At 44.1% G+C, this 121,896-nt stretch overlaps 2 protein-coding genes across 3 annotated transcripts; one reads left to right on the forward strand and one right to left on the reverse strand.

The window, feature by feature from the left end:
• The first annotated feature begins 1,839 nt into the window (after nt 1-1,839).
• TNIP2 (TNFAIP3 interacting protein 2) lies at nt 1,840-9,574 on the forward strand. The gene is made up of 6 exons (XM_009910101.2): nt 1,840-2,385; nt 4,668-4,973; nt 6,890-6,973; nt 7,530-7,811; nt 8,178-8,324; nt 8,762-9,574. Exons 1-6 carry the CDS (start codon nt 1,921-1,923, stop codon nt 9,041-9,043), a joined length of 1,566 nt encoding a protein of 521 aa, XP_009908403.2. The 5' UTR covers nt 1,840-1,920; the 3' UTR covers nt 9,044-9,574.
• A 40,383-nt stretch (nt 9,575-49,957) lies between these two features.
• FAM193A (family with sequence similarity 193 member A) lies at nt 49,958-119,359 on the reverse strand. 2 transcript variants are annotated; one of them, XM_054172169.1, is made up of 22 exons: nt 118,868-119,359; nt 90,428-90,490; nt 87,238-87,483; nt 86,115-86,284; nt 85,607-85,774; nt 82,608-82,842; nt 80,089-80,213; nt 77,152-77,296; nt 71,719-71,796; nt 70,091-70,203; nt 69,690-69,932; nt 68,829-68,982; nt 68,547-68,726; nt 65,604-65,855; nt 63,064-63,262; nt 61,572-61,844; nt 60,953-61,235; nt 59,418-59,604; nt 57,379-57,609; nt 54,812-55,655; nt 52,282-52,363; nt 49,958-50,836 (listed from the first exon to the last, which is right to left on the reverse strand). In XM_054172169.1, the coding sequence occupies exons 1-22, from the start codon at nt 119,138-119,140 to the stop codon at nt 50,743-50,745; spliced, it is 4,638 nt and encodes a 1,545-aa protein (XP_054028144.1). In that variant the 5' UTR covers nt 119,141-119,359; the 3' UTR covers nt 49,958-50,742. The 2 variants fall into 2 exon arrangements, with proteins under 2 accessions (XP_054028144.1, XP_054028147.1); XM_054172172.1 differs by lacking the exon at nt 71,719-71,796.
• Nucleotides 119,360-121,896: the final 2,537 nt, after the last annotated feature.

Below are 121,896 nucleotides of genomic sequence, written 5' to 3' on the forward strand. Positions count from 1 at the left end.
AGAACACTTCCAATGTTTGATTACCTTTACAGAAAAATAGTTTTTCTTATGTCTGACTGTGTCCTCATTTCAGTCTACACCCATTGTCTCCATGAAAAGCTGAAACAGCCTACCTTGCATTTCACACACATCAGCAGCAGGAGGCTTCCAATCCATCACCAGTGAAATTAAGCCTCTCAACTTCCAAGTTCCATATCTTCTCCCCTGATTCTTGCAAATTCTTCCACACAAATTCTTCACTGTTTTGTCTTTTTACCATACCTATAAGCAGATAGATACAGCAGACATACATAACGTAGGAGGCTGCTCTGTATCACACTGACTAAATTCTTCTCTTTCTACCCGCCCTACCTCTGAAGGTGATTTTCACTGACTCTGTAACTGGACAATGTACTTTTTGGTCCAGCAACCTCTTCTTTGACTGTGCTGAACCTAGCACGATAATGCTATGAGCACATATAGAGCTCTGTGTTGTATACCTCACTGTATATATGCAGATATATACACACAATAACCATTATTACTGCTAATAATGAAATGTAGCCTAGGTTAACCTTAGAACAATGTGCTGCTTTAAGGCTTTTTCCTTCCAAGCTGTTCTACCAGTATGAGAATGTGGCACAACTAAACTGGTATGAACACTACTTCACATCAGCCCAGCTTACCATGATCCCCTCTTCCTGGAAGAAATGCCGTACCAGCATAACCTCTCCAGTAGCTGTATTATGAAGGTATAAACTGCAGCTGATAATAGGAATTTTAATGGCTAGAAGCTTTTGGTCTGTTCTTCCTAGTAAAAAGTGTCAGGGCGAGAGAAAACGTCAAGTTGCACCACGGGAGGTTGAGGTTAGATATCAGAAGGAACTTCTTCACTGTCAGAGGGTTCCCAAGGAAGGTGGTTGAATCCCTACCCCTAGAAGTGTTTCAGAGGCAGAGATGTGGTGCTGAGGGCCATAGTTTAGCACCAGACTTGGCAGAGTTAGAGAATAGTTGGACTGGATGATCTCAAAGGTCTCCTCCAACCAGAATCATTCTGTGATTCCTAACCAAGCTTCTCCTCAAGATCTGTGGCCTTTGAGAGGAGATGGGCTGCTTTGTCTGCGTCCAAAGCCTTCCCCTGGCGGATCCCACGCACTGTGGAGGCTTTCTGCAGTGTTTGTGCTGGCAAAGACAGAGCGGAGACTCCGCGCGGTTCGGGGCAGGGCCTCTCGCCGCCGTGCGGTGAGGGTCGCGGCCGCCTAGGCCTCCCCCGTCAGCCCTGGGGCCTCTCGGGGAGACGGTGCGAGGCGGGCGGCCCGGCCCCGGGGGTCGCCGCCGGCGGGGAAACTCCCGCTCCGCGGAGGGAAACTCCCGCAGCGGCTCCTGCTGGCGCACCGCGATGCGGGGCTTTCGCAACGCGGGGCCGGCCCCCTCTGCCAGCTCCTCGGGGGCCGCTCACTGCCTCGGGCCTCTTCTTCCCGGGCTCTGGCCGGTCCCACCTTTGCCGTGACCACCTCCTTCCCGCGACCGGTCCGCGCTGCCCCTCCTTTGGCCCCTCCTTCACCAGCCTCCCCCTTCAAGCACCCCAGCCTCCAGCTCGGCCTGGCCTCCCCCGCTTTCCCCCCCGCAGCCTCCCTCCCGGCCTGAGCCCCCTCGCCCGCAGGTTTCAGCCCGTTCCAGCTGCCCCTGCACATGCCCCGGCTGCCTTCTCTTCACCGGGGTTCCCCGGCTCAGCCCTGCCCCCGGGGCCACCTCCCACCGCGGGGTTCCCCCCTCAGCCGAGGCGGAGCGTGCCGCAGCCCTGCCCGCCCAGCACGGCGGCGGGGAAGCGGCGAGGCGGATCCTGCGAGCCCTTAAAGCAGCGCAGCCAGCCTCCCGCCGCGGTGGAGGCGGAAGAGCGAAGTAGTAGCGGCGGCCTTGCCTGGCGCCCCCTGAGTTTATATGCAGCTGGACGGGTTTCTGCTCGCCCTAGAGAAGAAAGAGAAGGGGCAGCAGCGGGACCGCGGCTCACCTTCCCCGGCCATGTGCTCGGTAAGCGAGGCCAGCAGCACAGAGCCCTTGGTGGCCCGCTTCAAACAGGTGGAGGAAACGCTGGAGAAGCTGCACCGGGAAAACAGGAGCTTGAAGAACAAAGTGCCTCGGTACAACGCGCTCTGCACCTTGTATCACGAGTCGGCGCAGCAGCTGAAGCAGCTCCAGCTGCAGCTGGCCGCCAAGGAAGCGACGATCCAGGAGCTGCGGGGCAGCCTGGCCCGGCAGCAGCAAGCGGGCAGCGAGGCGGGGGCGGCGGGCGCGGAGCCGGCCCGCTCGCTGGTAGAGAGCCTGCTGGAGCAGCTGGGCCAGGCCAGGGAACACCTCAGAGACAGCGAGAGGCTCTCGGCCAAAAGAGTGGAAGCTCTCAGCCAGGTAAAAAGTCGAGTACCTTCGAAATAACGCTAGCAGGCCGTGCCGTGCCTCGCCTTCCTGGGAAACAGGGTGCGGGGATGCCCCAATAGGGGCTGCAGCATCCACCGCGGGAGCTGCGTTTCTGTCCGTCACCTCTGGAAACAAGAATAATGTAAGCTTAGTAAGGCCAGCAGTAGCTGTCGCACGTGGAGCATGCAGAGGTTTTAGAGCCTGCTCGCTGGCGCTGATGGAAACGGGAGTCAGGCAGCAGCGCGGACAGCTCCGTGTGACATGCCCGGGGTGGCACAGCAAGCTGCTGGTGGCACAGCTTGAACAAGAGAGCAAGTGTTTTGGCCTCACAGCGTCACGCTAGTGTGGTTTGACAGGACTTGCTTTATCGCTGTGTGCCCTGAGTTGGACTGGGCCCAAGGCAACTCAGCCAGCTGCATTCAGCAGGGGTTCCCCCTGCCTGAAGTCCAAGAAGGTAATCATAAAATCTTAAACCAAGAGCTTAGCATGGCATTATAAATCTTCATGTTTGCAGAAGGAGAAGGAAAAATACTCAAACCCTCTGAAGGTGGAAGCTTCATATTGCTTACAGAGGAGCATAGGTCGCAGTTTTGTTCTGCAAGATGCCACCCCTTTTTCTATTCAAATGGTGGGGTTCAGTGCACTTAAAAAGTTGTTTTTTCTCTTGACATGAAGGCAGCACCTTGGTAGGTGGAGAAGTAAGGGTCAAGTGTGCCTTGGGAGGAGACAGATCAGGGAAAATGGCATAACTTATGATAGGAAAAGTCTAAAAGCTGCATTCCTTCCCAGCTGTGACAACTGCTGTTTTGGTTACTGTCACTAAGACTTTCCCTCGTTCAGGCTGAAGTACTTCAAAGAATTTTAAAGCATTTCTTTCTGTATGAAGCTACATAAAGGAATTTCCAAGCTGAGCAGCAATACTTAAAATTGAAACAAGCATTTTTGTAGTAAGTAATCTCTTGACCTAGTGCTTATATAAAACATTTTCCATAGATGACACTCACCTAAAATACATTTAAATAAGCTCAGGTTTGGAAATTTGTAATTAGACATGACCTTACTGACCTTTTGCAGACAGATGAGAGGCCTGTGGTAGCTGAAGGTATGTTGAAGTCTCTGGGGGAGATTTAGCATGATGCCAAAGAATTGAAACATATGAACATGGGCTGTCTCTGTAAGCTAGATATTTAGTTTGTTGTTTTTAGAAGTAAATATTTTCTTCCTGATCCAAAACACTGAACTCATTGTCACAAAAAATAACAATGAAAAGATGACTTTCTGTGAAGTCAGATGCCTGTGTGCTGGCAAAGAGTTGTCCCTGTGATTTACAGCTGTGTCAGCACTCCCCTAGAAGTGGAAGGTAGAGGGAAGACTTGCACCTATCCCATGGTCTCCCCTGGCATCCAGGACATCACCAGTTCTGGAGAAGCAGTGCTGCAGAGGTTTCTGTTACCAGCATCCACTATTTTTTGAGGACATCAAGCACAAGTTGCTTTTGGCAGAGTCAGGAGTGGTATACTTCAGACATGTAGTGCTAGAGTGTGGTTCAGCCCCAGACAGCAGGGAAACTTCTTCCTTCTTAAAACACCTGAAGAGAACCTTAACTTACTGCAGTGCGAATGATCCGACAGAGCTTCCAGGTCAACAGGAATGTGTGGCAAAGAGACACACAGTTGTTTCCCAAGAGTATTCCTGTCAGACCTCCCTCACATACCTTGGAGTGTCAGAAGAGTCATTGCTGCCATTAGGATTTCATTCTCTGTTGCTGCTCCTTACCACTCATCCCTGCCTAAGTGGGAAGGTTGCCATGTACACTCCCTCTGCTTTGCTCCTGTGGCAGTGTTAGGCAGTGAAAACACTTCACTGGGTTTTAATAAGGTGATTTTCTAGTTCTGTGTTTTATGAGGAAGAACTCTAACTGGTACATTAGAAGGCAGGATCAGTAAGCACTTCTCAGTCTCCATAGTGAGTCCTTGTAAACTACTTTGTTCTATGTAAGTTCCATTTTCAGTTTGTTGCTGCCATAGGTCATGTCATAAAATCTGATTGTTCCTTCTTTCTGCTGACTAGGAAGTGCTTGTACAGCTGGGTTTTGATTGATTGATCTGTCAGTTCCAAGGTGAAGTGATTATGTAGAAGTCAGTTTGATTTCTTTTACTTTTTAAAGTCCTTTGCAGTAAGTATGGAAGCAATATGGAATTCAGTCTGGGATGTATTTTGGCTTTTGAGTTCACTTCACTTGGAAATAACTTTCCTCTCACCCTTTTCTTTAGGAAGTACAGAAGTTGAATCAGCAACTAGAGGAGAAAAATGGAGAGATACAGCAGATGATAAATCAGCCTCCATATGAAAAGGAGAGAGAAATCTTAAAACTCCAGAGGAGCTTGGCAGAGAGGGAGAAAGCTCAGGCCACCAGCGATGTTTTGTGTCGTTCGCTCGCCGATGAAGCTCACCAACTCCAACGCAAGTTAGCATCCACAGCAGAAATGTGTCAACACCTGGCCAAATGTCTGGAAGATAAGCAAAGAAAAGAGAAGGGGAATTCAGATGACCAGATAGCTACAGAAAGATCTAACCAGGTATTGTTACTTGCTACTGTGTTTCTTTAAAGTCTTACTAGCTTCTGAGGTGTTAATTGCAATGTGATAGTTGTAACTGGGGAGTGAGTAGAAACATCCTGTGAAATCATTTCAGGAAGGGTGAGAAGATTACTAGGGCAAGCTCTACATAACTCCTAGTACCAAAAATTTAGGATGAAAGCAGTTGACAAATCACTTGAATTTTGGCCATCTCACTTATCCCAGTCAGAGGCCTTTTTTTTTTTGGAAAGGATTTTGAGAGGTCACTTCCAACCTCAGCAGTTCCAGGACTATAATTCCTCCCAGCACATACAGGTGGTACCACATCTTTATACCACAGCCTGTTGCTCTGCATCACTAGATGGTGCTGTGCTTTTGAAGGTGGTACCTCTTGGTGACTTGTTTAAGCATCTAAATCACAAACCAAAGCAGAGCTATTTCAAAGCAGCATTTAAATTAAAAGCTGTGTACCACATGGCTGCTCAGATCAGGATTTGGCTTTGCCCACGTAATACAGACCCACAGAAAGCTGGTCAGGGAAGAATGAGTCAAGGTGTCTTACCTTGTTTCTTTTTTTCACTCTGGGGTTCCCCCCAGTGCAAGGCAATGTTTCTCCCCAGCAGGGATGCTTAGAATAACGGCCTCAGGATAGAAAGGTGGCAGAAATGCTCCTGAGGGACACAAGGAAACACCTGGATTTTGGTATACTTAGCTGATATTTGGGCTGTGTGGCTTGGCCGTATCATCACCTTGGCTGAAGCTTTTCAGTGGAAGGCAGAGGCAGATGATGGTGTTCTGTTGTTCCAGAAGCCAGGATGGCTCAGAGTCATTAGGTAATTCACCACAGGAAAATGGCATGAAAGGTGTTGCCTCCAGCAGCAGTTCAGAACATTGGGTAGGACACTACAGCCAGTTCTCACAAGAAGAATAACTCCAACTCATGCCCTTGCTGCTCTGTAGTGGCAATGCTGTATTTCACACCACCACTCAAGGATACTTCCATGACAAACTTTGCACATGCTCACCTCTACTTTGAAAACACTGCAGGAGCATTTCCAAAGAAAGTTTATTCACATTGACATTATCTGTAAGAAATAGTTAGGGGTTGGCTAGGTCTAAGAAAAAGGGACTTGAAGTCTTGAGTATTATCATATTTAACGTGTAATTGATAGACAGGAAACCTGATTGACTTTGATATATGTAACAAGCAGCTAACCTTGTGCAGCAGGGACTTCCCTGTTGAAGAAGAGAAATTTCAGATGCAATTACTAGCTGATTCTAGGGAATTTTGTACAAAAGTGCTCTGTATTACTCATGTACACCGGGGGTTTTTAAAGCAGATGTCACAAGTGTAAAAAAGTCTATCACTTACTCAATTATTTAGCAAGCAGGGCTTTTTGCCCCTTACCCCCTCAGTAATTTCTTCCCATCACTGGCCAAAATTGACAGTACCAACAAAGCAAGTTGAAGGCATATCTGTGTCATTGTCATGCATTCCCCCACTCCAAACAATAGTTTCCAAGGAGTTTGGTAAACTGTTGGACTCTGCTGTCAACGGGACAGACCTTTGTGCATGTCAGCTGCGTGGTGGTGTTCCTGTGACATTTAGCAGGCGCAGAATTTAGTAAGACAGATGCTTTTATAACCCCCACACAGCCCTGTTTAAAAACAGCACCAAGGTGGTAAAAACCTGAGGACATTTTCGCTCTGCTTAGTAACAATAAAAGCTGTAGACCATACTATTGGAAATAGTGTCCTAGGTGGAAATCAGCAGACCTGGCTCTACGTGTTTGTGGCACTATAGCAAACAGTTTTAGAGGCTTTGCAAATAAGATAGCTTCCAGTTTAACAGCATAGCTAAGTAGCTCTTGGAATTTTTCTGTTCAAATAACACTTCCTTTATCTGAAATTCACAGCTTTTAGAGAGTGAAACTTCACTTCAAGCTCTTATTTGCAACCTACAAGATGAAAACAGGATGCTAAGACAAAAAGTAGCTCACGTGAGTACTTTCATTTTGTACAAGATTAAGATTTGATTGATTATGTTGAATGACAGTAAATCTGAAGTAGGTAAGGCCAGGCTAATCTAATTAAATGGCACGGTAATGTGGCTCCAAAACTTTTCCTAGTCCTTTCAACATGGTACAGAGTCTTTGCTCCCTTAGCTAAAACCAACTCATTACCTTGGTTTTAATATATTGGGGTTTTGCTGTTAAAAATACACTGCAGAACAAAAATCTTTTGTGTCCGTTCATACCTCAGCACTTCTCCCTAGGAGAACAGCATAGGCCCAAGGTGAATACCAACCCTTCCCACTCCATACTATTGAACACTATCCCTATGAATTGGGAAAGGGGAAATGGTGCCTGTGAGGTGCTTGGCTTACAGAGTCATCGGTCTTCCGCTGTCCTCTAATGCGGCTTGTCCACACCCAGCAATTGAGTCAGCTTATTATGTTATCCTTGAGAGAATGCTGGTCCTGCACATTTAGCCAGCCTGTGAAAGATTGGAAGCTTGTGTCCATGCTCTTCATGACTGTTCTGGGTCACCTTTCAGGTGGAAGACTTGAATGCCAAATGGCAGAGGTACGATGCAAGCAGGGATGAGTATGTGAAGAGACTCCACTTGCAACTAAAGGAGATGAAGTCCCGGCTGGACCAGCAGCACGGAGTGAGCTCAGCACAAACCAATTCTGACCTGATGCACAAAGAGATATTCCGGTTAAACAAGCTGCTGGAAGAAAAAATAAAGGAATGCATCAAAACAAAGAGAGAGTTGGAAGATATGAAGAAGACTAGCGAGGGAGACACTGAGCGCATACAAATGCTGGAACAACAGGTCATTAATTGCTTTTTCCTAGAGGAGGGAATTCTGACTTTTTCCCCAGACCACTGAAGTCCAAGGAGAAAAAAAACCCACAAAACTATTTCTTTTGACATTTGCCACATCTGACTCTTCAGATACTGAACACACATGTAAAGGAAACTCATTAAAGAACCAGAGGCAGCCCTGCTGGCTTCATTTTTTTGTCCTGAAAGACTTGGGGGGGCGGAAAACCCACAAATACCTTTAGAGTACAGATATAATAGAGGAAATCCTGAGGTTCTGGAAAGAAATATTTACAAAGAAATCACAGCCTCTACTTCTAATCTAACCTGCTAATGCCCTGATTTCTAAAATACTAACTTGGTAATTCTTTTCCAGGTGCTAGTGTATAAAGATGATTTCACATCTGAGAGGTCAGACCGAGAACGAGCACAGAGCAAAATACAAGAGCTGCAGGCAGAAGTTGCATGCCTGCAACACCAGTTAGCAAGAAGACAGGTAAGAAAGCAACATGCTACTCTTGCAGTTAAAGCATGTCAACAGAATTCAGAACAAAAATGTACTTTTAAATGCATATTTTAAAAGTCTTACTACTTCTAAAGCCACTTCACTGCAGCCACGGAAACCTTACATTCCATAGTCAGTTCTAGTGGAGATGTATTACTCTTTTCTAGTCCATTTCCTTTCTATTTTGGATCAGCAAAGGAAGGGTGAATTGGCAGAAGAGAAGGACAGCCATGACTCTCCCAGCAGTGGCACCTTTGAAGTAGCTTACTGACTATATCCTGTGTCTTCTACAAGCCTTCTTTACAACTGTGTTAATAACACTGCAAGAACTGATGTTTATTTACAAACCTTCTCATAAAAACACGAGTAACATCTCAGCTGAAGGTGGTGAAATATTCTGTTAGAGAATCTCTTTTTACTGCATCCTTTTCAAGAGCTCCTCTTTCTCTTTCTAGGACACAAGAGACACGAATAGTCATTTCAGAGGTCACACTGGCAACCAAAATCATATGTACCCCCAGACGAACGTTGAACACCTGCGAGGCAATAGCCCAGGCCAAACAGGCATGAGAAGAACATCTTCACAGTCTGAGCAAGCTTCTCCTCCTGTGGACAATGGAAACTCAGGATCTGAGGGCAGGGCCCAGGGTGAACTTAGATGTCCTCATTGTATGAGGTTTTTCAGTGATGAACTCAGTGATGAATTCCTCAAGCACGTTACTGAATGTTGTCAGTGACCGTGTGCTGTGAGGCGCATCAATCGATCACTACTTCACAGACAGTAAACCTTTGCTCTGTAGGCATCTCCTACAGTTCTAAACCAAGAGTAACTCACATGGACGGCTCTTAGGCTGAACAATATCTACCTCTTACCTGATGTCACCTTCTTTTGGACTTCAGGATAAAGCAAAGTGGTTTTATGAAGAATTATTTTTGACAGCTATGAGGAAGGTGACATAATGCAAATTCTGCTGCAAACTAAACAGAAACCTACAGTGGTAGCTAGGTCCAGGGAGCGGCTTGACTCCTGTTCAAGTCGAACTCTTCACAGCAGCCTAAAGGCCTGTGAAAAAAAAAATTTACTGAGCTTGAAATTTTCCTTCTCTTCCAAAAAATCCAGGCTGAAAGACAGGGGAGGAGCATTTTGGCAAAAGAAAGGAAAAAAAATCCTCTTGTGCTTTATGTGGATTAAAAGCAAAAGTGCTGCTCTGTCTGCTGAACTTTCGGCCCCCTCACCTGAAAATCCTTGCCATCCCCTGAAATCAGGAGAAGTGAAGCCGACGCGGAAGGGCTGCTTATTGACTCAAGCTAGCCTGCTTCTTTGCACAGACCCTCTGTACAGCAGTATTTATTTTTTCTGTGCATCAGTAATTATTTCAGACATCTGTAAATGTGTGTGTGTGCGTGTGTGGTTACTGGTTGCATTCCTACTTCACCTAAGGATTATTTTGATAATAAAAGTGATTCAGCAGTTGCTTTATGACATTAGTGAAGTGGGGCAGAAATTTCTCTTTCAGGATGAAGTATTTAAATGTGAAAGAGTCCCAGTAACTATCCTAACTACATGTTTCAGGTCAGAATTACTTCATTCCTTCAGTGACAACCAGTGTCTCAGACTGTTTTCAAATGAACATTGAAAATCACTCCTCATTGCTGAGAGGAAGAATGACCTGTCAGAGGTACCAGAACACCCTGAGTGTCTGACCCTGCCACACAGCTGTGACACCACCACTGCTAGCCTAGGTTTTGTCTTATCCCAGCTACACCAGAGAGAACATCAACAAACAGCAGGGGACTGTTTTGAGAGGAGATATCAGAAGCTGAAGTGTACAAATGTAACAGGGTCACAGGTTGTTTCTCACCATGTCCCAGCTGGAATTAGGGATGGGATAGAGGACAGTCTCAGGCTGCACCAGGGGAGGTTTAGGTTGGATGTGAGGAAGAAGTTCTATACAGAAAGAGTGATTGCCCATTGGAATGGGCTGCCTGGGGAGGTGGTGGAGTCGCTGTCATTGGAGGTTTTCAAGAAGAGACTTGACGGGGTGCTTGGTGCCATGGGTTAGTTGTTTTGGTGGTGTTGGATTGGTTGATGGGTTGGATGCGATGATCTTGAAGGTCTCTTCCAACCTGGTGTATTCTATGATACAAAGTGAAGACCTCGAGCCACCTGTCTCCTCAAGAGGGTTGTGGATATTTTCCTTGCTGTTTCCTTTTCAGGATCCTGTGACAGCCCCAACGTTTATGACAATGTTCCTTAAGGCGGGATATTACCAAAGGTGATGCCTAGGCCATTGCATGGAGCATGCTGGTGCAATGGCTCTTGGTAACCTCATCTTGGGAGTAGATTGCAAGCCTGTGATTGATTACAAGCTTGTTTTTCCCAACACAACTTGCATAAGCATCCAGGAAAAAAAAAAAAATCTCTGCCTTTTTTTTTTTTTAAATGACCATTTTATACATTGCCTTTTAAGGTCTCAGAGATCAGATGCAGCCCACAGAATACAGACTGAGAAGCATATGATTAAACTTCCTGTGGCATAAGCTAATCTTGCTTTTTCTGGCTGTTCTCATTAGACAAGCCTTGTTTACGGCTTCAGTGTCCACCAGTTCCATAGTGCCAGTGACTGATAACAGAATATGGCCTTCAGTGATTCACATTACAAGAGAGTTAAACACAAGAAAAAGGTAGAGCCTGGCAGTGTGTTGTATCTCATTGGCTTGAGATGATCACTGCTTTTACATGCAACGGGCAGAAGCTCAAGTCTGTGTACGATTTTGCTTGTGTTCATCCTTGTGGGTGGAGAGGGACAGACCAACCCACAGCTGTTGGAGATAGATGCAAGAATTAGCCAAGAGAATCTGCAGTACAGGGAGAATAATGTTATCTACTCTTGGGGGTTTAAGACCTGTGAATCAGAGTCCAAATCCTGGGAAAGGAGAGCATGTCAGTGCAGGGAAACCATCTCCATGGAGGACCACACTGGACCACCAAACAAGTAGACAAAGTTATAGATCAAGCACGAATTAGAGCTGCCACCTAAAGCCATGCAATAGATTAGACAGTCTGGAATAGATCTAGACTGGATATTAGAAAGAAAGTCTTGACAATGAGGGTGGTGAGACACTGGAACAGGTTGCCCAGGGAGGTTGTGGATGTCCCCACCCCATGGAAGTGTTCAAGGCCAGGTTGGATGAGCAACCTGGTTTAGTGGAAGGTGTCCTTGCCCATGGCAGGGGGTGGAATCTTGAAGGTCCCTTCCCAACCCAAACCATTCTAGGATTCTGTGAATAAAAGACTGGAATTTGACTACCCATGGCAGAAATCTAGGGCAGAACTGTTGGTTTTCAGTATAAGAGTACCTCACCTTGCAGGTATTTTATTTTATCATTTCCTACTCAGTTGTTGGGGTTTTTTTGCAGCTGGTAAAAAGGCAGCTACACACACTATGGAGAACTACTAGCATCTAACTTGTGAATCTTTGTTTCAGTTTATAAGGCATAAACTCTTCCTTCTAAGAAAACTTGATTACCCAGTGCTTTGATTTTTATGCTGAAGTCATTGGTAGAGCTCTTGAAGAAAGACTAAAACCTTGACTTGTCCTCACCAGGCAAAGCACACCCATCAAGGCATCCCAAACAATCACCATCACCACCTACATTCACAATTCAGGTTCCTCAAGCTGGTGGACCATAATGCTTAAGACCTGACAGTTCCACTGCAGTAAAAGCAGCTGAGAGTTCCAGGCATTTCTGGAACCCTTTCAGTTAAGTTCCCGGCCTCAGGCTGGTGTTCTCTGCCACCTGGGTGGCCATCCAAGTAGTGCGTGTCTTGTTTGGTTAACTGGTAAAAGCAAGCCAGCTTCTTTCCCAAAAGAAAGCAATAAAGGCCTCTGAGTAAGACAGTAACTGCACAAACTGGAAGGAACTTCAACAGCACAAACTTTCTGAACTTTCATTATCTCTTGGTACTACACTCGTTCACTGAAACACACTTCATCTGTAAAGCTGCAGAAACATGTCCTCACACAAGAAGCTCTTGAAACCATACAGAAAACCTCTGTGACCAGAGAGGACTCTTCCTCATTTGCTGTGTCAGTAACAAAAGGCACCCAAGATAACTGCAGCCTGTTAACAGCTCAAGGCAGGGCCCATTGAGGCTTAGAGCTGGTGAGCAATACCCACACTGGGCAGGCATGCTAATACTAGAACACAGCCAGAGGCACCTCTGTAGGTCCAGGGAGGTTGGACGATCTCTTCTGGGACTTGTAGGAATGTATCTTAGAATACTGACAGATGCCAAGATGTTTCTGCCCAGTTACCTTCATGGTTACTCCATTCCCTTCTAAAATCTGTCCCTCCTTAAATTACTTCCCCCTCAGCTCTGCTCTCTGAACCAGCCTGAGTTCATCCAGGACAGTCTCAGTGCTCCCAAGCAACTATCTCACCAACAACAAGGTTTTCAGACCATGCATCCTCCAGCTGCTGGCTGTCATTACTCCTGGATCTCATGATAATATGTTTTTCTTGGGATTTTGAGGGAAATGCTGTTTACTAATAACTCTGCTGGTTGCTAAGCAGAAGTAGGCCCTCTGCACACAACCGTGCCAGCAGCTGCAGGCAAGACTGACTCACTTCATCTCAGAAAACACAACTGGGACAAGCCTCAGAAGATGGTCCTTACCCCAAAAGCCCCAAGGGAGAGAAGATCAACAATAATGCTGCCTTCTGTGGCATCAGCAGTCTGGAGCCTAAAAAGCTCATTACATCTTCGACATCTCTCAAGGCCCTGTCTGCTTCCCCCTCCAACGCTTTAGGACATCACACCTTTTCAAACAAGCCTTGAACACCTCAAGATGAAGAGCTCACTAATACTAAAGCTGACTACAAGAAGAAAGTTTGCTCCAGAAGCAGATACCTATGCTGCATGGTATTTTATTGGTTTTTTTTACCTTCCATTTCCTGTGGCTTTGCTGCATGTGTAAATATAGCAAGCAAGGGAAATTCCAAACAAGATGCCACACACCGCTGCAGTCAGAACAGCAGTGCTTCTCATTCTCAAAAAGGGAAGTCTCAAATTCTTTTTCTACTAATTCTGTGTGAATTCAAAGTATGCTGCAGCAAGATTTCCTAGTACCATGCTCCAGCAGCTACCAGCTGGAGGGGGTCAGCTAAAAACCTGAAGTATAAGGAAATACTTTCAGAGCACTAAGTGCATTCTCAGGGCTGGTCAATATGTATCAGGGTAAGGGTCAAGAGGATGGGGCAATGGGCACAAACTAGAACACAGCAAGATCCACCTAAAGATGAGGAAGAAGTTCTTTGCTCTGAGGAACACTGGACAAGGGTGCCCAAAGAGGTTGTGGAGTTCCCTTCTCTGGAGAGACTGCAAACCTACCTGGGTGTGACCCTGCTTTAGCAGGGGGGGTGGATTGATGATCTCCAGAGGTCCCTTCCAACCCCCACCATTCTATGTGTGATTTTATGTGAAGCCAGAGAGGCCTCAGCAGAGGGATGGGGTGCCAGGTGAAACACTCCTGTCTTACCACCTGATGCCTCAAACTGCTAAGTAATCACAAAGCTTAGCCCATCACCCTCACTGAAGCTTCCCCCATCACAGGCTGTCCTAGCTGGGTGGTTAGAGTTCCAGCAAGGTCAGGTGGGGATTTAAAAGGTGCTGCAGTAACAGCTTACACAGGGGCTCCTGAAAGTCACCAACCGTTGCAAGTGGCACAGCACCTACACTGCTGCTTGTTCCCCTTTCTCTTTAGCACATCCACTCTTTCCTCCTCTTTTTACACTTACTGGTAAGAAGCTATTGGTGGAAGAATCTTCACAACATGCACTGAAGTTATGGTGTTGAGAGTGGCTGATAGCCTCCTTCAGGACCTCAAGATGTTTCCATAGCACGTGGAGCTCCATTGTGAATAGCACTCAACAAGGTGGTGGGTTATGACACAGCTTCTCTCTAGAAGGCACCAAACAAGCCCATCTGAAGTGTATCCTTGGCCTGATGACATTTATTTCCTCCCCATCCTTCCCTGAGACAGCCCTGCAGCACACCTTCTGGAGACCTGGCTGATGGATGGACCATGAGCAAGGCAGCTCTGGCTTCTCGTGCTGCCACCCACCCCCTTGGTGTCACATCAACTCACCTTGCTGAGGGGCTTTCACAACTCTTAATTTCTTGGGGAGTGGGAGAGAGGAAAGAGCAGTGGGACCTAGTTCTGCAATGCCTGCAGACACACCTCCATCCCCTCCCTATCACCACTGCAGCTTTCTCCTCCCCCATCCTGCATTGACCCAATCTCTTGGTCAAATCTCTCTTCACACACAAACCATTTGTATTTTTTCCCCCTCTCTCTCTTTTTTTTTTAATGACCATCACTAGTCTCTCTGGCTACACACAAGTATCATGGGCAGGTTTTACAGGAGTTCAAGCATGTCACCAGGCAAGCCTGCTGTCTGCTCCACCAGCTCTAGTACCACCACCCACCCCCGTGTTGTTCTAGGCTTCTTGGTTCCTGCTGCAGCCACACTTGCTCCAGCCATGCCCCAGACCTCCCCTACCCAACCCAAAATGCAATGGCAGAGTGGCACAGTGGGTCTCACAGCTCAGTGTTTTGCTCCAGGGTTACCTTCGCTGCTGAGACAAGAGGTCACACCGAGAGAACAGAGCTTTGCTGGCACTGAGGGCAAGGTGCCAACCTGTATTCTCCCTCCAGCTGTGCCCCTGCAGCCTTCCCTGGGCTGGGCCAGCTGCAGTTCATGTGAGCCAGACACCTGCAGCCACCAGCTGGGCCCCAGGCTGGCAGGAGAGCCATGAGCACACCTCCCAGCTCTGGAAGAAGCCCCACTGTGACCAGTCCCACTCATAAAGCCCTGGGGGCTTCCTGCCCAGTGCAAAGCAGAAAGGAAGGTTCAGACCATGCTAGAGGACAAGGATCTCGACCTCTCTCTCACAGTGGAGGAGTGAGAAGAGCTCAGATCTCCTTGGACTAAGTGATGCCAGCTCAAATGAGAGCCAAGAAAGGAGCTCAGATAAGCAGAGGAATCAGTCCTCATTCACATCATCCCTACCACAGCTGAAGGAAGCTCAGGCATCCACAGAGCTATGCAAAGGTTGACAGACATTTGAGGAAGAACATCACCTACTAAGAGAAAAGATGACTTGGTGGGTTGTGAAGTGACACAGCACAGCTGAAGAGAGTGTGAGAGAGCATCCTTCTCACCATCTGAACTTGTCTTCAGTGATGTAGATCTAATTTAGCAGTTCTCAGCTCCTCTTCTGACCTCAGTACTGAGCACCTGCTCCACCTACTGCAGAGCTTTCCCATGTGCCACCCTCAACAACAGCTGGCAGATGATAACCAGAGGGAAAAGGATCTTCCTTTGACCCTGGCTGTTGGGAGAAGGGACCTCTCTACCTTTCACCAGAACCAGTCCCAATATGAGCCCTACACTTGACTACTCATTGGTCCTTCCCAGCAGGAACATCTTTCATGAGATGCACCTGCTGCCTGCATTCTTGGAACTGCTTCGTGGGCACTGACTGGACTGCCAGAGCCACCAAGCAGGCCCCATAAGAGACCTGGAGCAGGGTCCCTAAAGAACAAGAGCTAGAAGCAGTTTCCATCCTTAACAGCATCTGAGACTTGTTCAAGCACTTGGCAAAAGTCCTCTCAAAAGCCTCATTAGAGGATGAACGATGCAAAGCCATCTCAGCCTCTAGGCTTGCCTCTTGGGGTTTTTATCAAGCAGAACTTTGACAGCTCCTCCATGACTCTAAAACAGCTTTAAACCCACAAGTAATCTCCTTGAATAGGTCTATTGAGATCAGGCCCTCTCAAGCAGCCCACTTACTGCTCATTAGAGCCCACTTCTGCCCTATTCCAATTGCACTCAAGCACAAGACCAGTTCTTGGGGCAGGATCTGTGACACTGGCCACTCCAGATGAGTACCTCCAACTGCCAAGACACAGCTTGGCCCCAAAAGCACCAAATATTTGCCCTTCTGCTGCTTCAAGTGCCTCTTGTGGTCATCAAAAGGCACTTCATCTCCACAGGTAACATCACCACTTCATAAAACCCACAGAGACATTAAGGTTGGAAATACCTCTAAGATCATCAAGTCCAACCTTCTGCCCAACATCTCCATGACCACTAGACCATGTCCTGAAGTGCCACTTCTACACATTTCTTGAAAGCCTCCAGAGATGGTGGCTTCACCACCTCCCCAGGCAGCCCCTTCCAAGCTGCCTCTTCCATACCCTATGTGGCACCTGCAAGGTCCTACAACCTTTCACCTCTTTTTGAAGGAGATATTCCAAAATAGAGGGCACAGCTTGTGCCCAGTGGTGCATTGGGAGGTTTCTGACAAGCCAAAAAAAGATTTGTGCTATGTGCAAGCCAGAGATTCATGTCCCAGCAGAAGGGACTGCTCTGTAGCACTCGGCACTCAGCAGAGAGGGGTTGGAAAGGGGAGTAAGGTGGAGTTTGTCAGAAAGACACCCTGCTGGACTTGAGCAGAGTGCTTTAGAGACAGTTATGTGAAAGAAGTCATCTTCTGAAATGAATCTCTGTGGCCAAGGCTAGGAGCCAGCATGGGGTGCAGGCAGGCTTTCCCCTCCCACACAAGATGCATCCTTCGATAACCAGATGTGGAATCCCCTAAACTCTTTGCACGGTGACAGCTCCTTGGGAGGCACAAGGGCAGTGGAAAGAATTGACAAGTGCAGCCACCTCGTCACCACCACCCAAAGAACAGGCCACAACTGCATTCTGTGCACTGCTTTGAGGCTTGGGTTTGTTGCACCTACACACACCAGATGCATGGCACTGCTCTCCCTCCCACAAAATGTCAAAGTCCTCAAGCCCTAAGAATAACCACTAGTGAGAAAAAAAACCCAAAACAGTGTGTGCTGACCAGCGTGTCTTCTACACTCTGGGGACTCCACTGGTCTTGCCTTTCTCCTCAGCTCACAAGTTTGTGCTTACCTGGTCCTGAGTTTCCTCCTGGTGGCACCTCCTCTGCCAGGCAGTGGGCAAATATTACTTTTTACCTCTGTGGTTTCCAGGTGACACTCTCAGGGAAAGTTTACTGGAGCTTTATTCTTCCTGAAATGACACCAAAACTGAATAACCACTTCCTCTTAGCACAGCCGAGGAACTCCAATGCTGCAGTGTTGCAAAAGCACCTCAGGACACTCTCCCTCCTGTCCCTTTGTCCCCTGCTGTGTGCACTCACAGCAGTAGCTGCACACACTGGGCAGAAGCAAGGCTGGGAAATGCTTGAACATCAAAAACCACTCTCATAGCCTGGAGAAGATGGCAAGTGCTACCTTTTACTCTCCCCTGCAGTCACCTTGTCCCTTTGCCTTCCCAGCAGTTGTTCCACGAAGAGTTTGTGGCTCAAACCCCACCATACTCAATGCATCAAACCCACCATTTACACCTTCAGGCATGGTTTGAGCAGTGAAAGCTCAGCCACCAGTGGGTTCAGGGGCAACACAACCTGCAGCAGCCACTCAGGTTCCCAGTGCACTAACCCAGCACAAACCTGTAGCTACACAGTTATTGATGCTGGTGTGATTAATCACTGATGTAACTGCTGATGAGTCAAGATGAGTCTGATCTACAGCAGAGGCTGGCAGTTGAGACTGGTAACCGACTCAGAGCCCAGCGTAAGCAGCACATGATCCTTCACCTCTGGAAAGGCAGAACCTCTTCCAAGCAAGAGCTGTGGACTGCAGGTTCAGGAAAATGTCAGCTTGTGTTTGTGTGTCTGGAATCTGGGATTTCCACTGCAGCTCTCTGCAAGCAAGAGGTCAAATAGGGAAGGCGGCAACATAAACACAGGCAAAGGCTAGAAAGGTTTTGTGATGTGGAGGCCAAAGCTGACCTTGAAGGAAAGGATTTTTAGGAAATAAACAGAAGAGCTTTTAAGCAGCCATTAAATCAGTAATGGAAAACTCTGTATGCATGCAAGAGTACTCATAGGAATTAAACTTCACAGGGAAGGACACGGGCATGGGGCCAGTACCTAAAGGAAACACTGAAAGAAATTTACTGGAACTTCTGAATGAATACAGCAGGTCTAGGCATGGCTCCTTCATCCAAATCAGATTTATGACTGCCACAATCAATGGCAAGTTTGCAAAATTCATGGAATAGTTAAGCTCAGGAAGAGGAAGGTCTGATGATCATCCAGTCCACTCACCAGCCCTTCTCAAAGCAGAGTCAGCTAGATCTCGGAGCTTTGGCCAGTCAAGTTTGGATCACCTCCAAGTACAAATAGTCCACAACCTCTTTATGCAACCTGCTCTTGGGTTCAGTCACCCTCATGGTAGGAAAGTTTGATTATGTTTAATTGGAATTTCATTTATTTCAAGATGTGCCCCCTTGCCTCTTGTCCTGTCACTGGGCACCACTGGGAAAGTCTGGATCAGACCTCTGCACTTCCTCCACATCAGGTATTTGGAAGCACAGTGGGAAGACCACCCTGAGCCTTGCCTTAACCAGGTTGAACAGCCCCAGCTTTCCCCTCTCCTTGTCTGAGAGATGCTCCAAGGCCTAAATCACCCCTCTGGCCCTTTTCTGGACTTTATCCAGTATGTCCATACCTCTTTTGTACTGGGGAGCCCAGAACTGAACATAGCAATCCAGTTTAATCCCACCCCCCCCCCTCAATTCCCAAAGATACTAAATCCCATTTGGGAAGCCCAGAAAGGACAAACACCTTTAAAATTAGAACAAACTAACTTCATTCCCCCTCTCAAAAGAAGAAGCAGATGATTTTAAGTACCTGGTTGACAGCAAGGAGGTGATTGATTCTTGACAAATCCATGCTGGCTGCTATGTATGGTCAGACTGTTTGTGTCCTCCTTTTTCAGAGTAACAGCTCTTGTGGACAGGAGACAAGCAGAAGATATTGTGAGAGAAACTGAGAGCTTCAGTGCCATTTTCACATGACACTTCAATAGGCAAACTCTGAAAAACATTATCTCAAGGGGAGCAAAACTCAAATCTGGGAGAATGTATCAGCAAGGCTCCTCTAAGATTGGTCCTGGACTTAACAAGCAGGTCTTTTCATTACTACCTGGGGTATGGGACAGAGAAGAGGCACTAAACACACACACAGAGATCTCAAATGCAAAGAAGGTGTCAGTGCATTGATGAAAAGAATCAGAAAAGCTCTGGCAGATTGGGCAGGTGGTTTGGAACATGCTGGCCATTCAGCAAGGTGACACAGCTTAGGACAATGAATTGCACAACTGTGATGAGGAACCACTAGCAGGGTAATTCCTCAAAAAGGTTCAGAGGCTGGATTGAGTCACAGGCTGCTGCAAGTAAGAGACAGTGCAAAACATAAACAGGAGAGCTGTCAGCTGGATATGAAGAAATCCCTCTGCTCCATGTGGTGTTTGTAAGGAGCAGGTGAAGCACTGCACTGTGCTTTCAAAACTGTGCAGCAAGAAAAACATGGGGGGAAATATCTGACAAAAGACCTCAGGATTTTCACAACCAGATTATGAAATATGAGAACAGAGCAGAAGACTGAGGGAGGTGCAGCTACATCCTTGCAGAAGGCAAGGAAACCACACAGCCTGCCTTCTAGTCTTTCCAGAACAGCAGAAAGTTCTAGCCCCCTTTTCTGCCACTCTGCTCTGCACTCCCCTCCTACAAGGAGCATTTGCAGCCTGTGGAGTCTGCTACAGCTCCCTGGCAGCTGCCAGCCATCCATACTCTGCTCTGTGGGAGCACCTCCAGGCCCAGCACAGGCCCTCCCAAGGATGGAGCAATCTTTTCCTCCCTCCACAGCACTTCACTTGACCCTGAGGACCACATGAACTAGCAGCCAGCTCCTGCCATCCTGCTTTTTTCAGACATGTGCAAAACAACCTGGAGAGAACCAACCCCATGCAGCAGCTCCCATGGCCACTCACATTACTGCCTGCAGAGAAGCTCCAAAAATCCAGGTGTGGACGTAGCAGAGCAGTGTATAGATAATAAATGTGTGATTAAATGGTGTGCATGGGTGGACCTGCACCTGGTGGCAGTGATACCATGTGGGAAAGCACAAACAGTTCCTAAAGAAATAGATAACTAAGGATGCTTCTAGGGATGCTTGATAGGCTGAATGGATAAGGGCTGCTGAGCTTGACAAGATGAAAGGGATCCTGTGCTACCAAAAATGGAAGGACAGGAAGACAAGGAGAAGCAAATTGGTCAAGGCTGGCCTTGGGGCTGAGGAGGTATCAGGATCATGCCAAACCACCTAAGGAACATGTGCATGGTATTGGCTGCAGGTATTAATCAGTTCCAGGAAAATGTATGAAAAGGTTAATTAGTTCTTGGAAAAGTAGTGAACATGCATAGAGTGGTGACAGATATTCCCTGTACAATGCTTGTGCAACACACACTTGGGCAGAATGACCACTCTCTGTGTCTGGTGCTCAATACAAAGGAATTCCTGCTTTCTAACACTAGCATTGGTCTTAGGGAGTTTCTTTGCTCTATTTGCTAACAGTAGGGCAGGAACTTTCCTGTTGCAGGGGCTGTGCTCCAAGGGACACATTGTTCAGGGATGCCTCTTCCATTCTACCCTGATGAAGTTTTTCCACTGCATATACCAATGCTGCCAAGAGCTCAGACAGAATGTCTGGAAGTAGACCTGAGCCTGACTCTCCTGACCTGCAGACAAGCCCACTCTTCATCCTGGCCTTCACAGGGGCTCTCCTTCTGCATCTCACCTGCAAGAGGAAACAGTTCAGCTGAGGTTAAGTTCCAATAAAAGTTTTGGTTCTGCTAAGTTAGCTTTCTTCACAAACAAACCCAGCTTTTCAAAACCTCCCAAATCTCTCCAGGCCTGGTACTTGCAATTCTTTCAAACACCTCACTCTGTTTTCATCCATTCCTCAAAATCTGCTACTTGGAAGTGAGTTGGTTCCACGTTCTGCAAAGTGGACATCTGGGAGCTGTACCATTAGGCTCACTCCCTCCAACCCAAGGACAGCAAACTCAAAAGTTTTGCTTCCCCATTGCACTAGCTGGAATCAGGGAAAATAGAAAAGGCAAGAGCCTTCAAAATCCTTCAGCTGTGCAGATCCAAGTCATGTTCCCACAAAGCTGCCCATTTAGAAGAAGCTGAATCCCCTTTGCCAGCTCTTCCTCAGCACCCACTTCTTCCCTTATCCACCTCCAAGCTTCACCTTTCATTCCTTTATTTCTTTTTTAAGATGTTACACAAGCCTTTCCCCCAGCCAACACCACCTCGGGGTGACTGACACAAGAGCACCCATTGTACATGTAGGGTCAGACTCAGCAATTGTGTCTATCAGTTTGCACCTTCCTGTTCCTTGACACAGTGGTAATGAAGTCACCTCAATATACTTAATCTGGGCTGGGCTTTTATCAGCACTGGTGACTAATGCAAAACAATCAGAGATTAGGAGGGGGGAAAAAGAGCATACTCCCTGTGCCACCCCCCTGTCTAACAAAAAGCCCTGATCCCAATGAATAAAGTTCCTGGATTTTTAATGGCTTGTTCCAATTTCCCAGGCTCCTCTATCCCGATCTCAGCCTCACAGCAGCAGCAGGGGAGTCCTGACCACAGCAGCTGAGACTTGCAGGGATTCAGGCTCCTACAATTGCCTTAAAACACAGCTGAGGCTGGAGTGACTTCACTCAGAGGTGTAACTCCAAGAAGCTTCCACTGCTAAGCCCTGCTCAGGGCCCATGATAGGTGGGCAAGGCACAAAGCAGGAGGCTGCTGCAGCCTCCAGTGAAACAGCAATGGGGTTTTACCACCCATGGTGTGGGTGACACTGGTCAGCATGCAGTGGGACACAAGCAGGTCTGCAGCAGAACATGGGCCAGCTTCGAAACTTCCCAGTAACCCCAACTCATCCAGTTTGGTGCTGCTAAAGGAGCACCCAGCATTGCTGCAAGGAAAGGAGAGCATAGACAGGCACTACATTTATGGACAAGATTCTGAGGAATGGAAGGGTTGATGTGCAAGAAATGCTGATAAATGTCTGAGGTTTATAAAATCATGAGTGAAGGAGAGGGTGGACAGAGAATTAGTACTTGCTGGGTTTCAGAATGCAAGGAAATCAGTATCAAGTGGGAAAAGAACCAAACCAAAGTAAGTGTAATCAGCTTTGGGAATTCACTGCCATGGGATGGCCAAAGGATAAATGTTTTCCAAAATGATCAGAAGAACTGAAGGAAGAAAGGGCTGTTGTCCTCTAAGCACAAGTGTGGATGCAGCATCAGGCTTAGGAAGTCCCTAAATCACCAGCTGACAAAAGCCACCAGGGAATCCTCAGGGACAGCAGATTAGTAAGAGAGCAAATACAGAGTCATTGCTCTGTGATTCATCACTGGCCTCTGTCAGGGGCTGGTCCGAGACTCTTTATCAAGTACTGCAGACTTCAGAGCCTTGTATTTGGCACTTAGGGAAAAAAGCTCAAGACCTCTTTTTGGTTCTGGGGGATTCCTGCAGAAAATCCATCTTGGCCTGGTGGTTGCAGACTTGATTTTAGCCCTGCTCATGCTAGCTATCTGTGAGCATCTGGACAACTGACATAGGAGAGATGAGAAATCAGATTAGCAGATGACGGAATCCGTTTTGATGACTGTAAGTGATCTGCTGGCGCACACATCACCACTACAGCAACTACCTGAAGGACAGACTGAAATGACTAAGTGTTTGGCATTGCATAATCCAGACCTTGCCTTACCCAACTTACTTCTGTAAAACACACCAAACAGGGTCAATCCAATCAGCAAATCCACTGAATGGACAACCATCCCTATGCTGCACAGCAAGGAGAAACGGCTGGTTTCCAGCACTGCTGAGGACTCACCTTGAACACTGGGTTCAGTTTTGGAGCCCTTACTTCAAGAAGGACATTGAGGTGCTGAGGCACATCCAGAGAAGGGCAATGAAGGGTGAAGGGTCTGGAGAACAGGTCTGGTGAGGAGCAGCTGAGGGAACTGGGGGTGTTTGCCCTGGAGAAGAGGAGGCTGAGGAGAGACCTCATTGCTCTCCACAACTCCCTGAAAGGAGTTTGGGGTGAGGTTTAGTTTGGTCTCTTCTCTCTAGGATGAGAGGACACAGCCTGAAACTGTGCCAGGGAAGGTTTAGGTTGGATATTAAAACAATTTCTTTGCTGAGAGAGTGATCAGAGGCATTCAAGACATGTGTGGACATGGCACTTTGGGATGTGGTTTGGTGACAGAGCTGGTCCTAGGCTGATGGTTGGACTTAACGATCTTTGACGCCTTTTGCAACCCAAACAATTCTACGACTCTGCCTTGCCTCCTTCCCCTAAAATCCCTCCAATTATTTATTTGGAAGTGTATTTATTTTAGAAAACCCAAACACCCCCAAACATGATATATCACCAGGTAGATTTTCTTTATTTGCAGCTAGTCTGTTCAGCAAAAGAAACATTTCGCTTCGTGTTTGCCACTCAGTGTGTGTGGTCACATCAGCACAAAGCAAGGTGTCCAAATCCTCCCTGACTCCAAACTGCCCTCTCTGCTTTTCAAAAGGAGCTCTTTGAGTGATCCATTTTAACAGCTTTACTATAAAAGCATCGCTTGGTGAAGGCACTTGGAAGGAGTGCCCTTTACAGTAGGTACACTTGACTACAATCTGATTACACATCTTGATACTGCTAACAAAAGGCAGGAGAGCTCTTCGACATATTTGTGGCATACACATCCTTCTCCACCCACTCAACAGACCTGTCACAAAGTCGCTCAATGGACTAGGAGAAACCTCGACGTGAAATTTTTAGTGTCTTGCCCACATCCCCCACCCCCAGGATTTTTCTCTCTGAATGCCCACTGAATAGCCTGGAGGAAGACACACGGCACTGTGGTTTCCCATCCCCGCAAGCAGAGTGAAATTCCCTTTGGTTAACCACCTGCTAGCTGGGCAAGATGGCATTTGCCTCACAGCCAGCCTTCACCGAAAGGCAGGCTGGCAAGGCACCCTGGCTGCGTGAGGGTCACAAAACTCCACTGCTGGAGATTTTGGCTTTTGAAAATCCAGGGATTTTGCATCTATTTGCTCAAGAAAGAGAGCCACTTCCCGCAGTTCTTTGAGCATGCTTCCCCCCCGGGTACTTTCGACCCTGAGCACGCAGGAGGACAGAACGTTCACTTCCTTCTCTGCCTCACTGAAATTCCCTGATTTCAACACACGCAGCACCGGAAGCAGAGGACCTCACATCGTAAAACTAGAGCCAGAGGACACCAGAGCTGCCTGGGAAAGCCAAAAACACTTCACTCAAACTTACAGAAACAGATTTTGCAAGTGGCCATGCGCAGGAGCACAGGGAGTTCTCAGGAAAGCTGTGCTGACACCCAGAAGCATTTACTGCCACAGCTACAGAACTCCTAGAACACTGTTTTTAAACAAAAGCTTGCTGCAACAGGGAACACTCACCACATCCAGTTTAACTACAACTTGACCAAGGGGTTTGCAAACCATCCCAGGAATGGAACACGAACATTAGAGTCTCATTAGTCACTGCAGTGTGATGCCTTCGTGTTAGAGTGGGAGTTACTTTATGCCTGTAACACAGCAGTGAAAAAATCCTCCTAGAAGAACTACCTCAGGTGATCTATCTCAGTATTGACCTGCTGAAACCACCAATAACAGCAGGAACTGAAATTCTGAAATTAAGGCTGAGGAAACTTACTTTTGTTCATTTAAACAACTTTAAGCACATCTACAAAGTAAAACAGAAGAGCCTCGAGGCGTTCAGCTTCAATGCCAACTGCCAGCCACACGATGCTCAGGCAGCAGTGTCAGCTCTTTCTGTTGTTACTCTGCTACCTGCTGCTGAGCAGCTCTGCTCCTGTCTGCTCACAGCAATCAAAAGCAAACTCACAGCAGCTTTACTGGGCAGTGCACACAGAGTCACACACAGCTTTTCATTCCTGAAACATAAAGCCCATCTCTGAAAGCACTCCAAAGTGGCTCTAAACACACCAGGCAGCGTGGCATTGCAGGGGCAGTTTCATTCATTCAGTCACTGAGCTAACCAAGCCTTGTCTTCTCCCCAAATAGGAACAGGAAAGAATTTCTCCTATTTTCTGGACCAGAACATGGAAATGTCACTCAAATCCACTCCCAAGACAGCATTGCTGATGTTCAGAATAAACCCTCTGCATATCAGGGGCTGTTACAAAACCATCAGAGTTCAAGCAACCCCAAGGGGCTGGCGTCACTCTGCACAACCAAGAGGACCCAGAAGCAATGTGGAAATTCCATCCTTAAGTCACTGACTGCGACATCCTCTGGCAGTTTTCATCACTGGTGCCTCACATCAAAAACCATCTTTCATCTGGCACTGTGGCCTCTTTCATGGCTTGGTACTTCAGCTGTTACATGTGCTGGTTTTTTTGGTGCAGCCAGAGGGCCAAGAGCTGCCTTATTTTTTTAACTAAAAAAAGGGTATCTTTAACACTCTTCTGGGTTTTCCCCCCTGTCTCCCCATCCAGCCACTGAATTCCGTACCTGTGGTCAGAGCTGCTGTGCGCCAGACCTTATCTTGCGGTCGTGTGGCCTGTCTGCCCTGTCACACAGGGACAGAGCTTGGGTCACCCTTCCTCAACAGGTTCCAGGTGCTGCTTGTCCCCTCTCCACAGCCAGGGGACTGCTTGTCCAAAAATGCAAGACCATGTACAGCAGATGAAAGAACCATGAATGAAGAACAGGCTTCAGGTAATCCTTCTGAGATCCTCTTGAGATAATCTTTCTGAGCCCCAGACACAGAGGTGTGAAGGTTTTAGGACAGCAATGAAGCCAAGCATGGACAAAAGAAAGATCACAGCTGCTAAACTCCCTGCATTAAATCACCCTTCTATGCAAACCACTTCTTTCTCCTGCCCTAGGATGTTCCTCACTGCTAAACTCTTTCCTTTTTCACTCCACCAGTCCAAGACAGAGTTGGACACGGTACTAACCATCAACCCTGCAAAAACCTGAGGGGAAAGATGAGGGAGAGAAAAATAGGAAAGACAGTGTTCTCCCTGCCTACACACATCATAGCCCTTAGGCTTCCTTGCTCCTTAAGTGCTAAATCCAGCTGGTTTTGGTCCCTTCCCTTGCCAGCAAAAGAGAGAATAATACTTTGGAGCTTGTGGGAGATGCTGACTGGTAACTGCCATGGAGACCACAAAGCAAGAACAATATGTGGGTGAGGTCCCACCTGCAGCTACAAGGCAGGGGGAAGGCTGCAGTCACTGCACATAGAGAAGGTCCATCTTCAAACCTGCCCCAGATCAGTGGAGAAGGCTGAGAGGGGTCCTCCAGATGGGCAAGGTCTGCCCATGGGCTCACAACTTATTACTGCTCCTTACTGCTCTGTGTAGGCAAACTGAGCCCCACCTGAGATCCCCCTGCCACAACCAGCAGCAGTGTCTGCAGGAAAGGCAGCCACGCCATAGACAGGCAGCTCCCTTCCCATCTCCTGGAAAGAGAGGAAGAAAGTTGTGATTTAAGCAAAGTGTGGACAAAGAAAGAAAAGGCACTGAAAGAAAGACAAAAAACCCAACAAGCCTTAATGGCATTAAAATACATTCATCATGCTACAACAAACATAGCATAGTGGCCAGACTTAAACACATTATAAAGAAGATATTATTTACTATAGGAAACAAATACTAAAAGGGTAGGGAAAATAATGTCTTCTGTGGTCAGCTGACACTAGAAACAGAATTTGGCCTCACACTAACTTGTTACAAACCTTGAGATTAAAGGAGAGGTGGAACTATTCCAGTGAGGAAGGCTGGAAAATTCAGATAAAGTGGAAAATTCTTAGAAGAACAAACAAACCAAAAGGAATGGCACAGGAAGAGAACCTCCCAAGGGGTGAGCTGGAGTGTCACATTAACCCACTGCTTCTTAGGTTATCTAAATGGCCTCATTGTTTTATCAGCAAAAGTGATGTCATTGTTCTGTGAGGATGTAGGAATTTGTGTGCACATGTTCCTGTGTGTGAGTGAACAGGAACAGCTTCAGGTGCTTGTTAACTGCACAAGACAGGGTTGAGATTTTCAACACAAATTCCAAGTTCCAGCTCTGACTTGATGCTAACCTTGGGGTACCTTTTTTGGGTTTTGTTCAAACGATTCCTTGTATCACCAAATGGAGCTAATGAGCAATTACCATCCTTAAACAGCCTGAAAAGCGGACACAACTTGGGAAACACAGGGAGAACAGACTTGTGTTTCCTGTGAGCCCATAGAGTTACCACTCAACAGCACAGAGATACTTTTCCTTTTTAAGAAAAAGAGGTGCATTGGAAACTGGAGCAGAATCAAATTCCTCCCCATGAGGGTGGGGAGGCAGTGGAAAAGGTTGCCCAAAGAAGCTGTGGATGCTCCAGGCCTGGCAGTATTCAAAGGCAGGTTGGATGGGGGCCTTGAGCAAGCTGGTCTGGTAGGAGGTGTCCCTATCTACAAGCAAGGAGATAGGAACCAGGTGATGCTGAAGGTCCCTTCCAACCCAAACCATTAAAGAAATAAGAAACTCTCCCCATTACTGAGAAGGGTATTTTCAGGGATCTCTTGCTGATGCTCAGCACATTACTACCAATATAACAGCATTATCTACAATCAGAGACAGCAGGTTAAGAGAATCTCTGACAGTCAGCATTGTCTTTCAGCAGAAAAACCTCACCCCCCCATAAAGACCTGGAGGAGATAAAGGTGAACAGAGAACAGGGCTGTGGATAAGAGCACACACCCCCAAACAAGGCATTGCTAACATAAGGGAAGGAATCACCTGGGTTGCAGTTGTGCTAGGTGAGCTTACATCTTAGTGACAGAAAGAAGCCATCAGACACAGGACAGAAAAGGATCATGATGGTAGGCAAAATAAAGCAACTGCAGGAAAGTTCGAGCTAGTGTCTGAATTTCAATCCACGCTAGTCGAAATCCAACGTGACCCTGATGTGCAGCCCCTTTAGCACACATAGAACCTGCTGGGTCTAAGTTCACTGTGGTTAAGATAGAAGCAATGTCTCTGCTCCCCTCACCCAGCAAAAAACCCACCCAGACACCTAAGAGGAATTGATATAAGCCTAAGCAGCACCAGCCCTTTGAGGCAGTGGAACGTCTTGGGATTTCCTACCCAGCATGTGCATTCCCACTGCAAAGCAGTGAAATTCTTAGGGCTGTGAAACTGTGCCACCTATGTGATCTTTCAGACAGTTTTGGGGAGGGGGGTACGTGTGAGAGCTCTGTTGCTGTGGTTTGGTTAAAGATGGTTTCCTGTGAGGCTGGGCCTTTCAGCATATGAGTTTCAAAAGAAAGGAAAGAAACCTGACAAGTAAGCTAGACGTAAGCTTCGGCTCTCCAGGAAACCACAGAATAACCCCTCTGAACACTGCAGAAGGTGCCGTTTCTCTGCCTCTGACATCTATGAAGGAGACAAGAATGGAGCAGAAAGGGCTAGAGAAAAGAGTTGAGCATGAAACCAGAGCTGAACACACGCTGAATGAACATGGGTATGAAGAATGACCAGGCAATGCCAAAGCCTACTACAATTCCCAGGTCAAATGGAATTTCATCAGTAGCTTCATGGAACTGGGACTGCAACCAAAGATGAAAATCCTTCTAAACAGGAACAAAGTCAGACACCCCCTGCCAGCACTGGAGCCATGCATGGGAATGCCCCTGGTGAGATGAGCAAGCTACGCGTGAATGGTGGACTGGAATTACCAGGCTGGCTACAGCGACTGCAAGGTTAGGCCACCACAACCAGACTGTGGTTGAGGCATGCTGATATATTAAGTAGGTCTTGTGCATAGCAGGGAAGACAAATGAGGTGTGGAAATTGTCAGTGGGATATCATTTGTGCATTGTTAGCAGTGCTAGCCCTCACCACAAGGGTTTGGAAAACCTCAAGGGCAAGAGCAGAGGTTAGCCTCAACGCTGTCTGCAGCAGAGGTGCTCCGCATCTCCTCTGGCCCAAAAGCTGTCCTTGAGAAACACACAGCTTGCAGAAATACCACAGGGCTTTGGGTCCTCTGCTTCATTTGGATTTGCTACTTAAAACTGGGCAACACTTCATAGAGATGAGCTAGAAGAAGAAAAGCATTTCTGTCAGATTAATGGCTCTTGAAGGACCATAAGCTGCACTTCCCCTCTAGTGTGCCTTATGGCTCCAACTCCTTTTCTTGCAGGGGAAAAAAACCACAGAAGGTTGCATTCATTAGGCTGAACTCCAGCTTTACATTGCACTGCTGGAAACCAGACACCTAACAAGCTCCAAATGATGATCACTCTGCCAAGAACCAGAGCAGAATCAAACACTTAAAAGCAGAGAGAGAGAGATCAGCTGGTTGAAAGACCTTCATCTGACCAAGGCAAAACAACGTTGTACAAGAAAACAGGAGAAAGCTCTTCCCCATACCATCATTTTTCAAAACTCATGTAAATATTTTAATATTAAGGGAGGAGGTCTTCTGTAGCAGGTGACAGATCTCTCTCCTGTAAGAAATTAAGTTCAGGGCATTTTCCAGCATAATCACAGAATCACTGAGGTTGGAAGAGACCTCAAAGATCATCAAGTCCAACCTGTCACCCAACACCTCATGACTAAACCATGGCACCAAGTGCCACATCCAATCCCTTCTTGAACACCTCCAGGGATGGTGACTCCACCACCTCCCTGGGCAGCACATTCCAATGGCTAACAACTCTCTCTGGGAAGAACTTTCACCTCACCTCGAACCTAAGCTTCCCCTGGCGCAGCTTGAGACTGTGTCCTCTCGTTCTGGTGCTGGTTGCCTGGGAGAAGAGACCAACCCCCTCCTGGCTACAACCTCCCTTCAGGTAGCTGTAGACAGCAATAAGGTTCCCCTGAGCCTCCTCTTCTCCAGGCTAAACAATCCCAGCTCCCTCAGCCTCTCCTCATGGGGCTGTGCTCAAGGCCTCTCCCCAGCCTCGTTGCCCTTCTCTGGACACATTCCAGCAACTCAACATCTTTCCTGAACTAAGGGACCCAGAACTGGACACAGTACTCAAGGTGTGGCCTAAACAGTGCAGAGTACACAGGCACAATGACTTCTCTGCTCCTGCTGGCCACATGATTCTCGATGCATGACAGGATGCCATTGGCCTTCTTGGCCACTTGGGCACACTGCTGGCTCATGTTCAGGCAGCCTTAAACACCTGTTTTGAGCATTAGAGTCTTTCCATCAAGTGCCAGATCCTGTTTGAGTGCAGTCCCAAATATACTCACATTTCACATTTGATTTGAAAGGTTTTTTCAGTTTCTATTTGCAGCTGTACTGCTGTAGCAAGGTAAAGTTGGCCTTCAAATAAACCTTCAATTCCAAGTGAAACAATAAAGCTATGAGAGGAGAGGAGGGCGGCAACAGCTGCCATTGGTTTCCAGTTTAGTTCACTGCAATGCAACTACTCCAGGAGAGCACAAAATTGAGCAGCTCAGGGCATAGTGCAGAGAGCAGCACAGCATAGGTGTGGCTAAATAGACAATCCCTGAGCTATGGAAACACAGAGCTCAAAATGTGTTACAGAACATGGACATGTCTCTTGAGTTTTAACTGGCATCAGAGAAATCCATTTGACAGCAATGGAGGTCTTATTTTGGGGTGTGGGGGGATGATGATGGACACAGGCTACCACAATGGATGGTTGCCTTCTCTTTTTAAAGACTCTTTCAAATTATGTAAAGCAGAAAACCCTCAAAGAGAAAGGCCAAAGAGAAGTAACTAAGATTGAGCAGCCATTGAGTACATCATAACTCCACAGTTATGCAGAAGTGTTCAGGGGAAGTGTGCACTGAGCTCCTTACAATTATTCTAGGACAGTTCCTCTTCAGACAGGCAGGGCACAGTTTAGAAGCTATCATGGTCTCAGTGGAATTCACCTGAATAACCCTGGACATAAAAAAGATAACCATTTCTAATCATCAATAGTTGCACACATTTCAGTGGAGATGAGGATGTGGGAGGAGGGAACTGCAATCTTCCAGCTTCTCAGAAGAAGTTTGGAACGAACACCAGCTGATTCTGCTCACTCACACTGGAGAGAGGAAGAAGGAGTTGTCATCCCCTCCTCCTCCTTAGGGACTACTTCTGAAATCCACGGTGGGACAGAGTTCACCATACAGACAAAAAGCTGAAGAAAAGCAAAGTCTTCTTGAAGGAGGCTGAGCAGAAGCTGTGACAGAGACAGAACATGTGCATGTGTGTGTGTTAAGTAGGTGAAAGACTGTATTGAAGTAGAGTCCTCTGGAACTTGGCATGTTTGCAAACTGGCTTGAACAGTGAGCAGTCCATAAGAGGCAGACCAGCACCATTCTACAGGTACACAACCCCACCTTATGCCACAGAAGCACTGTATGAAAGAGGCAGACTAGAGACATCTGGATCTTGGTCCTGGAATGGGGCCATCAAAGGGTTTTTCCCAGAATACAACAGCACCCAGGAGAAACATTCCTGACATCCTACACAAGTGGAGAAGCTCCAAAGAGATTAACACTGTGACACCAGAGCCAGTTTCCTGGAAAAGGAAAACTAAGCAACAAATTGTGGCCAGAGCCCCTGGTCTTTCCCCAAGACTCCTACTCCAACTCTCAAGGTGTATCACAGGTGGTCTCTCTGAAGGGCCTGAACACAAGTACTGCCAAACAGAAGACATTTGGAATCCATGAGGAGACACAAAGCTAAGGTATCTCTAGGAGCAGAGATGTGTGGGAATAGTTTACATGACATGGATGGAAGGGAAAAAAAAAAGGGAAAACAGAGCTTGGGGCTGCAAAGATGAGACCTGAACACACAGAGATCTGAAGCAAGAGGGGACAGACTGGTCAAAAGCTTATGTGTCAGGGTGAGGGAGGAGGCCAACAGGCATAATGTGCTGAGTGCCTGCTACAGTCCACCAAAATAAGGAGAAAAAGATGAAATCAGTTCTAATCAGCTGAGAGAAGGCTTTCGATTGCAGGGTGCTAGCAAACCAGAAGAGCAGTCCTGGAGGACCTTTTGAAAACCTGATAGACAAGTAAAGTAGGAGAGGCACGCTGCTACATCTGCTACTCATCAACTGTGAAAGTTGATCACAGCCTTGGCTGCAGCCATCACAGGACGGTGACAAAAAGATCCTGAAAGAAGTGAAGCTGGCAGGTAGCAGCAAAGTGATCCTGGACTTTGGAGCAGCAGATCCAGGCTTGCTCAGAGAACTGGTAGGTAGGATCCCAGCAGAGGCTGAGGGGCCTGGGACGGCCGATTGATCTCCTAGAACAACCACTCAAAGCAGAACAGCCTGTTCTGAAATGCAGGAAGTCAAGCAAAGCTGGCAGAGGGCCAGCTCAGCCCGAGGGGGAACTCCTGACTGAGCTCAGACACTAAAAGGAAGTGTACAGGAGGTGGAAGTGAGGACAGGCTGCTTGGGAGTAATATGGAGACAGTGCCTGAGCATACAGGAAGGCAGGAGCTGAAAGGGGAACAGAAGGCAACAAGAATTATCTCAGCAGCAGGGAAAATGCTGGTCCATAGACAACAGGCATAATAAAAGACAAGGTATAAAACATCTCCATCTCCTTGGCTGGGAAGAGCTGCTCTTGGAACTCCTTGAAGGTCACTGGCCACTTCAGCAAATCAGACAGCACAAAAGACAGCAGGAAGCTGGACTAGATAACCTCCAAAAATCACTTCCAGTCTGAATGAGCCTTGATTCACCAGGATCACCATCAACTCCTTTGCCATTTACAGAAACATGAGGGCAGAAGTGTCACCTCAGCCTATCATCTTAAGCACAGCTGTGCCTTTTCAGCTGCAATATTTGCAGACAGGCGATAGACCAAAACAATGCATATGAGAAACGGCAATGTAAAGATCTCTACCAGTTCTTCTCCCCAGGCACTACACTGGCAGGTGCTGCCACCACTAGAGTTCAGTTTTCAAGTATAGTATTTCAAGTGAGAACACAATGGAGCCAAAACCTGTGCTGCCTTGTAGACCAGGGCAGTTGTTAACACCACTGCTTCCCCCTGGGAGGTGGGCATCAGAGGCTTGGTGGCTGAATATTTAATCTGATAATACTCTAATATGAAAAAAGCCCCCAGGTCCTTAGGGCAAGCATGTCCTTGCTTCAGCAGAACACCAAACTCATTAGGATGGAAAAGGCAGTCAGAACTTACATGTGGAACACACCACATCCTGCTGTTCTTGCTTGTAACCTCTCTAGAATCACAGAAGCAACAAGGTTGGAAAAGACCTCAAAGATCATCAAGTCCAACCTGTCACCACAGACCTCATGCCTACTAGACCATGGCACCAAGTGCCATGTCCAATCCCCTCTTGAACACCTCCAGGGATGGTGACTCCATCACCTCCCTGGGCAGCACATTCCAATAGCTAACAACTCTCTGTGTAGAACTTTCTCCTCATCTCCAGCCTAAACTTCCCCTGGCACAGCTTGAGACTGTGTCCTCTTGTTCTGCTGCTGGTTGCCTGGGAGAAGAGACCAACCCCTTCCTGGCTACAACCTCCCTTCAGGTAGTTGTAGAGAGCAATAAGATCTGCCCTGAGCCTCCTCTTCTCCAGGCTAAACAATCCCAGCTCCCTCAGCCTCTCCTCACAGGGCTGTGCTCGAGGCCTCTCCCCAGCATTGTTGCCCTTCTCTGGACACGTTCAGGAGTCTCAATGTCCTTCTTAAACTGAGGGGCCCAGAACTGGACACAGTACTCAAGTACTCTAAGAGTATCTGACTCCTAAGCCTGGTCTGCAGGCTACAATTGCAGTTGTCACACAGGTCATCAGCTTCCTGATGCGCTATCAAGTGGCATTATTTTGATGCAAAGTCAAAGCAACCATTAGAACAAACCAGAGGGCTGGTCCTGGAGGTGGCCCTTCTAGAGTTGCTTGGATCACAGGAATGACCAGTTTGAAGGCGCTAGTCTGCAAACACAGACAGGTCTATCAGCTCTGCCAGGAGAACAAGCCAGACAAATACTAGGAAAATGAGTAAAACAAGGTAAGTTTTCTAAAGGTCTCTTCACTGAGCTATTCTTTTGCCTGTTCCATATTCATTAATAATTAAAACTGTTGGTGATAATAGTCATAAATAAAGCAAGGTCCCACAAAGCAAGGCAGCTGCAGGTATCAAGCAGTAACTGCAATCCTAGCAGGAGGGAGCTGAGCTGCAACAGTCTCTGCCTTCAGACAATGCAAGTCTTTAAAGTTCAAGCCTTTTTCAGCCCCTTCCCAGAGGCTGAAACTCCTCAGCTGTGCACAAACATTCATAGATGCTGCCTCTAAGTGAACTGAAAGTGTCCATTTCCCACTGGTGCGTCAGATGGACTTTCTCAAGCAATGGAAACAGTTGTCTAGGCAGAGCTTGTGTGGGGCTGCAGACACCAGGGAGCTACTAAGTACCTTTCAGAATAAAATTGAAACTATGGGGAGAGGCCATTCATTCTTTACCTCTGAATCAGGAAGTTCACTCATTCAAGCAATCCTCAGTCAGCTCACACAGCAAAACACAACATTCATACCATCCCTGCCACTCCTCCTCCAAACACCAACTCACCAGAAAGCCACCCAGAGGCCTCCTCAAGCCCACCAGGAAAATCAGTGGGGGCTTTTTGTAGATGTAGCTTATGGCAGGCTAAGGTCAGCAGCTAATTTTAGCAAGGGAAAGCCCATTCATTTATTTCCTTCATGAAGCTTACTCAAAGTGAGTAGGTTAAAAAAGGGAAAGGCCTGAGACAACCATGATGCAGCCAAAATGAAACAAGGCTCCTCATCAAGGAGACCAGCTTGAGAGGGTATTAAACATCACACCATATGCCAGAGTCAGTGTGCTGTTTTACCATGAACTCCCCACCGCTGCCATGCTCACCACATTACTGCCACAGTGTGGAACAACCTGCTGCAAGAACATGATCTCTGCCCCAAAGCTGGTGTAACCCAGGTACCCCAACGTTCAACATCTCCAATATATGAATAGAAACTGTCATTAAGAACTTCACAGAATCAACCAGGTTGGAAGAGACCTGCAGATCATCAAGTCCAACCAATCACCCAACCCTGTCTAATCAACTAGACCATGGCACTAAGTCCTTCATCCAGGCTTTTCTTAAACACCTCCAAGGACATTGACCCTACCACCTCCCTGGGCAGCCCATTCCAATAGGCAAACTCTCTCTCAGTGAAGAACTTTTTTCTAAGATCAAGTCTTAACTTCCCCTTGCACAGCTTGAGACTGTGTCCTCTTGTTCTGGTGCTGGTTGCCTGGGAGAAGAGACCAATCCCCAGCTTGCTCCAGTACCTAGCTCTGGATCCTGTTCTCATCACTCCATCCTTCAGTTCCTCAGGAACTGAGGTAACACCTGCTTCACTAGAACTAGCATCAAATGCTTTATCTAAATGTACTGTAAGAAGCAGCTCAAGATACATGGAAGAGACCTTCCTCCTTTACCATCATCAGAGGTGTGGGTGGGGAACCATGTAAGGAGAAGGCAGCAGGAAAGGTGGGGGGGGTGAAAGTAAGGGAGATAATACTTAAAGAAAATGGAGAATTTGGAACTCTTGTACTTCCAAATTCTTGAGGATTAGTGCCCAGCCTTTCCCCAGAACTTGCTTCAAAGCCAAGAGATTGCTTTTACCAATACAGACAAAAAGACAACCCTAAAGACTAGAAAGTAAATGAACAATAACAATAAATAAAATGCCAGTTTATTACAACCAATAAATCAGTGAGGAGATGCCCAGAGATTGCACTCTACATCCTTAAAGTTTTTCAAGGCCAAACCAGATAAGGAACTGTGTAACCTGATCTATCTCAAAACTGACCCTGCTTGGAGCAGGAGCTTGGACTGAAGACTTTAAGTCCCTTCCAACCTGAATTATCCTGTCCTGCAGCTTTCCTGGGTTCAGCCTCTAAGGATGCTGTCAATCTCCTAAAGCCTGCCAATACTGGCATGTGCAGCCTTCAGAACTGAAATTCCCCTTGCAAGCTTTCCAGCCTTATAGTATTAAAGTGAAAAGGTCATCAATCCTCCTGCCCAACAAACCAGAATCCTCAATTCCACAATCCAGGTAGTGTAGCAGCTTTTGAGAGAGCAGCAAAGAGCTAGGCAACAGCCCTCGAGGCAGCACAGGGAGGGTGCTAGAGAGCATCTAAAAGGATGCCCAGGTTGTGTGTTAGACTTCACCACCCTGCCAGATTTCAGGGCTCACTGGAAACCACAGTGACTGTGAAAATCACAGCCCACACTTGGTGTCTGTAACTGGGCTGGCATACAAGCACAGCAGGCAGGGAGGTGGCATCTTGCAACAGGCATGGCCACAGCTTGTCTCCTTGAAGTGTCAAATCAGACTGAGTCATACAGAATTAAGTCCAAAGCTTGAAAGGGAAGCCAACCCCCTGTAAAATGCCTGTCTGCTGATTATGGGTGGCCAGTCCATCACTGGGTGCACTTTCCCCAGCTGCTGTCTCATGTCTCCTGACACCAGTGGCAGCAGGGGTAAGACACTGCACCACCAGTCTTCTCTGAAGCACTACACCAGTATTCACTGGCCTGCACTACACATAAGTTTCCCTCATTAACACAGTGAGAAGTGATACTAAAATCCCATCCAAACTGGTAAAATTCATTTCTGTTTGTCATCTGTTTTGTCTCATCTGCTCCTGGCTACCAGCCCCCCTGGCTAATTGCTTTAAGGAAGCAAACAGAATTTACAGCAGTACTTTTGGATGCTCCATTGGTTGTCCCATTTATTGTCAGCAATAGCAGCAAACTGCATTTGCAGCTTTGCTACCTGAAAACTGACCACTTTTAGAATAGAATAGACCAGGTTGGAAGAGACCTTCAAGATCATCATGTCCAACCTATCATCCAGCATCCTCTGATCAACTAAACCATGGCACCAAGCACCCCATCCAGTCTCCTCCTAAACACCTCCAGTGATGGTGACTCCACCACCTCCCTGGGCAGCACATTCCAACGGCCAATCTCTCTTTCTATGAAGGACTTCTTCCTAGCATCCAGCCTAAACCTCCCCTGGTGCAGCTTGAGACTGTGTCCTCTTGTCCTGGTGCTGGCCACCCAAGGAGAAGAGACCAACCCCCACCCAGCCACAACCTCCCTTCAGGTAGTTGTAGACAGCAATAAGGTCTCCCCTGAGCCTCCTCTTCTCCAGGCTAAGCAACCCCAGCTCCCTCACCCTCTCCTCATAGGGCTTGAGCTACAGACCCCTCCCCAGCTTTGTTGCCCTTCTCTGGACACCTTCCAGCAACTCAGCATCCTTTTTAAACTGAGGGACCCAGGACTGGACACAGGACTCAAGGTGTGGCCTAACCAGTGCTGAGTACAGGGGCAGAATGACCTCCCTGCTCCTGCTGGCCACACTGTTCCTGATACAGGCCAGGATGCCATTGGCCTTCTTGGCCACCTGGGCACACTGCTGGCTCTTGTTCAGCCTACTATCGAACATGAGCCTCCCCCTAAAGAGTGTAGGGGCCACATTTAGCTGAAAGAATTAAATTTGTCCTTTGAGGTATGTCCTGTGAGAGAGCACAAGTGGAGTAACAGGGACAAAGAATTGGAAATAATTTAAAAGTTTGCATAAAATGGTAGACATTCCTGATGCTGACTTCTAACCATGAAAACAAATACACAACACAGCATCTACTGCTGGCAATGGAAAACAGCAGGAGAAGATGACTGAACATGTAAAGGAAGCTCCCTTGGCCACCAAGAACAAACTTCTGCAGTGGCCACACCACTATGGCCAGGGTATTTCCTTTGCTGGGCAGCTTCTCCAAGGAGGGACTGCCAGAATGCCACTAGAAAAGGAAGTAAAAATATTCCAGCAGCTCTTTCTAGAGGCAAAGCAGGACATAACCTTCACATTCCCAAAGGGCAGGATCCACACACATTATTTTTGTGTCTCCAGCAGGTGAAATTCAGATCTACTACTTTCAAATCCAGGTTTTCAGTGTAACCAAACTTCTGCAGACAAAAAGCAAACCAAATTACACCCAAGTGAACATCACCCTGAGAAGGGACTTTAACCTTTGAGGTTAACTTCTGGGTCTCATTGCCACTAAAAACCCCCCAAACAAAGTTAGAGCAGAGATTATGGAAACTCTTAAGTGCTCTAGAAGCACCACACACATCCAGAAGACTGTTTGCTCACCTGAAGAATAAGACATGGAAGTTGTGTTTAACAGTTTCAAATTCCCTAGTGAATTCTCAATAAAAAGCTTGAAAAGGTAGCTTTTCATTCTATGGGAATAAAGGTAAGGTAGCTTCCATGCCTGGCAGTGTTCAAAGCCAGGCTGGATGGGGCCTTGAGCAAGCTGGTCTGTCACTGCCCATGGCAGGGGAACTGTAACTAGATGATCTTAGAGGTCCCTTCCAACCCAAACCATTCTTATGAAGATGCCTAAACACACTTGGCCAAGGCCTTTCCGTGTGCCTGGTTGTTTTCTCCAGTGTTTGCACAGCATTAGATGATTTTAGCTTTCTCTGCACTTCTTGGTGGGAACTGGCAGATTTAGCAGCTGAATTAATGAAACTTTCCTGATCTGATCACTTGAAACTAGCTCACTCCCATGCAAATGAGGACATCTGCTACAAGACAAGGATCCTCACTCAACGCGAAACCGGCTGCCGCTGGCGAGAGCTCTCAGTTTCTTTCTGCTAGCAAAGGTAAGGTGAACAAAGGCAGTCACCTGCTTTCCTGGAAACTCATTTCTAGTGAGGAGAAATCATTGCCATTCTACACAAGACAACCACATTCATACCATAGCTGAACTACAGGAGATCCTGCACCTTTAGAGTTTCCTGAGCATTGAACATGTAAGCCAACTGATGGACCTCCTCACGCATGGGCTGCTGGTACTGCGCCAAGCAGCAGATCCATGCAATGCTGGCCTCAATGTAACCTACATTCATCAGTATGTAATGTTCCCACCATCTCACTTTGCAGTTGCAGCTAAACTCCTGCATGACCCCTTTCAGATAGAAATTCCCCAATGCACCTGTTCACACTGTAAAGACCAAGCACTCTCCATGGGTATCAGGGCAATATTTAATCATGACTAAGCCATCTCTCAGAAGTACAAAGGTGATCCTTGTTTTGAGGGCCACTTCACAGTTCCTGTTCCAACAGGGAAACATGGTCATGTGTGATGGAAAACAGCAACCAGGTGAATGCAATACCCTGAGATGGTAAGACAGAAGAAAATATTACCACAGCCAGAAACAAGAGATGAAATCACCCCACAGAAGGCTGAGCACCAAGGGTCTGGATTGCCATCTGGCCACAGCTATGAGGCATGTGCTTCCTTATTTATGTCAACCTACCGAGAGAGGTTGCAACAGAGCAGGAAATGCACAGCTCCTCTCCATCCCAGCCTTGCCTCCTCCAGCACAGGACATGTCCTTCCTGTTATCAGGGACAAACAAACTATGAAACAGCAGAGCCCTTTTCTTTCTCTCATCCAAAGCCATTTAGAGAACAGTAAGTTTTACTCCATTCTGCCCCCACCTAGCTTGCTCTCAGCAGAGTCTGACAGCAGCACAGGGCACTCTGTTTCAGCTGTGCAGCTGTCCACACATGATAAGAAACACCATGGTGTGATGGTGGCACTTCAGGCATGCATGAGATAAGAGTTCAGCTGAACAAACTACACCCCATAGCATTAACTCTTAACTTCTGCTGTCAAAAACCCTCAGGAGAACTCGACCATTTACACAACCCAATTGCTCCTCAGGTATTTCCAGGGAACCTCAGCCACAGGGTCTGTAGGAGCAAGAAGGATCAATGAGATGGAGAAGGATCAGTGTTTGGGAGCTGATGTGAGGAAGGCAACACTTAGTGCAAAAATCATGAGGAAACAAAAGGCTAATGCTTCACAGTGCTGCTTTCACCTCCAGTGATAGTGCTGGTATAAATTCTCAGGATGTCACCATCCCTGGAGATGTTCAAAAAAGGACTGGATGTGGCACTTGAAGCCATGGTTTAGTTAGTCATGAGGTGTTAGGCAATTAGAACAGAAAACAATAAACCAGGTTGGAAGAGACCTTTGAGATCATCAAGTCCAACCTATCACCCAACATCATCTAATCAACTAAACCATGGCACCAAGCACCCCATCCAGTCTCTTCCTAAACACCTCCAGTGATGGTGACTCCACCACCTCCCTGGGCAGCACCACTTCCCATGGCCAATCTCTCTTTCTGTGAAGAGCTTCTTCCTAACATCCAGCCTAAACCTCCCCTGGCACAGCTTGAGACTGTGTCCTCTTGTTCCGGTGCTGGTTGCCTAATTAGGTAATAGGTTGGACTTGATGATCTCTTAGGTCTTTTCCAATCTTATTGGTTCTATGATTCTATGATGTAAGACAGGCTTGGAATTCAGACTCAGGCCTATGGAGAACCAGGTTCAGTCTCCAACTCTATCAAACTTGCACCATAGCTGGGGCAAAGCTGCTTCATCTCTGTACTGATGTATCTTCTGTAAAATGGAGTGAAGTTGTAGCTGCTTCATGTCTTGCTCGCCTCATCTATTCTGGCTGTACGTCAGTGTCAACTTGGAGGCATCTTTACCACAGCTCAGACACGCGTTAATAACGCTCCTAAGAAAAGAGCACTTCTCAGCTCAGCAGTGATGAGCTACTGAATTGTGTGGGTAACAAACCAGAAATGCTGTCAGCAGGTAAAAGTGAAAGCTATTTAAGAAAGGCAGTGGATGAGATCAGAGCCCTCCACCAAAAGACAGCCAGACATTTCCAAACAAAAGCCACAAAAGCTCGCACTAAAGACTGACAACAACTTTCTTTTACATGCTTTACAAATCAAAACACAGAAAGCACTTGCTGAAGGCTTTAGGATGAAGAAAAATAAATAAGTAATCCCATCCCAACCTGCCTTTTATCCCTTTTTGAAGTACATAAAAGTAGCTGTTTTCCCTTTTATTTACCTACAGCTACCTAATTTTGGTTATCGTACAAGATACAAAGACTGAAGTTGTGCAGAGCGTTAACACTTGCTCAGCATGGCCATGAAATCACAGATCTTGTGAAGTTCAGGCTTCCAAAAATGTTACTGCAGCAACAACAACAAAAAACCCCACCAAAAAATGAATAAAGAGGAAGTAGGAGCTTAAAGGCTTTTCAGCCCTGCAGCTCTGTGCAATGGTTAGAAATGCTTAGATCTTTATGGCCCTCCTCTGGACTCACTCTAGCAGCTCTGTGTCCTTCTTATGCTGAAGACACCAGAGTTGGATGCACTGTTCAAGGTGGGATCTCAGCAGAGTCAAGGGGCAGAATCCCCTCTCTTGCCCTGCTGGACACACTGCCCTGACTGCAGCCCAGCACACAGCTGCCTTCTGGGCTGCATGAGGGCACTGCTGGCTCCTGGGGAGCTCCTCAGCAACCAACACCCCCAAGTCTCTTTCTTCAGAGCTAGTCCCAACCCACTCTGCACCCAGCTCGGATTCATGCCTGAGACTGGCCTGACCCAGATGCAGGACCTTGCCCTTTGGCTTGTTGAACCTCATACAGTTGGCACTGGCCCACTTCTCAAGCCTGTGAAGATCTTTCTGGATGACATCCCTTGCCATCCGGAAGCCGCTTGTTTTCATACTCAACCCCAACATGCCTGTTTTCAGACTCATGCTGCACTAACTCCCGCAGCCCAACACACACAACACATTCCAGGCTATACCCAAGAAGAACTAGGCTTTGTGTTTATAATTTTTCTCCTCTCAGTCATTTCAAAACACTGTCACTTCCACAATTTCTCAACCAGCTGTGCTGTTTCCTCATTGGGCTCCTTTTGTTTGGGTGATTCTGTGTTACAGCAACATTGCACAAGTTGCCAACAGCTACATGAAGTGTCAGTTGGCATCAAAACCATATGCAGAGCAGAGATGATAAGATCTTACTTTAAATAGCTAAGTGTGTTTGGGGTTGATTTGTTTGCTTTTGAAAAAGAAATCAGGCAACCAACCTGGGAATTGTGATCCTCAACAGTGCTGGGGTTCCAGCTGCCTTCAATAGATGCTTTACCCACAACATCATACCACATCATGCTGGCATACTGCTGGTATGAGACAAGGGAACTAGCAACAGGTCATGCAAGACTTCATCTGTCTCTGCACCACATCATTTAGAGGATTCCAACCCAAGGACAGACATACCTCTGTGTGGCTAATGGCTTCAACATTTTAAGTCTTCTCTTCCAGGCTTAGTCTACTTACGTGCATCACACATGACAGCGTCCTAGTTTGAGGCATTGCCACAACCTAATCCATTCAAGCCCCTGACTCCTACGCCTGAGAAGTTCCAGGGCATGTAGAGATGTCACTCCTATTGCACAAGTGCAGATTAGTGTCCAAAAGAGGCATCTGCACAAAGAAAGAGAAAGACAGTCAGGCTATACTAGCTAACACTGACAAAAGCAAGAGACTTGAAGTTCAGACTGTATGAGAAGATGCCATCTCTCTCCAGTAACTCAGCTATGACCAGGCTGAATTGCACAGCAGTGAGGCTGTGTTAAAAGTGGATTTCAGAAGAACAGTTACTGTACCCACCACGACTGGTTGCCTTCCAAGGAACTGAAAAGAACAAGTATTTTGGAAGGAACAGTTGTGATGTGGCAAGATGATTATTTCTCACACTGCACAATCAGCACAGTGACCTGCTTGGTTCTTGCATCCCACGTCTGTCTACTGTTACATCCCCAGCTGCAGCTCAGCAGTGAATTTCAGGAACATCTGAAAATTCCCATGATTTTCACACATCCATTTACCCTTTCACTCTCAATTATATTTTTGTAGCCTTTTACAGAACAACTAAACACAACAGGGAGAAGTTGAGAGATGTGCTTACAACTTTCTCTACGGGGTGGTTTGCTAAGTGTAAACAAAAGCCCTACACTACGAGTAAGGAGCAGCACATCACACAACAGACTAAAGCCTTTTTGTCTTCCTACCTACTTGGTTTATTCTCATAAACATTATGAAGCTCCTCCCAGAATTATACTTGAAGACTACAGGCAGTCCCAGAACTTTTTCTTTTTTTAATTAAAATCCCCCAGTCAAACAGCTTTGTGCTTCTTGACTCAGAGATGATACAGGAAGGAGAGGATTTTCTGTAAGACAGCCCTCAACGTTTCCCCACCTGGGGAGATATGCCAAGTATGATCAATGTGAAGGACAAAGGCTCAGAGGCAGCTGGGGACACAGAATGACTGCAACCATTTCACTTTAGACCACAAAATAGCTTGGGCAGGTGACACGCACCACAGGTACGCTGCTGAAAAGGTTCATTAATTGTAAATGGACTTCTCAGACATGCACTATGAGCCTAGGAAGGAGAGACATTACCTTTTAAGGGCTCTAAGGTAGATTGATGGCAGAGAGAAGACTAAGACAAAGACCCATGCAAGGTAGCAGACTGCATTTTCATTACTGTTTTCAAATGGAGAAGTTTGCTTGTTAAGGAGAAGACAAAGACTTTATCTGCAGACTGTTAGAGAAAGTAAGAGTACGTCCAGTTGAGAAATCTAGGAGATGACCTTGCATGAACAGATAAAGGCAACAGTACTGGTGCTACATTAGACTCTAATGTACTAAGGCACTCTCTCTTCCCCCTTACTTTCAAGAACAGTTTTGGCAACCACCTCTTTCACAGTCAGCTGGACCATGCAACTACGGTTCTGCTTCCAGCCTCAAGAATTAACTCCAAGCAAAAAGCTCATACCCTGGTATAATCAACACAGGTAAAGTGAGGAGGCTGATGGTACCTTACTTAAAATTTGTCTTTCCTTTGTTGAGATTGTCCCAAGAGATCTCTCTTACAAACTGGGTAACTCTAACTTGCCCTCAACAGTAAACAAACCAACCAAAAAAACCCTGGAAAACTGAACTGCCCTTGGCAATGCTGTAGAACCCATTTAGTGGCCAAGCAACAGATGGACAAAACTATACAGTGTCTTGCAGACAGAGTGCAAGAGACAAGGTGTGCACTTTCAATATCTGATTTCAGATGACTTGAGTACTGCTTTTTTCCTCCCTTTTGGAATATGTAACCACTATTCCATGAGCTGATGCAGATGAGTACTTTGCAACACGAAGTCTGTTGAAGCAACAGCAGGCAGCAATACACTCATCTGGTCTGATGACTTCAGCATTCCAGCTTTTCCACTCCCTGGATTTAAACCTTGTATTTCAGTCACAAGCAAAACAACCTCAGACAACATCATGTGGCTTACATACAAAAAAACCAACCCTAACCCAAACCACCACAATCCACTGCACTAACTTGATTTGATTCAGCAGCCTGTTTGAGGGAAACCCAAATAGGAGAACAAGTCTAGACACCTTTCCCTCAGAAAAATCAAACTTGCATAAGCTGGCTGAGCAACACACTTGGTGTGGAATGCATGCTAGTTCATGCAACAGAAGTGACCTAATCAGTTTTTATTACAACAGTATACATTTTTATTTATTCTGTTTGTTCTTGACTGATTCATCTGCCCCTGCCTCCTCTCTTTATAGATGGCAAGCTGGACAGCAGCGTTATCTGCAGCAAACACATTACCTGTTCATGTGCTCTTGGCCAGTGAAACATGAAATTGGCAGCTTAGGGGTGTTACAGCACTGCCAAAGAGATGTTTGCTTCACTTCTCTGTTCAGCTTCCAGAGCAACTGGTGAAGAAAATGGAGGTTAAGTGTTGATACGATTCACAAGCGCTCATCGCCGAGGGAGGTTTGGCTTTAGGTGATTTAGAGGATAACTGTCCAGTGGTTCTCTCTTGACACACTGCATCTGTGCAGACCTGTAGATCACTGTACTTCTGCAACACAGACACACTAGAAGGAAAATTAAGGTTAAAGAAGCATCCAGACTACACACAGTCCACCCTCCTGGCTGCTCTGCCGAAAGAGCTGCCAAAGACATAAAACTACATCTTTCTGATGCATTAATAACTGGTGGAACAGCAATATTAAAGGGCATGAACCCATGACTGAAGTGTGAAAGCATGCTTCAAGATGTGCTAAAACAAGACAGTCAAACTGGTAGAAGGTTTAAAAACAAAACAAAACAACAAAAAGCCAAAATAAAACTGAGAAAAGCCTGAGAAGACAGCCAATACATACCTTCTTCCACTTTGTTTTGTGTCTTCCACAGACAGAAGTTGGGCACTATCCACTTCCAAGTCCCATTTCTACCTGGCATCTTTATAAGCAAACCAGTAAAAACCCAAGAGCACTGTTACAGGAAAACAAAGGTTTACCTGGAAAGTCTTCCAACAGTTTATGTAGCTCCAGAGTCCCTTCCACACAAATACATAGATTGGTTTAGGTTGGAAAGGACCTTCAAAATAATCTAGTTCCAACCCTCCTGCCATGGGCAGGGACACCTTCCACTAGACCACCTTGCTCAAGGCCTCAGCCAACCAGGCCTTGAACACCTCCAGGGAGGGGGCATTCACAAACTCCCAGGGCAACCTGTTCCAGTGTCTCACCACCTTCACTATAAAGACTTGCTTCTCAATATCTAGTCTCCATCTACCCACCTAAAGCTTAAAGCCCTTGTAAAAAGTCCCTCCCCAGCTTTCTTGTAGGTCCCCTTCAGGTACTGGAAGGCTGCTCTAAGGTCCCCCTGGAGCCTTCTCTTCTCCAGGCTGAACAGCCCCAACTCTCTCAGCCTGTCCCCACAGCAAAGGTTCTCAAGCCCTCCAATCATCTTCATGTCCTCCTCGGGATCCCCTCCAGCAGTTTCATGTTCCTCTTATGCTGGGGGCACCCCAATCAGATGCAGGGCTTCAGGTGGGGTCTCAGCAGAGCAGAGGGGCAGAGTCCCCTCCCTGTCCTGCTGCTCTCATTGCTTTTGAAGCAGCCCAGCACATGCCTTCTGGGCTGCCAGCAACCATTGCTGTCATTGCACATCTCTAAGCACTGAGCTGGAAGAGGCCCAAAAGCAGCAGCAAAACTGAAACTAAATGCACAGATCTGTGAAGAATAGAAATGAGGCCCAAAGGGTTGGTATTGTTACTACTTTGTTCAGTGGAAAAAACAGAAGGAAGGAGAGCAACATCCTCCTTTCCATGGCAGTTCACTTCTACCAGCTGCCTGCAACAACATTTTTATGACAATTTAACATTTTTAGTCAATGACCAGGGAGTAAGCAAGGACAGACAAGCTGCTGCCCATTAGGAAGGCATGGAAAAGTTGGAAAATTGGCATCTTCTCAGGAAGTTCTTTCTGAAGGACAGGAAAAGGAAAGGTGACATCCCAAACCAACACTTCTGTGATTTCAGAGAATTCCCCTACCAAAGGTCTTTGTCTTCAGATCTCCTGGAGCTTTAAATGCAGAGAAAGCCAAAGACAACAAAGGTCCTACAGGCCTCATTCTGCTCAGATGCTTGTTACCACACAGCAAGCAAAAGGTTTTTACTCCTTTTAATAGCTTCTGCAATTACAAGTTGCACACCTTCATTTGTACTGACAGATGTGTGAACTTGTGACTGTCAGTGTCAACACTGACTCCAGTAACCATTCATTTTCCCTTCACCATACAACAGGACCCACACTACCCAAGAGGTCAGCTAACCCTTCAATGACACAGCAAGCACCCTGCAGAGTCTTTGGAGCAGCAGCACACGCACCCAATGCCTACGTGCTCAACCATACATAGTCACCGTGCAAATTCACTTTCAAAACTTGGATCTTCTTGTAGTGGATGGATTCTTCATGTAGTGACAAGGGGTAATGGCTTTAAGATGGAAGAAAGCAGATTTAGATTGGAGATTAGAAAGAAATTCTTCACAGCTGAGGGCAGTGAGACACTGAAACAGGTTGCTCAGGCAAGCTGGGGATGCTCCCTCCCTGGAGGGGTTCAAGGCCAGGTTGGATAAAGCCTTGAGCAACCTAGGCTGGTGGAAGGTGTCCCTGCCTATGGCAGGAGGACTGGAACTAGATGACCTTGAAGGTCCTTTCCAATCCAAACCATTCTAGGATTCTTCTCAGGCTGTGGTCAGCTCTGTTGCCAGCATGATGAACCTCAGCTACACAGTTTAAGTACCAGTGATGCCACACCACAAAACCAGGCCAAAGACTTTTCAACTTTTAGTCACACTACCTCAGAAAGCAGCAATAGTGAATGATAGAGACGAGACATCCAACACCAGTCAAACACAAGCCTTCTGTGCAACCACGCTCCCTTCTGTTAAAGAAAAGCCTGGAAAAATACCCCAACCCTCAAATTCAGCAGCACTGGTATCAGCAAACAGGCTTAAAAGAGATCTGCCACCAGTCACCTCCAGAGCTCAGATACTCACCTTTCATACAGGCTGAGTAAGAAAACAGTAGAGGGACAAGTTACACAAGCTGCCAAAGCAGCCCGCTCAAAGGTAGAATTTTCCCCCTTTCTACTCTCATGAAGAGCTCAAATTTACTCAGTCATGATGTTATGTACAGAGATCCCATCAACCTGAAGTTACATTTGAAGATATTTTATCTGAATTGAGTACTTCTGAGGTACACCAATACCAGGGTTTTCACACAGTTACTTGATTAGGCATTAAGAAACACGGTCCTAATTCAGCAAACCCTTAACAAACACACTTAATGCATGGAATAACAATAAAAAAGTCATTTGCCCAAGGCCAGAAGTTGCAGAATTGAAGCCAGTACTTTCAAGTCTCCTGGCTGCCAGACTGGGCCATGCTTATCTCCACTTTGCTAGGGAGTTAGAAAAATGTTACTTGCCTTTAGTTTCTTGCTGAGGTGCAACAGCAGATCCACACTCAATTCTTCATTGTGGCGTGCATGGCACCATGTTAGTTGTACTGACAGAACATGATGGAGCATAAGGAGAGTATCCTTGAAGGGTATTACAAATACATACATAGATTCCTCACATGCAGAAGGACTTCACTGCTGTCTCTAGACAGGATTTCATCATAAAGAGAAGCACATCATACTCATGTATCACTCTGAACAGCCTTCTTAGTAGCAAATCTTCTTCCCCATTTACTAGTGAAAACAAATGCTATGAGATGAGCTTTCTAGCACCATTAGCAATCTCAGCACTTCCAAAGCACTCCTACCCTAGGACAGCTGGAATCTGCACCAGTATTTGCCTATGTGACTCCAACTCATTTTTCCATCCCATGCCTCAATCAGTTGAGCTCCCAGAGGTGGCAACCACCAGTGATGACATCTACTGCCACCTTGTGTTAAGGCTTAGAACTGTACAAGCCTGAGGAGCTGCCTTTCACACAAACATCCACCTTATGCTGCTTTAACAGCATTTTTTTTTCCACAGCCACACTGTCCCACATGAGAAGTCTCTCACAAAACAAAGACCTAACTCAGGCTGCAACAAAGTCTCCATAATGCCAAGAAAGCCGTCTCCTCTCCACTAACTGATGCAGCTATTTTCAGCAGCGGGCAGTTTAAGGGATGATGCCAAGTGGCACAGATACTACCTTTGAGGTTTGAGATGCTATTCCTCCAGCATGAGCAAATCAATACTACACTACAACCCTGCACTGACAAAGAGTCAGGCTGAGCTCTTCATCCCTTCAACCTGAAGAACAAGAAGTTGTCCCTTTATGTGCCTAGACTGTATTTTGAGAACACTGCTTCTTCATTCCCTCTTCTACAAGAGGAAGCTGAGGGCTCCTTTACCTACAAAGACTGGGTATGAGCTGAGCAACTTTATTCTCTACCAGCAGCACACACTGCAAAAGAACCAACAAGAGGGATGGTATCTCAGTGATCTACGGCCAAACCAACCCTCCTGCTACAGCTGGACCTCACAGGGGACACAGAAGCAGTCATCCATTAAATCTTCTCGAGTCCCAGACTGAGTGTAGTTACTCTGTGTCTGGCAAAGCAGTCCTGAGCCCAATGGGCATGCCACAGAAAAATGTGTGAACAAGTGGAAGAAAGAAAAATGTGGAATGGTTCTGAATAGGACATTAGTGAGCTTTGAAGCTGTGCTGTCCTTTTCAATATGTGCTGAGTGGAAGTCTTGTTTGTTTGAAGGAAAAAAGGAAACACTGAAGGCAGTCATAACTTAAGTATCATCATCTGGAAGCAAGAGCAACATTTCTGTTGTCTCTAGTTGGACTAAATAGTGCAATATCAGAAAAACTTCTGCAAGTAGAACATCTTTACAGAGTTGAAACCCCTCAGTTAACAGCTTGCTTCCATGCTGAGCAATACTATGCAACCTGTAAAACACGATTATATTGTTAACCATTTACATGACAGGAGCGTGGAACCTACTTCATTTCTGTGCCGACACTGCACTGCTCATTCTGGTGTTACCTTGTTCCTCACAACTTATCTACTGCAGTAGAAGCATTACAGCAGCTCAGAGAATTCACAAACTTAATTCCAGAGTTCAGCAGGAGCCTTCTTTGCTCTAGCAAATAGCAGTTTTTCCCTTCAGGTGAGCTGGCAAACAAGGAATACGCTAAAGTTAAGCAGCATTCTGACAGAAGATGAAATTCAGTTTAGAAGTATGTTGGGTTTTGGTTTTTTTTCCCCCCCCCCTCCCAGGATGATTCTTTCTTCCCTTCCCCCACCCAAGCAGGAAAAAAGCAAGACACAAGTCTTCTGCCATACTAATGTATTCCATCTTTCAAAAAGAAAGACATGATTTTAATATTACTTAACAATATGTTAAAAAAGTAGCCAGTTAGGCTTCAGTGTTAATACAATTATACACTCTATAACAGATTTGATAGTGTGAGTACTGTTCTTCTTTAAATCTTCTCATTCTGCAAGTATTCTTACACAAGCTGGCTACAAGTCAGGAGAAAAAAAAAATAAATCAAAACACAAATAGCGTAACTTGTACACTCTTAAACAGTAGATTGTGAAAGAACTGAGGAAATACTTGTCCCATAAGAGCCTCTTTTTCATGAAGTCATGTCAGGAGAATTCTGGAGCAGATGAAAGCACAACTGACTAGGTCCATTCCTTTGTCAGGAGTCAGAATGACAAAACATAGCTAGATGCAGAAGTGACAGGAGCCACTGCAGATGATGCAAACTAGTATTTTGGCCTCCACTCAAGCCTAAGCAATTTAAAGTCTCCGAGGCCAAGGCATTCAGAAGGAGATGGAAAAGAGCTATTGTTCCAACTCCAACGGCATACAGCTACAATCAAGTAAGTCTCACTCACAGACTACAAGCACACAAGCTAACAAATTCAGGTAGAAAGTGGCAATTTTTCAGTCCGCAAGAATTATCAGGCCAAAGGGTTCAGTGCAGATCCACACAGCACTGGGGACAAGGCAAGGCAGCACTGGCTCAAGACCAGAGAAGCTCTCAGCACAGCAGGACAGGTAAGTGGAGTTGTCGTTCATTGATTCCTGCAGGGTTCCCTCCCCAAATTGTGTCATTTCAATGTGCAGCAAAGGTGGTTTTTTTCAAGCTAAAATTAGACCAGTTGATGGAAAGTCTCTGCCTCGTCTGTCTGGCAGAATCCAAGCAGAACCTGGAAAGAAAGAGATTATAAAAGTGAAACTAATGTACTTCAAGAATCAAACCACACATGCTAATCCTTTTGAAGGGCTGCTCTCATTCAGCAATACAAAACCCCTTAAACACACCCCCAAAAAAATAATCCCTTGTCCATCACTCAAATAGAATACAATAGAATAAGCCAGGTTGGAAGAGACCTTCGAGATCAAGTCCAACCTATCATCCAACACCACCTAATCAACTAAACCATGCAACCAAGCACCCTATCAAGTCTCCTCCTAAACACCCAACGATGGTGCCTCCACCACCTCCCCAGGCAGCCCATTCCAATGCACAATCACTCTCTCTGCGTAGAATTTCTTCCTAACCTCCAGCCTAAACTTCCCCTGGTGCAGCTTGAGACTGTGTCCTCTTGCTCTGGTGCTGGTTGCCTGGGAGAAGAGACTAGCCCCAACCTGGCTACAACCTCCCTTCAGGTAGTTGTAGAGAGCAAGAAAAATGCATCATAAAGCAGCTATTTCAAACACCTCCGTGTTCTCAAGAGGAAATGAAGCAGCAAAGAACGCTGCACATTCAGCAGCAGAGGAGCTATGTGACTGTTACCTAGAGAGATGACAGGGCTGTTTTTACCCAAGCCCTTCCAACAGCAAGAATGAGAGGCAAACCACGTGTAAAGCAGAAGTATCGATGGCGTTAATGGCCCAGCCAGCCAGCCTGTCCAGGTCCCTCTGCAGAGCCTTCCTACCTCAAGCACAAAGCAGCTCCTTCCCCTGTGCAAAGCTATTTAAACATGAGCTGATGCATAAATCCCCCAAGCAACCATAATGCACTGAAGAAAGCAGTTCCACAAGCACAGGTCCAGATCATTCTTTTACTGTCACTCCCCTAGAATAAATAGGCCCTGTCTGATTGGTGTGATTCAATATCCCACAGTTCCACCACCACTCCCAGCACAGCACAAAAATGAGCTCCTGTAAACAACATCATGAACAAACTTTTTTCCCCATATCTGCTCTGAACTTCAAGACATGAAGTTTTACTTGTTCACCATTTAACACAGCATTTTTCATTCTACTATTTCAATTCCTTTCTTAGGATACTACTCAGCATTTGGGCTGTGCATACAACAGAAGAAATATTCACACAAACTTTGCTAACTGAGGATACTCTGAAAGCCTTCATGAGAGCCTGAGGGATCCACAGGTGATTGTGGCACTCATTTGTGTATTTGTGCTACTCAGCCATAATCTGTGCCCACAGAGCTGCAGGTTTGGTGACTGATCTAGCACTGAGAACACCATCAGTAACAGGATTCACTCTGTTACAACACAGGCTTTTCTGCAAGGAGTTAGCTATTAAGTTGTGGCTTGGTTTGGGAGGTTTGGGTTTGTTTTTTTCAAACCATGGCATATGAGAATGTGCACAACAGCTCTATGTGTGGGGATCACAGCACTTTACCTTTTAAAATACTCCACTTCTCGCTCTGTTTCGTCCATTTCCACACTATCTAGATCAATGTCTTTGGGTAGAAACACATCATCTACAAAGGAAAAAGGATGATACCAGGTTAGATTCCATACATAAAGGGGGAGGAGAGAGAAAGAAGCTTGAAGAACCTGCATTAAAGTTGTTCTTGTAGTGAGAGGCAATGGTTTGAAACTAGAGCAGGGTAGATTTAGGTTGGACATGAGGAAGTTCTTTACAAGGAGTGAAACACTGGAACAGGATGCCCAGGGAGGTGGTTGAAGCCCTGTCCCTGCAGCCATGCCAGGTCAGGCTGAATGAGGCCCTGGGCAGCCTTACTACTGAAAATGTAGCTTCACAAACATTTTGAAGTTGTATTTAGAAAGAAAAGTACTTCAAGAATTCAGTGTTTGCAGAGCTACTCTACTCCCTCTGGGGTACAATCATCAGGCTGTATCAGCAACAGTCATGGTACCTACAACTAGGAGTATTTTCTTCCATTTGTATATATGTTTTTTTTAGCATACTAAAATATGGCCTGAAATTAGGCCTCAGCTATAGTAGCAAAGTCTCTCTGGAATCTGTTGGTGTATTGTGTTTTCTCAGTGTATGGTTCAGAAAGGGTAATTTTTGTAGAGTCCCATTTGAGGATTTTCCTCCTGAGGTCTCTTTTCTTACTGCATATACACTCCAGGCTCATTTCTGAAGCAGCTTCAGAACCCATTCCAAAAAGGGCAAGACAAAAACTAACTGAAAACACCCAGTATACACCAGGACTCTCTAGAATTCTCGAGCTAAGGAGAAGGACTCGCTTCTAAAGGCACTCTGGATAGTTTAATAGTTGCACAGCTTAGCTGAGCAGCTTACCTCTGAGGAGACAGAAAGCCCTCTAACCCAGGGCTTCCCTACACCTCCAGTTGTCGTCAGTCTCTTCATAACAAGGAGTTAAAATAACAGAGAACACACCAAAAGCAATCATGTTCACTGCCTTAACACTGCATTTTAAAACTCAGGTAAAAGCCCCAATGTAATTCACCTCTTCTCAAGCTCTTTCAAATTACCCAAGGTCTAATTTATTATTTTTTTGGAGTTAATTTTTGGTGCCTTGGCTAGTTTGGCACATCAACCTTATGTCTTGAAAAACAGCCAATTTTTCTTTTGGTTATTAGTACAGAATCTTTTTCATCCTTCTGAAGCCAGAGCTACTCCAAGTAGAGCCTCAGTCCCAACTCCTCAGGGAGCAGCACAATTCAGAAACTGCAACTACACTTCAGCAGCAGTAAAAAAATAAAAATGGTGAGGGGCAGGGAAGAGGAAATGATGCAATGAACTACCTGCATTCTTCTGGTCTAAGCACCCTCCACCATGCCCACCCTTCCTTCAATAGCTTCCCTTTCAGTTGTCGGTAGTCTTCTCTTTCTGCTTATAACTAGACTTGCCTCAAACACATTGCTCTAGGTGAATTAAAAACAAGCAAACCTCAAACACACCATAACACCACATGCACAAGAACTAAGGTATCAAAGGGTTCAGTGCTGCATCACTGCCTGGTGAATACGAAGTGGAAAACAGAGCACAATAAGGGTTAAAAGCAGACCTGCAAGCTGACTCAACCTAACCATGGAACATCAAAGCTGGGCTCTACACCTCACACTGGCAACAACCAGGAATTTGGTTTGCATTTTTTTAACAAAGCTTAATAAACATAAGGATTCTCAAATACTGATAGAGAATGCCAGAGGATTAAGGTCTTCTATCTCCATGTGCTTACTAGGCAGAACAACAGTGAGAGCTGCAAGGTGAGCTCATTCTGGTGAGTGGACATTTCATTCTTGCACTGTTACCACACAGCTGCCAGCTGACCCCAGGGGAACGCCTGGGTGCTCTGAGCAGACACATGTTCAACCACAAAGCTGCCATCCCAACTGGCAGTCCCAGTAGGGCCCAAGCATGTGCAGGAATAAACTGGTGCCTGAGAAAGCACGTTTGATTAGTGTGCTGGCAAAGCCAACCAGCCAGTATCATACAATTGTTCCAGCTGGAAAAGATATCTAAGACACCTAAAACATCTAAGATCTAAGACAGCTAAGATACTCTGCTGAGAGCATAGGCTGAGGGAGCTGGGGTTGTTTAGCCTTGAGAAGAGATGACTCTGGGGAGACCTTAAAGCTGCCTTCCAATACTTGAAGGGATCCTACAGGAAGGAGACATCCACAGCCTCCCTGGGCAACCTGATCCAGAGTCTCACTAGCCTCCTACTAAACATTTTCCTTAGAACCAGTCTGAACCTCCTCTCCTTCAGCTTCAAACCATTCCCCCTTGTCCTGTCTGCAGACATGCTCATGAAAGTCCCTCTCCAGCCTTCCTGTAGCATCTCCTTATTGCTATAACTACAAAGACCTGAGTTCTCCTGACACCAGCTTTGCTGTTTCTCTGAAGTACATGGGCAAGAATTACTGCATGTAAAGATTTCCAACTTCTGGACTTAACAACCAACTCGAGTTCAACTTTCCTATGCACTTACCAATGGAATTGTTGACTTTGTCTCCTTTTTTCTTCTTGTTTTTCTTGTTCTTGCCTTTTGGTTGAGGAGAGTCTGCAAGTATTAGCTTATTATTTTGCTGCTGCTCGCTTGGTGAAGGGGATTCGCTCGTTACTGGTGCTTTCTCCTCCTTTACATGGTTCAACTGTTTTTTGTTATTATTGTTTAATTTCTTCTCCTCTTTTTTAGATTCTGCAAGTGTGGGGAGCTCTGCTGCTTTTGCTTTGGATTCTATTTGGTTTCTGGGTTTAGTCTGAATCTCAGCTGCTTTGGGGGACTCAACAGGCTTTTTCACTTGTTCAGCACACGGTTTGTTTATCTGCTTTAGTTTCTGTTTGCTGTTTCCTTCTTTATGTTGATGCATAATATCCAACAGAAAAGAGAGTGGCTCATGCTGCTTTACACTCCCTTCTTTCTGATAAAGCAGCTTGGAGTCTCTAGTGTTTACAGGATTGGATAGTTCACAGCCTGTCTCTGACACTGGCCTCTGTTCTGTATGATTCAGGTGTCTTGACAGCGAGGCTGAGGAGGTGTCTACCTTTTCCGGCTGCTCCAGCGTACCATTCTGCAGGTCTTGGGGGGCGCTGGGGACAGGCTCCTTCACTGCCTGGCAGTTGCGAGGGAGCATGTCCACCTTCTGACAGTCCTTGCCGGGGCGTTCTTTCTTCTTTTTCTTTACAGCCCGCAACTGCTGAAGCTCTTGAAGCCTTTGCAATTCTTGTTTCAGCCTCTCCTCCTCTTCTTCCTCACGCCGCCTCTGCTCCTCAAGCAACTGGTGATGCTCCCTCTCCCTGGCTTCTGCTTCAAGTCGAGCTTTTTCTTCAAGCTACAGGACAACAACAGGTTTATAGGCAGCGACAAACATTGTGGCAATGACAAGTTTAGGGATTATTACTACTATGAAAGCTGTAAATCCTAGGATGTTAACACATGAAGTGATGTTAACACATGAAGTGTGCAGCAAGCAAGTAACTGCTTATACAAGCTCCCCGTAAAGCTCATTGCAATCCTTCCTACATTTCTATTTTCCATGTTTCTGTAATGTATTTGACTGTTGTCAAAGCCATCTGTTGATCTTTGCTGCTGCTATGCCTACTCAATATCCAAGTCTTCAACTACAAAAAATTGCTGCAAATGAACCATTCAGCTTCATTCCCAACAACTGTGTAAGCAAGGTAACTCAGGCTTCACCATTTACCTGCTCTGCCCTCTTGCTGTGGTAGCAGAGTTGCTCTGTTTCAGCGTTCATAAACATGAGGAAGATCAATCATTAAAAACATTTTACAGCAAAACACTGAGCACAGAAGTTGCATTAAAAGCTGTCAAAAATAATAAGGATGGTTAAGTTCTCTTCTGTCAGCATAAGCTCATTAACCACTTGAAATAAAGACATAAGGGATTTTGCCTAAAACTTTGCTGTGAAGCACTGACCTTGCATCACTTGCAAAATCAGAGTCACACACTGAGAAAAACCATGACCCTTTGTTTTCTTGCACATCACTTCTACAAATGTAAGAAAAACCCTGTGGGAAATCCCTCACTTCTTATTCTCAAACTGCACTCCAAGAGCAAAACAAGTTTTACATGGTGAATCTTGTTAAGCTTATTTATTGAAGAACTCACTAAGGCTTTAGGTTGATGAAGAGTGCTACAACATGAACACAAAGACTAGAACTGGTGAACATCAGGTCTTCCAAACCCATGGAAGCATTTAAAGAACAAAGAATTAGTAGCAGCAAAGAAACTGACACAAGAAATATTTACAGTATGGTCACACAAGGTGCTTACCAGAACTGAAACCCATTTAGCAACCAAATCTCACTGCACCTTGAGCCTAAGGCTGATACTTGAATTGCAGGAAGAAAAGCCAATTTCCTGCTTGTTCAACTTAAAAAACTCCACATAGATTTCCTCTATTAACTCAGTAAATGTTTTTACCAATTTCCATTTGAAAGCAACCTGTCCTTTCTTCTTCCCTCACCCCTCTCTGCAGCTTGGCACCTCTCTCTAGCTTGGGACAGCCCTTTGTGCCATCCTGTGGCACTGCATTTGATCAGGACAGCAAGATGCCCAGTGCAATCATTCTAAAAATACCAAATCTCAACTTCTTCTCTTTCATCAAAGCACTGACCTTACGTGTTCTGTTCTCCCACAGAGATACTGTATCATAACCATCATCCCCAAACAAAACCACTACTTTTCTAACTTCCCCCACTTTTAAATGCCAATTCTACTAAACAAATTCAATTCCTGACATTTCTGACACTTAGAAACACCTTAGAAATTCCAGTATAAAGCTGACTTACAACAAAACATAGGACATTGTGAGGCATCTTCCCAGTGTCCAACCTGTGGCTAATGTGTCCTAATGTGGCTCCCTCCCCAGGGAGCAGCAGAACAGGTCAGCTAGCTGTGTATACACAAATAGGCAGTGTGCCACAGCTGCAGAGAAATCACACCGCCCCTACAGAGTCAGATGTAGTGGTGTCCTTGCAGAGTGCACAGATTCAAACCATAAGGTCCAGGGTAAACATACTTCGATGTCTTACCTTCCTTTGCTTATGTCTGGCTCGCTTGGCTGCCCGAGAACTGCTTACTGGTTTGGTTTCAGAGCTGTTTATGAATTGTAGCAAGTCTTCCACCTTTCGATGGTCAACAACACTTTCCCTTTCAGAGATCTGATCTGGCTTCTTGGGCTGTTCCTCTTTCCTTTTTGTTAGACGTAAACGAAGCTTTTCTCGCATCTCCGCATAATTTCTGCTGGTTGGTGCAGCTGGAGGCTGAAGGACACGAGACAAAGATGTAGTGACTACATGTAAAAATTGCAGTGACCCAAATACTTCCCAGATTTTGAAGTTTTAGAGACTTTCAAATAACTTGGAAAGTCCAAACCTGAATACAAAACTCTTGATTCTTTGCAAGTCTACCTGAAGGTCAGACCTGGTGCTAGGCTGGGAATGTTACCTTCTAAATGACTGATCTTGCAGAGGAATGCACAAGGGAACAAAGAAATACTTTCAAAAGCAAGAAAAGAGACTTCCATATTCTGTTATGATCAGCATACCACACAGAAAGCAGCAGACATTTGCTGCTGTTTCCATTTTATAGGAAGTCTGTTTCAGAGTTGGGGCTATGTGGGCCTTGGCTGGAACTGTGAGGGTCTGATCACCCTGCAGTGAAGCGTGCCATCACAGCCTCCAGCAGAGCCGCATCAATAACCTGTTAACAACACTGCTGCAGGCTGAATCTGTGTGTCACGTTTACTGCCTGCATTCCTGTTCACTGCTCCTGCCTCTCAACTCCTCATTCCTCCTCCCCTCCTGCTGCCTTACCCTCTCCCCTCCTGCGCCAGATCTGGTGCCCATCTATTTGGAGCTACACTGGTTCAAGCCATGAAACCAGCAAAGCAAAGCCTATTAACTTAAAAATCCTGTAGAGTTCTGCCACTTCAGTAGAAGGAGTAACTTACTGTGCAGCCAGAGATAGACCAATCACGGACATGGAGAGAACATGCAATGAGAAACGAGATCCTCTCCCTGCCCCTTTCAGCCACAGGGCAGGGGCCTCTAATTCAGCTCAAGCCCTAAGATGAAACTGCACCTGATCAAACACATGGCTAAGAAACTGAGCTTTTACTTCAATTAAGAAAAAAACATGTCAAAGACTTCAATTCTAACACTTAATTGATTATTAAAACAGACTGTACACAGGTTTGCAAATGAGGTCAGAGGGAAAGTGAAATTGTAGCTTAGGAAAAAATGTGGCAATTAAAGAGCCTTTAGCATTTCATTTATGCAAATGGAAAGATAACAATTGCAAGAGCTCAATGAATGTGTTACTGGGATGAAGAGAAATACAGGATGTCTCAAATAGTATTAAGTATTAAAGTAAAGGAAAAGGTTTTGTATAACCTGCATGCTCTTGAACTTTATCATTTCTTCAAAACACCCTTTAAATGCAAACACAAGGCAGTACCTACCAAAATGTACCAGTGAAGAAAACTGTAATACTGAAAACTTGCAAGATTCAGATTGGGTTTCCCTTTGATAAAGGTGTAATTGCCTATGTTCTACATAAGAAGAGCTGCCTCTCTTATCCCCCCCCCCCTTTTTTAAATCCAATTCAAGTGAATACTGTCAGGATTTGTATTTTTACAGCTGGGAGAACAGCTCATAAATTGCCATGCACATTTTCCAAACTATCCTATATTAAGTGTACTTTTACCCCATTTCATGGCATTGTTTATAATTACAACCCTCCAAATGAAGGCATAAATTCCATACAGTAATTTCAATGCCTCAGTGTTCCTGTTTGCAGTTGCAGTCAAACATGGTATCTATTATCCAAGCCGGTTGCTTCCTACAGCTTTTACTCATTTTCATTGCCCTTGAATTGCTTTCAGTTGGAAAGGTTTGTTTCAGTTCTTCATGTCACAATGGAAAACACCTGCTCATGTTCCTTTTACTAATTCTTTTGAGTGAGCTCCAGTACCATCCCCCCTAGGCTGCAGTCTGATAAATCACAAGCTATCAGTGATGAGTTAGTGACAAGAAAGCAAGTAAAACCAATATAAAATCTGATGACTTACTCCTCCATGGCCGAAGAACTCACAGTAACAGCAGTCACAGTATTTGCCTTCCTTCTGATTTGTGGATGTTGAGGTACTGGAGCTATGCTCTGAACAGCTGTCTTCATCTTGGCTCTCCTCTCCATCATACTGTTGATGGTCATACGTGTTACTGTTCTCACAGCGATGGCCCTCACAGTCAGGATCACTATATTAAAGAAAGAACCAGCTTATAAAAACACCACAGGATAATAAATAAGGCACTTGAACAAACCCATCTACCAGGAACAATGATGCTCAGCCATCAAATCCTTCAGCCTACATACAGGAGCTTGCAAAACCAAGACAAGACGATACATGGGAAAGTGATTTATGAAAACCTCACTGAACAAGAACTAGAGAAAGAGTTTTGGAATTGTTCTTCCTGGCTTTGAACAGGTAAAAGTTTCCAAAGCAGTGATTCTACTTTCTTTTCAAATGGGATGCTTTGGAAACTGCTGCCCATCTCATCACTTGTGGCCTGAACAGAGCTGCGCAGCTGCAAAGAACGAAACCTTTCTCAGATGATCCCTTGGTTTTAGATAGGCTTTCAAACTTTTGACTTCAAAAAACTGAGGTCAGCTAAAACCAAAATATTCCCATAGCCTTGTTTGCACCTCTCTTTTTAAGGGAAATAACTAGCATTTCTCTTCAAGAAGCAGGTACAGAACAGTTGATTGCTTCAGAGCTCTGCATAACTGTGGCCAACCTATCTGCTGCCTCATTCTTCTAAAATGATGCTATTTGCTTCAAAAGTGTCTAATAAAAAAAGACAACTAGATGATGTCCAGAGGTCCCTTTCAACCATGACCATTCCATGAAAGCAACCAAGAGCACAGCCCTACAGGTCAGAGTACTTCACAGCAATGACTGAGCTACTTTTATGTTACACTTGGACTCTCCAGACAGATCAAAGACTTGGCACCACTGTCAGTCTGCCATGATAGGTAACCATAAGACAACTCCAAACTACTCTCAACCTCCAGGACCTTTGAAAAATCAGACCATACTTCTGCACTACAATCACTCTAGAAATGGTGGGACTGATGCTTAAGTGTACTGATGAAAATGTGTTGCTGCATGGCAGGTTTCTAGACCATAAGTGACATTCCTGTAGTTTGAGCTAAATCTGTCTACAGGCTCCTGACTTTTTCAGAGCTGTTCATTGCTGCTTGCTCTGCAAAGCCAAAATGACAGAAAACAGACACTTGTGTGTCAGCAGCAGCAACTGCTACTGGCAATGACAGAGTAAGAAAGAATAGAGCTTGACTTAACCCAGGTCACATCTCTGAAGAGATCAAAACTGTGTTTTGCAGTCTCTAATCTCAGTAACTAGATTCTGCCATAGAAATCCTGCTTGTAAAGTCTCACATCAAGTTACACAGTGAGCATCTGAACTGTCTCATTTGCTGAGCACACAGTTGTTGCACACATGGACCATTTGCAAATGAGAAGCAGAATCTGGACTTCAATTCCTTTTCTACTGTAAAAAAGAGCAATAGAAACAATAAGCTTACCTGCAGACACTTGGTGGGGCACTTACAGAGCTGTCTGTGGTTGAAGTAGGAGGTGCAACTGTGGTAGGACAAAGACCTGAATGAGGATCCACAAATCCAGGGGCTGTTGCAGCAGTTTTGGGGAAAGAAGGGGCAGCAAGATTTGGAAGATGTGGCGTAGAGGCTGGAGACAGTGCAGCAGGAGACAGTGAAGGAAGGGATGCTAAACTGGTAGGACTATTTCGTGGTGCAACTGGTGCAGAATGTCTATGGTCCTCTTTATTAATATTGTGAAACACTTCACCTAAATTGGGGAGAAAAGAAATCACTTACTATTAACAACTAGTCAATAAGTCTCCATTAGCTACCCAAAGAATCCTACACAGTGCTGGATGTTCTCAGTTTCTGTAAAAATCAGCAGCATTTCAACACCTTCCTACTACTGCTTCCAAACTCTAACATCAAAGTCTTCTACGAAGTTCTTTAATTCTGAAGTACAGAGACTGTAACTCAAGAGTAACACGAACAGCAATTAAATCTGTGTGCTTATTTTAGTAACATTATGTATCTTAAGGATTTTCTTTAGGTTTAAATGTTCTTGAGTCAGTTACTAACCTCTATGAGAGTAACAAATCCTTACCTATTGATGAAGGTCGCTTGGATGATACTTTGAATTGGTTGCTGCTTGACTGCACTGTGGTTGCCGTGCAGGAGACAGAAGAAGTGGCAGAAGAAGTTGCCATGACAACTTTATTAGCTTCCATAAAGGCATCCTGGAAATTGTACAGACATTTCTTCTTTGCAGCATTCTTTTTCTCTTTGCTGTCAGTAACTGCTGTTGCTTCATTGCTAGATGTTGTAGGAAGTGCTTCGGGTCTTATTTCTGAGAGCGCTGGTGCTAATATATCACCCCCTTAAAGTGAAACACACAGCAATTAAGTATCACAGAGCTACAAAATTCTCTTTATGGCATTTAGAATTAACCACTCACTAATTCAGATACATAATAACAAGGATATTTTGTTTGTGTTGGCTTAGTAGGATTAGTAAGTGATCCTCCTTTCCCTCTCCACCTCTCCCAAATAAAATAGCTGTTGCAAAACGTGCTGAGAAGTCTCACAGCAGAATTCACAAACCTTCAAGTTACAATTTTCAGAACACTACTCAATGTGTGTCAACAAGTAGCAAAAATGCTACAGACCTCTTTACCCATTGATAACTGAAAAATTAAAAATTAACATCACTCTGCATACTAAGAATGTCAGCTTTAATACAGTCCAGGTTTGCCATGCAACAAGCAGGAATAACACCTCCTTCTCTCAATACCACCTCATATCCCAGTTTACTGGAAATCCCAGCTAACTACACTAACACCTTCCACACAAGCTTTCCCCTGAGGACCTGCTGGAACAGCTACCTACAACTGTATGTGTACACAGCTGAGCTATCCTGCTAGGGAAGATTTCTGAAGGTTTTTAAAAGCCTTTTGTTTTAGGTGTCACTGCAGTAGCTCAACACAAGTTACCAGCAATCTGCTGGGAAAAAAAAGCCACACCACACACCCAAGCTTCCTTTTTCATCAAGTCAGATACAATGAGGCATTTTGATATCTGCAATGATGTGAATGGAAAGATCTCTCTCATGTGTCCTCTTTTTCACTTGACCAACTGTATTTCCAAAGGCTTGAATTTTTCACTTGACTTATGCCTGTGACTTTGTGAATGGCAATGCAATTACCTGTGTAAAGGATGTAGTACCATGCCACCAGTGCTCTTACAACCCTGTAGACAAGAAGCAGGCCTTTGTGGTAGAAGACCAAAAGCCACTTAAACTTGCCCTTAATCCCTATCTCTTTGCAACCCTAAACTTCTGCAGACAAAAATACCTCTGAAGTGACTGCAGGTGAAAAATTACATGTTAGTCCATCGCCTTTAGCATCCTTTCCCAACACACAAGAATTTATGTTCCATTTTTCAGCCCTCCTGGAGGAGAAATGGCAGCAAAGCTCTGCCAGAATGCCACCATCTAAAATCATGGTGATGAAACCTACCATTCCTGGCAAAAAGTGTCACACAGCATTTCAGAACATAAGGCTTTTAACTAGTCAGTGTGAAGCAGTAGCAAACCCTCACCAGGAATTGTATCAGGCAAAAATGTAGCAGGATTCCAGTTCTTGTCATTCATCATCTCTGAACCCCAAAGACTTATAAATTTAGAGCTATTCCAATCTGGAGTGCTCCCAAAACAGCTTGGATAAATATGATCTTGGAGAGATGCATTGAATACTTGATGCTTGTTTGTATGATTCTGAACTGGAGCCGGCGGTAATGCCTACAAAAATAAAAGAGTATTTTCCTCATTAATATTCTGTTTGCTTACACAGTCACTCCAACAGCAATATTCAAATCACAGTGTTTCAACTGGGAAAGGCATTCTAAAAAGCACAATTACCAGTGTTTCCCAGAATGATAAAAAGACTGGTTTGTTGATTTTTTGCACAGATAACATATTACACAGACTGCATGGGCATGAATACACTTCATAATCAAACACAGCTCTTGGATTCAGCTAACTGATGAACACAAAAGTGTTCTCCAAAAAGACTTGGATTAATATGCACTGGTAGACTCTCATTTTTCTGTAAAAGCAGTGTAGAACTTGTTAGGAATTATTACCTTTCAAATCCCAAGGTGCCAAAAACAATCCTCTGTGACATGATAATCATTAGCACATCAGACAATTGTGATAAAGGGATTGCAAACACTTCAGAGTGAAAAATAAGGGCAGCAGAAAAAGAAATTAAACACTTATTATCTTAAAACATATTTTTAAGTTGATTATAGTCTTCCACCCTTTTCACCTCTAAGTATTAGCAGATTCCTGACTTGAAATTTAACAGGCAAGGAATATCCTTTTCCATTTTAAGAAGCTGCTGGGGAAAAGAAAAGGGTACACAGGCTTTGTCTTGGTTTAAGGAAGGCATATTGCTCTGGCTCACCCCATTTCTTCTGGCTGAAATTGTTTATTCACATTCTAAAATGTAACTTTCTCTCAGAGGCTTTGAGCAATGCAAGCATCATATTCAATCCCTGTCACCCTCAAAAAAGTCAAGGAAAAATGAGTTGGTTGTATTTTTGCACTAGATTAGATAAAATGAAAAACTAGGCAGAAGTAGATCTAGATAGCAAAACTATCACCAGAGTCCAGTGACATTTCAGAGATGAAAGTCTAAAGCATTTCTGGCTAAGGAAACTACTTATACAGCCACTGTCCTTCTGCTATGCAGATGGGTTTTCACTCTGATTGTGAAGATGGGAGGGGTGGCAATACCCTGCCTGAAAGAAAACTCACATACATGGGTACAATGAAGCATTTCACAGGACAGAACAGGCTATCCATGAGGAACCCCGCCTGATCCAGCAGGGCTTCTTAGCTCCTTCACTACCAGCTCTGCTGAATTAAGTCGGGTCTTCGAAGTCGAAAACTCCTTAAAGCTTCAGCTGCTGCACATGTCTTTCCAGCTCCAGCACAACACAAACACCAAGCTGGGTCAGGTTCTGTGCCAGGGCTAACAGATCTGGCCTGCATTACAAAACCACTCAGTGCCAGCAGCCTGCTGCTGCGCACAGGGCTTCTGGTGGGGCCTTGATTGTGCACTACAAATGTTCTGCCTCAGAAAGGTCTTCCAAAAGGAAAGGCTGCAGAGATCAGTGATGGGAGCTTGAGCAGATGGATGGGAGCTTGAGCAGACCACTATGAGGGATGCAAGAACAGCTCTGGAAGGATAACCAACATGGAGTATCATTAGGGTTTCAGAAAAATGGTAGTGGGCTGTTGAGAGATGGCAGGCTGGCACACTGCAGCTACAGAACTGGTGTACTGCAAAAGATGAGGAAGGGACACTGAGAAGACAGACAAACTCAAGTGGATGTCAAGAAGGACAGCAAGAGTAAGTAACAGCCATCACCGTGAACCTCTCTAGCCTACCTCCAACCACAGGATCACTGGACTAGATGCAAAGGAGATGACAGGAATGTGTAGCTAATCACAAAACTTTGCCCCTTTCAGCAGCACCGATGTGAAACTACACCACAGCAAGGGCAAGGCTTACTTTTGGCTCCTACTTCTGAAAAGCCGTCACTTGGTCCTAATCCTTGTTCCACATCTTCCTCTTGCTCACTACTTACAAGTTTGGGGTCAAAAGAATGTTGCAGAACCTGCAGAAAGCCCAGGTTTTCTCAAAGCACTCAAAACTCCTTGCAAATAGACTCCCATGATTCATTTGTCTCACAAAGTAAAGAAATCACATTTTTACCTAGACCCCTCAGGACATTGCCAGAAAAGAATATTAAATTTTGACCTCTGATATATATGAAATACAGATTTAATGAGTCCTATTACATGGACTAAAGTTCCATCACTGTTTCTATCATTCCAGCCTCATTTGACTCCACGTGCTTTCTCATCACGGTACATGGAAATTGTTTTCCTGACAAAAGCCACCCTTAGACCTGCTGTATCAATCTTCCACCAGCTCTGAATCTGTCCTGGCCCCTACCCCTCACTATTCCCTCCATGAAGACTCCTATAAACAGACCACAACTCCAAGCAGCTTCCATGGTTTCCCTGACACTCAGCCATACTGGTTCATAGAAGATTGCCTCAGGCTTACCTTATTGTGTGTGAAGGGAGAAGCTGTATACAAGGTGGGGTGGATAAGAGGACGAGGCAGATGAGGGATTGTATGCAATGGTATATGTCCATGGATGTGAGGATAAAGATGAAGTGCAGGATGTGCAGGTTTTTCAGGGTTCATAAACTGGTGGCCAGCAGGCAGGCGTCCAGTTGCAAGTGCAGAGGCTGTTAGACCTGAGGCTTCTTGTTTGCAAACGTGACATTCACAAGCATTTGGACCTTGGTCAGCCTGTAAGAAAATGAAACAAATATAAAACCCAGTAATTTCCAAACCCCTCTACAGATCAGGCACTTCCCCCATCCTTTTTTCCTACTCAGCATTAATATTATCTCCTTAGTATTTTCAGAGCATCCACAGAATTCTTTCATCTATACCAGTGGAAAATCTTGTAGTGAAGGAAAAGCACTAGATCTTTATCTTAGTTAAAAATGGAGTGCTCCAAAACCTGACAGCACTTCACACTGATCAGGTATTTCATGACCATTTAGGAAGACAGGGAACTACTGGAGAGAGTCCAGTGAGGGCTATGAAGATGCTGCGAACATCTCTCTTAAGAGGAGAGGCTGGCAGACTAAGAGCTAGTTAGCCTGTAGATAAGCTGATAGAGGGGATCTTGTTCAATGCTGATGTGTAGCTACAGGGTGAGAGTCAGGAGAATGGGGCTGGGCTCTTCTCAGTGATGCCCAGTGATAGGACAAGGAGCACAGACTAGGACACAGGAAGTTCCACCTAAACATAAGGAAAAACTTCTTTGCTGCGCCAGAGCCCTGGAGCAGGGTGCCCAGAGAGGCTGGGGTGTCTCTCTCTGCAGAGATTCCAAACCTACCTGAGCAACCTGCTCTTGGTGACCCTGCTTTAGCAGGGGGGGTGGACTAAAGCTCCAGAAGTCCCTTCTGAACCGCTCCGTTCTACGATTCTGTGACCACTATCAGTGACAAATGAGACACTGATAGAAATAATCAAGAACAGCCAGGAATAGGAACCCTGCCTAGTAACAATCAAATGATATCACTTCATTACCCCACTATAAAAAAAGGCTCCAAAAAACCAAATTGGATGATATTTTGCAGGCATAGAGAAGAACAGTGTGTGTAGAAAGTAGTACTAAGGGTGGATCAGCTGATTAAGTGGGAAGTAGTCCTGAGCTGCACTCAGCAGAGCACTGCCAGCACATCAAAGGAGATGACTGCTTCACTCTGCTCAGTACTAGTGAGACACCTGGGGTACTGGATCCACTTCTAGCCTCACCAGTACAGTGTGTGGACATACTGCAATGAGTCCAGTGAAGGATCACAAAGATGATTTGGGACTTGGAGCATCTGTCATACAAGAAGAAGCTGAGAGAGCTAGGACTGTTCAGCCTCAAGAGAGAAGACTCAGGATCTTATCTGTGTGTGTGTGTATGCGTGCCCTTCCTGGACAGGGAAGAGGAAAGCAGAGAGTGCCAGACTCCTCTCAGTGATGTCACATGAAAGGACAAGAGGAAATGGGCACAGACTGACATATAGCAAATTCCACTCCAACACAGTTTGTGAGAATGGTCTAACACTGCAACAGCAATTCTGGAGCCTCCATCTTTGGTGATATCCAAAACGTGACTGGACACAGCACTGACCAACCTCCTCTGTATGATCTTGCTTTGAGCAGGAGGGCTGGGCTAGACTGCCAGCAAATGTCCCTTCCAAACTCAGCCATTGTGTAACTGTGCTAAGCAGACATTTCTCATGAAAAATTTCATAATTGCAGCAGCCATGAGAAATCCAGGCCTCATTAGAACCTTCTGCTGACCTCAAGGGATCATTAGCCTGTTTCTTCCCAAAAGGATCCAAGACCTTGGAAGCAAAGCAGTCCGGGAAAGAGCAGCTCCTCTTCCCTCCCTCAGCTCATATAACATCTCAGGGGAAGATAGCTCTAACAGCAGCACTACCAGGAATGTTTCCCAGTTGCTCTTTTTCCCAGCAATGTGGCAGTACCCATTTTTCAAAAAAGCCACAGGAACAAACTCAGATTTCTAAAAGGAAAACTGACAGGTGGCATTGTCCTTAAATAGCCTCTCACAGAAACAAACAACTCCTCATTATCACCTAAAAACGTGACAGCATGGAACGCAGGTGTATTTTAACAACCTAACCTTTCATAAACCCAACATGATTCAATTAATTCACTATGCAGAGAAGGAGAAAAAAAAACCCCAAACAAACTAACACCACACACAAGCAATTTTCCTCATAAAAAGAACCCTCAGTATTACCAAGAAACCAATGCTCATCTATTAATTAACAGAAAAGGGAGATCAAAGAGTATGGTGAGATTCAAAATCCAATTGACAAACCTTTGGGTACTGAGCATGAAAAGGAATCCAAAGAGAAATAAAGATACTGAGTAAATGAGCAACCCCAACAGAAATAAAGATACTGAGTAAATGAGCAACCCCAACAGATAACATCCAAGTCTCAAATGTACATGGCATGCACCAGTGAATGCAGCATCGCAAGGTAGAGTCAGCTCTGAAAAATCAGGCTAAAAAGCAAGTCATTAAGAATTGCTCAAAAGAACTCAGAGAAAATTCTTTTTCCTTTAAGGAAAACATAAAAGAGAAAAGGTTAAAACTGCATTTTTGTCTTGCATTTTAGTTTGCTTCCCTCAGGCAGACTTACAACCTCATTGGATTTTACACAACACCACAGAATCTGTTCATCAGTTTCAAACTAGTTTGACAGAGGTCACAGACCATGTAAGGATGAGGGCCTTGGCCAGACATACAACATTTCACCAGATGAAAAATATTTTTAGGGCTCAGACATAGCTAGTGCTAATTTAATACATTAGAAATGACATCTGGTGTAAAGGTATCACCATTCCAGCAGCCACATTTCAAAAACTCAATTTACTGAAAGGGTTGCTTTTAGATGACTGTACCTGCTGGCTGGGGTAAGAGGGTGGTGGACTATCCATTTTTGCTTCATCTTTCCTTAACGTCCTTTTTCCTAGAGCCGTTTCCTCCTTTTGAGTCCCTGGTGGCTCACCACTGCTCTCCCCATCCGCTTCATCATCATCTGCTTCTGAGGAACTGCTACTAGTACTGCTCACCTGAGGAGACTGGACAACACAAACTCATTACCATGGGGCTGAAAGTTAAGCCTCTCTCCAAGCCAGCACATCCAACTGCCAGAAAGCATCAGGACACTGGGAATGCTGTACCTCATCTTTCAATGCCATGTTTTCACCTCCGCCGTTTAGCTCGCTGTGGATTCCATTCATGTTGGCTACAACCTCTGCATCATCGTAATTATTCAGTGGGTAGATATCAGCAAACTTTGCTGATAACGGTGCAACATCTTCATCATCACTACCGCTGAGGGGAGAAGCGGCTCAGATAAATCACAGTGCTCAGTAATCTCAGCAAAGGCAGGTAGAACACCAAAATAAAATAAAGCTGAGGGCATCCCTTGCATAAATGTTCTCATCAGGAAGCAGAAGATTGTCTTCTGAGTTGTCTAATTGCACTGATTGTATCCAGCAACTCAAAACAAGCAATCTGATTTATAACCCCACTGACCAGAGCAGATGCATGCCTGGATTGGAAACAAAATTCCCTGCTGTTCCTGTGAAATATTTTCCCACCACTGTTTCTGACCAAGTATCTATGTAGAGAATGGTTGGGCTTAATCTGAAAGGTCTTTTCCAACCAAAATGATTCCATGGAATCAATGATGACAGAACATGGATGACCTTAAATTCGATGAACAAAAAGCCTTATGCAAATGACTCCTTTCAAGGAAAAGAGTGATGTGGGAAAACTTAAAATTCAATTCTTCCCATACATTAAATATCAACCCAGTAACAGTAAGTAGGGAACACTGAACATGGGAGAAACTCCTAAATTCCTCAATAGCAATGAGTTCTTTTAGGAACTGGATCACTGGAGTAGTTAGAATGGTGCTGGATTCAGACCACAGGTTTTCTGAAGCAAAACTGGCAACGCCTCATGAGTCAACCAGTGCAAGTTCCCTGCTTCAGTTCCATTCGCTACAAAACGTTAGCAGAGCAAAAAGAACTTACAAAGTTGGTGCAGAACCGTTATCTGCCAGGATCAGCCTGGGATGTTGCTGAATTGTAATAGGTGAGCTGGATCCCGATCCTGAGCTTGCAGAAGACATGCTGGGAGGGCGGATCTCCGAGAGATAATCCGGAGCGGAATCGATTTGCAGCGGTAACTGGTTAATGTGGATATCGTCCGTTATAGGAGAGTCCATGATGCCACACGTTAAAATGTGTGAGAGACTGCAGTCATCACAAGTACATCTGTTCAGGAATTAAGATTCCAGATTTTTTTTTAGGAGCTTCTTTAAGTAGCATTTGTTTAAAGCAACCCCACTCTTTGTTCCAATAATGTATTTCCTTTCTCCTCGCACAAGAAACCAATGGTTTATTATGATTTCATAGGAAAAACATTGGCTCACCTTCTTCTATAATTACAGTTGGGACAGTCAGGCATGCTCAAACGTGATGACAGCATGTGTCTCATTGTGTCTGTGAAGTTGTTCTCCCCAGCTAGTGCTTTCTTGTTATTAAGCTGAAGTAAATTATAAAGGCAGTGTTTTAGTAGTGCAAGGCTTTCCATTGACAATTTAATGGCAGATCATGATTAACAAATTACATCATCAAAAAGGGTTCTGGGGACAAAGTATTTTAAAAGAAGAATAGTTCAGAATAGTTTCATGAAGGTGTTGGTTTGATTATGAGGGAAAAGGAAGTCAAAGTTACAAGCAATAAACATTTGGCACTGAAACTGTTCAAAGAAAGTGTGTTTCTATGAAATAGTGAAGTGGCCAAGTCCATCTCCTTGATCTCTGCTGATGCACTCTCAGCTTGAGCACTTCTTGTTTCAAGGATGCTGCTGACAAATGGAAAGAGAATGCTAACTCACCCTTAGCTTGCAAAAAAGAATTAGCACTAAGTCTGTAACCATGATGGCTACAGGATTCAAGGATTAAAGTAGCTGCCAAAACCAAGACCTGACATTAGTGAAAAAATACAATCCAAATAACCTCCCACCTAGCAGAGACTTAATCCCAAAAGCACCTAATTTCATTAAATACCTACAAACCTCAGGTTAAACAAGGATGTGCCCAAGCTTCAACTTCTCTCGATGCCCAGGCCTGAGCCTTACCTAAGCAGCCAGGGGCTTACAGCTCACTTAAGACCAATTAGGATCAAGTAAAAAGAGGATTCTTCCTCAAGTCCTCTAAGGAGCCCTGTATACCAGATGTTCTAAAGACATGGTTAACACAGGCTTATGTTCCTTATATGCAAAAGTACTTACTGGTGACTGCTTTGAGACATTACCAATTTCAGCTTATGTCTATTAAAACGTGCTGTCCTACTCTGACCCACAAGTAGCATTTCTCTTTGCAGAGTGGTACAGGAACAGAGGTTCCCCATCCAGTCTTAACTCCAGCCTAGTCAAACTGTTCTCATATGGAGACCATGATACATACCCGAACACTCCCAGGCTACAGAAAGCCAGTACCATGTCTTAAACCACAGTTTTCTAATAAGATAGGATCTGGCTACATCTCAAAAAAGGCAGCTAGTTCTTTCAGTTCAGCTTTCTCCCCACAAAACAGATGTAGGAGCCATCTCTGGAGTCATAACAGATGCAATCATCTGCCCTGCTACTGCAGCTCACACTCCTCAGCTCTGCACACAGCAGGGAGTTTGTTAAACTCTTGAACACAACGCTCCCCAAGGCAGCTCCACACTCAATGTATTGGCTGTTTTGGATCCCACTCTAAGGCATCAAAAATTCCCCTTTTACTACATCAAGAATTTTAACAGCTGGTATTGAACCCTGAAACTACAGTTATGGTGCTTATGTTTTTACCTTCTAGTAACTGCAAGGTCAGACTGCAACATATTCTTCTGGGATGCTGTTTTTCTGTGTTTTACCTGACCAAATGTCATGCCTGGTGTAGTTGCAGAATTAGATTGCATGGAACTAGCAGAATATACTGTACTCAGGTGTTTGCATCTTCCAACTAGACATCAATCATCATAAAATGGTAGAGAAATAGAAATCAAATCCTACCTGCTCTTCAATAAAACGTCTCTGTTTAAAAAACTCCCAGTCTTCCTTTAGCATGCGTTGCTTTGTTTTCATTGCCATCTACAACAGAATTTGAGGAGAACTCATTGATTTTAGTCAGAGAACCTATGCTGGGGTTATAGTTGGTCTGTCAGTTTCATTCAACTTAGCTTGTCAGTGCTCTTAAATCCTTAATCAACAGGAAAAGTGGTTTATTTATTAATCATTTGAGTCATTTAAACATCAGACTTCCCATTTGCTGGCAATATTTTTCAGTCAGATTTTCCCTGCTGGTTTTCCTTACGTTCATATTTCTTCCCACTAAATATTTTCATTGCATTTTCAATGAGACAGTATAAGCATTAAACCCTCAACATCCCAGATTCCCCCCAAATCCATAAAAATCTAGATACACAGGACTTTTGGCAAGGCCTCAAGAAAGGAGCAAGTGCGAGCTCTGAAGTATCACATGTGGAAGTAACCACCCAGTCAAAGAGTCAAAAAAGTTGGGACTAGTGACCTAGACTAACACTATTTACTGTTTCATGCTCATGATGTAGCTAAGGGTGGAAAAATATTTTAGCATTACTCATCCCTGAACCACATCACCAGAAATGCACAGAACCTCGAACTTTCTCCTGACAAATGGTATTTTCTTCTGATTTACTGAATATACTCCCTCAGAAAGTGAAAGCTTCCAGGAATTTTAACACAGCAAAAGGCAAGAAAAAAAGCTTCTCCTGCTGTACCTCACATTCAGAAAGCATTACTTCATCAGTCAGGAAAACCAGCTATTTAGGTTATCTTTTACAGTGCTTTGATTTACCTAGTTAATGTAAAATCTACCAGCTTATAGATGATAACAAATTGCTTCAAAAAGCTATGTTGAAGAGCCAAAGTCCTGTAGGTTATACCACTAGATCTCTTTTGTCCTTCAAAAACATGCCTCCAGAAATTCATAGCTGATTAAACGTTTAAAATGTCACTATCACCCTAAGTGTATTATTGCTATTAACATTATTTACCTTGGGGAAAAAGAACTCCTAAGCTGGGGGTTTGAAAGTGGTCAAGTTTCACCGAATGAATTTCTAACTGCTACTGTGGATTTTGGTTTCCCTTGATCCAGAGAGGTTATATTAACACGAATAAACAAATAAATCAGTCAGTTCATCAGGTATAAATGTGGGGGTTTTTTGAAAGAACAGCATACATGAAATATTCTTGAACCACTGGTCCCATTTCTTCGACACTCCAAGGTACTGCAGACCCTGCAGCCAAGAACATTGGAAATCTCATCCTGGCTGTTCTATCAGCTTCTGGGAAGCCTGGAGCTATATTTAAACACAGCAACACTCTCTGCTTTAGGTGCCCTGCCACCTAGCTGACTCCTCACCAAAGACAGGCACCTGCATTCACTGTAGTTGCAAGAGAAGACTTGAATGCCAAAGAAGAGTTTTTCAAACAGCCAGTGCATTAACTGGGAGCTGCCTACTCAAGCCTGCCAAGAAGCTGTCAAAGAGAACAGCATGGTTTAAGTCTTGGTACACTTGAGTATTAATGGGGCTGAAGCTAAAGCTTTCCTACTTCCAACCTTGCAGTCTTTCCAATAGCCCATGTCTGCAAGTATCCTATTAATTCTGTAAGTAATAGGAAATCTCTTCCCTCCTCTTTCTTTTCCCCAAAGAATATTTATTCCAGCAGAGCAAAGCAGCTGCAATCCAAACCACATGATTCATGCCCAAGAATTCTGCTAGAGAGTGGGAGAGAAATTCAGCTGCCATCAGAAGGAATAATTTACATTTCAGCCTTACACATCTGCAGCGAGCACACTACCACTGCTGCACCATGGAGGAGAGAGGTCCACTGCCACTCACCTCACTCCTGCCTTTTTACCTCAGATGAAAAAGTATTTGAGATTCATCAGACAAGACATTGTAAAGTGAGACAGGAGTGAGACAAGCAGGGGAACAAGAATTTCTTTATTCTGAACTAAATGTAATCATGAACCAAAGCCAGCAGTTTGCTCAGCACAGACACATACTACTAGGTCACTTGTGAGAACTCTGATGGTCCTATATGCATCACAGGGTGCTTCTTGCTTCCAAATTCTCAACTCTGTATCAAGTGTAGTAGCATATTTGAGCATCCCAAATTCCATCTGTGAACCTAATCTATTTTCCTTGACTGTTTCACTCGGAATAATTTATCACAAACTCTCAGCACTCAATTCAATTACTTCTGTGTCTTACACAGCCACCATAAAGACAAACAAAACCTGCCTGTACAAAACTATGTTTTCCTATTAAGCTGTCCAGAACTCTTAAAAATACAATAAAACAACAACAGCAAAAGAACCCACACAGGGATGTGGAGAAATAAAAAGCTTTCCCTGGGCTCTTCTGGAGATAGGTAAAGGCATTCCTGCATTCTTTTCTTCTGTGGGAGCAGGCTTTCAGAAAGAGGAGACACCTTCACATGAAGTACCTACAACTGTCTAGTCATTACTTCTATCTGGGTCATTTCCATATTTGAGATCTCCTGCCTTAGGTGCAGTGTAAATTTGGTAAGAAAAACAGAATCTGGAGGTACAGGCTGTATACATTTAACTTTCATCTAGGCCATATACCCTCAACATTTTGCTCAGGGTTTAATCCATGATGAAAGCAAGTGCTGTTATGAATGAACCTTTATTCTCTCCTTGATTACATCATACACACAGGGTATAGCAGTGCATTAATCACTGAATGGCTCAGGTTGGAAGGGATCTCAGAGCTCCAACCTCCCCACCATGGGCAGGGACACCTCTAAACTAGACGCGGCTGCTCAAGGCCTCATCCAACCTGGCCTTCAACACCCCCAGGGAGGAGGCAGCCACAGCCTCCCAAGTCTTACCGTCCTTGTACTGAAGAACTTTTTCCTAAGATCCAGTCTAACCCTGCTCTCCCACAGCTTCAAACCATTCCCCCTTGTCCTGTTGCTAGACACCCTTATGAGAAGTCCCTCTGCAGCGTTCCTGAAGGATCCCTTCAGGTATTGGAAGGCAGTTCTAATGTCCCCCTGGAGTCTTCTCTTCAGGCTGAACAACCCCAGCTCCTTCAGTCTGTCCTCCGATCATCTTTGTGGCCCTCCTCTGGACTCCCAAGAACTCTGTGCCCTTCTTATGATGGGGACACCAGAACCAGATGCAGTATTCAAGGTGGGGGTCTCACAAGAGCCAAGGGGAAGAATCACATTAAGTCACATGTCTGTCCATGACAGCTTTGTTACAGAGCCACAGAGAGAATAAAAGTGTACTTGCACTGCTTGCAAAAGCTATTCCCTTGTTCCCCCAAGAACAAGTAACAGAACATACTGTAGTGGCAGGGACATTCATTATCTCTGCTGATTGCCTGTCTAAAATTTTGGGTACAGTTCCACAGCACAGAAATGAAGACCGTGCTTAAGTTTACCCTTGTGAGGTCTGCCTTCCAACCTTTGATACACCAGCAATAAAACCTCACAGATTTGTCAAGCCAAGAGGCAGCAAATAATGAACATGCACTCAGTGTTAAGACCACAGTTTCCATAGTAGCCAGCCTTCCTGATTTCACCTTGTTGACAGAAATACCACTGAAAATTCAGGTAAGATGATCATCCTGCTGTTGTGGTTTTCATCAGAGTATAACCACAGGCTATCACCAGCACAGGGTTTAAGGTGCAATTCTATTTTTTCTACATCTAAACAACAGAATAAATATCACTATCTCCTTGAACATTTGATGGTTTAAGTTTTAGGATTGTTTTCCCTATACATCCCCTTTGCATTTTTTGGTCACTAGAAAATAAGCTGATATTGTTTCCCCAAAAGGGAGAAGTGGTTCAGTTTATCTCAGGATACAGGCTTCACTGAGCAGATAAAAAAAGCTCCAAGACACTACTGGCAGCAGCTACATGGTCACCCAATACAGAGAAACAGAAAAATCAGCTGAGTTGATTCTGAAGCAGTGCAGATCAACCAGTCAGAAGCCTGATATAAATATGGCACCAGAAATTCCATCTTCTGGAAAAAGGAAGTGAATGGGAAGTAAAATGGGCTTCCTTTCTTACTGGAGGAGCACTACCAGACAGCCACGACACCCTAACACCGTAAGGAAAGTGACTTCCAGTAGCACAAGACATGAGATGATGAAATTTTACTGAGCTGCAATGAAATATTCAGGTGCAAAAAAGCAGTCAGTCAAGAAAAAAAGCAAGCTTTGTAACTGATAGCTCACAGATGCAGACCCCAAATATAGAACAATCTCTAAAAATAAAATTAGTCATGTCCTGTCTCCATCTTGAAAGCAGTTAAATTAATGGTAAAGGTTCACTTAAATCTTCATCACAAAGAAAAGCTTCTGAAGGACATTTGCAGTGTACTGATATACTTTATGTATAGTCATAACACAGCATTATTAAATCTCAGATTGGATCTCCAGACCCTAAAGCTCATAAAAATTCAAAATACAGAAGAAGTTCTACAAAATTCTCTCTCTCCAGTTATTTCAGGACATTCTTTCTTCTAGAATACTAAAGATTGAAGTAAACAGTAATCAAATCATTACCCTGAGGTGTTTAAAAAAGAATATATTGAAGTTCTTGGAACATGAGACAAAAGCACATGAGCAGTTCTGTTAGAGTATAAACAGCCATTTGCAAAATAAAGAGCTATTTTTCTGAAAGTGAAGCTCTTGACAATGTAGGAGTCAGCACAACAATGTGGTTGTTCTCTGAAATACAGCACCAACTCAGAAGGAAGCAGCCAGCAGAACATACACTTAATTAAAAAAGGATAACTTCAGAGCTCTCAAATATTAATGTAGTGAGACTCTGGTGTTCTGATTTGGACAGCTGTACAAAGGTCATCATCACACTACGCAACCCTCAGTAGTTTTTAAATGCAACCACTTCCCTCTGGGTTTCATTTAGTGCAATTATTACTTAGGGGTTTATGTAGAGGAGGTTGTTTGGGTTCTCTATGCTTGGGTTGGGGTTGGCTTTGTTTGGGCTTTTCTGCTTGGTTGTTTTGTTGTTGTTTGGGGTTTTGGGTTGTTTTTTCATTTGTTTGCCTGCCTTTTGGGTTTTTTCCCTAGGAACATCAACCAAAGTGTGTTTCAGATTACTGTGCTATGGGTAATTTATGTTTAAATCATTCAAAAACATTTAAAGACCATCTCTACACAACGACACAACCACCTGCTTCAACAGCTTGAAGGTGTTTCTGTGCCATCACCATTATATATTGGTACCTCAGAGCTCTCTTCTCTTCTGAAAGACTGACATCAAAACCAAAAAGTTACATTCTGTTGCTTCTAAGCTCTGGATAAAAATACTGAAGAAACTCCCCACTGGAGATACGGACCTGCAATGGGCTGCTCCCTACATAACCCATCTTGAGTCTGTTGACATGATTCTTACCTGTTCATCAACATAATCATCTATTCTTTTCTGGCATTCAAGCCATGCTTCAGCAACTTGACCCATTTCCTGTTCCAGTTGATGATACCTTTGCAGCAAGGTACTGTACATATCTTCACTACAGGAATCGTGTGCTGTTCCGAGCCTGAAAGTTCAAACAGCACTCATTACAGAAAACATCAAGCTTCTCAATTCTGCCAGCCAATAAAGTGTTGCTAGAGTGAAATTATTGATACACCTAGGCCCACAGAGCTGCTTATATCCCAAATTTGAGTATTTTTAGTCATTTTTCAAATATGTCCAACAACTGCTAGTTCCAATGTTCTGCAACCAACAGAAAGAAAAACGTGGGAAGTGCAACATTTCTAGAGCTTCTTCCCCACAAGCAGCCAGATGTCAGACCTCCTGAGCTATATTTATTGGAGTTTTGTTTGATATACTTAACCTTCCAAATTCTATGAGCTACATTGACTGTTTACTGAGGAGCTATGTAGTGAAAAAAATGAAGCCAGAAGCTTGTTAACCAGGACTCTCGTGATCAGTGCTAAAAAGGTTACCAGAGAAGTTGGAGTTCCATCTGGGAAAAGTGCTGGCAAAAGTGCTGCAGACTGAAGCAAGTGAGATTAATTTGGTTACATACAGACATCTGCCATCATTTGAGCAGCATCAAATTCAAACCATGGTTATGCCATTCATTGAGAGCTGTCTGTGAGGAGCCCCAGACACAGAACATAGATTTACTTCCCTTTTCCTATTACATTTTTGTACAGCAAATTGCTTTGAAGATCTCTTAGAGCACATCCTCACAGTGATTCTTAACAAGCAAACCTCTGAAATCTTGACTTTAGAAATCAGTGAAAAGACAAATTTCTATTCTGTAACATGCTTTTAAAGCACACTGAATTGTCATGACCTGTAAACTGACATCAATAAACAGAAGCTCTGCAACATTTCTCCTACTCAGTTAACAGGAAACTGGGTGGCAGTTAATCAGGCACAGAGGTTATGTGATGAGTCAAAACCAGTACATAAACCAAAACTGAAGCATCTCCAAACTTGATATTTAGCAGCCCAGCTCCAGCATTTCAGGCAGGGTTTGCTACAGATTTCCTTTGCAACAGGATGCTAACCTGACCTAAGAACCACAGTGTCCTGCCTGCCAAAGAAGTCAGCCTTCAATTTTCATGTAGTAATTAAGTATAATGAAGTGCTGAGCAGAAGCATGAAGTTCCAGTTCCAGCTGTTAGCATGACTTTGTCAATAAACTCCAGTTCTGTTTATTTTGTTGGCTTTGTCGAGAAGCTGCAACACAACCACTTCAGAAGGGTTCACAAGCAATTCTCCATGTTACAAGCTTGGCTGCTTAATCGAGTACAAAAAGCAGTTTAAAGGGATATGGTGACTTAAGGATACAACACTTCCTTCCCAGGAATGACAGATGATGTACTTAAGGACATGGTTTAGTGGTGATCTGGCAGTGCTGGGTCAACAGTTGGACTTGATCTTAAAGATCTCTTGCAGCCAAAACCAGTTCTATTATTCTATGACTCTGAGATAACTGAGGGATACAAACTGGGAAGTCAAATCAGTGGAAAATGTGATTGAACAACATGCTCCTGAACAGAGCAACAGAATCACCTGTCTAAAGAAGAAGGAGAAAAAGAACAACTAAAGGCTTTCAAGGCTTTCAGTACCAACCCAGTTTCATGTAAACCAATTAGAAAAGTTATTCTCAGGGAGCTCAGACTTCTTGCTGAGCATGGTGACAATTAAGCTCTCTTCCTTTCCTTGCTTTCCTTTCTAGTATCTACCAGGAAAAGAACAACTCATCAGAAATTTCTTTATTCACTGTAAGCAGCATCTCCTGTGACAGGCATTATCAAACAGCTTTTATACTCTGGAAAAACACCCAGCACAACCCCTTTAAAACACACATACACAGAGCATGGATGTCTCTATAGCAGAAATGAGACACTGAAGTCAGTGTGAACCATCCATGACTGTACTTCAAAAATATTTGGACTTAGGATAAAAAAAAACACCAACCTTTTTTATGAATTAATACCTCTTCCCTAAAACACTCAAAACACTCTGGAAACATATAAACTACAACCAGAGCACCCTTGCAAACAATATACATCCTAAAGCCCCAGGAAACACAAGATACTATCAAACAACCCCAGGGAACTGGGGTTGTTTAGTCTGGAGAAGAGGAAGCTGAGGGGCTCTCATTGCTCTCTAACTCCCTGAAAGGAGGTTGGAGACAGGTAGGGGTTGGCCTCTTCTCCCTAGTTTGAAGTGACAAAACAAAAGGAAATGGCCTCAACTTGCAACAGGGGAGGTTTAGATTAAATGTTAGGACAATTTCTTTACTGAAGGCATTGGAAAAGGCTGCCCAGGGAGGTGGTGGAGTCACAATCCTTGGAGGTGTTCAAAAAAAGAGAGAAGCACTTTGGGATACAGTTTAATGGTGGCATCAGGTTGATGGTTGGGCTCCACCTTAGAGGTCTTCTCCACCCAAAACAATTCTATGATGCTATCAGGCATACAAGCATCTGCTTTCTCCAACGAAAAGATAGCTTCAAACTCCAAATCAAGTGATTTGTGCAGTGTGGGAAGCATGAAGGCACTGAGGCTTTAATTCCTTTGTAGCGCTATAAAGGCAGTAGCAATGTGTGATAACAAGCAAAGAGTCACACTGTCATTGTCACAGAATGCTGTCATTTTACTAGGTAACTAAGAAGCAGCAAATTAGAGTGGAAATTCTTCCGACAAGCAAGTTATGACAGCAGCCTGCCTAATCAACAATGCTGTTTAAGACAAAGCCACATGGATTTTTACCTATTGCAGTGCAGAAGCAGCAGAATTGAGGTTTTCTAGTTGCAACCCTGGGCTTTCATTTTTCCTTCAAATTACAAGAGAAAGGTTAAACTCTACCTTAGCTGTGACACCAATGTTGGCAAGCTATTCTGTAGGAGTGGCTCAGAAAACACCAGATTTTCAAACAGATGCTTATTGTGCAGTTCCCATGTCACCTGAAATTTCTTCAGATGCTCGTTTTCCTGTAATGAAAACCAACAAGAAGTAAGGCAGAGCTTGAAAAAACAACAACAACAAATTCCAAGGCAAGAATTTCATTTCAGAATCTAGTTTCCAATCTACAGGCTGGATTATCCAAGATCAGCTTTTATCCAGTTTTGTTATCCAGAAACTCAGAATTTAAGTAATTGTTCAGTGACTTCAATAATTATAACTTCACTCTTGGTTGTTTCACATTGTGATGGATGTGCTTTGAGCAAACCAACATGTGCACAGTAATCCATCCCTTGGTCAGCTGATAAAAACTTCAAAGTTGCCTTGGAAAAAAAAAAAATCAACCTGAAGAGCAATCTTCTCTCAAGTACCTTGTTAGAGACTTGGTAACTATTAAAATCAGGCAATAAACTGCAGATGGCAGTGACCTCATACCATATAAAAGTGATCAGCAGTAAATAGCATGGAGAACAGAAAAGCATCAGATATGCTCACATTTAATAGAAACAACTTCCTGCTTTGCAAATTCAATTTCACTAAGAGCCCTACCTCAGTAAGGGCACTTTGCTTCCCTTCCGCTTCATATCCTGCTTATCTGTGGCTATCAGTCCTGTTACTTCCTAGTCTTTTTCTCTCTTTATATATCTAGACAGTCACTTCCATTAGTGACTACCTAGACAGTCACTAACTGGCAACAACCCCCAAATTTACCAGTTTAGCCACTTTTTTTTTCTCTCCTCTCTTCCATAAACTTTACACAAGGGAAGCAATGCCCAGGATAAAGACTTTAACAAAAGATGTACAGGAAACAACAAAACAAAATTAATAACCTTCTCAGTCCTTAAATAGAATTACAGAACCTGTTTACTGTATTACTGACTCATGATGGACAGTTAAGAAGAGATTTGGGTTTTTTTAAGGCCATTGAACAATAAATAGATAATGGTGTGGTTTAGAAGGGACCTTAAAGATCATCTAGTTCCACCTTCCTTGCCATGGGCAGGGACACTTTCTACCTGACAATATAATCCCAAGTCTAATGTCACCACTGCTTGACCAAACAAGCATTTAAGGAAGTCAGAACTTAAGAAATAACTAATGCAGCAGATGAACTCTGAGACAAGAGAACATCTTGTCTCAGAACATCTTGCCCATTGGAATGGGCTGCCTGAGGAGGTGGTGGAGTCACCATCCCTGGAGGTGTTGAGGAAGAAACTTGATAGGGTGCTTGGCTGCATGGTTTAGTTGATTAGGTGGTGTTGGATGATGGGTTGGATGAGATGATCTTGAAGGTCTCTTCCTACCTGGTTTATTCTATTCTAGCATATCAAGTAAAAAAATTCTTGCTTGGAAGAGAAAAACATTGAAACAATACAAGTTAGTGCTACACATCAAAGTTTGTGTCCATTAAACATGGTTCTCAAGAGACCACTGAAGATCAGAGAAGCATTTCACACATTCTCAAAGGCACGATCTAAAGTTGTGTAGATCTGCTTAAAGATTACTGACAGAATAGGAGCCACACACAGCATCCCACCTTTTTTTTTCTGCCACAAAAGAAAGACAGCTTCAGCAATTCATGTAAGAGATGCCTCATCTACATTTCTGAAGAATTACATCTGCATTTTCAGACTCTGCCTCTTCCCAAGCATGCGCGCACACCAAGTTTTACAGCTCTGATGGCATTACTCACACATTTATAGAACGGTCACATTAGGAAAGGGCCTTCAAGATCATCCACTTCCTACTCCCTGCAATGGGCAGGGACACCTTCCACTAGACCAGCTTGCTCAAGGCCCCATCCAGCCTGGCCTTGAACACCTCCAGGGAGGGGGCCTTCACAACCTCCCTGGACAACCTGTTCCAGTGTCTTACCACCCTCACTGTTAAGAACTTCTTTCTAATCTCCACTCTCAATCTCTCCTCTTCCAGCTCAAAACCATTGCCCCATGTCCTATTGCTACAAGTCCTTGCAAAAAGTCCCTCCCCAGAATTCTTGTCAGGTACTGGAAGGCAGTTCTACGATCTCCCTGGGGCCTTCTCTTCTCCAGGCTGAAGAGGCCCAACTCTCAGCCTGTCCCCATAGGGAAGGTTCTCCATCCCTCTGACCACCTCTGTGGTACCCCTCTGGACCTGCTCCAGGAGCTCCGTGTCCCTCCCCACTGGATGTAGTGCTGCAGGTGGAGTGGCTGCAGAGCAAAGGGGCAGAAACCTCTCCCTGTCCTGCTGCTCTCACTGCTTTGGATGTGGCCAGGCACATGGTTGGCTTCTGGGCTGCAAATGTGCATCGCTGGCTCCTGGTGAGCTTTTGATCAGCTGACACCCCCAAGCCCTGCTCCTCAAGACAGCTTTCAAGCCACTCCTCGCCCAGCCCGGGTTTGTGCTAGCAAGAAGCAGCCTAGTGTCGTTCTTTTCAGTCTTACCAGAGTAACTAGAAAGGCGCTGATTGTACATGCTGCCTGGCAGAGTGCACTGTACTCTTCCAGTAGGAGTGAGATGAACTGGTGTGCCTGTGGCGGCCCTTGTATTGCTAGCGTTGATGCAACCTTGGATCCCAGCGACAGGTGCCTCAGCAGCCGAACCTTCATCTCCAGCACGTACTCTCTAGCCTGCTGTTCCAACCGTTGGTAAAGCTGATATGGGTCTCTTTCACAGAGCCTGGAGTTTAGAACATTTTAGTTTATTTTCTGGTCACAAAACAAGTGAAAACTGTTGATGACATACATTTTATTCCTTAAAGAGATTTACCAGTTATCATCAAAAAGAAAGGGTGGCTACACTTGACACAGCTACCTGAAATCTGGGAGAATACAGCCCAGTTCCCTGCTTTCACACTGTGGAACTAAGCTCCTGTGTAGCTTTAGGACTAGGATGCTTGCACACCTGAGGAACAAATTCATTTAGGGCTTCAATATCTCATCTCAGCTTGCAAGTCAAAAAAAAAACCAAACCCAAACCCTTAATTTGCATACAACTTCACATTTAGATCTTTCAGACAAGCTTCTTTATAGCTTCTCAATGTTCTTACATACAGTCCTAACAAATGTTACAGCTGGAACAGCCAGACATTGTCCTGATAGTCTTGTGGAAGGGCAGGGATTTGCCTCAAGTCATTGGGAGAACTTAACCTTTCAGGCACCCCGAACATCTAACCAGACTGGACTTGGTGAATGCTTTGTAGGACCCTTCTGTTGAACTGAAAGAAAACATTTCATACAGTTCTCAAGCTTTTAAGATACTGATTCATGAAACTCCTTCTCAACTTCATTTGGTTTCTTACCCCAAATGGCAAATTTTCTGTATGAGAATCTTTTTTTTCCTTGCACCTTTTATTAAAGCTGTGCCACTGCATAGTAGAAGATTCACAGGGCCACAGAGAATACTCTTCAAAGAACACGACTTTGGGCACTCCAACTGTGACAGCACTTAACTGCAGTCATCGTTACAAAGGAGTGGTCTATCTTTTAAATGATTTGGTATATCTAGAATAGGATCAGAATTTGGTACTCCTGTCTCACGGAAGCACACCGACATTGAAGCTCCAAAACCATACTGCCCTCCATGCACTCGCTCTATTCAACCACTCAGTACCTGCAAAACTTGTCACTGCAAGACAAAGCTTCAAAGGCCAAGGGCTTCCTGCTAAAGACATCATACAGCTGGCTAGGTCTGACACTCTCCTGGAAGCGAGACATGGGTTTGAACCACCTCACACAAGAAAACTGAACAGGATGGCTACTCAGAAGCACTTTGGAGTGAAATTGCACTGTTTAAAGTCCTACACACAGAATTATAGCACTTGCCCCAGGTTTTTGACAGCATAAGGAGATGGAAAAGAAGGGGATTAGATAAATACTTACGAGTTACATGAATAAAATCTGCTGTTATCTAGTCCTTGCTCTTCCCTCATCACTCACAAAATCAAGTACTATCATATTGCCATAAAGTGCTCCAACACACAACAGGGACAGTACTTGGCAGCACTACTTACTTGAAAACAAGACCAGACAGTCTGCTTCTTGCCAGCTGTGTCTAACAGATCTGAGCATGGAATGAAGAATTTCTGACTTTTCGACACAGATTTACTTGGCCACAGCATGCCCTTTGGTATGCTGCCTAGATGGTTTGGTTGGTTGGGTTTTCTTTTTCACACTTTCAATACCTACACTGACTAGCATTGTTAAAAAAAATTTTGCATGACATTAGCACCCAGAGAGGACACCCTGCTGTCTGCTCAAACACAGGATCCTCATTTTATTTCATATTTTGGGGACTGTAAGGAACTCAAGTGAAAAGTAACCATATTGACATTCAAGGTTTTTGCCTTTGAGATCCTGTTTCTGCCTTTGCATTTTAAGAATTCTTCTCAGAAGTGAGTTGCAGAGAAATCAGAACTCTGGAGCACATAAGCAAGGTACACAGTATGTGTGCCAGTTCCCTAAGTCATTCCATACAGATCAATGTGATTTATCTGTGATTCACTTTTAATTACCTACACACTAAGCAACATCTAAGCATCTTTGATTTCAAAACCTGTGCTGCATATTTTGATCCCTTAAATAAAATGTGACTAAAAGGGAGGCATACCATATTATTCTATATCTATACAACCCATGCTCCAAGCCAAACATTCAGTTTTAACTTAAGTACAATAAGCTTATTTAGTTACCTACTGAGGCTGATTTAGGAGTGTAGGTATAGAAGGGCAGTACTAGATGACTAAAATATTTAAGTTTCTTGACCTCACCAGAATTTAAACTTCAACTAAAAATTCCACCCAAAAACTAGTCTGTCAGACCTTAGCACATACAAAACCAAGGACAGCAACTGTTCCTTGGCCACATATTTAGTTAGACAGAAACTAAGATGAACCTCCTGGAAGCACTTCATGCTATTCTCAAAAGGAAAAAAACCACAACTCAGGATCTCATTGAGCACATCTGCAACTTCACACCTAGAGAAGCTAAAGAAAATTTCAACTTCTGAAAGGAGTAAGAGTAACTGGTTTAAGAGTCTCTTCTAGCTGCTGGGACTACAGCAAGATGCAATTACTATAACAAGTCAGGTCAGTTCCACAAAGTAAAAATTTCCTGTGAGGCAATTCAAACTAAACAGAGTCTTCATTATCATCATCTCATGGGTTTTTTTGAATAATAATATTTCAAGACCCTTCCACCGTTATACATTAATATTCCTATTGCAAACATCACACAAATTTAATGCATTCAATCTAGTATTTGAAAATCCTGTATGAAGAAGAATTGACTGTTCTGAGTTTCCATTCTTGTGGAGAAACAAAGACTCCCAGGAACCAGACTTAGAGATGGCAAACGTTTTATTACAAAGCAACACTCCCAACTACTCAAAAGCTAATTTTAAGACTATCGTTTGCAATTAATGGATAGATTTCAGGGTGCTATACCTGTCCACCAGCTCTTTCATTCCTTCTTTATCTGGTACCAAAGACTGGTCTTGGTCATCTGCCAAAGGGGTCCCAGCTTGGCGATAAATACACCGAACCATGTATCTGACTTCTGACCAGTAGTTTTGAAGCTGCTGAGGCTCACGCTCAGGCTCTGCTGAATTTTCTCTGCAAATAATGACAAAAAGAATGAACTCTATTTGTACATTCCGTGTGTGTAGTGATCCCTGCTTTCTTAATGCTTGGACTCTCTCTTAAAGGTCTTTTCCAAGCAAAATGGTCCTATGATTCTAAGGTGCACTTCAGGCAACAAGACATTCAAGAAAAACAAAGTACATCTGAAAAACACATCAAGAATTGGAAGATTGGATAAAAGCTATCATTCACAAGTTACTTCCACTGTCAGCCTGTTTGAGGAATTTAAGCACAGACCAACAAGTAAGCTGCAACACTGCCAACAGAGTCTGACCACTGCCATCATGCTGCTGAGTCTGAAGTCAGTCCTTACCTGCGCTCATTACAGGCTTCACAGTTGCATGCTATGTCTGCAGGAGAGGAATTGCTAAGATCTGCAGCAGGCACTGTCTGTGCACCCACAGTTATTCTTCCTCCTCCTCCTACAGATTCCTGTTGTGATCCACTGTTTCCAAGTGGCATGTGCAAAAGGAAATCTTGGCTCTGGAAGGGGGGGAAAAAAAGGCAAAACAAAAACCAACAGATAGATTTTGGTTTGCAAGGTAGAAGTTGGAAGTGTTGATAGGCAAATGTTAATGTGGCAGTTCCTAGTGTGGGATGAATTTGGGGCAGGCACTCAACCAGGCACAAAGAATTTGCCTACAAAAAGCCTAATAAATGCAAGATATGGACTGAGAAAACTAGTTTCATTTTTAATAACTTAGGTATATTGGTTGTAATTATCACCTTGGTGTACTCCAGCACAAACAACAGACCAAGCTGAAGGAAGGCTTGCATCATCCATGATTAATCATAAACTACTTCTTCAGACTGTATTTGACAGTGTCTTTTACAGTTCAAACCCTTCCAGCCAAAAGCTGAAGTCTTTGTTTCTAACAGCAAGACATACTACTTGATAGTAATGGATGTTTGAAAGCTGCTGTCATCAGCAATGGATGCTACCTTCTGCACAGTGCTAGCAGATGACACAAAGCTCTCTCTCCACCAAGGCTGCTAGTACTTCGGTCTCTGGTTTCTCTCCCTTCTCTGTGTTCCAGCCCCAGAATGTATCACGCTTCCCTCCTGCGCCCTTCCCAGGTTGCCACCAGCTTTCTGTGGCACCATGCAGAAAGTGTAATGATTCAAGTCACATTGGTAAGCAGAAGAAACAGAAGTTAAGTAAAAGGACAAAGTATGAGATCTACTAAATTGAAAGGGCAAAAAACCAGCAAGGCACAAATCCAAGCCCTGCTCGTCTCAAAAATCCAGAACTCTGACTCAGAACTCCTCATTTTAGGAACAACTTGTCTGCTCAGTTCAGCTCATAGCAAGAGCAACTCCAGATCTCCTAAAATACTTGCAAAGCATTTACAGTGTAAGTGGTTCCAAAGCACAAAGTAGCAATCAGCCCATAACAACCCATCATCTGCTTGCTGAAGTGAAGTACTTCCACTTACCACAAGAGATTGCTCTATTGTAGCATGCCTTTCCTCCTTCTCCACTGTTCGTCGGCAGTCTGGACACACCCAGAGTGGAAGGTGCAGCATGTTGTTAGCTTTTGGAGAGGTGGAAAGTGCTGTTTTGCTAGAGTTTTTTATCCCACTCTCAGAAAGCGAAGCATCTTTCCGTTCACTTCTACAAAGAAGACAATGCTCGCCTGTTGTATACGGTGCCCTCTGGCCCAAGCCAAAGGTAAAGGGAGTCTACAAATAAATGTTTTGATAAATAACTAGTTATTCACAGAATATGGCCCAGAACAACTTATTCTTGACATATCTTGACACTCATTATTTACTGGTGAATATGTGGAGTGTCCTGAGATCAAATACAGCAATCTTAATATCATAGAATCAATAAGGTTGGAAGAGACCTCAAAGATCATCAAGTCCAACCTGTCACCTAAGACCTCATGACTACTAAACCATGGCACCAAGTGCCACATCCAAGCCCCTCTTGAACACCTCCAGGGATGATGACTCCACCACCTCCCTGGGCAGCCCATTCCAGTGGCTAACAACTCTCTCTGTGAAGAACTTTCTCCTCACCTCAAGCCTAAACTTCCCCTGGCACAGCTTGAGACTGTGTCCTATCCATGTGGCAAACAATGTAATGTGGCAAAAAAAAGCAATGTTTTCAGTGAGTGTGGACTGCAGACTTCCCTTCCAAAGTAACTCAGCCTAGATGCATCTCCAGTAAGTAAAATGCAGTATTAATGACTAAACACCCTGCATGCAGGAGATCATGGCTGCACATCCTCTTAGCACTGAAAGTTTCTTACTTCAAATAAGTAGATCTAGTAACGAAAAAGGGATAGGGCAATGCCTTTAACTCTGTCATTCTTAGAGACAAAAAGAATAACTAATAACAACAAATAACTAATCTTTGAAGTTCTGTGTCACCTCCTTCCTTTAACACTAACTGAAACAAAATCATTTTCAGCCAAACTTGTTACAAAACAAAAGCTTAACTCAATTCTAACAAAACCCATCAGTAGGGTCTTAAAGTCCACTATCAGCTACTGAATCAAGCAGATCTGATAACTTAGGAGAGGGGCAGCGTAAAAACTCATCTGTCTTCCAAGATGCTGCAGTGCATAAAAAGATGGTTCAGCCATGAGATGCTGATACTCAGAAACAGCCCAAGCCAAACAGAACCCAACTTTATGAGACAGAGGCAAAGTTCTAATGAATGGAACAAAACATCCTGTAACTGCAGAATGAGCAATTTGACTGTGCTACTGGCTCTGCCTTAGCTAGCAGCATCTCCTATGGAAGCCTAAAAGCAGTTAAGTAGTTAAAGGCAAACTAAGTCATTCATTCGAGCATTCTTCCAGACCCTGCTTCAGCCTTGACACTAATAAAAATCCTGCTCTGACAATCATGTAGGGTTGAACTGCACAAGCACAGGTGAAAAGTTCTTTAGGGCAAAGGACTAGTTCAAGCTATAACAGAATTCACTAACTCTCATCTTCACAGCAACAACAAATAATTCCCTGCTGCTGACATCTGAAGAATAGCACAGCATTATGAACTCTGAGCTTTCTGTTCTTTGCATTTATAAAGCTGACAGACTCAGTGATACAGGAAAGAAAAGTGATAATTCTAGACAAAGACATCTCCATAAGTACCCTCTTATCTTTCTGAGGTTCAGAAGAAAAGTAAGTTAATGGTTTAAGTCAGACCAGTTAATCTCTTCACTCATGGGTGACACTTCATGAATTCATACCTAAGCACCAGGAAAGGAAAATGAACACCATTTCTCCAAGCATCTACTGTAGATTTCCAGGAAGTGTTCTCATGAGGGAAGGCTCTGCCTTGTGGAAGGCTAGGACCAACCATCCTCTCATTGGCTGTACAAGCATGGACAGATTGCTCAAGCTAGACACTTCTCTGACTGACCTGTGCTCAGCTGCTGACCTTATTAATATCTAAACACCCTGGATAGAAGAGATCATGGCTGCTCACTCCCTTAGCCCTGAAAGACTCCTTGTTCAATAAATATTTTGGAAGCTAGATTAAGTCTCTGTTGGAACAATGATGACATCTGTATAGCTACTGCAGGCTAATCCTTATGTACACCTCCCAACCAATAGGAAACCCAAAAATGTAAAGGTTCAGAAGTTAAGACAACCTGACATTTACTCTTTCACAAAGGCCATGGCAAACACATCTCAGCCATGCTGCAAGGACTTAAGAAAGTCAGGATTTTTGTGCAACTTGCTTGAAAGCTGCACCATGATCATTAAAGAATCAATGGCAAATAGAGCAGGAGCAACAAGCTCAGTTCTGGCCAATTCACAGACTCAAACTCCCCAGTCTCCCAACTGGACCCATATTTACAGGAGATTTGAAGTGGAAACAAAACTTGGTTCCTAGAGTACCACGCAGATAAACTGCCAAGAATGAAAGTTTCTAAGCAGTTTATTTCTAACAAACCCAACAGTTAGAACTTTGACAAAATCGAGTCCATAAGCATCTCAGCCTGCCCTTGTGGCTCTGTCACAGTGAAATGAAGTTATGAATTGCAGTTTCTTAGTTCTTCAGAAGATGCTGAATGCACTGTTCATGTGACCAATTCAGCAGCAGCAGTAAACTCTTCCTGGATTAGATGAGCTTGGAACTAGGTCACATATACATTGCTGTGTACCTTCAGTGTAATCAGACTGAACATTTGGAGAACACAAAGATATTTTTCCACTAGACAAGCTTCCAAAAAGTGTGATACATCTCTGCAAGAAAACACCTAGTCCCACTTCCTCTCTGAAACATGTTCCTATGTAACATTGATAAATGAAAGCTGTAAGTAGGACAAGCCAGAACAGAAATAACTGCATCTCTGCTATATACTTAGATTTGTATCCAAGAATAGCTTTATTACCATAAAACTGCATAGATTGTTGGTTTTTTTTTTTTACATCTATGTCCAATTTCAAGCTTACTATAATGACACAATTCTACTTTAGAAATAGTAGCTTCCACTGCTGTTTAAAGCTTGAATAGTAAAGCCATCAGAAAGTGACTTCAGTTTGCCAAGTCCCAACCTCCAAGAGAAATCTTTAGAAGAATTTTCTCTAGTCTGCTTAATATCCTCTCCCCTTACTGACCAATTCTGCCATCACAAACACCCACAGAGTTCAGCTGTACATACCTGAGAAACACCTGTGAACTCTGAGCCAGAACTGTCTGTAAACTGTGTGCCATTGAGCGAAACCTGGAAAAAATGAGATCTGTTGGTTACAAGGGCTGAGGTGAATACTAAAAGAACACTAACAAAATCAAACAACACCACCTGCCCCTCCATCTGAAGGTTGTATGAAACAGCCTTTAAAACTTGAATGATTGTTGGACTGCAGAGGTGGAAAGTCTCTTTTGTCACAGAAGCTGCACAGATGAAGTTTCCAATTTTTGCACTATGACTGTTTTGTTGGCAACCTTGAGATGAAAGAATTGATACAAGAGAAGTGTTGCATGCAAAATGACATTTTTTCCTTCTGTGTTTGATTGTTCACATTCAGCTTTTAAACTACTATTGTGAATCAAAACAGTTGCCAAAGATACAATACTGCTTAGAAAAATAAGCAGTGGTAACCAGGAAGACTCTTCCAGAGTCAGCATCCAAATGGCATTGAGCTAATCCAGCACAGCAGCTTTCCTCCTCCCCAGGTTATAATTCCCCTCTATACCTTGTACCTCCACAAGTGCTGGAGACTAGCACAGATACAAACAAGTGCCTTTCACAAGCCCCAGATCTTTTCATGCAGCATTATTTGAGGACTCTAAAACAAGAGTAAGTTTTGGACACTGACTTGATTTTGAAAAGCAAACTGTTATGAAGAAAAGGCATTAAAAAAAGGGGGGGGGGGGGGGGGGGGAAATAATGTCAGTCAGTTGCTGAATTCATTATTTTCCCCTCTTCTTGAGCACTGGCTTATCTCTTGAATTTCAGATAGAATTTACCCCATGTCTCATTTCCACCTTTAACATGTTTTTGTTAACCTCTCTGTGCTCTCCAGTTTTCCACCCACTACTGCCTCACACATTTCTCAGACTACTCTGAAGACCACACCAAACCCTACCGTGTTTAATGTAGCAACTTCCACATCTTGTGTGCTGGATTTACAGAATTCAGTAAATGTTTTTACACTGCTACCAAACTAGAAACTTAAGACTGGGGCCTCCTCCAGTACAAAGGAACATCCTTCAGTTTCACACACCCACAGAACTGCAGAGAGTACTGCAAAGTTGCTGCCTTCAGCTAGATTTTTCAAAGGTAGAGGATTAAATCAATCTTCAAATCACTGCCAGAGAAAATACAAATAAGAAACCACACCACCTCACTTACATACCCCATGCTAACTTTCAAAAGTAGGTAGTTAAGAAAAAACCCCTCATAAGTGAAGTCAAGCATCTCAGATCTGAAACTACAGAAGTAAAAAAGTCTGCATGGAACAAGTTCCCTAATTTCATTCAGCCACTTCCCAAAAAGGAGAAGAAAGGTCTTAAAAAAACCAAAAAAGCCTTCATCACAAAGAAAAGAAATCCTTCAGTACCAAAGTCCACTGATTATTGGCATGCATATGCATTCAAAGAACAAAGCAGTCAGTAAGAAAGTTTAGAATGAAATCATCTGCAGCCCAAAATCTTTCTTTTTTTGAGAAGATTAACTTCCTTTACATTCTAGACAGTGCTGAAGAGAAAAGCTTGAGCTGCCACATTTAGATGTGCAGATGGTCAGTGACCGAGCTGAAGGCAGTCAGAAGTGTTACAGAAGTAAAGATAAAAACAGTGGGAGGTTTCTTTTACCTACTAAGTGTCACAGGATGTCAAGACAAAACACTGAACAACAGAAGTCAGGGCTTCACGGAAGAAGTTGCCATGCTACTACCAAAAGGCATCTCTTTGTCCCAAGCACCATCCAGAATTTAGTTCAAAATACTGGTGTAAGCCCCCCCAGAATTCAGTAACGGCCTAAAGATTTGTAGAAAGAACAGCAAGGAACATAAAGAGAAGGATTAGACAAACAGTAGAAAACTATAACATCAAAAATTCTGGGAATCGTAATTGTTTCAGCTGAAGATGACCTAAGATTGAGTCCAATCATCCACCCAACACCACCATGGCCACTGAACGATGTCCCCAAGTGCCACGTCCACACATCTCTTGAACATCTCCAGGGATGGCGACCCCACCTCCCTGGGCAGCCTGTTCCAATGCCTGACCACTTCTGCAGCAAAGAAATGTTTGGTAATATGCAACCTAAACCTTGCCTGGCACAATTTCAGGCCATTTCAGTTATCTGCCCATAGGCAATGAGATGCAAGACATTGTATGTGAGGCTTAAAGCAAAACACAAATTAGAGAAAGGACTTCAGTGGGGGTGAGTAATGACAGGATGGGCAAGGGAAGGAGATGGCTGAATGGCATGTCAGAGAAAACATGAGAAGAATCTTGTCGAAGTTGGCCAAACGGATCTCAAACAATAGCAAGCTAAGAACAGGGAAAACACACAAACAAAAATACAATGAGACAGTCTCACAAATCATTTTGGGAAGGAAGGGGAAAAAAATCGCACCAAAACTACAACTGAATTCTTTTTCAAGGCAGATGAGGAGCAAGGAGCATTAGGTAGTGTGTCAGGAGCTGTAAGGCTCCTGTAAGGAATTACACAGATGCATTAAAAACATTCAGAAGCTAAGGCCACGGCAGAGACATCGGATTTGTTTCTTGCACCTTCATCATCACTACAGAGGAATTTAAGGCATACTCCATAAAGAAACTTCTCACTGAGAGAATATTTTTAGAGGATCTGCTTCAATGCAAAGCACTGTTAAAAAAAAAAAAAGAAAAAGAAAAACAGTATGGAGCAAATGGACAGCTCAAGAATTAGCAAACCACCAAGGGCAAATGACATTCAGCCAAGAGTCCTGAAGAAGCTCAAGGATGTTACAGTTCCACTAATGATTTCAGTATGTTAATGCTGGCTTTATTCTTCTCCAGTACTAGAGGAGCAGATTATTTTCCCCCACTTATTCATGAAGCTTTCCAAAGAAGCCCTAGGAAACTGCAGTTATCCAAAGTCTGTAGCAAGACAGTGCCTGAGATGACGAAGTTAACTGATAGTACCAAATCCTTTGTGTAACTGAAGAGACTGGAGGATGGCAGAAGGACCATACAAGATCTAGTTACTGAGCCATATGTTGGCAGATAGAATCCTGTGTGTGGAGATTTGAAGTAGAAGTGACAAGCTAGACAGCTGCCACTTCTGGAAGACCCTATCTTTTTGGGGTTTAGTTACAGAAAATTCATTTTTACAGTCCTGAAAAATCTTTTTTAATTATTTGAAAGGTTAATGTTCAAAAACCTAATTCATGAACGTGCCAGAAAGGCTGGGGTGAATCAGGAAGGTGGCAATCTCTGCATGCACTACACACCCTAATAGAAAATGGGGGGAAAAAACCATCTATAATCTTCCTGCTACTGTCACACTAACTCACTTTCTCTAAACTAGAAAGTCTCTGGAGAAAAAGGAATACATCTTCTTGGCTCAGTATAACATCTACCCAAAAGTAACAGGAGAGAATCACAGAATCATTTGGGTTGGAAGGGACCTTCAAAATCATCTAGTTCCAACCTCTCTGCCATGGGCAAGGACACTTCCTGCACCACTTTGCTCAAGGGCCCATCCAACCTGCCTCTGAACACTGCCAGGCTTGAAGCTTCCACAGCTTCTCTGGACAACCTGTTCCAGTGCCTCACCACCCTCATGGGGAACAATTTCTTCCTCACGTCTAAACTGAGCTTCTTCCACTTTGAAGCTAAAAATCATAGCCTAAGCAATAGTCCTTGATTTCACCTGAACAACCTTGAAGAACCAGTTGAGCAACCAGAACATAAACACTCAGACTACCATAATTTGCTCTAATAGCCTGTCACTATCAAAACCAGCCCTTCAGTGGGCTGAGTGACATATTATTAGACAACACACCCCCATCTTCCTCAAAGTTGAAGCCTAGTGAAGTCACACAAACATCAGGAAAGTGAGAGTGATGCAATGTCTCAGGAGAGCTTAGGAAAAGAAAAGCACAGGAAGAAATTAAGGTGTGACTCATCATCAATGAACCCTCAACAGTTCAACAGAAATGTGATGCTCAAAAGTGCAGGATTTAATCAAATTTCTCCTGGGGGGAAATCACTAGAAAAAAATTGCACTGATGTTCCCAGGCACATTAGGAAAGTTATAGACTAGACAAAACCAAAAGTGTTACCAAGAGATGATTCAGACCACACTTCATTCCATGAAGTCCTGACATAACCACTTCAATTAATTCCCTAATTTTTATAGAAGGAAGGGAAAATTAGATTTGATAAAGCATCTGAAAGAACACATTTTCCCTAAGTGACTAAGTAACATTAAACAAAGGTACTGTGCTTAACCCTGGCTGCCACCCCCACAACCCATCAAGACTTCTTAGCTCTGCCACTTGCTCCTTTGCCGCCACTCTCGATGCCAGAACCCATGTGGCACAGATGTGTGCTAAGCCTTCTCTCGGGCACTGCCAGTCAGCGAGCACACCACGACTCTGCTCTGCAGCTTCAGAGCAGCTCTGCCTCACTTCCCACCCCTGGCATCCAGCATTGTTTGGGAGGCAGCAGTTTCCAATTGGGCTGGCTGGTAAAGATCCCCCCTCCCAGCAACCTGGGTGAAAGCTCTGCCTTGGGTGCTCTCCAGTCACAGGCTGAGCTGTTCCTTTCCTCTCCCAGGCACAGCTAAATTGGTCACAAAACCGCTGCTGGCAGATGAGTGATGCTTCCAAAATCCTAAGTGATTTTCAGATATGAAGAAAGATTTCTTTATGCCTTCACTTCAAGAGACAGGAAACTACCTGATTCCACTCAATGAAAATTTCAGATCCTGATTACAGTTAGGGAGAAGCCATTGTGGAAGTCAAATGTATGGATGAGGGGAAAGAATGATGATAAACACATAAGAGTGAGGTTCAGCAGTTAGTAGCAAACAAAACCTCACGCAGGACATCTCTAGACTGGTAAGATATGGAAAGGCACGTGGGAGGAGGATGATTCTACACAAGCACTGTGGTTCTCCATTTATCTAGTCCCACACACTGTCAGAACAGCATGCTGCCCAGACCTCTAGCACAGCAAGGTTTGGGATTGTGTCTGCTTTGAATATTTCTTTTCAACAGCGGCAGCACTGACCATAGTCTCTGCAGTAACAACAGCCTCTGCAGAAGGTCTATTACAGCATTGAAACAGTACTATAATGTAAAAACTATCAGTAAACTATCAACACTTAATGGTTCTATTAACCCACATTATACCTAGTTAATAGCCTGTACTGCCCAGGTTTTCAGAGGAAGAGCAAACTAAAACAGACCTGCTTGGCAATGTCATCCCACTTGCCTACGTGACTTCATGTATCTCAACATTATGATTGCTTTCCATCTGTTATATTGTAAGAAATCCACAAACATTTTTTAAGGCATTGGAAGTACCCATCCAAAAGCCTAAGCAGTGTCCTGTATGGTTTCCCACAGAAAAAGTTGTCTTTGCTACAGTCTGGACAGAAAGTAAGAAGAAATTCAACCATCAAAACACCATAAGGCCTGCTAAGTATCAGCTGCTGCAAAAAAAAACCCCCACACAAACAAACAAAACAAACCCCACAAGTAACAAAAAAAGGCATTAACAAAGCATATGACTAATCATAGAATCACAGAATGTAAGGGTTGGAAGGGACCTCTAGACATCATCAAGTCTAACCCTCTGATAAAGCAGTGTCCCCCCTAGGGCAGGTCACACAGGACTGTATCCAGTTGGGTCTGGAATGTCTCTAGAGGACTCCCTGCACAACAAAATGCTATGTATCCCTCCATTTCTTAATGAAAGAAGCTGCTCTTAAAGGTGGTCTAACACTGAACGAAATGCTCCAGAGAGGTCTTGGAATCAGATGACTGATCACTGAGAGCTACAGCCAAGAATCCTCTCAGAGAGGTTACGAGTGCAGCTGTGGGTATATTTATGGTCAGTATCAGCAAGGTCAAGAAGTGTAGAAGTGTCCTTTGACAAAGTATGCCAGGGTCTGCTGCATCCCTCCAAGGGAAGCTGGGCTGGCCCAAGGCAACTCATGGTCCCTGTCCATGGTCATGAAAGTCTGATGCCTAAGTAGCAGGTGAACAGCAAAGTTTCCCAATAGAAGTCTGAAGATTTCTTATTTGTCTTTGTGGACAAATGCCCATAAGTACAGGCAGCTTTGCAGAGAAAGTCAACACCTTTTCAGAAAAGCATATCGAAATGGTTTGGAAAATAAAAATGTAAGAGTTTTCCTCCTAGCACTGGAGCACAGAAATGCAAAATAGAATAGAATAAACCAGGTTGGAAGAGACCTTCAAGATCATCGTGTCCAACCTATCACCCAAATCCACATGCCCAGTAACTGGCAGGAAAACCCTCAGCAACACCAACATAGGGCAACAAAGTTGGTGAGGGGCTTGGAACACAAGTCCTGTGAGGAGAAGCTGAGGGAGCTGGGGTTGCTTAGCCTGGAGGAGACTCAGGGATGACCTTATTGCTCTCTACAACTACCTTAAGGGAGGTTGTAGACAGGCAGAGGTTGGTCTCTTCTCCCAGGCAACCAGCACAACAACAAGAGGACACAGTCTCAGGCTGCGCCAGGGGAGGTTTGGGCTGAAGGTTAGGAGGCAGTTCTACACCGAGAGAGTGATTGCCCATTGGAATGGGCTGCCCGAGGAGGTGGTGGAGTCGCCACCACTGGAGATGTTCAGGAGGAGACTTGATAGGGTGCTTGGTTGCATGGTTTAGTTGATCAGATGGTGTTGGATGATAGGTTGGACACGATCTTGAGGGTCTCTTCCAACCTGGTTTATTCTATTCTACTCTATATTCCAAGGTTCATTGGTACACCCACACTGAGGACATTCAAGCAGTTCTCAAGCTTCATCATGACTTTGGAATTAAATTTTGCATAACTGATCTCAAGAGAATTTATTTTTTTCCTAATCAAAAGAGCCTTTAAGCAGTGCCTTGGAAACTGGCAAATGCTTGATTTACAACAGTGGAAAGTCTGGAGGTTCCTACTTCCAATTAGTTCAGTGTGGTGAAGCATTGGAAAGATGCTTTTGGGGTAGGGGGACAAGGTGTTTTGTGAATGAAGACCACCAAATAGTTGTATTAATGCTACCCATGTAAAGTGGACAAACCACCACTGGCACCCTCCCCAATTTAGAAGCAGGAGTGTTTTGCTTAAGAATCTGACATCACAAGCATCCACATTTTCACTGTGACAGTCACACATCTCGAGTGACACTGAGCAGAAGGCAGTGATAGTAACGCACACTTGCTTGCCAGGGAGTCTCAGCGTGAGAGGAGAGACACTGACAGAACGTGATTATTGATTAGCGGCAGACTCACCAACAAAGAGACTGGTGAAGGTTTCCTACACAAAGAGATCCTTGTTTTCACTAAAGATAGGGAAATGCCCAACAGAAGCCAGAGGAAGCAAAGACAATAAAAAAAATCCAATAGCCATGTTAAGGCAGCCAACGCCTGATCTGGCCAATGGATTTAATTCTGCAGCCCATTAATCCATTTTACCAAGCACATTACTCAGAGCATTAACACCAACCTAAGTTAGCCTCTCCCAGCCCAGTCTGCCATTAATCTAGTGTGGTCCACATTCCTCAGACTGGAAAACTTTTCAATGAAGAAACACACATCTATAAACACACCAATGATGCAAGAAATCAGTCCCTTGGTACTCTTCTGAAACCTTCAAATCTTTACATCAATTACCAGGTATAGAGAACAGCAAAGTCTGCAGAGGAAGCAGCACTCCAAGGACTGTCACAAGGCTCTTGTGACTCTCTTAACATCCCACATTTGAGACACAAAATGGGAATACTAGTCACAAATATTGATAAACTACCTTTTAGATTTCACATAATTAAGTAGCAGGATAAAGAGAAGTTGCCAGAAGTTGAACAACAGCCAAGAGTAAAGCATTAGTGAGGAAGCTGGCAGAGGCTCCAGATGGCAGAAAGCACTGCACATCAATACAGCTGAGGTGACAGCTCAGCCCTTACTGAGGCTGGTACCTGATGCACAGCACATCTGTGTTCAATAGCTCTCATCCTTAACAGAAATTATCATCACCACACAGAGAGCTCAGCCAAATAGATAACCTTACCATACTGCTTGGAAGCAGAAATAAGCCAGAATTCCACTCCACAGCCAAGGAGCTAAGCATGATGTGACTGCACATCATCACTCCTGGGCACAGAGGAGGTTTGTGGAAGCAGATTTGCTGCAGAACACCACATTAGCTGTGAGATCAACCAACTGGCTAGGATCATAGAATGCTAGGGGTTGGAAGGGAACTCCAGAGGTCAAGTCCAACCCTCCTGCAAAGCATGACCACTTAGGGAAAGTCACACAGGAAGGTGTCCAGGCATGTTTAAGATCTTCAGAAGAGACTCCACAATCTCTCTGGACAACCTGTTCCAGTCCTCCATGACCCTCACACACAACCTCTCATCATGAGGTGGAACTTCCTGTGCTGAAATTTACATCCATTGCCCCTTGTCCTATCACTGGATAGGACTAAAAAGAGACTGGCTTCACCCTCCTGACAGCCACCCTTCAGATACTTGTAGACACTGATAAGGTCCCAAACAGTACATAACTGATCCATGAGCACTCTCGTGGACATACATTTGGATAGGGCAAGTAGGAAATCTTGTGACTGTAAAGCACATCAGCCCACCATGTCATGCTGCCTCCAGCATGCTTAGCCAGAGGAAATCATACTCACGGGATAACCACAGACAACCTAGGAAGGGGGAAGAAGGAAGAGATATGAAGCTGGCATTAGAAAAATGCTTATTCATTTAACTTGAGAATTCACACTCATTTTCTCTCTACAGACAAGCAAAAGACAAGAAAATGCCCCAGTGTTGCCATTAGTTACAAGCCCACTAAACAAGGTGGTTGTTAAGTAGATCTTTCATTTAGTAGTCCAGAAGAGGAAATAAGATCAGAGGGCTTGAGCACCACTGCTATGAAGGTAGGCTGAGAGTTAGGGTTATTCAGCCTGGAGAAAAGAAGGCTCTGGGGAGACCTTAAAGCAGGCTTTGAGGATTTGAAGGGAGCTCCAGGAAAGCTGGAGAGGGACTTTTGACAAAAGCATGGAGTCACAAGACAAGGGATGATGGCTTCAGGCTGAAAGAAGATGGATTGAGATAAGACCTGAGGAAGAAGTGTTTCCTCATGTGAGTGCTGACACACTGGAACAGGGTGCCCAGAGAAGCTCTGGAGCCTCCAAGCCTGGCAATGTTCAAAGCCAGGTTAGAGGAGACCTTAAGCAACCTGGTCTAGTGGGAGGTGCTCCTGCCCATGGCAGAGGGGTTGGAACTAGACAATCTTGAAGGTCCTTTCCAACCCATTCTGTGGCATTACTTCATATTAGGAAGACTCTATTACAACAAATCTATTTGAGGTTTGTAAGATGTATTTGGCAATAGGCAGTCATCATATTAATCTAAAACTAGGAACTTGCTATGAAAGCATCCCCAGAAAATTCTTACAGGCAAAATGGTTTCTATCCCTTTTGCCTTGTGCTACTGCCAAAACACAGTTGGAGAGATGCCAGGTAAGTGCCCCTTTAACCAATGCATTTGTAATTTTCCTCATTATTCATACAATCAATAGTAAAGAGAACTCAATTTCAGTGACAATTCTATTGCAATTTTCATGTACTATTGACTTCCAGTGTTTTAAGTAAAATCACACCACTACAGAATTTGACTAACCTGCAAGACAGGTTCTGTGAAGGCCACATTTCCTCAACAAGTCATATTAAAACTTATCACTTGGATGTAAGCAAATACAACACTATTTTCAGAGCTTACTAAGAACTATTCCTCAAATTGATGTCAAACATGTTGAGAAGCTGAGGGTGGGGAGGCTTCATCTAGAAAGCCCAATCTGCTTTGCACAGATGACAAAGCAAGTTGATTATGACTCAAAACCCAACAAAAGGGAAGGACTGAGCAGTGCAGGATAGGAAGAAAACCAGTTTTCCTTCTGTTTCTAGTTCTTTAAGCACTCAGATCCACTTTTGGTGGATTTACATAGAACTGATGATTTACTTGCTGCATCTTACCTTTCTCCCCCCCTTTAGGTCCTCAGAGCTAAGATATAACAATTCTACTGTAACACAGCAATCAAAACAGACTGAAGTTTCAACAGCTACTTCAATTCAAAACTACAAACCCATCAAACCACGACTGGCAAAAGGTATACTCAGGAACAAAGTCATCTTAAATGAAACGAGCTGCACTGCAAATAAAGATGCCTGAAACTATCCTGGGTCAGAGTTTTTTTCAGCAGTACCAGCTTTGAAGTAGCACTTCCAGAAGAAGGGAGATGTTGCTATTCTGTAATGAGTTTTAAGGGAGCACCTCCTGTAGTCTGTGCCCTTCCTCCCACGCATTCTTCAATAGCACACTCAATTTTCCTTTTATCTGAATCAATCTAAAATACAGCCTTCAGGAAATGGGCACCTCTTAGGAAATAGGAGTTCACAGGCTGTACTGCCACAACATAAAAATGTTAGCACACAGAAAAAAAGCTCTGATCTGTACAGGAACTAGAAAACATTCATTAACCAGAATTTAAAAGATGAAACTCGTGTGCTTCTCATTATTAGACAGAACGATCTACAACGGCTTCATTTTTTAAACTAGAAGTTGAAGCCATGTCAGACTCCAAGAAGAGGGGGTTTGATTTTGTTTTATTAAACAAGGATAAATGACTCAGCTGGACATTCATTTGAATGAAGCACTTAAACTACTCATACCATGAAATTTAAATAGGTGTAGTCATTCCTACCTCAACCACTCAAACTACATGCCTCCCTCTTTCTTAAAGGAAAGTCTGATGTGACAACTGAGCACTACCAAACAATACACTAAAAAAAAAACCACCTAACAAGAAACCAACACAAAACCAAACAACCCACACCACAGCTGCTTTGGAGGATGAAATGCCCAGAACCCAGAAATCCTGCTGTGCTCTTTGGATACTATGCTGCATTTCACTGCTAACACAAGTCTAGATAAGCTGTACTTAAAATAAATATCTAAGCGCTGCCTTGTATATGATCTCAGACTTTGTAGTAGCAAAAGCCAAAGATGTTCCTGAATGAACTCCTGTTGGGTTCTTTTTGCAGAAGATAGGATCTAGTGCAATCCTTATTTAGAGATGGCAAGTGGCAAACCATGTAAACCACAATTCACCCAGGTCAGAATGAATTAGCGAATTTCATTACTCCTGGTTACTCTCCATCATCATTTTTCTGCTGTTACAGATTCAGATGCTTCCAGCTGATGAGAGCCATTTACTCCTTACTTTCTGAGAAACTGCTAAGAGTTAGAAAACAGGGTACTGGAAGGCAGGAACACAGACAACAAGCATGAGACTTTCTACCAGGTAGCCATAAGAACCTGTGTTCAGGAAGAAATCCCTGCCAAATACCAAATAACCTTCCTGCTCCTCCATTTGATACCATTGAGAGCAGACTCAAGGACCAGGTTAATCTTTAGGGGGCTACATCCACAAAACAAAGATACTCCCATTGCATCCAAAAGCTAACAAGCTGAAGTCACCCTTAACGCAAGAGCAGTGACCAGTAGATGCGGTGCTACCCCACACCTGAAAGCCTAAGTCCCCAGCCAGCCCTATGGCCCTGCCAGTTAATTCTCAGAAAGCTATGCTTCCCAGCAACGATTAACACTGTTGTGAACCTGCACTGGCTCCAGCCTCTGGTGGTTAATGGTTAATTGCCTTCCAGCAGAGAGGAATCACTGCATGAGAAAAAGCAACAGATCCCTGATGCCATGGAAAGTGCCTATGCTTGCAAGTTCCATCTTGTCATTTTATCTTCCTTTGAACTTAAACCCATCTGTCTCATCTTACAAAAAAACCTGAAAGTATCAGAACCACAATTTATGCCATGTTTAAATCTGCAAGCACATACTAGAAAAACAGATATCATCTACCATGCTGAAATGCACACTGCTATGCAATAAATGAAAGATACTGCCCTTTGGGGGAAAGGAAATTAAAATAGAAGCCTAGAGCTGCACTTTTATCCAACTGTCAAACTTGACTTTGTAGCCACAGCATCACTATTTGTACAAACAGGCAGCCTCCCACTGATGAGCCATTTCCTCACAGCATCAGAGAGGAAAAATTCACTTCCAGAAAAAAAATTAAACATTCCTTTTGGTCATTACAAATAATAATTAGTAAACACATCTCTAAGTTTAAGGGAGGCAGGAAGTTAAGGGGGTTTAGCATAGAAATGTCACACTAGAAGTGACACTGCAGCAAAGAAATGGTGAAGACAGGAAGAATCAAAACCCTACCTTTTGACATGAAAAATGAAATACAAACCAGAAAGCTGCAAACCAGGACATGAGCTTGTGCTCTTCCTTCTAATTTTATCTTCATGGAAAAATGTTTTTTTTAACAGAACAAAATCCAAACTACAATAAACATGAGGCTCTCATGCATAACCACGACACTATAGCATGCCTATACTTGTGCAGCCAGTTCCTTGGCTAAAGAAGACCATTCACTCAGATCAAAGTCAGCAGTAATTAATATCCTGGTCTTGTTTGTATTTTGCATTGATACAGAGTACTGCACATCAACTGAACACTGTTAATAGGAATTCATTACTCCAAGAATGCACATGTATATTTAATGATTTGTACTGGTAATTCTGTAACATCATCCCTTTCATCTTAGTCAATAATTATTCATACATCACATTTGCCACTGTCAGAAATGCCCAGCTCCAAATTAATAAATTCCACATCTTAAGAGGACACTTAAATAGAAGTCAGAGACACTGACAAGTGTCTCATGCTCTATTTGCAGCCACAGTACCTTTACTGAGGTGAATTCTCTATCAAGATTCAAAAACAAACAGGGAGAACAATTCGGTTGTAGCAATGGCTTATGTTCATCCCCAACACTGTGAAAAAGAAACAGGATTCCAAGGGGCATCACACTGTTTTCAAGAGATGCTGGAAAGTATTAGTGCTGCTTCACAGCCCTCTGGAGGAGACCTCATTTGGTCAAGCACCTTCCAGAAAAGACTAACTCGAACAGACATGGTGACAGTCAGCCAGGGTCATGAGCAAAAGGCCTGGTTCGTTTAGCCTAGCAAAGCAATGAAGTTCTCTCTGGGAATACACTGGGGGTGGACAAAAAGCAGGAATTAAACTGAGGTCAGGGAAAGCAGAGTAAAATGCCCTGGAAAACATTCAAAGTGAACTCTATCAGTCACAGCATGAAGGATGTGAGGCAGAATTGAAGATGGGGATTGTGAAGATCAACTTCCAGTGAAGGTGAAGGAGTTCATGCAAGGTATTTTTTGGTATACTTCCAGATAGGCTGTACCAAAAAAACCTGCCCAGGTCCCCCTACAGTTTTATCATCACTCACAACAAAAAGCTTTCCAGTAGCCCAACTGTATTTGCAACTCAGCTGTAATATTTGAGTTGCCTTTGTCTTCCATGTGGTGGTTGTTTTTTTTTTTCAATCCTATTTGCAGCAGGGGAGATGAAGGAAAATTTGCCTGCAGTAGTTTTTCTAAGGCTTTTAGATACCTTTTAGCAACACATTAAAAATAAAAAGCAGAACAAATTAGTCCTTTAGCTTTTATGTAAAGGTATGGACAATTTGCAAGATAAATCAAACTTGAAAACCTGAAGCAATTAAACCCAAATTTAATAGTAAGCCATAAGGGGAGAAGGAGATTGTCTTTTATAGGTTGAGGTATAGCAATTAATTATATTTAAAGAGTTTTCTGCACAACATTAAATGCTATTCCCTAGCTGACAAGAGAAACAGCAGCAGATACACGAAATTACAGAACTGATTTAAGCAAAGACAAGCTTAGACTGGAGTGAAAGAGTTGGCTTGGTAAAACCCAGATATGCAGCCACCAAGAACCCAGGCTCTCTAAGGGAAAAAGGGAGGAAAAGAGACTGTTTGAATTAAACACATCACAAATTCTTTAAGAGCACATATCCCATGTGCTCTACTTCCCTTCTTTGTAGCCAAATATGACACAGCAGAACAGAGCCAATCCGCCTCCTACCAGGATTCTGCCTTTCCTGCACTAAAAAAAAAACATTCAATGTTTTTCCAGTCACATGTGCCAAAAAAATCCCCAAATAAAGACCAAAAGCTAATAATGAAGATGATTCAAGCATTTCTCTTCCCTGATACAATGGCCAAAAGTGTTCTGAGCAGGTAGTTAAAAGGCTCCCAAATTCTCTCAGCTAGCCCTGACAGGTCACAACCATGCATGAACATTTTTTTCCCCCCTAGTAGAACGTTGTTAGAGATTTAATCTGTTATTTACATTTCAATACTGAACAGTAACATGCAAAATGGATAGGATTATGCAAAACAAAAATAAGTGCCAGCACTTTTCTATGAACAGTAGGAAGCATTCATCCAAAGGCAAGCAGAAGATGTGCAAGACACTGAGGAATCAATTACTTGACTGTGTAGCTTCACCGATACAACTGTAGATAATCTACTCCAAAAATTATGTTGCAAGAAAATGACCTCACCTGGTAACTGCTGAAGTGTTAAACATCCCTACTCTAGACAGCACAATCACACCAAATAAAGAGTGAAGAAAAACATGGGACTTCCTGTTACAAGGAGATAGTAAGAGCCCAGACACCTACTGGTAACAGAATACATCAGAACACTAGCAAGAGTTCAAGGAACTGTTTTAAAACATAGAAACTGTTCCTTCAGATGTAGCCAACAAGAAGTGGCTGACAAACATTAAGACAGTTCAATTCCAGGTGAACCATCAAGTCCATGGTTACTGAACAGGGAAAAAAAGAACAGCAAGAGATGGATGTAACACCACTAACCAACAGCTCACAGAAGGCAAGTCTAAGGCAAGGAAGAGCAAATTCTGAAGCGACACAATAGATACAAACGAATTTGAGAAAGCCAAGCACAGCAAGAGACTAAACAACATAGCAAGAATAGTGACTCAGAAAAAGCACAAAGAAGGGGAAAAACAACCCTAACAGTGGCAAGACAATAGAGGGGACAAAATCAAAAAGGCTAAAGGCACAAAATGAAATTGTCGTGAAACAGCTTGAGGCTACTAAGAAATCATTCTACCAGTACTAGTACTACGAGAATTTGCCCATTACTGAATGAAGAGGGAAAACCAGACTAATGAAGAATAAGTCCTCTAAAGAGGATCAACTACAAGCAAGTGACTAGCACAATTAGCACAAATAAATGGGTAAAAATATCCACCCAGAGTCAGCCTATTATTGGAAATAGCCATACTTACATTCTTCTTCCAAGTCAGCTAGATCTGATAACATTCAACCAAGTTGCTCAGGAAATCCTCTGAGCCATCTAAAAATCAATAATCCTGTCTTTCAAAACTCATGGAGGATGCCTGAGAAGTCAGAAGCTCAGAAAAAGGTGACCTATACAAATCCTTTAAAGTGAGTAAATGATCTTAGCCCCTAAAAAAAATAAATTTTGTATATATATATATTTCAATAAAATCACACAACACATCCCCCCCAAAAAACAACCAAGGGAGAGAAAAAGGTTGGTGAAAGGCAGGAATAGCTGAGCAGTAATATTAGCTTGTCTTCAGTTCCCAGGAAATTTAGTCAAACATATTCAAACAAGTCTTTATAAGAGCTTAGATAAGGGGAGGAGGAAGAACCACCTTGGTTGTGTCAAAACCATGCCACATCAAACCAGTACAACTTTCTTCCATGACAGAGTTACACAGGAGAGAAAGAATAAATGTCATTATTTCCCTGATTAATGTTTGTGACACACTCAATTACTGTGACTTTCCTGCTGCCAAACTTTAAAAGGAAGATCTTCAGAGAACTACCAAGGATTTCCCAGGGGGCATAGGTGACTATATGCAGAAGAGGAGTCAACAAGGTCAGACTGTTGGAAAAAAGATAATGCTACCTTGGGATGGATAGCTTATGTGACACATGACCTAATCCTTCCACCTAATACTGCTCTGGTAAGTCTCACAGAGACAAGTGCAACTCATTCTGAACACAGGTCTTCAACCCAGACAGGAACAGCTGGAGAAAAGCCACAAGAGAACTGCCACCACATGTAGACAGTAATGCCTGCCAGGAAAGGCTGAAAGAACTGGGGACACCAAGCTTACAGATCAGAATACTGAGCGGTGAAGGTGTCAGTTCTCTGTATCCACAGCAAAGAATACCAAATGAAATGTCTGAATTGCAACAAGGAAGATTTTCTATGCTGTACAAAATTAATAGCAACATCTTTAAAGACAAAGGCTGCATGGTGAGGTGGTGAAGTCTCCATCAACTAGGTCATTTTAAGAGGTGGTCAGACAAACAAGTGACAGCAGTGTAGTCAGTGCTGTTTCCACTAGCCAGAAGATGGATAAATGAATGAGACAATGGATGGAATGAAACTTCAAGATAAGATTTTACAGCACTCAATAAGAGATTCTTCAGCAGTACATTCAACTCTGGTATCGAACTTAAGGACATGGTATAAGAAGTACAGAAGGAGTCAAAGAGCCAGAGCACACATTCTGGATAATTGAGAGTCTGGCGAGTTCTGCTTGGGAAAAAAATTGAGGTGTAATCCTGTTAAGAGTAAACAAGTACCTTCACAAGAATAAAACACATAGTTCTAACGGGCTCCCAAGAACAACAAACAAAAACCCAAAACAACAATACCAAACCCCAAAATCAAGGTCTATTCAGCAAGGCTACCTTTGTAACAGAATGAAATGGAAGTGTTGCAGTCAGGCTGTAACAAAGCTTTTTTTGCACAGAGTAAGCAGCTATTTCGACCCAGCAGCAAGTCTGGCTACTTGGCTAGCATGAGATTTGAAAGGTAAAGAAAGCACAGTTTAACTGGCATGGTTATGAGCAGCACTCTAAAAGACGGTTGCTTAGATTTATTTCTACTTCCTAGAGAGCGATTACACACACACAAAATAAGCAAACATCAAAAACAAATCCCCCACAAAAACCCAAGCACCAACTCAAACCTTAACGAAAATGGTTTTTCATCTAAACGATCCACCTTTTACACTGTATCAAGGTAGATAACTACCAGTACTGTTGTTTGTTCATGTTAGAAGAAAGTGAAAAGCTCTGTAATCAGCAGAGCCTACCCAAGACAATTCACAAAGGGAGAAAGCATGGCCACAAAGACCAGCTTCCCTGGTGGCCACCCAGCCCCTGACACCCTGCTGCGCTCAGACTGCCTCCTCACCAGCTAGCCAGTGCATGTCCTCTCATGATGTACAATTAGAAGTGTGATTAGGAAGATGAAAAAAAATCGTCTAAGTAAAAGAAGAAACGCACATAGTAGCAGTGGGACACACAGAGCCACCCTTTCTGCCTTTCTCACCATTATTTCCTGGGCTTACAGTGGAGTTGTAAGCCTCTCCAGTATAATTTCCTTCCAAGCAGGCCAGCTGGATGAGGATGTCTGACCATAAAGAGCACTGGCTGTGCAAAAAGAGGAGCTACAGTCATCCTCCCTGCTCACTAGTGCCAATCAAGTTTTGCTCAAAAGGAAAGGCATAATCACAACAACATATTGGAGAAGCAGACACAACAGGTGCCAGAAAGACACCTTCCTCCAGTGATCCTCTCATGGTTTAATGAAAGGGATTCGTGCTCCACTAAAACCCCTTAAGCAGAGACACATACAAAAGAAATAATAATCAGACATAACACCTCCCTGGCCACGTACTAAAACTTATTAATAGATAATTCCTATGCTTATCCAAACTCTCTCATGTCAGTCAGACCATCTACAAAATACCCAGGTTAGTGAAAAAATATTGAGACAAGGACAGCAGCAATTTATTAGTCAAACAAAGCCTTAGAAGTATCAATAAAGGCAGACTCCATTGCATCCTTTTTTTTTGGTGTGTTTTCTGCTAACCATGAGTTAATACAAACACTAAAAAAGCCCACTTTGCATGCAACTTCAAAAAGCTAAATTACCCAGAGTATACAAAAGAATATATTTGTGGCAGAAGTGCCAGAGATAGGACAATGCAAGCAAAATAAAACAGTGAAGACAAACTTCCTGCTATAAAATAAAAAAGGAAATACATGAGTCAAAGAAACCATAGAAAATTCTTCTCTCATCAGAAGTAGTCATTTTTAATGTGAGAAAACAATTGAAATGTAAAAATGCAATTATTTGGGGGTGATTTTTTAGTATTAAGGCAAGACCTCAAACATCCTCATGTTTTAACATTGCACACTGTGTATCAGCCATTTCACCAAACAAAGACTTCAAGGAAAAAGCTAATGATAGGGATGCTGACAGTCCCAGGATATTAACAGAGTTGGGAGAAGCTTTTGTGAATGGATGGTTTAGTGTCTTCAGTATAGTGAAGGTCTAACACGGGTAGGATCCTCTAGACTTTCACAAGGAACAGGCACAGGCCACCACAGACTTTTGCAGCTCAGCTGTGAAACCATCAGGAATGCCCAATGGACTGAGGGGAGGAGCTCATCTCACCAACAGCTAATATTCTTAGGGGCAACCTGCTGGCTTCAGAATTTGTTTCAGAACTGGCTTTGCATTCAGACAAGCTCTCATTTCTGTGTCCTCAGTCAAAAGACACAAAGGTGAGCACACATCAAATACCTCTGTTTGGAAGCTGTACTTATATTAAGCCATAAATTCCCACAGGCCATTACTAGTAATGTTTTAACATACTCCTGGGGACATCCTCCTAAACACAGGTTTTGATTAAAAATGAAAACATATCTTCAGAATTACTTGAAATACTGACAGCAGAATATTCCTCTTCATTCTTACTATGAAGACATAAGATATAGTCATCAAGTTTAAAAAAAAAGCATGCAGCAAGCAGTCAAAATAATATTCCAAGTGTGCCTGATGGAGTCTCCCCACAACTCAGAAAACCATGAAGCTAGGTCACCAATGACAGTGCTTCTGAAAACATTAAATAATAATTAATATTTAACTTAGTTACTATGGAATGCTCCTCAGTACAAAGTTCCTCCTCCTACATAAAGCTTCAAATTTATAGCTGGTGGAGAGCACTGCACAAGTATGGCAGCCTGTTTGCTGGACCGGAAGAAAACAAAACACCACCACTTCTTTTTTTTTCCCCCCTATTGAAAGCATAAGAATCTTTCTTTAAAGCATGAAAATCGTGGAATTTTAATTTTGTCCACTTGTATTCCTGTGGTTCAGACTCTTAGCCAGTTACGACCCTGAATAAAAACCCCAGTCAGCTCCACGCTGCTGCTGCAAGCTGTCTCAAATCACAGCAGACATCAGTACAATTCCCTGCAGACTCCCTGAAAAGAAGCAGAGAATGACAGTAGAGCAGAGACAGATCTTCTGAGTAGCCAGGAAAAAGAAGTAAAGATAACATGAAGATGATCACACAGATAAAACTGCAAAGTTTCTTCTGACAGTAAAGGAGTGTTCTCTCTCTTGATGAGTGACAAAATAAAACCTTCATTCATCTCAAGCCTATTTCAGTGAAGATTTGGGTTTCAACTCCACATCATCTACAGCCACAGAGATAAGTTATGGCCATTAAAATAAAGTGGTGACAAACTTCTAGTGAACCTCAGCTAAACCACTAACTTGCCATCTGTTGTGGCAGCAGCTTATTGAAGATAAGCAGCATTATGGCAATTAAGAAATCTTTTGGTCATTAACTCCACACCAATTAAACACTACAGGCTTGCAAAACTGTACTGTGGCTCACAACTGCTTTTTAAGGCAAATTTCTGTTCCATGTGACTGGTTTCACTATGAGACCCCAAGTAGCAAAGAACCTTCAAACATTTACTCAGGCACTTATTTCTCTTATCAGCAATCCTCACACATATGTTTTCTCCCAACTCAACACCACATACATGCACACACACAAAATATTTACTTCATTCCTACACTTCCACAGCAACATCATCAGTCCCCATTCAGCAATGCCATGGTATAGCTTGGGTACATTCACACACACATTCTCACTACCATATCACAGTATCACTAAGGTTGGAAGAGACCTCAAAGATCATCGAGTCCAACCTGTCACCACAGACCTCATGACTAGACCATGGCACCAAGTGCCACGTCCAATCCCCTCTTGAACACCTCCAGGGATGGTGACTCCACCACCTCCCTGGGCAGCACATTCCAATGACAAATGATTCTCTTGGTGAAGAACTATCTGTCCACAAAAGTCTCTCTGGGCTTGTGACAGCAGTGTTAGCCAAATCCAAAGCCTCACAGTCACCTCTGTGAAATACTCAACTATAGGGTTTATAAGGTCATAGAATTTGAAAGAGGTTCCATAACTTCTGGCAACAGTCAAACTAACCAAAGTCTGCCTAAGAAGAGAGTTTATGTGAAGGTATTTTTACATCACAGTTTGTTGCAGATCATTGGAACAAAACAGTATTAGAAAACAGATGAACTACTCTTCTGCACAATTGAGTGGTAGCCCCACCTTCCAAGCCTTGGAAGAGTTTTGCTCTGAGTGCTAAAGCTGCCATTTCTGCATAGAAGGAAAAACCCAAACAACAACAAATCACAAAGCCAGAGAAAAAGCTTTCAAAAAATCATCTTAGTTCAAAAGCAAAAATATAGAAGAAATCCAAAAGTCTGCAGTGCCCACAGTGAGTGCAGGGACTCCAAACACATCACCATACAGCTGTTTGCACTGGTTCTCTCTCTTTGAAAAGAGGCTCAAAGAGAAGAAGCCAGAGTCAGGGTGCATTCAAGGGGTGGCAGGGAGCATTCAAGCTCGGCACCCCTGCCTAAAGAAACTGCTTTTGTTTGTGAGGAGCTGTCACTGATGCAGGCTGACAGCACAAAGCTTAAAGCAGAACAAGAATCAAGGTGGAGCCTCCCAGCCCTCTGCAGAACATGATGTGTAGGTTATTTGTAACACAGTTCCCAACAAATCTCAGTACCCCACACAATGTGATACAGCCTAATAAAGAATTACAGTGATTTTAAAGAGTTGTGGCTTGCATTAATAGACTTCTTCCAGGAACAGAACTGCCAGCCTTTCCTTTCCCTCACCTTACAGTGCTAATATAATTAAGTTTTAGAGGTCACTGAAGAGAGACACTCAGAATCTGTGAAGGACATGACCAAAACTTATTAGTTCAATTTAAAAACCAAAAATGATTCCATAATGTGAGGCTCACAGCCGCTGTGTTCAGAAGTCTTTCATGAACTCACTTGCCCACTTCAAAAGGCAAAGCGTGTTTCCTGCAACATCAATAATGCTTGGTCTTTTACACAACTCATCTCCTCCATCATTCAAGAACAAAGAAAAGGACATTTGCATCTTTCACCCTTCCAAAGACCCCATTCTCATTCTCCAACTACAGATCTCCCTTATTTTACCAGATCTCTAACTGCCAGTTGTTTCTTCTGACAAACCGGGAAAACAAAAGCAAACCAAAGCAGACCACTCCCTGAGACAGCACAGTTTTGGTACAGAGTACACCCAGGGGCTGCTTCAGGATCTTCTTCAGATTAAAACGTAGTTGGCAACTACTCAGCTTTGCAGCTCAAGAGTTGGTGATGGGACAGAAAGTATGTCAGATGGACATGGCCACACACCTGAGTTATGAACTAGTCTGGCAGGAGCCAGACAGCGATACTAAGTTGACCAGGGAGACAGACTACTACCATGAATCCAGGTCATTTATTAGCTTAGATGACCAGTTTTATGTGAAAGCTGGCTCAAACTCGCTCAGAAGATGCATGGTCCTAAGGCAACATGCCACATGCATTTTGGCCCCTTCCCAATAGCTTTGGTTTCCTCCTTATAAATGTGCAAAAATTCTTTCAGAGGAAAGAAGTTCAGCAGGGGGTCACTCACCTCAACTCTTCTGAGCTCCATTTTTGACTTCCTTTCTTTTCAGAAAGGAAGAAGCCATAAGGGTCTAGACAAGCGTAGGTTAAGCATGGTCTCCTACTGAGATTTTTCACATTCTTCAACTCTGGGCACCCATCTTGCACCAAAGCCTCTCAAGGCTTCCCTGAACGAAGAGTGGAGAGTTAGCCACTCTACAGAGTGATGCAGACCAGGAGTGCCTCCCCCAGAATTCAGTATGTTCTACCATTACTAGGAATTTCGAGATGACAAGAACTGCATTTGTAGCTTGTGCAACACAAAGTTGATAATTTGAGAGTATGGTTAAAGTTCACACTCCAAGAATGTTTCTCTCTGGCACTAGCACCTCTCCAACCAGAAAAACTTTAGTCTGAAAGCCTCAAACAAGCTTGCAGGCAACCCCATTAAATTATTCCCCCTAAAATCCACTTTGTATAACAGTACTCTAACTTCTGCACTACTAAAGCAATTGTACCTTCCACGTCCAAAACCAAACAAACCAAGAAGGCAATACATAGAAAAGAACTAAAGAAGAAAAACTACTTCAGGAAAATCCCTCTGTTGTTAGACCTATCTTTAATGCTCTTGCTGGTGTGTTTCCTCACACACCTAGGAGGTCAAGGTTGCCTTGAATTTCACAGTATAAAATGAAGTAATTCTCATGTTGAAAAAATAATGGCATTTTTATTTTACTGCAGTCAGACAGGGTTCACTTGGGGCAGTTCCCATAATAACATTAATAGTGGGATCATAAATGTCATTAAATGTCATTTTCCCAGTTGAACTCTTCATTTGTAGCACAAGAAATTTGAGACTTGCCAGTTAAGGTATTAGTAGAGAAAGGGAACTGAACTGCAGCGTTCTTCTATCAATTTAAGTCAAATTTTTCCTTCTGCTTAATAATGCTAGGAAAATGTCACATGTGGAATAGCCTCTCAAAACAGAGCAGTCCAAAGCTATGTTACTGGATATTAAAATACAAAAGCTGTATGAAATGAAAATGTAGGAATTGCTTTCATTCTCTTGATATATGACCTTCTTTCTACCAGTGAGGGAGCCCCAACAAACAAATCTTCTCCGATTACCCAGATCCATATAAACCTGGAACGCTGCCTAGCACATCCATGAAGCCTGGTACATCCTAAGCAAATCACATTTACTTCCCCATTTTTTTCTTGTAACAGCTTCTACACAACCTATCTCCAGCAGACCTGTATTTGTTCAGCACCACCCTTGCTACACACACACATCAGGGACTGAAGATTAGTCCTGCAGGTGCCAAATGCCACCAAATCGAATTTCTACATCCATTCAGCCCTCCTTGCCAGAAGGGAGTATGTCTGGATCCCTTCCATACACAGTTTTTAAAGAAGAAAGGATCTGAGAGGTACTCTCAAGATGAGATACCACTTGTCATGCAGACATGAATGTGTTCTCAAATACCTAAATGAAGCTTCAGGTACTGCTTGGGATCAAAAAGATTGCAGGACAAGAACCCTGAATATTCTCATCAGCATGCATCTGCTGCAGAACTCACTCTTCACATTAATCTAGTTCCAAATTAAACCAACAAAGTTTTATTGTGACAGTTAGGAAACAAAAGTTTGGAGGGGAATGAAGTCACTGTGTTTTTCAGAATATAAGATCCCTCTCCCTCAACCTCTCTCAAATATTTTGCAATACAGCAAAGGGGAAAAAAAAAGAAATAATCCTTTGCCTTAAGGCCCAGAATCACTGTCTCGCAATGAAGCCATAAGAGGACGCTTCACTAGCACAGATTAGATACCACTGAACCAGGTGCCATCGTTTTTAGACATGCTTTCAACATGTTTCATTTAACAACTCACAACCAATTTTTCTCATTATCAATTGGCTATGATCTAGCAAGTGCAGGAGGTGGGGGGAAACGGAGTGCTCAAGGGTTGGATACACGTCAAGGTCATGAGCACACACGGGCACACACTTTGCAGGAGCAGCACCGCAAGATCTGAAGGAAACATTTAATAGGTGTGTCTGTGGTCTGGATCTATTAGCTGAAAAATGCCTTAACTGATCACGGGAAGAAGCTAGGAAGGAGCTATTAATGTGAATGTTATGCAACCATTAAGCTTGTTTGAAACTTTGAAATGCTCCAGTTAGATTCATTTAAGTCACAATAGAGGCTCTTTCTAAATTAGCAAGTTAACTGAACCATACCACCCAAAACCAATCCTCATAGTTTCATCCCATTCTGTTCCATCTCCTCCTATTAAAGAAACAAGCAGAGCATAAGCTCTTCGGGGTACGGACCGCACGTCTGTTTCAAAAACCAGAGGGACTGCATTTCGTCAGAGGAACAACCTACCAGACTGTCAAAAACACTTGCCTTTCATCAAATCAGTGTTACGAGTGTTCAGAAGTACCTGCTCTCTCAGCCTGAAGAGGTTATTATTTTTCATTGGAATTTATCCGAGTTTACCTGAGCTTTGACAACAATGGGCCAAAATAAGTTCGCTTAGAGAGAGCAGGAAGTCCTCCATAAAAGCACAAAAGCGAGCTACTTGCTGAACTACTGAGTTCCTGACAGCGCTCTTTTGTATACCATTTCTTTTGAATGTTTCAATCGTGGGGGGGAGGGGAAGAGAGAAAAGGAAAAATCTCAAACAACAAATCAAGCACAGATATGAGTAAAATGCAATGAACTACAAAGCTGCTGAAATTTTGGGGCTAGAAGGTGGCAGTATGTCTGCTATGTACAGATCTCTGCTTAAAAAGTAGTATTTCAGAATAAAGGAATACTCAAGTACTTTCTGAAACAGCTCTCAGATGGAAGATTTCATGTTACTACCACTTGACAGACAAAACACTTTGAAAAATGCAAGTGACAGAACTGTAAAATGGCTACTAAATGATTCCCCTGTAACAAAAACTACTGCTGCAGCTGAGCAGCCACTGACACATAACTCTTCACTCCAAAGTACCTGAACATACTAAGGAGCAGCCTATTTCACTGCACCCTATCTATGCCTTAAGCAGTGGCTGATAATCAAATGCAGCTCATAGCATCAATAATCCAACCATCAGTCAAAAATGTACAGGATCAAATTATGAAGACCTGATGCAATGCATTACAGAACTTAAAACCCTCAAAACAACAGAAAGCAAGATCTAACTCTTCACATAGATACATTAAGCTTCACAAGATCTATATTCTGTTTACAAATTATGACTCTTCACAATACTGTTCTAAATAGTTCTGTAAGGGAAAAAAAATGTAACTCCTAGGAAAGTCCTGCAGTAAATGACTTTGTTTCTAATTTCAGTTAGTGTCAACACTGTTACAGGTTTCCAACACTGAGGTACTGAAACACTGCCAAAGCATCCTTAAATTTCAGGATCATTCTGAAAGGTCTGAGAGTCTTAGAGAGGATGAATTTGGATGTTATACAGCCTGAGCATGAGGCTGAAGAGCTTCCAGGAAGATTCCATTAGGAGTTGCCCACTTGCATCCCTGAACAAGACTTAGCACGTACTCTAATGAAGAATTCAGCCTACAATCTTAAAAACCCCTCCAGATAAGATGTCTAAAAACCTCAATTAAAATGTAGTCGTTGGCTCTAACACACTTAGCTAGAATTTCCATACTGACACACGTGCTTTTAGCTTCAACCATAACCAGAGCCATTTTAAACCTCTGTCCAACCTGTTTCATAAAGCATCTTCAAAGTATACCTCATTCTGAATAATTATGACACACAAGGGCAGGATCATTCCTTAAACATCTTGATTCACTCTGTATTTTAAATGAACTTGGGGAGAAGCATCTAACAGAACATCAGTAGAGGGACGTGCCCACCACATTCAGAATGGATGCCCTATAAACAGCGAAGTGCTGAAAGCTGGAACCAGACAGCATGCTGACAAGTATAAAACATTATGCTGTGCAGCAAATACTGAAGTCTAGGGGGTGTTGTATTTTCTATATTTTCAGAGATTAAAAATTCAAGTCTGTCCTGCGCAGAACCGGCTGATGATTTCTCTTACCTTCTACTGAGAGCTCTGTGTATGATGATAGTAAAACAACTCTGGGTACTACTTTACAGCTACTAATGTGTTGCTTGCACTTGATCCAGCCAAAACAAATATTGCACCCAATTCAGAAGTGATCAGTCACATAAAACACACAGTTTTCTTTCTCAACTTCATCCAGAAACAACACATGCTTGTCTTCCACTCAAAGAACGAAGTCTTGTTTTGGCCATGTACCCTTAACTAGCAAATTATTAACCATCAAGGAGATCACATTTTCATTTAAGTAATAGGCAATGATGATTTAAGATTTTATCTTTGCTTTCATGCTCGAAACAAGATTATCAGTTAACTTTTTAAACACTGGCAACTTCCATGTGTCACCACCATTGGAAAGGCATTGAAAATGGCAAGCATAAGTCACTGAAATGAGTACGGAAGAAGCAACGCTAACTTGAAAGAAATACTGGAGAGCATAAGCACTTATCTTTCTGAAGCTGAGCACATGGATTTATCTGTCCTTAAAGTCTAATTTCAACATGCTTATTGTTTGATTAAATATGGTCTGTGTTACAGGTTTATTCTAGCTGATTCTAACTGATTGAGTACACTTCTTAATTCCCCACTTGTCCACCAGTCCTTAGAACCACTTGTACCACCCTTTTAGGTGAAATGGAGGTATTTGACCACTTGCATACACATCTAAGAGTACAAGCAAAAAAAAGACCAATTCAAGCAAAGCTACAAATGCATTCAGAATTACACCTTTTGCATACTGGGAAGAGCATGAATAATGTATCAGCACATGTAATGCACTGAAGGATTTCCCCAGGAATTTAGTGCTGAAATACTGCATTTCCTTCTGAAGGTACAACTTCCCAAGTGAAGACTCCTGAAGACTGAGAGGTTTTATTAAGAACTACCTAGCCTGTAACAAAAAGAACATGAGGTAGGATGACCAGCAGGGATGCTGTCTTTTCAAGGTAGGTTTCAGGAAGACTCGATACAGTGTGACTAGGTTGAAAACAAAGTCCCAGACTACAGGCAAAATCCAAACACCAAAGTATTTGGGATAGTGGAGGCGCCACTACTTTAATCACATCAACATCCCATTCTGCATGTCACTCCACTGCTTTTTTTGTTTCTCTCAGCATTATCATGTTTATTCCAACAATACCTAAGAATCTGTGCCTGGAAGAGCTTGCAATCCAAGATGTAAAACAAAATGAGATTCATTTTCCTGATAGATATTGAACTTGAGTTTAGTGCTGACTTGCAAAGTTACAACTAAAATCTTGCACACCTCTTCACCATTAAGCACATCATTCCTCTGGATATCTAAATCACCCAAGAGTACCAAAAGGAAATGATGCCTGAACTAAGGGTCAGATTAGAACAGACCTACCAAAAAGGTTAATCTAAAACACTGTGGATTTGGGGTGAACAAATGTGAGAGTATAGCAAAGCAAATTTTAAAGAGGGGTGTGGGGAAAAAAGTTAATTTACAATCATCAGCTTGCTGGCTGCCCAAGCACAAAGTTACAAAGACAACAACAATCACCACCCCACCATTTGTCACTCCATGGTATTTCAGACACCCTAGATAACAAAAGATATTTTTTCTGTTTCCCCCTTACACGTACAAGTCTATGATAGAGAGGGAGGAAACAAAACAAGCTGTATGATATGTATATGGAAGTCTGAAGAGGCTGTCAGCAGGAAATGCTTTTGTAAATGATACCTAAATACAAGCTTTGTGTAGGTAAGTTACACTACAAATTTGAGGTAACCTTTATGAGAGAAAGGGACACAAACTTATTTACTCTCTGGACCTTGAACCAGTAGCCTACCTGTCTGAAGGCCTAATCCTTGAGTAATTTTTCATGGGGGGAAAAAAAAATCAATTAAACCACACAATCTGCTCCAAATAAATTTCACCACATTGTAATGAAGCAAATCTACATTATTCTGAGGCACCAGAGTGCAAACCACAGCTCAAACTACAATGAACCTCCTATGCTTGAATCTCTCATGCAGAAGTTGTCTACTGCTAAAAGGACTCCAATATTAATGGGGGGGGGAAATACACAAAGGGGTATTTTTTGCCTTTTTCAGGCCTGCCCACCTATTTCTTACAGCTCCTCCATTAAGGTGGGGTAAAAGTCCGAAGACCCCCGAGGATGGGGACCCTGGAGCCGGCAGCTGCCGGGATTTCAAGAGAATCCCCAGGGTGATATGGCCCCGAGCAGCCTGCGCTGCCCTTCCCCCACAAAGGGTGGGGAGCCGGGGACACTGCCCAGCCCCACAGCTCCGCCACGCAGGGCAGCGCCGAGGCCCCCCGCCGCTGCGAGGGGCCCAGCATTCGCATCCCCCCGCCCCGCTAAGGCCTCGGGGCCCGCACCCTCCGAGAAGGGCAGGAGGGGAGGGCGGATGGCGCAACGGCAGCCCCCCGGCTCCCAGCGCCGCCCGCCCGGGTGGGTGTGTGCCGGGCCCGCCGCAGCGGGATGTCATCGCCGCCCGCCTTCCCAGTCCCCTCCTCACCTCGCCGTGTCCCGCCGCGGCACCGCCGCCGCCCAGAGCTCCGTTGCCGGCGGCTGTCGCCGGCGCTGTCAGCAGGCCGCCCACCGCGTTCGGCGAGGCGGCCGCCGCCTGGGTCGCAGCCCGCAAAGGGGCCGCTCCCGCCGCCGCCCCGGCCTTGCCCAGGCCGCCGGCGCCGCCGCCGCCGCTGGGTCCCGGCCCGCCGGTGCTGCTGAGGCCGCCGCCCCGCTTGTTCTTCCGGCGCTTGGCTCCGCGCTTGGCGTCGGCCGGACTCATCGTGCCTGACACCCGGGCAAGGGAGGAGGGTGCGGGGTGGGGGGGGAGGGAAGGAGAAGGAAGGGAAGGGAAGCGGGGCCGCCGCAAGCGCCCGGGCACGGAGGGAACGGGTAGGGCCGGGGCACGAGTCACCCCGGGCGCCGAGGAGCAGAGCGCACCGACTGTCACGGCAACGGGGACTCCCTCGGCCCCAGCGCCGCTGACCAGAGTTACCGTCCAATATGGCGGACACAAGGGGAAAGTGATCCCCCTTTACGTCGGGGGGCTCCCCCTTGTGCTGACGGGAACCCGCCCCGCGGGGTACGCTGGGATACGTAGTTCCCGCTCCGTGGCACAACCCCCGACTCTTGCGGCTAGCGGACTACAACTCCCAGCGTGCACTGCGAAACCCGCCTAGGAGCGACCGGTGAGCTCATCCGTCCTCGCGGTTCGCACTGGGGGTTGTAGTCCCCGTAGCCGCCGTTAGCCCCGCCGGTCAACGTTAACACCCCGGTCAAGGGACTACACCGCCGCCTTGGAGCCGGCGAGCGTCACGTGATGCGCCTTAAAGGGGCCGCAGAGCCCGGTTGCTCCCCCAGAGGTAAGCTGAGGCGCCGGGGACCAACTTCGCTCAGAGGGGCGGCCGGGTGGGGCCCACCGCGGAAGGCGCCGCAGCCCACCCGCCCCTCTGAGAGAACACAGTTCTTGGATGTGGGAATGCCTTCCCCAAACCCAGGGCCAGGCAGGTCAAAAATGGAGGTTACAGCCTGATGGCTGAGGGCCCTAGTCTGCCCTGAAGTGCCCCGAGGCTTTTGCCCGTGAGGCCAGTGGACTTCACCCTCAGGGCTCTTCACACCTGAGGTGGCATCCTCTGGGCTAGGCCAAAGTGCTATCAGAGACAATCATAAAGTCATTAAGGTTGGAAGAGACCTCTAAGATTCATTGAGTCCAACCATCAACCCAACACCACCATGCCCACTAAACCATGACCCAAAATGCCACATCTACATGCTTTTTGAGGGTGACCCCAGCATTTCCCTGGGCAGCCTGTTCCGATGCTTGACCACTCATTCACAGAATCACAGAATGGTAGGGGTTGGAAGGGACCTCTGAAGATCATCCAGTCCACCCCCGACCTGCTAAAGGAGAGTAACCCATAGCAGGTTTCCCAGGATTGCAATGTCCAGGCAGGTTTGGAATGTCTCTAGAGAAGGAGACTCCATAACCTCTCTGAGCAGTCTGGTCCAGTGCCCTGTCACCCTCAAGGTAAAAAAGTTTTTCCTAATATCTAACCTAAACTTCCCCTGGCACAAACAGGTATGGGACAGGCTGCCCAGAGAGCTTGTGGAGACTCCATCCCTGGAGGCACTGAAAACCTGCCTGGATGTATTGTGCAGTTTGCTTTGGGTGATCCTGCTCTAGCAGGGTGGTTGGACTCAATGTTCTTCAGAAGTCCCTTCCAAACCCCACCATTCTGTGATTCTGTCAAACCACAGCAGAAAGGCTACTCCTGCCATTGCCACTATCTCCATTGTTTCTCCTGGTTGGTCTCCACAGCACACAGCCACACATGCAGGAAAGATGAAATGCTGCAGCACTGGGCTTTGACATGACCGGACCATGTCATGTAAAAATAGTAGACTTGAGCAGATTGAGCCTGGTGACAATGTATGGCACTATAAAATCTTACTGCAGCATTAAAATTTTGATGGTGTTGCATGGTAGTGATGGTGGGTTCAGGGCAGCAATGCATTTGGTGTTCATCCACTAATGACCATACATGTGTAAAAGGTCATGGAAAAGACAACTCAGGATTTTAGGCTGGATGTTAGGAAGAAGTTTTTCATAGAAAGAGTGATTGGCCATTGGAATGTGCTGTCCAGGGAGGTGGTGGAGTCACCACTACTGGAGGTGTTTAGGAAGAGACTGGATGAGGCACTTGGTGCCAAGGTTTAGTTGATTAGATGGTGTTGGATGATAGGTTGGACTTCGTGATCTCAAAGGTCTTTACCAACCTGGTTAATTCTATTCCATTCCATTCCATTCCATTCCATTCCATTCCATTCCATTCTATTCTATTCTATTCTATTCTATTCTATTCTATTCTATTCTATTCTATTCTATTCTATTCTATCCTATTCCATTCCATTCCATTCTATTCTATCCTATTCCATTCCATTCCATTCCATTCCATTCCATTCCATTCCATTCCATTCCATTTTGGGAGAGAAATGGAAGGAGGCACTAACTTCCTAATTTCAGCATGTCCTGGCAGTGGGTTGGCAGCTCCAGGAGAAGCTACCATTTTTGCTGCAGGTGTTCCAGGCTTAGCTCGCCTTGGTACCCATGGAGGAGCTTTGCATGTACATGCAGGCAACTGTGAAACCAGGAGAACACGTTTGTTCGTTCTGCGGTCTAATAAATGGTGAGGCTTTGGGGGCAGGGCCCAAGTCTTCATAAATGCTTCCAGTGCTCAGCTTGCAGCATGCTGCACCAACAGCAAGCAACAGGGGCAAGAGCAGGGGCCAGAGAAAACTCACACAGCTGTGTGCAGCCTTTTATCACAACCTCCAGGCCTTGTGGTATAAATTTGAAGCTGTCTTCAGGTGACATCTCTCCTTGATGTACAGCTGTGCTTTCAGAGCTAGCATCTCTCACTTGAAGTGGTGACACACCTCACTCCAGTCTTACATGGAGTGTAGAGTCTTACATCTTTATCTCCCTTTTGGAAGGGTATTTTCACTTGGCCCCTGTCCGTTTAACGCCGTGCTTCTGCG

The sequence above is a fragment of the Dryobates pubescens genome, chromosome 23 (assembly GCF_014839835.1).
Source record: "Dryobates pubescens isolate bDryPub1 chromosome 23, bDryPub1.pri, whole genome shotgun sequence".
NCBI classification, from domain to species: domain Eukaryota; kingdom Metazoa; phylum Chordata; class Aves; order Piciformes; family Picidae; genus Dryobates; species Dryobates pubescens.

What these genes read in the sequence shown, in the direction of transcription:
- TNIP2 (XM_009910101.2), top strand. Translation starts at nt 1,921, where the DNA reads ATGCAGCTGGACGGGTTTCTGCTCGCCCTAGAGAAGAAAGAGAAGGGG. An exon ending in TACAAATGCTGGAACAACAG is followed by an intron (nt 7,812 to 8,177) that starts GTCATTAATTGC and finishes ATTCTTTTCCAG; the next exon opens with GTGCTAGTGTATAAAGATGA. An exon ending in AGCAACATGCTACTCTTGCA is followed by an intron (nt 8,325 to 8,761) that starts GTTAAAGCATGT and finishes TTCTCTTTCTAG; the next exon opens with GACACAAGAGACACGAATAG.
- FAM193A (XM_054172169.1), bottom strand. Translation starts at nt 119,140, where the DNA reads ATGAGTCCGGCCGACGCCAAGCGCGGAGCCAAGCGCCGGAAGAACAAG. An exon ending in GACGTTTTATTGAAGAGCAG is followed by an intron (nt 70,204 to 71,718) that starts GTAGGATTTGAT and finishes AATTTACTTCAG; the next exon opens with CTTAATAACAAGAAAGCACT. An exon ending in ACATGGCATTGAAAGATGAG is followed by an intron (nt 68,727 to 68,828) that starts GTACAGCATTCC and finishes TGTGTTGTCCAG; the next exon opens with TCTCCTCAGGTGAGCAGTAC.